Consider the following 144179-nt stretch of genomic DNA (forward strand, 5'->3'; position numbering starts at 1 on the left):
TAACAGGCTAGCTGGCAGAGTTGGGGGTAACTAGTTACTTTTGTAACTAAGTTACGTAACTGATTACTTTTAAAGTAACTAGTAATATAACTAGTTACTTGCTTTGTAACTAGTAACTTGTAAATAGGAGTAATTATCTGAAAAGTAACTAAGTTACAATAGTTACATTGTAGCTATAATTAATTATGCTTTAAAAGCAAGAGCACTTCAATTTTTGTGTCATATACGCTACAGACACATTAAGTAGACAGATTCTGTGTACTGTTCTCTATGATTCTGCTTGAGCACCAGATGTAGCAATATTTAGAATTGACCTGAAATAGCCACAGAATTATTATTTTAAGTGTACTTATGTAATGCATCCCTTAATGATGCATATCTGAGCAAAATTCATGTTACAAAAGCTAAAAACAAGTCATAATTTGTACTATGAAAGTAAGTAGTAACTAGAGTACTTAGTTACCTTTTGAAAAGTAACTGTAACTGTAACTAAGTTACATGGGATAACAGTAACGTGTAACTAGTAACTAGTTACTTTTCTGAAGTAACTACCCCAACTCTGCTAGCTGGTACCGATTAGTGACTTATATTATTACACATACATGTACAGTATTGTCATAATGTAATATTTTCACAATCAACTATATACCACCATAAATCAATCAATGTCAATAATTTTACAATTATGTGTAAACTGCTTAATATAATATTACAATAACCTTTGCAATTAGAAACCCACCTATCAATTTTCTGATATATTAGTTTGCAAAAAGATTACGACATTCTAATAGAACAGTCATTTGTTCTAATAGAGCAGTCAGTAAGTGATCTCAGAAGGAATCTGTAGGGGCATGCCTCCAGACCCCCTAGTAAGACCATGTGTGTATTTTGCACATGGTACTCAGCTTTACAACTACCTGGAACAGACCCCCTGCTACGGGCTTGATGTCTTCACTGTTCAATGTTGCTTGGTACCTTAATTTGGCATACTGCAGTACGTATAATGAGAACATCATGGACCTACTTGAGTCCTCCTTTATGTATCTTTGCTGACAGCGGAAGGTGTTGATTTGTGGTAGCTAGCACCATGTAATGGCTTCCCTCAAAAATTATTATAATTATGCACCTATTAATTGCTTCAGCAATCAGTTCGATATACATCATCACGTTGTGTCATTTGTACCATTAAGTAAACATGTACGTGTTTGTTCATGTTGTGGTAAAATGTATCTATATTAGCTTAAATAACCTTCTTGATGAATAGTTGGGTTTCTTTGTGAACCAGCAAATTTCTTTTCATCGTCTGTTGTATTATACCGATGAGTTATGATGTGTCACATGAATTATAATGTTTGTTTATTTAGAATCAATGGATGACTATTGTCAATCTTGTGGAATGATTAGTTTGGGTGATGATACAACTGACATGGTGAGGTCTAGTTATGTATACAAATTAATGTATGGATTCCATAGGTCAGGTGCAATAGTTGCTCATGGGGATACCATGAACGGTGTTTAGGAAGACATGTGGTTATAGCCAGGCAAGATGAAAATGGATACAACTTTTCTGGGTCTTGCATGCTGTTCATCAAATGGAGCTGTACCTTTGTAACTCATGTATTGGAGCATACTTAGCTATATGTGTAACACAGCATACCTGATTCCAAACACCATATGTTTGCACTAATAACTGTATCGCAGAGGTGACATTATGTCGGCTAACCACGTGTTGTGTTACATCTGGATGCATGGGATAATGTGAGAGTGAAACTAACTACGTGTACCATTTAAGGCTGGACATTAAAGATATGATGTTGGACTTGAGTTACAATGTACCAAACCTTATGTGCTGATATTCATTTCATTACTTGTGCAGTGCTTGCATGTGCTGGACAACTGCTATAGGAGAAGTAAACATGCAGGCTGGACTGTGCCCATCAATATCAGCTGATCAAAACGAATGGCTTAGCCTACTGTAGTATACGCAGCGCAACACTGAGAGAGAAAGACAGTGCACCTTATCCAGGCCAGCTGCAGAGTACGCAAAGGAACCTTGGAGGGAGAGATAGTCGGGTAGAATGCGTCTTCAGTTCAGTTTATGATGTCCCTTCAGCTAGTAAAAGGGGGTAAAATGAGAAGCCTGCATGTCATTCCTCCCTGTGATACGTACTTGAATCGGCCAAGAACGTAACGGCGGTACCCAGTTCATAAAATGCGCAGCTCTTACGGTAGTTCACAAACTGCGCAACAATTTATAAATTGTTGCGCATTTTATGAATTCACAAAATGCGCAGCGCAATTTATAAACTGCGCAAATTCACAGATTGCGCCTAACATCCGTATATCTACGTTCAAGAAGTTAAAGCGCCCTTTTGAGCCGGTTGGTGCCTCAGTGCCTGTCCTGCATCGATGAGAAGTGTGGAGGATCATCGGTTTACGAACCTCGTTACGAACACGGGGCAGAGTACAAACTTTGTGTTTGAGGCTCCTGCCAAAGATCCATGGAAGAATGCGACAATCATCTCGAAACTATTCTTAAGGTACAGCACGTACTGTTGTATTGTAGGCAAACATGTATCCTGGTATACAGCGGTTGATGCAGGGAATATATAATCTGTGACTTTTGTTAAACGAGTGTACAAGGTTGTACATTACAAGAATGTGCATAAGTGTACACCATAGACAACGGGGTGTCACTCAGGCTCTTGCTGTAGGTAGATCTGCGACCGCGGTCAAACTCTTAAGTCAACGGTCAAGGCCACTAAATAGCTCTTACAGTGGGTCAAGACGATACGGAAGGTTCGAAACCCACAATCGAAAACTATACGTAGCTATTATCAAGTTTACGGGATTATACGTACCTCACAAGAAGTAAGGATCTCCAAGAAGATGTTTTAAAGCTCCAACAGGCATTTCGCCATAATTATAATGATTTTTCTCTCCCAGCTGCTGGTAGCACGCACTAAGAAAATATTATACTAGGTTACAAGCGCAGGTGCATATAGGAAAATGGAGAAATAAGTGTAGGTCAAAAGTTCGACAAGAAATGCTCAAGTCACAGGTCAAAGACGATAAACGCTGCAAGTCAAGGGTCAAGGTGAAATTTTTTCCGGTCAAGACTTTGACCGTGGTCGCAGATCTACCTACAGCGTGAGCCGACATGATACCCCCTTGATAGATTAATAAACTCAAACCCTGGGGTTTATAAATCTATGTGTACATGGATGTACATCAGTGTTCTGGGGTCCAGTTTTATTTCTGGTAACCATAATTGATCCACCCAGATCAACTTTTAATCATCCAAAGCAATCCTAGCTAGCAGTACCATTTTTGACATGTCCTTTTTGGACACACGCACACATACACACACACACACACACACACACACACACACACACACACACACACACACACACACACACACACACACACACACACACACACACACAAAACAGTATGTCTGGCCAGACTTAAAATTGGTCCAACTACTTTTAGTCTTACCCTGTTGCATTCCCTTTTTACAGCTTCATTACACATGCCTTTCAATCAATATGTGTACAATATTTTAACCATAGAGTGAACACAAACAGTATCCAACCTTTACTGCTGTTCGTGTTAACTTCTGGGGGAATGGCAATTGTCAGTGAGTTTCATACAGTTCACCATTTGATTTCTAAACAGGAGTGCTATTTGTTGTACCACTACATGCATGCATGCCAATACAATGATCGAACTACTAGAATAGGGTTGATGTTGTTGTTCACAGTTTTCTTGCATGGAGATGCTGAAATTTTAGAGGATTTTCAACGTGCAATGTCCCACTTAAGTGTAGATCTTAGAGCCACAACCCACAGCAGTAGTGATTCACTGATTGTCCAATAGGCATGCATTTGGCCAAACCATGTTGATTTCAAATGGTTTTTAGATGATCCTGGTGGACAGTTACATTTTATATGGCTGAAAATGGTGAGAAAAACACTAAAACAAACTCATGCAATAATGAAAATTTGAGAATATTTGCAAATTCATGAGAGATCTGCAGTATTTCCCAGTGCAAAAACTTTTTTTTTTATTTGGTATATATTTAAAATAGTACCCCAATATTACTAAATATAGGCATTGCCCTTGAATGGATACTGTACAACAAATGTTAAATAGGAATGGTATTTAGTAAGTGGCAAGGCAAAAAAAAATTGCACTCAGCTACCCATTCTGTAAAGATGCAGATGCCACAACATATAATTCCTTGTGTTTTACTATTAGAAATGGGATTGGCTTTTTCATGCATATGGCTATAGCTGTGATGAAACGGACGGACAATTCAACTCTGGCCAGCCTACTGGTGATGTTCAGTAATAATTCTTTTACACACTATTAAGGTTACGGGATACCCATTGCAACCGGATATAATTAATTACGTGACTGAAATTTTTTCTTACGTAATTTTGTGCGTGTAGTGTGCCTCGTGGTCATTGTTATCTGAGAAGACAAAGATTGTTGTTACAACGAATGCTAATACTAGTGCTATGAAAAGTGTACAAATGATATGAAAAGTATACAAGTGATAGTGTTACGTTATTTAGTCTATCTTCAACGTGAAGTACCATGTGCAAAACAACGGCGGAAACAAGTTAATCCGTTTACAGAGGTTGAGTTGGAGAAGATGCGACTTCCACTCGCTGCATCCATGATGTTTCGTCAGCTATCCACTCCTTGGGTTCATGTATCAGCTGACGAGAGACAGTTCTGGCAGGATGGCACAAAAGTAGAAGCGCTTTAATTTGGGGATCAGTGACAAGCAAAACTCTTCATCGTACGTGATTCTTTCCCCGAAACTGTCTCTGGCAGAGATGAAGAAGGTTCGACCAGTACAAAGCATTGCAAACTGCACTTGATGGTAGTACTTTGTGGCTGTGTTTTAATGAAAAACTCCCATCAATGTTAGTCAAGCAACTGTATTTCTTGCTGTCATTTGCCTCTTGTAACAGGCTATCCCTGTAGCTGTATAGATTTTTAAATTCTACAAGGCCTTCTAGTGGTAGAAGTGAAGCACAAGGATCAATTACTAGACCATCAGGTGTTGCTGCGCACAGTTTCGACTTACTGTGGCTCCTACAGATCCACAGTGAGTTTGCAGCCATTCTAGGTACTAGCATTTTCTTGGGCTAAACCATACTCAGTTGCTGTGTTGCCTTTAAAGCTGCTGTACAACATGTGCTTTAGTAGGGGTGAGACTGTGTTGCACGTCGCTGACAAATGGCCTTTACATTAGTTGAGGTAATTCATAGCCTCCTCTCAGACTTCCAAATCACTGAAGCATGATGATCATTGCTGTGTTTGAAAGGAAGTAGCTCAATCTCCTTCATTCTGGTGGTACTGATAACAACATTTGTTCTGTGAAATGAAAGTACAAGGTCCTGGAGGTGGAGTGCTTGGGACATCATCTACGTCAATTCCACCATCATGTCTAAAAAGAACATTTTATAATTGTGTGTGTGTGTGTGTGTGTCTGTGTGTGAACATGCAATAAAATATCATCAGTTTTTGGAATTTAATTTGACCAGTAGGTAAGGATATTAGGCCTGCAACAGACACGTTTATTTATGGTGTATACTATGTGACATTATGCTTATATTTCACCATATGGTTTTCTCTTTACTAGTTGGCTAGACCCACTGATCTGGATAGGGTACAAAAGAGAGTTGAAACAAGATGATCTCTATGCTACTCCTAAAAGAACTAGATCACAAATTTTAGTGAAGAAATTCAACAAGTTAGTCATGTTGGTGAATTTTTTGTATTATCTGTATACACATTATGTATGTGTGTATACAGTAGTAATCTAACTAAGTAGTCACAAATCCTGGTACTAGACGCCACTGTGCTTAGCAGGCCTTAGGTTAGGGTTTGTTTCATTACCATCCTAGCCCTTTTATCTATATTTATATTGTTCCTTTTTGGCTTGCATGTGCTGGTAAGATGGAAATGATAGTGTGAATTTGGATTTTTTAAAAACAAAAAAACAAAAAAAAACAGGTCATTGGATAGTATCTGAGTGTGCTAATCCAGAAAGTGTGCTTGCTGGATTAGCACACCCAGTTTGAACTTTGGTTTTCCTTTTCTCTAAGTTTTTAGTCAGTGTCAATAGGGAGTAGTGGCCTCTTATACTGCTAGCGCTGGCCATTAGTTCATATGAATCATTACTGTATTCATGTACACATAATATAAATGATTCAAGTTACTTGTTCAAGTATTGAGTGTCCACTAAATATCTTTTGTTAGCAAGTACCGTATAGCTGGTTATTTTCAAACCAGAAATTTTCGTAGGAACAGTAAAATCTCAATTTCGAAGGTTTATTTTCGAAGAATGCCCATTTCAAAGTACAGGTGGATTTCAAGCAAATAGAAATTCGTGTCACAAATTACTAAATACGTGGAGTCTATGTGTGTTCGCCTTACTGATGGAATCGAGGATGGAATAATCTCCACTTTTGCACACTGGAAAGAAAACTGAGTTATAAGTGGAGTAGTTACAGTAGCCACTGGCAAGGCAATCGGCTCGATCAGCAGACAGCATGGATTCCATTCTGGATAGTTTACTGGCTGTTGTTGCAGTCAGAATGATAAGAATACACGAGTGAATATGCACTGTTCGATCACGTGAAAGCACATTATTTTTACTTGTGGGAATTTATTTTCGAAGAATGTCAGTACTTGGGAATTTATTTTCGAAGAGAAGGGCCTCTTTGAAACATCCGAAAATAGTAACCCTTTGAAAATAACCAGCTATACGGTAGTACGTTTCTTGCAACTTGGAAAACTATCCACAAAATTTTAGACTGTAGCGCTGTAATATATGGCTGCAGCTCATAGGTTTGATTGTAGTTTGGGCTAAGATTAATATGTCAGAATTGTAATACATGTTTTATGAGTACATATTTATGAATTCCAAGTTAACACTGACTGTGTGGTTTAATTCCAATAAAACATAGCCTCAGTTTTATTCAATCAGCTGTGCGTCATTTCAATTACAGATAAAAGAGGTATATCCCATTAATTTGTTTATGTTATAGTTGAACCCCACCACGAGTAGGATATCGTAGTTATCAACCCGAGGCCGAGGTGTTGATAGCTAGATATCCTACGAGTGCAAGTGGGGTAAGTGGCTTCCATCCCACACTATGAGGCAGTCAAGTTCACAAACAACGTGTCAATAAGGTTAGACAAGCATGTCAGTTATGTATGGCTTCAAGTTTTGCTGAACTTATAGTTTTACTCATCCCCAGCTGTCCACTCACTTGATCAAGCGACCTTTCCGTGATCGAGCACGTGGTGAACGGATGGGGATGATATAGTTTACAATGTTTATGGCTTCAAATTTTGCTGAGTTTGTAGTTTCAACTGAATTCATGTGTAAATATATGTTGTCTTCCATATGTGACCGGATCTGCAAGAATCCCATATGTTAGCACAAGCCCAATTTCACAGTAGAATGCAATAAATGCAATAGGTGAAATGTTCACGAAATCGAAAAAAAAAATTCTTTAAATTTTTTGAGCACTTCTTTCACGATGAAGGAAGGTGATAACAGCAAAACCTATGGTAGCATTGTGATCCCAAAGCAAGACGAGTTCGAAAATCTTTTTTTCGTGTCAGTACTACCTAAGGAGAGAGAAGATACGAGTGCTAAGTTTGCCTTACATTGGACGAGCGGTTCATCATTGGTTTTTTTTCTCATGTTTTTGCTTTTGCGCAGCTTGTAGGGAAGGCCCGGAAGACAAAACTTCCCCAGCAATGGATTCGGCTGTTAATGGAGAATCTGATGATGAAAGTTGCATCTTGGTAGCGGACTGCATTCAAAAGTTATGACCGTTTATTTAAGTGCCTTAAGCGCCTGTAGTTTATTTTCCATATCGTTACTTTACAAATCAATTTTTCTGCTGTTGCCACTTTGTAGCACTGTAACTTCGAAAATTCTTGGCTTCTAGAGCTGAAACTTTGATTGGCCATTCCTTTGGCTATCTAGAGTTCTTGCAGATCCGGTCACATATATGCACTGGGGTTTAACTACCATTCCCGGGGTTTAACTACCATATACTTTTATAATTGATGTAGGGCTTTAGTGGCAGGGATAGAAGTGCATATATTTATTCAATTACCCTAATAGAGTCTAATAGAAAGTACATAGAATTGAGCAGTCATTTACATTGTTCAGATAAGAGATATTTGAATTGTTCGAAGGTTCTACTATTTAGCGTACAGTCTATTATGTCCGGTATATGAGCTGAATCCTCAAAAACATTTAATTACTCATGGATGCAAATTACCCATGATCTTGAAATTTGGTTCATTTATAGCACTGCTTGACCCACTAAAAGACCCGCTTGTTTAATTGCCTGACACAACGTTCACGGTCAATCTAAATTTTCACCATTTCCCATTCATTCCCTATGGGAAAGCCATAAAGTGTAGTGTCTATTACTGAACTTGTAGTGGAGCCAAACCACATATGTCTGTTGTAGACATCTTTACTGTCGCCTTGTTGGCTGAGATATTAATTCCCTTGAAAAAAATGCACTTTTCATTTTAGCTGTTTTTCAGGATCCAGCTCAACTCGTACATACTATAGTTATCTATTTTCTTTGCAATCAGTTCCACTTAGCAATGATGTCATTGTAGATACTGGAATAATGAACTACAGCGTGCTAAGAGGGGACTAACACCTCGACTGTGGTTTGTAATATTGCAGTGTTTCAAATGGGATCTACTAATACATGGGTTCTTGTTCTTCATATTGGTGAGTGGTACTAAGGCATTAAAATATAAGTATATACTTCCATTACAGGCTACTCCTCAAATTGGCCAGTCCATACTTGTGGGCTATCTGTCTCAATATTTCTGTGAGAAGAATAGTCTGGAAGAGGAGCTGTCTTTACTGAGGGCTTCAAATAATTCTGAACTGGTTGATCAAAAAGAAGAAGATATACAAACAGTCACCAGAAACGCTTACCTCTATGCTGCAGGGATAACTGCATTGACATTCATCTCAGTTCTTTTGTTCACGTGGGCTTTTTACATTGGACAAGTAATTGGGATGATGTGTCGAATTGTATTGTCCATGGCTATTTACTCAAAGGTGTGTATACTGTGGATATACGTTCACATTTTTAAAATGCCGCCAAATAACAATGTATAGTTTCTACCAGAAATAGCAAATTCCTTAAAGTTAAAGAGGGGATGTCCCTTTCATATTTACAGCAGATAAGTTTGATATCAAAAACACTCACAGGTACAAAGTATCAGTATTCAAAATCTATTGGATATCTTAGTTAATACCATACCTGTTTCACTGCCCATACAAAAGTCCCAATATACCAGCAGTGAAATTAATCCCTGATTTCATTGCTATCAGTGAAAAATTGTAATTGCAATTTCGTGCTGTATGTGGTGCAGTTGCTTAGCAATGGTTGCTATGGCCCAAAATGCTCATTACCTTAGAAATGGTCGCCATGGTAATGGTTGCTAAAGGTTGCTGTGTTGGTGGTTGCTATGGGCTATTTTTGATTTGATTCTCCATTTGAGCCACAGCAACCAGACCCTAACAAATGTTGTTTGGCAATCAAAGTATGAATGTGGTATTAACATGGAATAGCATGGGTAGCAGTGAAATTTGGGATAAATACCACTCTTGTTGCAAATGGAAATTTCACTCATTTTCAATGCAACACTTGTGGTATTTTTCCCAAATTTCACTACTACCCATGCTATTACCAAGAGTATATAATGTGGGAGGGCTCCCACATTATATACTCTTGCTATTACTAGTACCAATTTCTTACATCATCAGTAGTGATCATGTTTTATATTGTAAATAATGTATATTGGTTATACTTTTGAACTATCATTTGTCTCTTTTCATTGTGTCAGAAAGAGACTCAGATATTGATATAGCCATAATATATGTGACTTGAAAAATGATCCAAATCGCACATTAAAAGTTTTGAGATAAATGGTTTTAAAGAATTCAAGTCAGCATAACTTGCCAAGGATAGCAAGCACTCATATGAAATTTACGCAAAAGATGTATCAATCTAATACCAAGAGTTCATAATATAAAAAGAGAGGAGAGTGTCCTACTGCAGTATAGCCTGTACAAACATGAATCTCAAAGTTATGATACAATACCTATAGTCACTTTCGTGTACTCAGCATTAAGTTTCAATGACTGTTGTAGTTATGGCTTCAATAAGCAGCCTACTGATGACATTGTCAACGCTCCTTAACACTTCATGTGTTGACATGATATCCTAAAGTAATCAAAGTTTTACTGTATTACTTTGAGATAGTTTATACTGAAGTAGGACACTCTACTCTCTATTTATATTATGAACTCTTGCTATTATTACGTTTCAGACCACTTCCAGTACTTGTAGTTGCTTGTAGAGTTTCCTGCTAAATAAGATAGAAAATCTGAGTAGTTGGATGAGCAAAGTAGTATCACGAGTGCTCACAAAGGGGTGGGGGGTGGCAGAGTGGGCAAGAGATAGACTTCAAAATGGAGGCAGACCGTGATTGGAGTCCAGACACAAGATTACAGGGCCACGCTGGCTCCTTAGGGGCTGATATGTAGCACAATCAACAGAAAAAACGTCTGGTCAACATTATCAGGCTGTCCACCAGTAAACCACTGATTCTTGCCAAACCAGGTCCTTCACAAGGCCGGAAACCACCATTCGAGCTCTCCACACCACTTAGAGAAAATGTCTGTTGAAACCAGCCTCAGGTAGTTTGAGTAGTACTGAGGGTCAAAACTACTAGTACGATAGTGTAGCTATCTACTGGAGGTGTTAGTTTGATTTTGCCTGATGTGCGATTTGGATTGGATTTGTAAAATCTGGTCACATATACTGTTATATATTCATATGTGGTGATTACAATGCTTCTAAACTATTAGTTGCTGCACTTACTGTACCCCTTGAGATGTGTAACATGTCACCTTTTTTATTGCACACAATATACGTAACTTGCAGGTTTTGAGGCTGTCACAGTCCACCATTAGTCAATTGTCAGTTGGACATGTTGTGAACCTTTGCTCCAATGATGTTCAGAAATTTGACATAGTATGTTACCATTAATACTGGGACGGATTTATTGCTGTTGTGCTTTACAGGGTTTTGACTTTATTCATGCATTGTGGATTGCTCCACTGTTAATTCCTATTACCATTTATTTACTGTGGAGAGAAGTTGGCCCAAGTTGTTTAACAGCTTTGGCAATCTTTATTATCCTGCCACTGATCCAGTACATGACTACTCGTCTCTACTCCAAATGGAGGTGAGCAGTTTGTATACCAGTTAAACATAAGACGAAATTGAGAGGCTTGAGGTCATACTTTATTGCTGTATTTTCCATGGTGTTCAAATTTGTACTTTGCTAGTGTGGAGATGCAATGATGAATGAAAAATCTCAGCAGCATTAGGGCTGAGTGATTGTGACATTTAACTACAGTAGACCCTCAGTTGTCTGACCCTCGTTTATCCGAAATTGGAAATGACTGTTATATTAGAGTATTTTGAGTACAAGTGTATGTTCTATTAGAGTATTTCAACCTGAGTTTTGTATATAAATGTACATAATATGGGCTTCAGTTATCCGAATAGTTCACTTGTCTGAGCACTTTTATCATTGCCTGAGACACATTGGGGTTCGGATAACTGAGGGTCCACTCTATGTTCACGATTGTAGGATGGAACATAACTATCACAATGTTATAACTTACATGCATCGATAGCATCATGTATGCACGACTTTGCATGAGCTTATTTATTTTAACAATGTACGTTGACATTGCATACAACTGTTCAATACAATTAGGGCCATAGGAAGTTAGAGTTAACACAAACAACATAATGAATACAGATATATTCTTAGAAATTCAACGGGTTCTAGCAGGTATGTTTTTAATTAAGTAATGTGGCTTGTTTTCCGGATCATGTTCTTCCACAACGGTATGTGCCGCCATTTTATATACATTTGTATGTGATGTCACACCATCATGATTATTTATTATACATATCAACATCACGACAACCACAATTAATCCCACAATCGATGTAATCTCCCAGCCCTTTATTCCAGCCTAGAAAGTCATACAGTGTTGATTTCAGTGGCAGCTTGGGGTAATGACTATTGAGTACTATGTTGTGGCATTTAATGGTAACAATTAGGGGGTGAGACAGTTCTTCAGTAGGAGCATAGTCAATTCAAGGAGGGAAAATGCTCCCATCTCCCCCTTAAAAACCCTGAGAACAAACTTTAAATCATAAGGTCTCGCACTCCTCTGCTAGTGAAGTTGGTTTCTAGACATCAAGATGCATATTATGTTTGTGGATCTGTACGTGATACACATAAAGACAACTGTACATTGCTTACACAGGTTAAAAGCAGCTAAAGTGACAGACAAGAGAGTGAGAGTGATGAATGAGATCATCAGTGGTATGAGACTGATCAAGATGTATGCCTGGGAGTGGGCGTTTCATGAACATGTGAAGAAGATCAGAAGGTTAGTGATGAGTTGTATGTTGTACTGTCTACTGACTTGTTGTGTTAGGAAGGAGAGCAGGATCATCACTCAAGCTAGTTTGATCTATGGCTGCAATTTAGCATTCTTTTACGTAACAATTGGCCTGTTGAGTTTTGTGGTCTTCTCAACTTATGCTGGATTGGAAAATACTCTGACTCCAAAGAAAGTGTTCACTAGTTTAATTCTTTTGAGCTTTGCAAGACGTTTCTTTGTGGTTTTTCTAGTCTACTGTTTATTAAGACTTACAGAGATGTCAGTCTCTCTTAAAAGGATAAAGGTACGTACATACATAACCAATTCCAATACATGGTATATCTCATGCTAAAAGATTTGCTACTGCTTGGGAAAACTACATTAATATCAATCAATCAATCTGAAATTCTTATTTAGCCAAAAACCAATATGGCTGTTCTATTAGAGTAGTTGAGTTTCTATTGACTCTTCTATAAAAGCACTTTAAGGTAGATAACGGGTGCTCTGGCTTCACTTATAACGTATGATTCCAGCTGTTGTGTAATAATAACCCACCAATATACAGATATGCGGGAGCTCGTTGTACTGGTGTAGTCACGATGGTGCTGATAGTCCTTGTTAAGACATTTAATGTGTAGAGAATACATTGTATCAATCCCTCAGTACAAGTTCTTGTAGGATAGGAACCCTTACAGAACGCTGTGTCAAACATGCCACTGTGAAACCCACATTGATTATGTAACTCATGCAGTCAAGCGCATGTTCCACCTCCACACCTGCTGAGCAGGTTGTTTCCACAACAGCCCATTGTAAAAATTTTGAAAGTTAGTCACAGAAGGTTAAGGAATGTAACCATTGCACAATGGTTAGGCATTTAAGCAGAAGAGCTGCTTTTTTCTGAGAGTTTTGTGCATTCTGTAGTGCCAATATTGACGTCAGTATGTAGGAATAGGAAATTGTTAAGACTAACTGGTTACCAAAAGAGGGGACGATTTTGTTTGTAATCTTGCTTCAAATAGTAATATAGCACCAAAGATGAATTAGTTTTCTTCACATAGTGAGAACATTGGTCCAAACCTCCTTGTAGTCTGTATAGAGAGGGAGATATAGCATTTCAAAAAACATAATTACAATGGTGGGCGACCACCCTACAGCCGCTTGACTGCCGCCTTAGCACAGATATTATTTCAGAGTAATGGAATCCCCAAATCCACATAGTAGTGGCTGGGAGAACATACATACATACGGTACTGCCCAAGCGTAATGTCGCACCCACTTGCACGCACGTTGCGCTTGGGCAGTACCGTACCAGTGATGCATGCAAATTAATTTTGAGTCAACATTAAAAAAAAACTGTAAAATGGCTACAATGTTAAAGGGTTTCCCCTTTTTTTCCAGGGATACACTGATCCCCTACATCAATGTATTCTTCTATATAGTGCTTCAGATGAGTGCTGTGTGTACAGGTGCTGTGTATTTAGCTTTTGACTTTTGAACCGTGTAATTTAATGAAGTTATACTCTATAACATATTACTCATTTGCAGAAACTACTCTTACTACCAGAACTGACTAGTGCAATAACCAATAAAGATTGTCAACCATCTACTACCCCATCTGATGAGCATGAAGGAACTGCCACTGAAATGGCTAGCAGGGAAATAACTACAGACAGTTGTTTGGTATCTCCTAGGATTATAGTCAGTAATCTCACTGTATCCTGGACACAAGTAAGGTGCAGTCTGTCATATTTACTACTATCAACTCTGCGTTATAGGAGAGAGAAAAGCTAGTATTGAACAATGTCAATTTCACTGTTGACAAGGTATAACAAGAAGACATAGTTTAATGTATGTAACCTGTTTGTCTAGTCAAACAGGTTGCTGGCAGTGGTTGGTCCAGTGGGAGTTGGAAAGGTGTGTAGTGTTAACTATTATGCTAATTAATGCTCTATATTTTCCACTGCTATAGTCATCAATACTTCAGTGTCTACTGAGAGAACTAGAATCATTGGATGGGTCAGTAGACATTGAGGGTAGTGTATCTTATGCAAGCCAGGAACCATGGATATTTTCTGGAACCATAAAAGAAAATATTTTATTTGGTGAAATTTATGATGAAGCTTGGTTTAACAGAGTTGTAGAGTGTTGTTCACTTGTCAAAGTAAGGAAGGAGATGAGATGTCTACAATGGTAGATGATGTTCTGTTAATAGGATATTGATGAGATGCCATTTAGTAAGGACACATTGATTGGAGAACGAGGAGTGAACCTTAGCGGTGGTCAGAAGGCTAGAGTGAACCTTGCCAGGTAGAGTACAGGTGTTTTACATGTCACATATAGTGATTGTAAATGTTGTATATAGGGCTGTGTATAGGGACAGTGACATCATGTTGTTGGATGATCCTCTGAGTGCAGTAGATGCTGCTGTCAGTAGGCATTTGTTTGATGAGTAAGCATGTAAAAAAATTAAGGTAGCAAATAACCATATAACAGGGTGATCATTCATTACCTTTAGAAGTTGTATGTTAATAGGCATTGGTGGAACATCAGGGAGACAGGTTCCATTATCTCTGCCAATGCCAATTCTAGTACGGGATTCTTACAGACACAGATGCGTGTAGCATGCGCATTATATGTATGCATGGCAGGAAACTCTAACTAATGATCTCAATATCATGCCATATGGTCCATCCCATCTTCTGATAGCCTGTCAACAAAGTACAGCGTCAACAAAGTACAGCGTAGTACAGAACATCCCAGTATCCTCACTAGTGCCCCATCAATTGACACGATGAATGAGTTGCAAGATACATAGCAAACTTCCACAGCAAGCCATACTTTTGTTATTGCGATGTTTTGTCAAATTGTATTGTGATGGTTAACTTCTATACTGTCGTGACGGATGTACATAATACCTATAAACTGTTACTAAACACTTCTATTCATGTACCTTCAACTTGCTTCTTTATAAGAAAGGAGCAATAAAGGGTTGTAAACAGTACACGCTACTCACTTTTCAATGTGGTATCATACAACTATCTGTCACAAAAAAAGTACTATCATGATACATATTGCTATCATGATATTTTCGTTACTATCAATTGTCTTGTGATAAACAGTGTCACGTAGTTAAATCATCAATTAAACCCGCATTGGAAACTCTTGTATTCTCGAAAATTTCAGTGTTTGTCACAGGCGGATACAGCAAAGTGAGGTGGTAACTAAACGACAAAGGATCACAAAACCCTTGTGGGTTTCGTTGAGTAAAAAGAACATACACACACTGCAGAAGTGGTGGTACCCTGATAGTATGTTGTTGACACCTTAGTTATCTTAACACTTTGCTAGAAATCGTGCATAAAATATTTAAACTTAGGATTGTATACTTATCCATTGTACAGGTGTATCTGTGGAGTATTATCTGACAAGTTGGTTGTGTTGGTAACTCATCAGTTACAATATGCTCAACATGCCAACTCCATCCTGGTACTAAAAGAGGTTTGTGTTAGTATTGTTCTATTAAACATTTTGTGACTGTTCTTTCTGTAGGGATGTGTTCAAGGATATGGTAGTTATGAGCAGTTAACCTCAAGTGGAATCGATCCAACCGAACTATTTGATGATATAGAGAATGGTAGTACTAAATCACCAAATGTTGTTGTAGATCAGTGTGAAGATTCAGTGGATCTAGAACAAGAATTCACCAAGGGTCAAGAAAGTGTTCATCTCTTACCAGTGGAAAAGGCCAGAAGACGTGTGAGATTAGGACACTCAGAAAGTGACAAGGTCAATGTTGATCTGAGCTTAGAAGAAGCATCTCTGTATACCACACCATCTTTATACTCTCTAATATCAGTCCATGATGATATTAACAGTGTCAGAGGAATTAGAACAGAAGTATGTATGTACCGATGTGTATATAGTACTAGTTTATGTATTATGTAGAATATCCGTAACACGGTGCCAGAGGAAGAGAGAGCACATGGAACAATTTCTAACAAGACTTACTTTACTTATCTTAGAGCTGGAGGAAACACATTGCTGGTGTTCATTCTTATAGCAGTGTATTTTGTATCCCAGGTATAAGCCACATAGTGTGTCTCTGTTTTTGAATACTCATGCACATGTGTAGGGTAGTATTGTTGCTACTAACTGGTGGCTGTCAAAATGGTAAGGAAACTATCGCCTTACTTTTATAGCATCTTATTTTGTTCTCAGGGCTAGTGAGAGTGGATCTTGTTCTCCGCAACTTGAGAATGTTACATATAACAATGCTAGAAACTTTGACTTGACTACTCACCAATGGATTGGAATATTTGGAGCTATTCTGGGAGGAGCGATATTCATTGCGTTGTTTAAATCAATATTTGCTTACGTCATTTGTCTCAATGCATCTCGTAACTTGCACAATAAGATGTTCAAATCAGTTCTACGAACAGCGATACTGTTCTTTGACACCAACCCAGTAGGTAAGTTGTTTTTAAACTGTTTTTTGTACCTTGTATGAGCAACTCATGTCATTCTGTATTAAAAGTTTTTGATATAGGGAAATGATAGACTTTCTACGTTTAAAACAAGTCTACCTGCAGTGCAAATTGATTTAAATCATTTATTTTTGACATGTAGGTCGTGTTTTAAACAGGTTCTCAGCTGACACAGGACTCATGGATAGTCTTCTACCAAACCTGTTTATTCACTTTTTTTCAGTTAGTCATGACAGCAGTTGTTGGTATTGGTATTGAATCTTTTCTATTGTACAGCTGTTCCTGGAGATTTCAGCTGGTGTTGTGGTTGCATGTGTTGCTAATTATTGGCTCATTATTCCTGCTACCATAATTATAATGCTACAACTGCTATTACGTCATTACTTCCTCCGAGCATCTAGAGATGTCCAAAGACTTGAGTCAATAGGTAATGGAGAACTATAGATATACAGTGAATTATTATTTCTCATAGGTCGTAGTCCACTCTATTCACACATCTCATCCACAATTCAAGGACTAACAAGTATTAGAGCTTACAAGGAACAGAACAGATTTGTTAACAAGTTGCATTTTTATCAGAATGAGCATAGCAAGGGATGGCATGTGAAGGTTGCTATATCTCGTTGGTTTGGACTAAGAGTTGACATCATTGGAGGAGTATTTGTTGCAGTTGTAATGTTTGGCTCCATACCACTTACAGATAGTGAGTATGATGTGTGTCCGTGTGCATGCGTACGTGCGTGTGTGTATGTATGTGTGTGTTTGTTTGTGTGTGAGACCTGGACAGTCCTCCTGTGGGTTACTAGCCCTGCCCCAGGAGGATTTGCCTGCACAAGGCTCAAGTGCCACAGGCGTCCCAGTGCTGGTTTACTGGGATGCAATAGCCATGTTTTGTACGGCTGCCGTAGGCTTTGTTCATAGGCTTGTGTGTGTCAGTGGTGCAGTGCAATCTAATACAAGGAAGTACAAGTAAGGCGTTAATGTAAAGACCATCCGCACAAAAAAACAAAAAAACAGCAAAGCTGTACAAATGGGTGTGGCCTCTAAGGGAAAAAAGCTGGGAATCAAATGTGAAATTTATTAACATCATGCATTACGGCCATTTCTTGGCCATCACCTTTGATTTTACAACTTTTTTCATCCAGCCTATCGAAGGCCGCACCCGGCTTTGTGGATTTCATATCTTTTTGTATTTTGTATTAGAGGTGTACTGATAATCAGATTACTTATCAGTTATTTCGGCCTTGTTTTTGCATATAGGTATCAGATCGGTAACATGTGTAAACAAGCAGCAGAAACATATACAGTAACAGGACACTTATACACAATTAATATCATAGCAATGCTTGTTTATGCTGTAATATCAACATGTCAATTGTTGATTAAAGTCCCACACTGTCACTTTAATTCATAGTTGAATTTACAGTGAAAATTCTAGGAGGAAAAGTCTATGCTACCATATTGGATTGGCTTTGTTTATCAGCTTGATAATGTTGGTTATCAGAATATCAGCTTAAAGTCATATCGCTGCACCTCTACTCTATTTGGCCCCAAAGTCATCCATAAGCTAGTTTTGGAGTTTGTTTTTGCTTCTTATATATATATATACAGATGCAAAGATGATTATTGAAGGCAGAAGTTGTAATTGTATTGTATGTATATGTTAAAGCATTCGCCTCGTGCTTTATTAGCATCTCGGCCACGCACCTCGTACTTTATTTTTCATATAGCACTCGCGGCTATGCTTTAAATGATTTATGAACTTTCTACTCGTGTAGCTTCACCATACACTAGAACTCGTAATTAACACGCATTGCACAAACTATTAGCAGCCTGGACACACACAAACCAGTTTAACAAAGTAACTCATGCGTAGTTCACCATAGTTTGGCATGGTAGACGTTCATCGCGTCTTTTGGCAGGTTTTGCTCGCAAACCACAATCAATTCTATTGTGAGTCACATGGTGAAGTATTTCCGTGATATCTCCAGGACTTGTCCATTTACATTAACAAACGTAACAGCAACATTACCTTCTCCCACTCATCATTGAAGCATTTAGGTATGTCTATAAAAGCAATCCAGTGGTAGATCTCGTATTGGCTGGGGTGATTGATCACTCCGCATGGCAAGGCTATCAGCCTTCACCGGCTTGGGTGATTAGTCGTACTGGCACAAGCCCCGTAGGCTATTAGCCTACACTAAGGTACATGGGCAACTGTGCTTTATTGCCCACAAAGAGTGCTTTACTGAACGAATAAAGCACTCTTTGTGGTCGATGAAACAGTTGGCCGGCTGAGAGTGTACTTTATGAAATTTAAGTATACTTTTTTCTTTGATCTCTCCCACTCAAAGTTCTATAATGTATTGTATTGCATGTTTTAATTGACTATTTGGTTCTAATACTCTGCCATTTTTATTTTTATTTTTGAGGAATTCTAATAGAATGCTCTAGAACAATCTAAAATTGTGTGTCCTACCCTACCTGGCAGACAACTATAATGTTAAAACGGTATGCTTTGTAAGAAACCATGGAGCTATGCAGGCGTGAAAACTGCATTTTCTTTCAAGACACGCCAGCTTTCTTGGCACACTACCATCTTAATAAATGGTACTAAAATTTAATAGGGATGCACCAATTGGGATTTCTATCGTTTTCTACCAGCAGAAAGTGGTGAACTTGGCTGCCACACTGGTATTATTTATTAGCCTAACACATGACGATAGTTAGGTATTTGATTGGAGGATATTGATTTTTCACATTGTGGACCCTAGCAAAGAAGGCATTATTTTGGCTCTGATAGACATGGCATTTATACTTGCTATGCAAGCTACGTATCAGTAGCAATATCAGTTATCGGAGAAGTTTGTGCCAAATGCCAATATGGTAAAAATTTCCATATTGGTGCCAAACCTTTTGCAAATCTGATTATCAGTACATCTCTAACAGTTTGCCAATTCAAATAGAAGTTAGCTACTTGTTTTGTAGTATATGTATGATCAAAGTGCCTATTTACCGTATCTCTATGATACTGTGTATCATTTAGGTGTTGATCCAGCACTGGTGGGCCTGTCAATGTTTTATGCAATTAATTTAGTTGGACTGCTTCAGTTTGTAATACGTACAAGTGCTGATGTGGAGAATCTGGTAAGAGAGATATCATGTGTGGTTTTGTGATCAGTGTTGGTAGATGGTACAAGCAAGAGTTAATAATTATATAACTGACCATCTGTTATGTCTTATTGCTAATAAACAACTCAAAATACTTTAGCTACTTTTGTACCCTCCCACTGTTATTAACTCTTGGTACAAGTATAAGGGAAAATTGTGTTTTTACTTTTCCTGTTAATTACAGAGTAAATTTTTTTGCATTTATATCAAAATGTATGTTCTGATATACAGCACAGACATCTAAAGATCATGTTTCATTATTTTAGCTGGTATCAGTTGAGAGAGTTATGGGCTATGGCAAACTAGAGGCCGAGGCAGAATTAGTAACTTTACCAAAAGACAAGGCACCTTCTGTGGAATGGCCCGAAAAGGGAATAGTTCAGCTTGACAATGTTAAATTCAAATATGCTCCACACTACCCCTACGTGTTGAAGTCTATATCACTTAAAATACAATCTGGTGAAAAGGTTAGAGTTATGGAATGATTTGTAAATAGATAACATGTAAATGCACCTGTAGGTTGGTGTTGTGGGCAGGACTGGAGCTGGCAAGTCTTCATTGCTATCAGCATTGTTTAGGTTAGCAGAACCAGAAGGAGTGTTTGAAATTGATGGAATACAAATAACTGAGATAGGATTACATGATCTTCGTAAGAAAATGTCAATTATTCCACAGGTAATGTGACAGTACAACAAGTCTGAGACTAACTGATAATTATTATACAGGACCCAGTATTGTTCAGTGGAAGTGTAAGGTATAACTTGGACCCATTTAAAGAGCATCAAGATGACCGACTATGGAATGCTTTAGAAGAGGTATGTGTATATCTGCTTTTGATGCAGTACGTAGTACCTGGTAGTGCTGGGACGAATATTCCTTCGAACGTTCGCTAATAAAATGTTTAAACATTTGAAGCTTTGGCGTTAGCTTTCAAGTTACATGTATTTATGCACATCCTTCTTAAGTTTTATCTTTCTAATGCTTATTTGGAAAGTACATAGCAGCAGTACTGAATGATGCAATCAATTGATTGCAAATGGGCGTGTCCATTATACTGCAATCATGCATAGGTAAACACCAACTAATGGCTAATAGGACATTTCCATGCATTATCTATCACTTTATAACATGTTTTTAAGGCTACAGCTACGGTACAGTTGCAAGTTTAACTGTGATGGTTTAAAGTGGGCATGGCACACAAAGATCGATCACGAAGAGACGAACATCAATTGTGCAAGAAGAATACTATGAGTGCATTACGAAGCTTTGAAGGATACTTTTATAGTTCGAAGTTTATTTAACCTTCGAACCCACGAAACATTCGAAGCTTCATCCTGGTTATTTTTTTAAACAAGTGATCAAGGCTAACATCTAGTGGTTAATATAGTATTTTACAACCATTGCCAACTAAATAATGTGGTTAAATTTACAATTGACTGTCATGTGTAACGACTAACCTGTCTTCATCTACACCACAGGTACAACTAAAGGATGTAGTGTCCAGTTTAGATGAAGGATTAGATGCTGAAGTATCTGAAGGTGGTTCTAACTTTAGTGTAGGCCAACGACAGTTGATATGTTTGGCAAGAGCATTATTAAGGAAGAATAAGATTCTTGTCATTGATGAAGCAACTGCTAATGTTGACCTAATGTAAGTGTAGTGACTCAACAACATAGAACATACCTTGAATAGTGATGGACATTAAGAAGTGAAATGAGACACAAATAGTTTGAAAAGTAGAGATAAGCTGTCCCATAATTACCAGCAATCATACCTCAGAAAGCCATACCAGACACAATTATATGTATCTCGTTACAGAACTGATGGTATTATTCAGGAGATGATACGTAGCAAGTTCAACCATTGTACTATCATAACTATTGCTCACCGACTAGAGACAATAATGGACTCTGACAAGATACTAGTAAGTGTGATAGTTTCCTAAATTCAACACAACCATGCATGCTAATAATATGTCATTTGTATCATTTGCAGGTGTTATCTTCTGGTAAAGTGATAGAGTTTGATACACCATTCAACCTAGTACAGTCTCCTCAGTCAGTATTCAGATCATTGGTGGACAAAACTGGTCCAATAGAATCAGTTAAGTTAAAGAAAATTGCAAAACAGAGAAGTTTAAATTTGGCAACATAGTGGATATGTAAATATTTTATTTATTTGAATTATTAATCATCACTATTAAAGGAAGAATATCTATCACTTTTGGAGGTAGATAGATAAAAAGACTGTGCATGGTGCTTGATTGGGAATCAGGTGGCTGGCAGTTCAAGAATAAAGTGTTAGCTGCAAAATTCGAGTGTTAATCGGATGGCTGCAGGTTCAGTCATAGATCTTTTCTCTCCTTTCTCTACCTTTTCAAACATACTTTCTGCAACAACTTTGAACAGGCTGTAGGACCTGGTGTCCTACAGACCTTCAGCACTTGTGCTGTAAAGCCTTAATAAATAAAAAAAGAAAACCATTGAACTGATTATTGGAGTGCAAAAGTAAAAGCAAGTCCTGATACAAGCCTTATTGGGGGGTGGCTATTGATAATGATATCCATACAAAAACAGTCAAACTGTGAAAAAGAATGTGGCCTTCAAAAGCCTTGGTGAAAAAGTTGTGAGATTAAAGTTGACGGGAAAAAATGGCTGCAATGATAATTATATTATTGTACACAGCCATCATTGCAGCTATTTCTTGGCTGTCACCTTTGATTTCACTTTGTTTACCCAGGCTTTTAAATGCTGCACCCTATTGCACAGCTTAAGTATTTTTGTATTATAGATTTCACTTCTTTTGTAAAGGCCCCAAAACCAGCCAGTTTTACAGTACAGCAGATTGGAGACTGAAAAGGTGAAAAGAAGTGAAGTACATACAGCCAACAGTATGAATAAGTTGAGAATCAGTCTGTGATAATTTTACATCACTTGTCATGGGCCGGGAGTAAGAAATCTCACAGTAAGAAACCATGGAGCTGTAATGCTAGAACTAAGTATGTGAAACAAGTGTATAATCGTACTCTAACAGAACAGTCATCCTGAATTTAAAGGCTATTCACAAGAATGTTGCCCTGAAATCAAATCAAGGCATCTACAAGTACCCTATGTCTTAACCACTGAGTCATAGCCACTGTACCTGCATGCAACTCACCTTGTAAACAGTTGATAATATTTAGTACTAGAACATTTATTGTGTATGGCATAAATGAACTGTTCAATTAAGTCTGTTACAATTAATTTTGACAAGACAATGCACTGTTACTAAAAGTTCTTTCTCGATAATCACCATTGTGCCAGCAGAGAAGAAAAATATAGGTATTTAAAGTTGTAAGTTTGTGGCATGCTTCAAACTTCACATTGCCCCACCCCTTTAGCCTGTTTCATTGCGCTTCATTGAACACACAAATATTACCTGTAGCAAATGGTAAAATAAATTTAAAGAAACAAAAAAACGGTATTGTAGTGATTGCTGAAGTTCTGATTTTTAAAGGTAAAGGTAAAGTTAACCAGCAAGCTTGAATAGCAGATGTTGTAAGGTATAATATACAAAATATATATTCTTAATGAAATTTTGTGATTTACTAGTACCGTAACAGTGTAGATTTGCATGATTGTTTCAAGTTAAAATTTGGGGTATAATTGGACTAGGAAAAGCATAAAACTCAGCATAATAGGAGGCTAATTTTTGTAAGTAACTCCAAAAAAGTGTAATGAAAGCATATAGACCCATACATTTCCCCTATATGTCAGCAGATGTATGTAATGTCTCCACAAATGGAGCTAAGCTGTTCACCTGTTGAGCCACCCATATTTACACTGAACACTATACCAACTCATGGATATTACCAAAAGTTCCTTCAATTACTATTTACAACTAAAACAACTCTATCAGAAATTATTTCTCCAGATACTATTAAACTATGCATAGAAGCATCTGCTGTTAATCTTTTTTATTTATTAAGACTTTACAGGTCTGTAGGACTCCTGGTCCTACAGCCTATTTAAAGTTGTTACAGAAAGTATAGTGCAGAAAAAATCCATGACTGGACCTGGGCAGCCTCGAACATGTAGCCATCCAATTAATGCTCGAACGCTTACAGGAGTCTGCCAGGTGGTCAGGATGTATTCTCTCGAGTATATGTATCCATAGGAACCTTAGAGAGTGACTTTATTATCTCAAAGTATCCCAAGTTGATATTATTTTATTTATTAAGACTTTACAGCACAAGTGCTGAATTGTAAGCTACAACTATCTCACTTTTAGGTGTTTATATATATCATACTTAATGGTTTTTGCACTGTAATCAGTAATAATATAATATTTTTTTAACAGTGATACAAAAAGCTTATAAAAATATATTATGTACAATACATAATTATTAGAATTCATTAGATTGTGGCACAAGCTCAGCTCCATCATCAGTGATAAAGAAATAAGATGACATTGTTGCAGTAGGTGCATTAGCATAGCTCCAACTGAAATCGTTGAATCTTGACCTAGAGTAAAAGGAACTGCACTTTTGGTAAAACTATAACCCACCATAACCCATAGCTCACCATAACCCATAGCTCACCATAACCCATAGCTCACCATAACCCGCCATAACCCATAGCTCACCATAACCCATTGGTAAAATAGGTGATGGCTCAAAACAGAATGGCATTAACAATAGCATACTTTTATGTACAGAGATTCACATCCAGCTCAACTTCTTGTAATTTGGGGTGTTATATATATATATATATATATGTATATCATACAGTATGGTAGTACTGTATATTAGGGATCATGGATATTTACACTTTCTCGCAAAAAAAAGTATTGACCAGAAACAAGCTAAGCCTTACACAAGTTCACTAGCAGGGGTGTAGCTAGAAATTTTAAATAGGGGAAGGGCAGACCTTTCAATGCCTATGAATGATGCATGCACTCTAGTGTGTAAGTACATTCCAGTTAGGGGATCTGGGGGGGCATGCCCCCCAGGAATTTTTGAAAATTAAGGGATGCAAAATTGAATCTGGAGGTAATTTTAGTACTATTGTGGTAATTGCAAAGAATGCAGATATAGCATTTTATGTATAGGTCAGACCTTGACTTGAGAAGTATAATTAAGGCACTGGTATAATAATAGTACATGCAAAACATGTCAATTCAGGGGGTCTGGGGTAAGCTCCCCTTGGAAAGTTCGAGATTGATTGTGAGAGCAATTTAAGTAGTTTATCAAAATAATCATTTTAAAAGTTTGTTTGACTAGAGTATATTGATCTTGCTTGACCAGTTTCTGAAAACCTCAGTAACCCCCTGCAGCTGGAGCTGCTCCTGGATGGACCCTAAATAAGTTGAACTAATCATACGTACTGTATAGTAGGGACCACAAAGGAGTAGGCGTGGCCCACAAAATAATATCACCTAAAAAACAGCTTCAATTTCCCCTGACGATGATGAGGCAGTATTGGTATCGGTTAGGCCACTCCTAGAAAATTCATTGTTTCTCATTTCCCGCCCACATGCAGATTCTCTTCCTACATGGTCATTCGTTATTGCTGTCAATATTCATTATATCCTGTGACTGCATAGGTAGCATAGTAGTAACCAGTTTAGCATTCAGAAAGCCCTTTTAGCTAGCTTTTCACTGTTAAGGTTCTTATATAGTTTAGCTAAATATTTCTACTGTATTCAGTGTTCTTACCTGCAAGTTAGTTATGAATTTCGAAAATTAGTGGAAATATCTATAATGAATAATGGATAATGAACCGTCCGCCCGCATGTATTTTTAAGGTCAATGAAATGGGAAACAAGGAAATTTGTTGGAGTGGCCTTAAGTAAAAGTAAGCCCAAACAAGCTTTCAGATTGACCCGAAACGCTTTCAATAAGGTGCTTTGGAATTTTAAATTTAACGGAATTTTCTACTGCATGACTGACTGAGTAAGTAAGTAACTGACTGAATGATGCCTTCAGACAAGCGTTACTCGATTTTTTCACTGTTCGATGTCGCTTCGGCCCGACAGGTGCCTTTTGGCATACTGCAGTACGTACAATGCATTCTTCATGATGTTACCAGTGTCCTTCTTTGTCTCCCATTCATCTTTGCTGACCGGCAGCGAAAAGTGTCGATTTGGCAATAGCACGTGATTGCTTCCCTTCGTAACGGAAACCGTCCGTATTTTTCATAGTGGCTATTTTGATAGCAGAGGTGCTTTTCAAACAGTTATTGATTCATACTGTGTTTAATGGGTTGAACATAGCTGACAACGAAGCGTAATGCTTTCAGACAATAATTAAGTTTGATAACTGAAATGATGGGAAACTTGGCCATTGACTAATTGTACAATGGATGATATAGACATAATTGTCCTTAGCCATTGTATCTCTTATTTAAATACTTAAATATTTCTTGATACTTTCAAATAAGTGATAAGGCATGTTTTTCCAGCAATGGTCATACTTACATTCATGTGGGCAATCTTGGACATACATGGCTTCAAAACAAAAATAAACAACTTACTGTTTAGGTGACATTGGAATGAACTTCGCATAATAATGCTTCAGCCTCATACAAGCACAAATGATTATTAGCAATAAGATGATTAAAACTGGGAGGTAGTTTAGCAGTATCATCAATGTGAATGCAAATTGTGGTATTTTAATGATATCTCCACAGCTACTCCTGTACTGTACTACATTCAGTATATCTGCGGCCTGTAATTTTACACAGCAACAATCTTAACTCTAAAAATTCTGATTGTTCCATAATTGTGTTTAACATTGTTACTAGGGCTGAGCAATAGTATCGATAGTGCGATATATCGCGATAGTAAATCACTATCGTTATCGCGATAGTAGGGATATCACTATCGTGATAGTTATGATAAGCTCAGATCTGCATTAAAATGGTATTAACAACCCTTCTATACTGTTTTACAGTTGGTATTACCAGCTTTCTTACAAAGGAGTGGCCTGTAAAAGCTTTACCAAAAGTCCGTATTCATTAGCCGCTCACGCAGATAATTAAATATAACAACTGTCCTGTGCATGCAAAATAACTTTCTATATGACTACAAATCTTAGCTATACAACTAAGACTTTGTTAAGAGCAAAGTGTTTCATAAACTATCAGGATAGTATTCACTATCGCGATATTTAATGAGTAACTATCGTGATAGTAAAATTTTTACTATCGCTCAGCACTAATTGTTACAACTTTATTTGATGTACATGTATTCAGGAGCATAGAAAAGGGGTTTCCAAATTAAGGTAATTTGTAGATTTTTAAGTTTCAGTAGGATCAGTAACAGTGCAATAATTGATAAAACCAAGAGTTCAATTATGTTATGAACTCTTGATAAAACCTACATTCCTTCCTTGTGGAAGAATGCATGAACAATTTTAGAAAAAAAATGTTCAAAAGATTTGAGTAATATTACCCCAATAGAACAATCAAGTGTACTCTAATAGAGCATTCATATGCATTAACAGAATTTCAAGATGTGGAGTGTTGAATTTCAGGTTTTCCACTTTCATTACAGGCCAGACATTATATAACATAAACCATGCAAAACTTGACGTGAGTTTACACTACAAGTTTTAGCTACAGGGGCTAGCTCCTTTTATATAGGTGTACAAAATGCAACCTAAATTGTAGTTAGAAAATCTGTTCATTTAAGCCAATTCATTTTAGTCAATGCACGTGTGTATTCATTTAGTGCATGCATGTATGTATGAGAACAACTGGCTATCACCCCTGATATATTGGCTTCATACATTACCAATAAGTCATATGACACCCCCAGTGCGAACACAACCCAGCATAAATACATACAGTATGGATAGGTAGCTACTAACATTGTAACTGCACAGCAATAAATAGCACAGAATGCGAAATAAATCCACAGAGATATATATACCTGTATGTCATCTGTTGATTTTATCATTTGTAGTAGTAAGAAGTCAACCAAAAACACAAATTCCAATATGTTCACAAGATTTCTCTTGAATGGTTGCATGTATCCAAACAACAAGACACAACACATCAACAGCAGTATTGTTGGGACCTGCAATAACACGTACATTCATAGTGTAAGAACCATGAAGTCACTAATAAAACAGCTTACAATAGCAAAGCCATGCATTTAATTAACTAAAGTGGAAATTTAAAATAAGTTATTGTATTGTGTGCATAGTATTATTAATATCAGTACAGTAGGACCTCAATTATCTGAATCTCTATTATCCAAACAGTATTAGTGACTGCTCTATTAGAATATTTCATTATTAGGTGAACATTCTATTAGAGTAGTTGAATGAGACTGTGCATATACGTAAGTGAATGGGCTTCATTTATTCAAACAAATTCAGTTATCTGAACACTTTTATGATTGTTGAACTGGCACACAGGTGTTTGGATAATGGAGGTCTCCTACTACCAAAATTCTCAGTCAATGTTTATGGCACAGACAAGTGAAGGGTTGGATAACTGAGGGACTATTGTACCACACTTACATGATTTCCAGGAACCGCAATAATAAAGAAGATGATTACATATCTTCTAGTTAACTCTACTGCAGTCCACCACCTGTATCCCTCCTTGAAAGGTGCAGTCAAAACTTCTGAGAAGTTGAATGCCCATCTCCTCTGGAAGTTAATACAAACAACCGTAAAAGTATTCAATACATATGTGCACATTTATTTATTTATTTATTTATTGGTTACTGATTACAGTTTTTGTAATTTATAGTTGTATAAAGCTGAAAAGCTGTCTGTCTGCATTCTTTCTTTGTTATGCTGGTAACTTGCAACCAAAACATGTATTGACACAGTACTTTAGTAAACTTAAGTTCTCATCACCAAGTTTGTTGTTGTAGATTGCTTCATTCTTTATGGAGCACTGAAGGGATTGGTATAGAGGGAAACTTGAGCTCAAAAACCACAGATAACCAGTCCCTAGCATTACTGCATAGAACTGTAGACCGAAAGGTCCAGGGTTCAATTTCACTTTTTTTTTTCTTTCTTAGTACCATTTTTTGTGACATACTATTTGTGTCAGATATTGATGACGCTTACTCCAACACAATTTATACATGAAGTGAAATGCTCATAATCTGGCTACCTCACAAAGTTTATTGCAAGCTTTTAATGCTGTTCTATAACATATTGAAGGCCAGAAAACTTCAGCTGCATTCCATTGCAAACCACGGGACAAACTGTTCGGCTAGTACAGCACCTCCCTAAAGTTGCTGCAGTTTGTGGGCTTGAATCCTGTCAGTGGTGTCATTTTTTATCACTTTATATATTATACTGTTTTGGTGTATACTTTATCTAACTTGAAAGTTCATAGCAACAGAGCATATGGAATGTTGGAACAGTATACAGAAGCATGTTTGATATAGGTACAGGATAGGTATGGGCTTGCAAGCCAATTGGATGCATGTTTGTTTGTCTGTGTGTTCCATTAAAGTAAGTGGCTTCTCTTTTGTACTTTAAATTCTTTTTTTTTTAATGTTAACTTCTCTTACTTTGAATTACAAGTGTGCATGTGTGTGTGTTGCTCAAACCTTTCGCTAGCAACATAGCTTATGTAAATAGTACTGCCTTAAATACCTTTTGTACAAATTAATTTATTTTTGTTGATCATGTTATATGTCCCTGCATGATAGGACAGGTACTACTAGCGTCACATAATTTTGCACATGTGTTGATAATTAATTTAGCTACATGAGGTTCTCTTGTTAAGATAACACACATGATCTCATCATTTTTGCTTGCATGATGGCATAAGGTTCATACACCACATATGCTACACTTTATGACATTATCTTTCATTTCCAATGTATTGAATTATGTTATTGTGGTCAATGTGGAAATAGTCCTGCACGTAGGGCAAGTATCAATGCTAGTTTATATATAAAGCTGAAAAGTAATCTGTCTGACTGTCTTTATTCCCAACAATTTTCTCACCAGTTGCTACACGTTTCAAAGCAGTATTTTTTTCGCCTCAAACAAAGCTCTCCCCATCTAAGAACAAAAGGAAGCTTCTAACAGCTGTCTTTTGATTTTTCATCGTCTACAGCACATTTAATATACAGGTGTAGAGCAAAATTGCTTGAATTCTCTATAAATTGCTTGAATTCTCTATGTAAACCACATGGAGAAACACTAATGCCATTAAGCGTTTGACTTATGCAGCCAGTTTTCAAAATGGAAAAGCATGCTATGCAAGCAAGCTGCCATGATGTACATTCATCGGTGATCACAGATGCACAAATTTGTTGCATCAATTTTTTTTGGCAAACTTACAGAAATATAAAATGCAATATCTCCAGCAGCAAGATTAGTAGTGATTGTATGAAGTTAAATTTTTGATGAGTTTGCTGCAGCCTCCAACCCTATCCACTTACCACCATTATACAGACAGTAAAAGACATCATTATGCTAGCAAGCAACCTCAGTTAGTGTTATGGTTGGGTTCTTCTTTACTGGTCCTTTTTTCTTTATATACCACTTTAGCGTGGGCGTTCAAAGGCACCGCTCGGTGTTTAATTTGCATATTGCCCGGGCAATATCATGGGAAAGCGGTTTGCCAATGACTTTGATACCCAGCCAGTTCAAAGAATCGATGCGCTTTGACTCGTTATATTGAGTGACATAGAGCTTTGTATTGTGGGACTCGGTTTTGTAGAGGTTGCTAAGCTAAGTACATAGGCTAAGATAGAGTAGTTGGTTGTTACTAAAGGATAATGAAGGTACAAAATAATTGTTTGGGCAATTGTGGATGCGTATTTCTACCCACCGCGTATCAGCCTTTGAACAGACCATGGAACAGCAAAGCTACTACTGATACATTGAAATAGGTTAGTAACTTACAGTTCTAAGTACTTAACTTAATATAATAACTTACTTACTGTCCCAATAGCGAAGTTAGTTGGCTTAACTTAGTACAAAAATGATAACAATATAAACTCCATCCCACAATCACAAGTTTTCTAACATTGCATGTTGAAGCATAGTAACGTATTAATGACGTTTTAACGTATGGACAACGTTTTGATGGCTATTAGCCCATGCTATTAAAACCACAATCGATCTTCAGATGCTACTGTATAAAACAAATGGGATGAGTTCTCGTTAGTTCTTTCACCTATTAGGTGAGTACGCCCCAAGTGATATATATCACTTGTACCATGGCTGCTTGGGATTTTGCTGACATATACACCCGCAGCCCTCGGGCCTGCGGCCCTCGGGCTTTGGGTGCATATATCAGCAAAATCCCTCGCAGCCATGGTATAACTATTACATATAGATTAGCTCTTGTTTGAGCTGGCAGCAGAAACACAGTGGGCAGTGTCCTATCCTCAATACTTGCAAGTACAGAGTTTAATCCCAAGATTGATTTTTGCAGGTGTTTTGTTTATTCAATATTTTTAAGTTACAGTAATGTAAGGACCTAAGGGAAAAAGAGAAGCATTTCCTCTTTCAATGGGACACTGCAAAGATCAAGTTACTCTAATAGAGCAGTCATATACTCTATACAACAGTCTGATTTTAGCTGAGAGATTTTAAATAATACTTGTCTTACGGATTGCTACTAAAGGGATAATTGCAACATAACATATAATATAGTAAACACACCTTAATTAGTCTCAATGACACAGCTACTATCAAGATAACTAGAAGTACGGCAAACACCAAGACTATTATTGCAACAGCTGCCAATCCAGCATGACTCCCAGTGAAGCATTCCACTGTACCATCAACAAACCAAACCTACCAGTAATAACATATTATTCACTGTGTTGTGTGTTAATTGTTCTTACTAATTTCTTATTCCCATCATCATCCTCCAGTGAGGGACAGTGTAAAATAGATATTGAGGTATACACCAAGTGACTGAATGTTAACATTACGAGAGTCCATACTCCATCCCAAGATGTTTTTCTCCATTTCCTATAGAACCTTATAACAATACATTAGGAAATAACTTGAAAGTATAAACCTGCTGGCATTAATACATACAAATTACATCATACATAATTTGGTAAATATGTGCACATTAGGGCCCAAACGAACTTGGATTGTCAGGGTTCGAACATTCATCAACTAAAGTTCACGAATCTTTCGAACTTTTAAATGGGCCTGGTTCCTCTTTACAAATTATAAATCACAGCATATTAAATGTTAAATGCATGTCTCAAAAGTTTGCAACACACACATACAGTTGTACTGACTCAACAGTTTTACTGAGAAAACTTGAAATTGAATACCACAAGTAAAAATGCTTGTGGTTACTAGGTTTTAAATACAGTTTACTACTGCAAAGCAGTTTTGCAGCAGTTAAGACAAGTGATTGGCACCACATAGAAACCTTAAAACCTCATAGAGGCATGGCGTGTGACCACCACTGCACCATCAACAAATAACTTAATTAAATGCCAAATACCATATGTCTAGCTTCCCCCACATCATTATGGAACGCAGCAAGATGGATAGCTTAACTGTATCACTATCTAATTAGTGGCTATAGTTCGAATTGTTCAACCCGCATTCGAATGTTCGTTCGTTCGAACGAACCCTCGAATTCACCCAAGCTCGCCTGGGCCCCAGTGCACATATCAAGACATGTGGTGGTGTGTCATGTGGCCAAGAAAGCCAGCACACCACACAGTGGGTGTATTGACAAGAAGAAAGAAACAGCATTTTCATGCATGCATAGCTCTATGGCCCCTTCCCAAAGCACACCATTTTTGCATTAAACCTGTCCACCAGGTAGGATAGACCATACAGAAAATTTGATTAAATTCACATCAAGATATATGGACACGTTCAAAATTTTTATCTTTTCCCTCATTTTCAGTAGGGGGTCTATTTGTATATGTAATAGGATGGATGGCTGTGGTATTCGGGATTAATAGTGCGAGCATTGTAAACAGGAAGGAGTAAAATAGTGCGAGGCAAAGCCGAGCACTATTTCCTTCCTGTTTACAATGCGAGAACTATTAATCCTGAATACCACAGCCATCCGTCCTATTGCAAATTAATCCGACAACCATAACAACTGTTACTAGGCAACAGAAATTCAAAAATAACCACTGCAAAAGACCAATCACACTTAGCAACCGTTGCCTGGCAACCGTTGCTATGGTCTCAAAATGACTTTTACCTTAGCAACGGTTACCTAGCAACCGTTGCTAAGCAACTGTATTGCATCATACCTTGGGGACATCTATCACTATGGTAACAATAGTTGTCAAATCGGACATTTACTTCTAATATAAACACACCACACTATTTTAGCCAATCAAATTAGTATTATAGATTTTTGTCATGGGACCTTGACAAACAAGTGTAATACTAATTCTATTGGCTAATCGCTTGACGTATTTCAATATAATACGTCAAGCTGCTATTGAGAGTATTATACAGTAACACATTCAGTTGTTGGATTAATTTATTTATTATTTACGTATTATTGCTTTACAACACCAGATACAAGATTACTGATTGTACAAAAATAGTGTGGTGGTGTTGAGGGTCAGATGGCAACATGTGCCAACTGCCCAAACTAATTACTTATAATACTAGTACTTAACTACAGTACATGTAGACAACATACAAAAACACAAACTTAGCTACATAAATGATTAAAATTTACAGGGCAGGGGAGTTTAGAGCACTTACAGCAGGGACACAAATAGTGGAGGGTACAATTGTTGTTTACATTAAAAATGATTTCAAAAATCGGTTTTTAATTGCCTTATGATTTGTTGGATAGGGAGAGAGGTATTAACCACTGCATGGGAGAGAATTCCATAATCTGGGTAACCTGTAAAAGTAGGAGTTATTGATTAAGTTGGTAGAAGAAAACTTGTGATGAAGTTTAGAGCTACATGATCAGATATGAAATTGAAGTATGTTAAAACTATTATTAGTGAACTTAAAAGATTTAATGAAAAACAAGATGTCGGCAAGTTCATATGTGGACCAGATTTTACAAAACCGATTCAAATTGCACATCAGGCAAAATCAAACTAACACCTTGTCATGATGTAATAATAGTTGTACACATGCTGTTGTAATTGTATGTGTTGAAATTGTATTGTTTTATGATTATGATGATAAGTGTGTGCTATTGAACTAAGTGTAGAGTCGTTCTATATAATCTAACGTTACTACATTTGGCAACGAGGATGGCTACTTCAGTTGGAAAGATAGACCCCTTCAACCCAACAAACGGTGAAGTGTGGACAGATTACGTCGAGCGTTTGGAATACTACTTCCTCGCCAATGGAATCACGGTGGCTGATAAGAAAAGAGCCGTACTGATCAGCATTATGGGGTCAGATGCTTACAGACTACTTCGAAGCCTCATATCCCCAAGCAAGCCATCCGAGAAATCATTTGCTCAGATCGTGGAAGTCTTAAAGGACCACTACAACCCACAGCCTTCAGAAATCATGCAGAGGTTTCATTTTCATTCAAGAGTGCGAAAGTCTGGTGAAAAAAGTGGCAACTTACTTAACGGAGCTACATGACATAGCATAACATTGCAATTTCGGTGCTTTGCTGGACGATATGCTTCGTGACAGGCTTGTGGTGGGAATTAATGATGCCGCACTGCAACGACGGCTATTATCTGAGCCACGGTTGAACCTTAAGAAAGCTACAGAGATTGCTCTAGCTCATGAGACGGCCATAAAGGACTCTAAGGCCATACAAGATGGTAACGGCACACCACAACCAGTTAATCCAATTTTCAACCCGCAGCGACCACAATCTTCTGGAACAATAGGCACCAGTAAACCTTGTTATCACTGTGGGAAATCCAATCACAAGGCTACTGTGGGAAATCCAATCACAAGGCTACTGTATGCTATTATAAAGAAGCTGTTTGTAATAACTGCAAGAAGAAAGGACACATAGTCGAAGCAAGCTACCAACGAAGTCAGCTCATACTTCAGGAAAGCAACTAGCTAAACCTACTCATTTTGTTGACCATGATTTAGATGAACAAGAGCAACCAAGTGAGTACAATCCAATGTTTACTGTTAATACCTGCAACAACACCAATGAATTAAATAATTTTTTCACTGTTACTATGACAATTAATGGTCACTCAGTTGGCATGCAGATTGACACTGGGGCAGCTGTTTCAGTTATGTCAGTGGTCACTTATGAACAGCTGTGGCCACAAGGAAACGGCCCTACCCTGAAACCTACCAATACTAAGCTTACCACTTACTCAGGGGATGTTTTGAAGACAGTTGGCACAATCACATGCAATATTGAATACCAAAACCAACAATGCCAGCTGCCATTGGTCATTGTTGATACACCAGGGCCTACCTTATTAGGGCAAAACTGGTTTTCACAAATTCAACTTGACTGACCAGCAATAAGCAAGCAAGTACTATTGCTACAGGACAAAACTCTCAGCCCTGTCTTGAATCAGTTCCAAGAAGTTTTTCACAATGAGCTAGGCACCTTTACAGGCCCCAAAGTCAAACTAGCTGTAGAGTACCACCCAAATTTTACAAAAGCCCGATCCTTGCCATATGCAATATGAGATAAAGTGGAACAGGAATTGAAAAGCTTACAAGCAGCAGGCATTATAGAACCAATCTTGTTTTCTGAATGGGCTGCACCTGTAGTACCAGTAATAAAACGTGACAAACAAAGCATCCACTTATGTGGCGACTACCGTTTAACTGTCAACCAAGCTGTACAGTTAGATCAGTTTCCCATTCCAAAAATTGAGGACCTCTTAGCTAAACTGCCTGGTGGAAAATATTTCAGTTCTCAAGATATGAGCCAAGCATATCAACAGTTGCCATTAGATGATGAATCTAAGAAGTTAGTGGTGATCAACACTCACAAAGGTCTGTTTGCTTACAATCGCTTGCCTTTGGGGTTTCTTTGGTCCCCGGCATTTTCCAGCGAACAATTGAGAACTTGCTTCAAGATATTCCTAATGTGTTGATCTACCTCGATGACATCTTGGTAGCAGGCAAAACTCCCGAAGAACATTGCCGTACCCTAGCTGAAGTTCTGCTTAAAGCTGGCTTAAGATTAAAGAAAGATAAATGTACTTTCATGACGACATCAGTGCAATATCTTGGTTATCAAATTGATGCTCATGGTATTCACCCAACAGAAGCTAAAGTTAGAGTCATTAAGGAAGCCCGTACACCAAAAAACGTGTCTGAATCGAAAGCTTACCTTGGCATCCTAACGTATTATGGTAAATTTTTACCTAACCTTTCAACATTACTGGTACCCCTTTATTCCCTGCTTCAAAAGAACAAAGCTTGGTCACGGACTAATGTACAAGAACAGGCATTTCAGCAATCAAAAAAGATATTAACCTCCTCATCTGTCTTAGTTCCTCTGGCATACGATGCATCCCAGTATGGATTAGGGGAAGTTTTGTCTCACCATTTTCCCAATGGTGAAGAGACGCCAATTGCATATGCTTCCTGCACGCTATCCAAACCAGAGCAGAATTACTCACAGATAGAGCAAGAAGGACTTTCTTTAGTGTTTGGTGTTAAAAAGTTCCATTCCTACTTATACGGTAGACGGTTTACCATGTATACAGATCACAAGCCCTTACAAACATTGTTTAATCCTAACAAGTCAATTTCAACTATGGTCTCACAACACATTCAAAGATGGGCATTGAAATTGTCTATGTACACGTATAGAGTCAAGCACCGTCCAGGTAAAGCTCACTGTAATGCTGATGCATTAAGCCGTTTACCTCTACCTGACTGTCCTGAGAGCACACCAGTTAGTTTTGATATTAGAAAAGATAGACTCTACACCAATTACAGTTTCCCAGATTCGTACTTGGACATGCAGAGACCCATTGTTGTCAAAGGTCTACCGCTATGTTCAGTTTGGTTGGCCAACAAGTGTTCCAGCTAAGCTACAACCTTGCTTTGTCAAAAGAGATGAATTATCCACGACTGATCAATGCTCGTTGTGGGGAAGCCGATTGGTTATTCCACCCCCAGGGAGGAAGCTACTACTGGAGGAACTACATGAAGCTCATCCAGGCACATCTCGAATGAAGAATAGAGCACGCACCCTGATGCGGTGGCCTCACATTGATAAGGACATTGAGCATAATATATAAAGTGAAATCTTGTGTGCCATGTCAAGTTAATAGGCCTGCTCCTCCTTCAGCTCCTCTACAACCATGGTCATGGCCGGATAAACCCTGGTCACGGTTGCATCTTGATTATGCAGGTCCTCTGGAAAATAAAATGTTTCTAGTTGTCATAGATGCACACTCCAAATGGCTAAATGTATTTCCAGTATCATCAGCAACCTCAGAGGTGACCATGGATAAGCTTTGAATTTTGTTTGCTACTCATGGTATTCCTACTTCTGTAGTTACAGACAATGCTTCCATTTTTGTTAGTGCTGAGATGAAGAAATTTTGGCAGAACAATGGTATCCGTCACATAACCTCATCACCATACCATCCAGCTACTAATGGTCTTGCTGAACATGCCATCCAGACTTTTAAAGCTGCATTTAAACGTATGGACTCCAGATCTATTCAAACCAGAATATCACGATTTCTATTTAATTACAGAATTATACCCCAAGGTACCACTGGAATTTCTCCAGCAGAATTATTGATAAAACGCAAGCTACATTCTCGTTTAGATCAGTTGATTCCTGATATTAGTGCCCAGGTGGCAAAAGCCCAAGAACAGCAGAAGACTTATCATGATAGTAAGGCTAGAGATCGACAATTTGCTTTGGACGATAGAGTGATGGTTCGCAACTATTCTCGGGGTGATCCTTGGGTACAGGCTCATGTTATTGAACAATCTTATCCAGTGTCTTACAAAGTATCAGTAGACTCTACTAATCAAATGTGGCGTAGACATCAAGACGACATTCGTCGATTTTCTCCTGAAACGGTTACAGACAATTTTGAAACAATGCCAAACAACTCAGACAGTGTTGCTACTCACAAAGATGACTCACCTCAGTTATCACCTGTTCTCTTTACTGATCCAGGTGAACCTTCCAGTGAGCTAGTTACAGGACGGCCCAGGAGAAATATCAAACCACCTGAACGACTGACATTTTAAGACTGATATTTAGTTATCATTTGTTATTGTAACCCTTTTAGTGATTGTATGTATAATTAGATTTTTTTTTGTAAGGAAGGAAGAGTGTCATGATGTAATAATGGTTGTATGCATGCGCTAATGTAATTGTATGCATTGAAATTGTATTGTTTTATGATATGATGATGAGTGTGTGCTATTGAACTAAGTGCAGAGTCATTCTATATAATCTAACGTTACTACACACCTCCAGTGGATAGCTACACTATCGTACTACTAGTTTTGACACTCAGTACTACTCAAACTACTCGAGGTTGGTCTCAACAGATGGCTTTTCTGGGTGGTGTGTAGAGCTCGAATGGTGGTTTTAGGCCTTGTGAAGGACCTGGTTTGTGCAAGAATCAGTGGTTTACTGGTAGACAGCCTGATAATGTTGGCTAGACATTTGTCTGTGGATTTTGCTACATATCAGCCACTAAGGAGCCAGCACAGCCCCGTAATCTTGTCTCTGGATTCCAATCATGGTCTGCCTCCATTTTGAGGTCTAATCCTTGCCCACCCCCCCAACCCCCACCCCTTTGTGAGCACTCGTGATACTACTTTGCTCATCCAACTGCTCAGATTTTCTATCTTATTTAGCAGGAAACTCTACAAGCAGCTACAAATACTGGAAGTGGTCTGAAAGGTAACAGATTGATGCATCATCTTTAGTGTAAATTTCATACGCGTGCTTGCTATCTTTGGAGAGTTATGCTGGCTTGAATTCTTTAAAACCGTTTATCTCGAAACTTCTAATGTGCGATTTGGATCGTTTTTCCAAAATCCAGTCACATATACATACATTAAAGGTAGCATTCCAAGCTTGATCAAACGAGATTTGTAGTCTGAAGTGTAGTCATTAAGAATATACTTAGTGGCTCTCCGCTGTACGTGCTCAAGTAAAATAATGTCTTTTATAAAGTGAAGCCTTCGAAGAGGTGAACAGTATAATAAGCAAGATCGCACTATGGATATAATTATATATATATAGTAGTTGTAACGCAGTTACTAGTACTTAACTGTCTGCGGAGTAGGCCAAGAGTTTTGAGGGCTTTGGCAATGATGTACTCATACTCACAATGACAACTCTATCTTTTCACACACTTTGCAAAAAATGCAAACATGTATTAACTTGATTACCACAAACTTTAGTGCAAACAAAGAGTGTGTATATAAAGGTGAAATAATATTCTATGAATCTAATAAATATCCACAGAGTTGTGAACGTTTATTCGCATAAAAATTGAACTTTTGTCTCAGCTACAGGGTGGGAATAACTTGAGAATCGGTGTGTACATAGGTTAAAAATCATAGGAGTTCCTTTATGGAATGGAGTTACAGCTACAGAGTTATAAAACAAAAATTAAACAAGTGTAAAATCACGAGATCGAGATACTCTAATAGAGCAGTCTCTGTGGGGTAAAAAGGTACAGTGGATCCTCAAACCTCAGTTATCTGAACACCTCGATTATCCAAACACCATAAGACTGACTGTTCAATTAGAGTATTTTTCATTAGTGTGTGTTCTATTAGAGTGATCGAACAGAGATCTGTATAATATAAATCAGTGGGCTTCATTTATCCGAACAAATTCACTTATCTGAACACTTTTGCATAACTCTAGGAACAAAGATGTTCAGACAACTGAGGATCCTCTGTAGACAAAAATTACCAGGTTTCGAACCAGGTACCCCCATACCTAACACCCACGTCCACCACTGTTATCTTGGCTGTTTACTTCATTAATTTATAATTTATAAAAAAAAATTAAATCTGCTTATTGGTTTATAAACGTTTATAATTTCATAGATCTACCAATGGAAATTCTAGAACATTGTGTGTTCTATTAGAAGTCTTCAAAAAATGTGTGCCCTATTAGAGTATTACAATAATACATGTGGTACAACAGTAATCACTATTGTGTCTATATAGATAAGAAGAAATGTGAGTAAAAACAAACCCCAAAGCTGGCCACAGGCTGGTTTTAGGGCTTTATAAGGTACAACTGGTAGATCTATGAAATTATGAACTTTCTACTATTGAGTAGATTTAAAAAGAATTTTCATTTAAAAGGTAGAAATTAAGTGAGCTGAGCAGCTGACAACAGCAGTTCAGCAGTGAAGGGGTACATTAACTCACCTCAATACATCTTTAATGTCACAACAATTAGTTGTGTTTTTGTGTAAAGTATGTGAAAAATTAGCCAACCCCCCCCCCACACACACACACACACACAGAAATTAGCCTAATTTTGAGGGGTTGTGATTCACAAACACAGAAGTTGATTTTGGTATGCAGGATGCTAAGAAGGTGGAGGGCAGCTACAATACAAAATCGTGTGCTTTCAAGAAGGGACTATGGATCTGCATGCATGAAAATGTTTTTTTTTTCTTTTCTGTCAATATATTCATGGTGTGGCAGTGTGCCAGTTTTTTTGGCTGCTCAATACACTACCATGTGCCGTGATATGTTTTGGAGATACATGCATGATAAAGTCACTGGTACATACTTAGTACATTTTCATACTGTATAGCAATAATTTGCTCACCGTTTAATTACAGACACAACCAGCAGGATAGATATTATGGTCAACAAAGGAATATATCTTAAGGCATAAGTCATTATAGCAGTCATTCCAGATGACAAACAGAAGTCGTAAGGAAAGTAAAGACTGAGTGCACTAGAAATATAGAGCTGTGGAAAACATGTGATATTATTACACTATTCTACGTATATGCATACATAATTATTACGTTTGTTTGTTGAATAAAACTGAACGAGGTCTGATAACTGTCAGTGACATATCCTGTTATCTGTAAGTGAAATAATAAGCATAATAATATACATATCATCATTCGCCCAATGGGGTGGTAGGGTGGACACTACCTATATCACTAGGATTTCAAAGGCTAGACGCAAAATTATAGACCTGCACTCTGAGTACCATTAAAAGTACTTAAACAGCTGTATGTACAAATCCACCCAGCCCAGTACCATTGTTTCCTGTCAACTTGCTAATACTAGATATCACCATTCAAGCTTGTCACACCATTCAGAAAAGACAACTCTCAATACTGTCTGTAGTTTGAGGAATTCTGGAGTTTAAATCAGTGGTCTGATAATATAGCTACACAAAGGATGGTCTCAGTCAGATTTACCTCATATGTATGATTTCACTTAGGTGTAAAATACTAACCTGGATGTAAAATAGAAATGGATACATCCAGGATGGTAATGATATCGAAAGTATCAGTAATAGAATTCCTACGATCACTCCAAATATCACTGCAATAAGAATGGTATTAACACACTATAGTATAAAGCAATTTCACATACCAACTGCTCCAATGAGAATACTATAGGTGCTGCTACACTGATCACACTTATCCAATAGTACAGTCATTCCAGTACCATTTGTACACTGACCACATAGAACACCTTTAGTGTATGAGATGTATAGCAGAAACTGTGACTCACAAAATTTATGCACACAACAAACAAGTGGCACCTGGGTAACAGTCATAAAGACAACTGCCATTGTACGTGTGATTGTTCAATTAGAATATTTATTAAATACAGTGGAATCTCATAGGGTTGGGAGGTATTTAGGTATTAGTAGTTAAAAAGGTATTTTTCAGATACCATTGTGGCTTTCTAAAAATACCGAATACCGAATTTATGTATTAATTAAATTTTTGGTGGTTTAGTGGTGGCTACACATGAAGTCAAGCCCCATACAACCATGTGTTTATGCTGTGGACACGACAAACACAATAATTTACCCTTTAAGATATTCAAACCTTACTTTGTGGTACATTTGTCATTTCATTTGTTCTTTTAAAAGGTAATTTTCACTACTAGCACAAGTATAAATCATAGCTTACCCAGGTTTTTAAAAAGTGTACAATATACATGGTATTTAGTGATACCGAGGTATTTTTCCTAATACCGTACAGTTCTTCAAAAAGCAATACCGCCCATCCCTAGAATCTCATGATATTTTGGGACCAGGTGATTTATTCATAGCATTTCACTGTTGTTTAAAGCATCAGAATGCATACATTATGACATCCACCAACACTATATATATACACACATACCCAAATACAAAAGACACACTATAGTCTTGCGTATGCATGCATGCATGCAACAGACTGTGTACACACACACACACAAACACACATGCACACACGCATGCACGCACGAACACACATATGCATGAATGTATGCATACACACACACACACACACACACACAAACATGCATACACAGTATATGTGCATGCACACACACACACACACACACACACATGTACACACACCTGCAACAGGCAGGCATGCATACATGCACACACGCACACACCTTTCCTGTTACAGTTACACTGACTATCTTGCTGCTCATAATAGTAAACACTACTACAGTGAGATCTTCCATTCTGCTCCAGTTCAATACATTGACAATATCCATGTGGACACTGGTAGTACTCTAGTCTGCCATCAACAGCATGAGCCCATAAACCAAGCTGTATGTGTGGAAATATACGTACATGTGCATTATAAACGATTATGTATCAGACAGCATTTTATTTTGTGGATATTTACCAGATTCAAGGTATTTAAATAAATTGCTAAAAATGGGGAAAGGCTCAGAGACCAGCTTAGCATCTGGACAGGCAAACAAAATAAAACAAAAACAGGCAATTTGTATATTAGACTTCTGATCACAAGGTTCTATATGCACTCAAAGGCTCTGTGTTGTGGCACTTGTCTAAACTACGTAGACCAAAGTGGTCTAAAGTCTAGCTTATTTAGATTTGTATCTTGGCAGAGAAAAAATATAGCAACAGTAGAAACAAATCCCTGTGACTGTTGTTGTAGGTTTAATTTAATCATCAAGTGGTGGCATGTTTCCAGTACTGCCATTGTTAGTGCAGTAAAATAAACATAGAAAGGGTCTAAGCAAGTGTACATAATATTTGCATATTATGTACTCTTGGTCTAAGTAATATAGACATCTCGAAAATCACCACAAAGGATCTAAACTTACACAACAAAATACTACAAAAGACAATGAACAACATTTGAAACTAAAGCCACTAGGCCAGTTTTAACAGTGTTGACCTACAGACTAAAGGGGCTCACAGTTCTACACAAACAAGCACAAGTATACATATCGTATTAAAATAAAATTACATGTGAAAAAAAACAACTATTTCTTATTTTTCAAACTTACACGAAGCACAATTGCAGTGAAGTTATCAAAGCAGTCAATTATAAACTCATCATTCTTGTTACACTCACACACATGATCATTTAGGACATACCCTGGTGGACAGGCTATCCCATTTATGGTGACATAATGCATGTCAGATTCAGCCTGTATAACAGTGACAAACAAAAGTGTTAGTGTACAGCAAAATATTTACTTATTGTAAGGATCATGTCAAGCTTACAGTCCAATCATATGTAGATACATATCATATAGTGCATATGTATAATTTACCCTCAGTCAAAGTCATTATTGAGGCCAGGATGTTTAAATTTATGATTACAAAGGAAACCACATTTCACACTGTTGTGTCACATTACACAATATCCACATCTAACAAACAGCACGAGTTAACATTAAAACTGGACATTCACCACATACTGAAGTCATTAATTTTATTATTTGTCGAACTGAAAAGTTGCTGCTGAAACTGTGGAACACTTGTGTTGATATTTCATAAATGAAATTATATGACTGGTCAATCGGCTTCACTATTATTGCAGATGGATTTAGTCCTAGAAACCTATCCTGAAAGTAGTACACATAACATTAACAATATGAACTTTATTGCACTAACTTGAGAGGAAAACTTTAATATTCCTGCTGCTGGGAGACCTGACAAGTCATGGGCTTTTACTCTGATGGAAACATTTCTACCTGGAAATGTCCTCACCTATTAAAGTTAAGGAAACACTCACGTACACCATTATCATGCACAACAACAATGACAAACACATTATACAACACAAACACTCACAGTTTTATCAATCACATCAAAGTTAACAAGTGGAGTCTGTACATTAAACTGTGGATCAGTTTTGTTGACATGTCCAGTATTAGTGTTATTGCTATACAAACATTAAATGTTACAAGCTTGCTTCAAACATATTTTTATTACAATATATATAAACGTACCTGTAATTTACAAAGGGCCAGTAGGATAACAGCTTATCTGCACTACTGAGTGAACTTGACAGACAGTGTTCTGGTCTGTTAATGTAAACAACAGATCCCACCATAGCTTTGTTTCCAGTAAAATTGATGCCAACCTGAAAAAAATGTTAGTAGAATATTGTGTAAGTGGACTCAATGTAAATAAGTATAGGAAAAAGTTACAAATTAGAGATCACAGAAAAAAGTAGTGAAACAAGAGAGGTTGCCTACACCTGAAGATACTGGTGAGCATTTAATCCCTAATTCAATTATGGGTATAGACTGAAGTAGGGATATCAAATGTCCACTAGTGTCTTCGAGTGTAGGCGTTGTCCATTGTTTCACTTGGGGGGTAGCCAGCGCCCACGCAAAAACCCTCCATGGTGTATGAGAGTCCCAATATTTACGTATTTCAAAAATGTTTCTGTATTTAAAATATATTTTCTAAATATAATGTAATTCTAATTTCGATTTTTATCATGATGTTTTTACCTCATACTTGTACAGGAACACCTGAGAGTAGCTGACAGGGAAGTGAGGAACTTCAGAAGAGACACAGGTATACTTTGCACTGTCAATTTGAACTGTTGTACAGAGCGGCGACTGTAATTGAACTCATGAATGGACAAAAATGAGAATAACCTATTTTGTACGTGATTCAGGATTTAGAATTTCTAAATATTTAATGGATTTCTAATTGGATTTCTCAGATAGTGTACGAGAGTCCCAAGACATTGGCTACCCCTCAGTTTCACTACTGTTTTTGCTATGATCCATAATCAAACTTAAAATTCATAATTTTTCTTTGCACTAGTCTGTTTGCTTTTTTGTAACATAATTATAACTGGTGAACATACGCATACTGCACCAAAAGAAAGAGTGGTGCCAGACTTGATGTTTTCATCTGAATGTGCCCCAACAATCAATTACTGAAAAGTGCCAAGTGGCCACTACGCTTCATTTTCAGCTATGTTCAGCCCATTACACAGCATTACAAAAGAAGAATAACATGAGTAGTGCCTCTGCAATCATTCCAGTCACTACAGGAAATACAGACAATTCCTGATACAAACATAGGGAAGCCATAATGCACTACCGCAAAATGACACCTTGAGCTGTCATCAAAGAGAAATTGGACACAAAGAGGACAATGGTAATTCCATGATGTGACAGATGCTGTGGTATGACAAAAGGCACCTGTTGATCTGAAGCGGAATCAAACAATGAAAAAATCAAACCCGCAACCCTATTATCAAGTTATGCTTGTTTGAAGGCATTAGCAAATAAGTAAGTTAGTAAGTCAGTCAGTCAGTTGGTCAGCAGTTGGGTAGTAGAAAATTCCTCTAATTAAAAATATTTTAAAATTTTATAGCAACCTATTGGTCTATCAAAGTGTTCCGGGTTGTACAAAGACATTTTTGGGCTTGATAATACCTCACCAGTACTGCCAAAGAGGTATTTTGAGGCTGGTTTCTTGCCAATTCATTTTCGTGTGTGTAAAAGTGCAAACCTCCACAATCCTTAATATACGACTACTACCGTACTGTAAGATTTACTGGTATTTGCTAATCACAATTTTGTGGCTTTGGATCGCACCAAATTTGCATATACTTACATTTGTCCAGGCTCTCGGAGGTACAAATTGTTTCTCATACTGCATAAAACACAAGTTAGTGGTCCTACCAATGGAGAGTGAGAATCTGTTAGGTGCTTCCACTACAATACCAGCTCCAAAACTAAAGAAAGAAAAGCAGAAAAACAAAGCAGACATATACGATTGTGTATACACCTCCAAAGAAAATACATACAGCATAATATGATATATCATGCCTACTATACAAACAGCAACAACCATGCATCTCATACTACACTAAATGATGTACACCATCACGTACATACCTTCCAGTATTATTAACAAAGTTCAAGAAGGCACCAGAATGTAACACCATTTGACTGAGTGAGTTTAAGTAGAGTGCACCACCATCATATTTCTCTACATTGTTACCATCAAATTCCACATGTCCATAAAATAATAGTGTAGACGACAATGCCTATCAGTATCATAATAATCAGTGTTGTAAAACTTGGAGGATATATTACTCACTCTAATGGCTGGACCACGATTCTTCGTCAACACATTTGTACCATGAAAGGCCACTGGAGAGTATGCTGAGAATACCGTACCACCATTAGCACCAAAATTTTCTGTGAATGTGCTAAAACCAAGAATGTTAGTTATGCGAATTCATCGTGTGTGTGTGTGTGTGTGTGTGTGTGTGTGTGTGTGTGTGTGTGTGTGTGTGTGTGTGTGTGTGTGTGTGTGTGTGTGTGTGTGTGTGTGTGTGTGTGTGTGTGTGTGTGTGTGTGTGTGTGTGTGTGTGTGTGTGTGTGTGTGTGGGGTTCAGTACTTTTTAGTACTACGTATGTCAACGCCTCCAAGCAGTGAACCCCGGGCAACAGTAGTATTGCATTATTGCTTACTGCTGGCTAAAGTTGACATAAGAAGTTTGTGGAGCTCAGGACGTCATCTGATGGTGCCACTCTATACATGTCAGGCTTCTTCCCCTGCTGAGGATTTGCACACCTCACAGGGTTCAAACGCTTGTGCACTAAGAGCAAAGAGATTATCAACTTGGCGAATTGGCACTTGGAACGTGCGTTCAATGTTAGACACTGAAGGATCAGTAGATGTGGCTAGTCAAACTGGGAGAGGAGGAGAAGTGTGTGTGTGTGTGTGTGTGTGTGTGCGTGTGTGTGTGTGTGTGTGTGCGTGCATGCATGCGCAAGTGTGTTTACATGTACAGTGTGCATGTGGTTCTATGTGTATAACGATTAGTCATACCAGTTCACAATGCTGATTGGAACACTTTGCTGATCAAAATTGAAAAATTGAGACTTTGATATACCAATAGCAGCACCACTCTCCTTTGCAGTATTCTTAACAAATGTACAGTTAGTATATGTTAGAAAATTTCCTCTGTTGCCTGTGGGTCTTTGAAAACGAACGGCACCAGCCAAAGGAGCACTATTTTCCTGATAATAATCATCTGTAACATTCACAAAAACAGTAGATCCCAAACGAACTGTCCCAACTAGTCCATATAGCATTCCTCCAGTAGTGGTCCCTGCCTGGTTTTTCAGGTAATAATTATTTTTAAACAGGTACGTTTGACTTTGGGTTGCATCGCGGATAAGAAAATACAGTCCACCAGAATAAACACTGCCCCAGTTACTCTCATAATAATTGTTTATCACTGTTGAATACACTGCAAGTCCAGTATTCAAAGTAATTGACATTCCACCTCCCCTGCCTGTGACAATGTTTGTTCTCAATAAATTTGTAGCCGTGTGTACATCACTGCCAAGTGCAGTACTATTGTTACTAATAAACCTACAGGAGTCTACTAGTATGGTGATGTTGTCTGTAGCTGGACTTTCTCTGCCATCATAGAATCCTATTGATAGACCACCAGAACTACCTTGGAATCTGTCTCGTGAAAACTGTCCAGTAGAATTGTTGTGTTCAAATGTACAATTGACAACGTTAACATTAGGACAGTTGTAGATATTGACTGCTCCTTCCACACTGTTGCTACATAATGTACATATGGATGGGTTTAATGAGAAGGTGTGGCACATTTTTAACACAATCCAGATTTGTGTAGGGCAAAAAGATCAGTAAAATCAATGTAGGCAAACACTTTTCAAAGTATTTTTGCTCACTGTATTACTGCATCAATTCATCACTACCCAAAATAGAAACCTTAATTGTGTTTAGTCATACTTTATCAACACTTGGGAATCGCTGAAGACTTTTCTGTACAGGTGATTTTATGAACGTGAAATTTAAATCACCTCCCAAAACTTATTTTTAACATCTTAAAAGTAACTGATTATTCCATGCTCAAGTTTATTAATGGTTTTAGTCCTCAAACTATACTATTTTATCGTTGTTTGATAGGTTAGTTACAGTTGGCATCGCATTTCTTTTGCCCTACAAAAATGGCTGGTAATTTGCACACACAGTACATTATGCCCACACATCTTCATTAAACATGTCTATACAAAGCATACAATTACTAATACTACTGAATACATAACAATTTGCAATTGTTTAACATGGTAAATTGGATGCATTTGGTGGATTACTATTAGTTTACATTAAGTGATTTTATACAGATTTCTGACCAGTAAAATCACAACCATCAAGCTTCTTATCAAACCAGGGGCGGATCTAAGATTTCTAACAGGGTGGTAGTAGGATTCAGATGCAGGGGTCCAGACACTGGCAAGGTTTTAATTTTATGATGCTTGAAATCTAATGGTTTAAAACTACTATACACATTAGTTTTGGTGTACTGATCCTCACTACTATCATCTCATGCCATCATGATCACTTTCTGAGGAACTTCTGCATGGCAGAAATACAATGGTGTCTTGACTATAGCTTATCAATTTTGCCAGAATCTTAGAAAGGGTACAATACTTACAGTACTTACACTCTATCTAGCGAAGTATGCAATCCATTAAACTATGTTCAGTTAAAAGACCAATGCCTTTCACGGATATTCTATGTAGCTAATCTTGTAGGAAACTTAAAAGTACTAGGTACAATGGGACTTAATTTAGTACTTAAAACTTCTTTTCATTTGAGTTAAAGCCTCCTTCCAATGAAATTACTGATGGAAGTCATTTGCTGCCCTTGTAGCTACTCACTGAACCTACAAAACAAATTGCAGCCAAGCTACTATAGCTATAGTGCTAGCTGACCAATAATTAATAGATTATGGATAGGTCAATCTATCTACTGGATTCTTACTATATGGATAGTTTATTTAGCTAGCTAGCTCACTAGGCTAGCTACAATTATCTTGAAACATTTTAGTCAATGAAAGCTCTATTAGAGTATTTCACTACAAAGTGACTGTTCTATTAGAGGGTATCGATCTAAGGAGCTAATCAACTCTTTGTTTCCTTCATTCTAGCATTTGTCCTTTGTTATCACTACTACCATCACCTCTTCTGTGTTCAAATTCTGCATATAGTCTTGGACGGTTTACTAATAATGCACAAAATAATTAGTTAAATTATGGGCATTAATTAGAAGTTTAAACTTGGGTGTGATCCTTTGCTGTAAGGAAGTGACAGTAACTATCAGTTAGCTGATGAATTAAGGAATAATCAGTATAATAGCTAGTTGCCTATATGGCTGGAGTCAACTCCCCCACACATGATCAGTTTTGTACCCTCTTAGATAATCACACCTGTACGTTATAATCACCTTGATTTTTGCACAGTACACCAAATAATAATAATAATAATAAACCCCCAAGGAGTTTCTGGAAACCCCAGAAACCCCCCTAAAACTGCCCCTGCAAACAGAGTGCATTTTAATTCATATGGTTCAAGGGAGAAAAATGATTGAACCTGAATAATGCATAATAAAACACAAAAATCTTTTTTTTTTGTAAATACAGTACACAAAAGTTCTTACCATCAAAAATAGCAGGTTTGAAACTTTAACATTTAGTCCCTTACTTAAATCATAGATATATATGTCACAATAGGAATTGAAAATGAAGTCACATTCCCAGTATACTACCTGTACAATTGATGTCACTGGTAAGATATTACGAGGGAAATTTGCTTACTACTGCTTTGAACAATAGACATTTCTTCTTATAGTAACCTATTTATTGTATACTACAAAAGTTCTGTAAGGTTGAGCAATGTCAACTGGTTTGGTGGAAGCCATTGCTGGCCTTTCCTGCAGGAGAAACTCATGTGTTTCAAATTTGCTTCTACAACAAGGTATGTATTCCTGTAGCCAGGAGCCTACGTATATACAAGCATTCTGGTATCAATGGAACACGGTTATTTAGAACCCTGCTGGTTATTAGAATTCACCAGAAGTGCTTATAAGTCACGCCCCACATTTAAACGCTACATATTTCCTTAGTTACTTGGTGTTACTATACAGTTATGCTTCTGTTCTTGTAACTAGGTACAGTAGTTGTCTACTGCTATATCAAGTACTAAAGTTAGTCCATTAATTTAATGCTCAAGTAGTTAAACAAGCTAGTAAGATGGTGGCACACTTTGCTCACAGGTTCTAATCCCTATGCAAACCTGTAAAACTCCATCAATGACCAAAAATCTTGTATAGAGGGTGATACAAATTATGGAAACTACATTGCCAATTGAAACACAGCTACTTCAATTAGTTGTATATCTGATTAAATAGTTCTGCAGTGGTATACACCTTGCATAGTGAAATTTCCATCAGGATGAGTTACAGATGTGCCAAATGAAGCATGCAGCTATATATACCCAGACAATATTCAAACAGTACAGTAGTATACTGTTTAGTAGAGTTCCCCTCTAATGTTCCCTCTAAAAACCACCTTAGAAATATCGTACGCAATGAAAATCACCTTTGTGGAATACTCTTAGTCCATGATCTAACATCAAGTACAGCATTAAAAGCAAGAAAACACTTACAGGTGACCAGATATTGAATTTTTAAGAAGTAACCAAAACAGTTTGCCTACCAGCCTGACCACAGTAACAAATTCACTGGTGGAATGTACCTTTTAATTGTCTGCCTTGTGTGCTTTGCCATTCCTTTTATCTTCAATTACATGGCTGTCTTCTTGATGCAACTAAGGCATTAATTTTTTCCATATCGACACTTTCCAGAGGAGCATAGTTAGATGCCACAAAACTACTGAAGCACTTAAGAGAGTAGATACAGTAGCTGCACTCATAAAACAAAATTGCATAGGACCACATGCACCCTTTCATGACCAGAACACACTGACGCCTGATTACAGCTGGGTGATCACCACCCTTATATCCTAGCTGCAATCGGTATAAAGCAAGACACGGCATTGAACCACGCTCCTGATTGTATATAGCAACAAGATACTCTAATAAAGTATATCATAGCTATGCCATAACAAAAAACGTTAAACCAATGCAATAAAACAGTAATTTAAAAATGAAGTAAGGTTCCAGTGATAAAAAGTAGCAAAATATAATGACTATATAGCTAATCTATGTGGGAAATCCCTACTTTGGCATTGAACAGATGGTGGTAACATGCTGATGCATATTTTTAATTACATTACAACAATGTTTGCCAACATTTGTAAGCAATTTTTTCCTGTGGTGCGCATCTAACCTGAATCTCACATCTTCCATAACAACACTGGTAACATTCTCAATCCACAATGGTATTTTACAGTTACGAAATGACAGTCGGTAAAATCCAACATAGTCCAGTCCAGATAGTGGTACTGGCATGTTACCCATATCCACACATTCAAACACAACATGTTGTAAGGCCGCACTCATGATCACAAAATTGACTTGCAAAGCTAACAACTGGGTAAGGTCGACTGTGTAGTGATCAGTAATACTAGACACAGAAAATATCACACAATTTAACTGACTGTACACTACACCAGCCGTCAAGCTGTCAATCAGTTCTTGTTGACTGTTAATCATCACTGTACTAGAGACTGTGTGCGATGAACATGACGGGGCAGTACTTGCTGACAAAGTTTCAATCGCCACCGTAGCAAGTAACAAAAAGCACAAACACTCCGGCAATAAGTAATCTAGATACCGCTTCATGTTGCACTCATGATCAGCCTAGAAATCTCCAAGAATAATGATATAATATTACCACGGAGGGTTTCCGCCTACTTTTACCGTAAAGCCTAACCATAGATAATATATCTATGGCCTAACTTATTTCGAGGGTGGAAATTTTCACTGATTTCGCGGTTTTGGAGGTAATCAGCGAAAATTTTAGCCTTGAAACAGGTAGACCTCCATATAGTCTAATACATTCTGGGAGTGTTTGCAAATCCCCTTATTTTAGCAACATTAAATAATTATTAAGGGACAGTGCCATATCACAATTGTTTTTCAATGCGCTTGTTTCTGGCCTAACTAATATAACGTCTTAATGATGTCAGCCAGACAATTTTATGTTTGCATATATAGCTGCAAGGCTACCTAAAAATTGAAGGCTACTTTGCAACTAACTAACTTAATTAGCTGTTGTCAGGTCACTACTGAAATTATAATTTTTATGGCCAGCTATATAAACATGATAGTAGGACTATAGTAGCTACATTTAGTGCATGAATATACCTGCAACTAGCTATATATAAAATATCTAGAGGTTGTGCAACTTGTGCATTTGATTAGTTGAGTCAAGGAGGATCCAAATTTTAAGAAAGGGGGAGGGGTGGTAGGCACCAGCCTATTATGCCGGCATAATTTTGAGTATAACAGGTGCCTGAAAGCATCAAGCATAATGCTAGCATAATAGGTAGAATAATTGTCATACTGTAAGCAAAAATGCATGCTACAGAATAAGGTTGACTTACTTATATGGCATTAAGTAGTTATCTGACACCACTGTTATTATAGTTTACAATGCAGCCAAATTCTTAATGCACAACAAGTACTTTTTACATTTAACCAGTTGTTCATAAGCCAAAGTTTATTACTATCCATAGAAAGTAACAAAACATTGGAACTGTGGCAATACTTTTGAGCATAATAGGCAAAAAATTTGAGCACTGCAGCATAGCATAATAGGCAAAATTAAAAGCATAATAGGCCGGTGCCTAAGGGGTGGGAGTGGTCAAATATGCCCAATTCTTTTTCATATTTGGAACTGGTTTACAATTTGTAATAATTATTTTGTGCAAATGATGTGCACTCTTAATCAAAAGTACAGTTAGCAGCAGAAGTAGTATAGGCAAACTCCGACAGCCTTAGAGAGCCTGAACCACTCACCATATAGATTGACAGACATAAAGGCCATGAAAAGATAATTATTTGTTTCTGGTTGCCTGCCTCATCATGCAGTGACATTCAAGTTTACAATTTTCAAACTGTTGAAAGGTTTTTTTGCGATTTGCAATATGTAAAGATGCAGATGTGCTTTATACACAGCTACAGTATCACTTGACAGCCAGTGGTGGGGGTGGTGGTAAGGGCATTCCATCTAGCCTGGGTATGATGTTATTAAATGTACTGCTATGTCAAATGTGGTGCACCACATAAATAAATAGACTGGTCCCTAGTCAAGTTGGTAGGACCAGAAAGATTAACTTTGTGTGGCCTAATCAGAACTACGTGAAATCATTCGTGCATGGTTTAGCATCTGCCTTGTATACAAGCTCTTCAAACCAGGGTGCTAATGTACCACTTAGCTTACATAGGCCTAATATTTTCTTTTCACGGATCATTAGTCACTAAACTTCTTCAGTCTCAAATTTTGGTGTACATAAACCATGTTTTAATTTATGAAATCCAATAGATACATCAGTATAATAAAACATAATATATGCATAAGTTAAATAGTATTAATACACTTCACAATCATGTTTCATCAGACTGTGGTAATAGCTGAATTCCATCATCAGTAGTAACAAGTAGATAGGATGACATTGTTGCAGATGGTACATTGGCATAACTCCAACCATCGCTATTAAATCTTGAACTAGGTATAAAGTGAAAAAAGATTACAGGTATGTACAGACAGACTTTTGCATGTTACTTTTTTCATGCACAAGCCAAATTAATGGGTGGCTTTTTGTTACTATACAAAGATAATAATTAGCTATAGCATGCAGACAAAGTTCAGTTTAGATGTACTAGCCATACGTAACCTTTCACACCTCAAATCGAAGGAGTTGCCAGGGCTACATTAGCAATGTAGCCCAGCAAAATCGATTGTGCATGGGATCAATTTATACTTATGTGATTGCTACACATGACTTGGATAACCAAAGCATTTTTGCTATCCTTGCTTTCCTACAAGTTGAAAAACGCTGGGCTGATGTGAGAACTAGTGCTATAGCAAGTGTTTCCACATGTTTTCAAATACAGACCACACCCACATTACACAGAATAACCACTCTACAAGCAAGCTTACCCATCTAGGCCTTTAGTAAACTCTGTAATTGCCCTCAGTTCTCGGGACTGTGGTCTTCAGGCTGTCAGGCATATAATATCAGGCAAAACCCTCATGCCCGTGTTACAACTATTACATGTAACTCATGATTAGTGAACTTGTGCATGACATCAAAGGAAAGAATGAATGGTGCCAAACATAAAAGAAAATTAATTAGGAATTCACAAACCATCAATTACTGCTAAACTATAAAGATGAGTTCATTTGCAAAGTCAGATAGTCTTAGTAAAAGGAATTGGCATTCACTTTGTTTTCAGCTATGTATGGTCTGCCTGTTGCACAACAAGACGTGTGTGACTGCAATCAATCCACTAACTTTAATGTATGAGAAGTGAAACAAAAATTCCAGAAAATTCCTGTAATAACCAGCACAAGATCTCTATTAATACTTAGCAGTATTAATAGAAGTGGGACACAATCGAGGACAAAGGTGAGCTCATTATGCATAAAAATGCATGTCCTGATTAAGTGTTGCTAAACAGAGAAGAAATCAGTGTTAACCATTAACAGACTATACTGCAGCAGATAGCTAATTATAGTCAGTCATCATATAAAAAGCATTGTTAGATTTTACAGAAAGTTAATGAAACTGTTTTAGTTTGTTTGGAAGGAATGCTTGGGGGAAAGGTGAGATCGGCGTTTGTTTGGTGGGAAATGCAAACCTTCACCATGCAGTACTACAAAACACTAGCTACTGCACTGTATGATGAAGATGCTATTCACAGTAGAACAATAAACTTTAAACTCATAATGGTTGCAACGACAAAAATTGTTTAATTTAAGGCACACAAAGAGCCTTTACAAACACTTATTTATACATTTCCATAGGGATAACACTAGTACTTCTAAGGTTGATGACTGTTTATAAACTCATAGAATTTTTGTTGATCCACATAAGTTGGTATTAAAATTCACAATTGGATCCCCATCATGCGGTTTCATGTTTTATGGCATGCATGCAGTTATTGTACAATGTGCAAATGCTAATTAAAATGCAACTTGGGTGGTATACATCTCAAAAACACCATGTAATGCCCACATGTATAATATGTGTATAGGAAAGTGTATCTTTCAGCTAACTCATTCACACACTGGCTATATACTGTGTATAAATCTCAAAATTCGCAACTTACGGTTCAGTTGATCTTGGAATGAATTTTGCACAGTATTTTTTCATTCTCATACCAGCACACACAATTAATAATAATAATAACGTAGCCACAATTGGCAGGTAGTTCAACAGTATCATCAGTGTGAATGCTAACTGTTGTGTTTTGATGTCATTTCCACAGTTACTTTCATATTGTATCACATTCAAAATATCAGCAGTCTGAAACAAAAGAATAACAATAGTAGGCTAAGCATACGTATATACAGTAAGTGGACTGAAGAAAAGGGTAACATTAGAAGTTGTTTACAGAAACTGAGTCATCAACATGTGTAGATGAAACCTTATAAAATGACCTAGAATCTGCAAAAGTGATGTCATATGACAGGTCAACAGATAGAATAAAAGGACCTTTTGAACTCTGTCTATAGCCAGTGAATAGAGATTAGAGAAGGATAGGACTCAGTACAGCCAGGCTGAAGATACAGCAGCTAGCAGAAGATTGGATTAAATTGACTATTTTTGTTACTTCTAAATTACTGATATCGCTGTCAATAAATATCAATATTCTTTATTCATTGAACAGGTCTTTAGAACATGGACCCTCAGGTATCTAACACCTTTGCTCACAAAAATATTGATAAGTGAATACAAGAGTTAATAATAGTGGAAGGTTATTATTAACTCTTGGTGAAAATATAAGCTACGCCCATTGAATATACATATACAGACCTCCTTCAATTACTCTAATAGACCATACATAACATGTAGAAGTGATGAAATACTATAATAGAATGGTACGTCAATTATACCAAAGTGTTCACATTAGTGACCATTAAATTAGATTATTTTATATATGGATAACTGAGGGTTCACTGTACATAAAGATCTCTTAGGGAGTTAGAAATGCATTTTGCTAGTAAACAGTATTCTGAACAAGAGATAACTGAGGATTCACTGTACATATACTGATAGGTTATTAGCACTTCAAAATAGCAACTACTGCTAGTAGGCACAATAACCAATTATAATCCTAAATAACAAGTATAAGAAAAATAGGAATTTTAAACTAGAGTAGGGACAATGTATAGTAGCACAATAAAAAGTACTGAAACAAGCTGGATTGGAGTAGTATGTAATGTCCAATTGCTGTAAAACAATAAGAAGCAAATATGCTGTTGAGATTGAAATACACAGTTGCTTCCTATTGTTTTACAGCTATTGGATATTACATACTACTCCAATCCAGCTTGTTTCAGTACTTTTTATCGTGGTACTACATTGTCCCCACTCTATAGTTTAAAATTCCTAATTTTTCTTATATTTATTTGTGAACTTTTTCTGCACGTTCATGACAGCGTTGAAACCGGGTCGGGTCATCCGGGTCACATTTTCTCCGGGTCATCCGGGTCTGACCCGGTTTACAATTTATCCGGGTCTGACCCGGATTGGATCACGTGAGAAACGAAATTGTTCGTTTGATGACGTGGAAACTTATAAATGCTATCGCGTAGCTCTTTCGTGAGCCACGCCCACTTATCGCATTACCAACATACGCTCAGCCATTTGTAGTAAGTGTAGTATGTAGCACGAAACTGAGGGTATCTATGGTGAGGGGTAGCTATTGTCAGTAGGTGAAGACGTTTTTTTTTTTTTTTTTTTTTTTTTTGGTCTTCAACCTACAGCTAGGCTGAAGTTGCAATATTTACTCAACACGAATGGAACGCTCAAAATGTAGACTCGTTCGCTCGCTCGAGACTAGCTGAAACACGTCTCGGCTTTAATTAATCCAGGTCACATCCGGGTCAATCCGGGTCACATCCGGGTCAGTGGGTCATCCGGGTCAGCAGTAGTGACCCGGTTTCAACGTTGGTTCATGACCACTAAACACACTTTACATTAATGCAAATTAATCTAACTGGATTTTTGAAAATAGGTCTTTAACACTCATCCGTATAGGAGCTGTATATATATAGCCCTGAAAATTTTCATCCACTTAGCAATGTTGGTCCTAACCATTGACCAGACTTGAAGTCATTAGTTTCCATCTGTCTGAAGCTATGAATCATTGAACTTGGCAAATTGGATGAGTGCATGGGAAGACCCCTTTTCACAAAACCGATAGTTAATGACAGCAATATAATTATAAGGGTATAAGCAAGTATTCAGCAAATCTTTGCCAATTGCATTTTATTAAAAATACAACACACAACATATTATTGCTAAACTTTATTCACTTCAAAGTTCATCAAGTTATCTAGCTTAGGTTTACTCACTAACTTTGTTTACATGGTATTATAGCTATATTATGTGATTTGCTTGACACATCATGTGAAGAAACACAAAGAAAGTCATGAAGGAAAGAAGCTACCAGTCCGAATAATGATGAAGCAAACAAGAGAAACAGCTAATGTGCAGGGGCGGATCCTAGGGGGCTCAAATGGAATCCCTTTTTTGACTGACAAGTTTTTCTTCAATTCGATAAAACTAAAATCAGTTTTATCACACTTATTACGAGATTTTATACTTTTAAAACCTTTTTTTGCAGCAATACTTCAAATATCACTTGAAACTACTATCTTTCTGCAATAGACGCCTCTAAAAATAATTATTGTCTTTATCTTCTAAAGCTATTACAGCAACTGTTAAATGCTTCAGTTGCATTTCTAAAGGAATAAATGGTAAGATTTAACAGTGAAACATTGCTGGGAAGTCTACCATAAAGAGTGGAATTTCCTCGTCTGGATCCGTGCCTGTAGTGACCAGTGTTGGCCACAGCAAACGTTCAGAAACACAAGTATTTAAGTTAATTTTGTTAAAAACAAACACTTGTCTCTGATGACATTGGATAGTCTCGTGCCCAGACTGCTTTTTTCTTTTTGTGTGGGGGCGGAGAAATAAAAAAGAATGCTACACAAAAAGAAAAAAAAAAGCATCTGGGCACGAGACTAGACATTGGAGAGCTCACTCAGCACTGCAACGTCTACAACACGTGTCCACGAGTGTGCAGGCATTACATAATACTATATTACATAATGTTATGTAACGTGTAGCTATGGAATCCCTACTATTGATGAAAAACCTTCACTGGAACAGAAGGATAAAAGGCAAGACAATAGTGCATGCATTGTATGTTTATCAATATACCAAAGATTTCTTCTTAAGTGAATTTGAAAATGTTTTTGTGGAAGATGTAGGACTGTAGTTGTACCCAGTTTTCTGCTATGCTTGACTGAACGCATCAAGCAGGCAGTAGAAAATTCCGCCAAAAAAATATTTTTAAACTTCTGTAGCAACTTGACAAAAACGTTTCAAGTCGATTTGAAGGCACTTTTGGGCTTGATTTTATATTATGTAGTTGCGAAGATAAATCAAGGCAGGTTTTTGGGTGATATTTTATCACTGGCCATGCCCACACTACAGCACTATTGTATTGTATAATATGACACTCCTTGAACTATATTTCATACCTGTATGTCATCTGTTGATTTTATTAATTGTAGTAAGAAGAAATCCACCAAATATATAATCTCCAAAGCATTCACAAGATTTCTTTTAAATGGTTGCATGTATCCAAACAAAAAGACAAAACAAATCAACAGTAGCATTGGTGGGGCCTGTAAAATACAGCACAGTACTAAAAACACCTGATAATCTGCAAACATGAAATGGGGATATTATAAAATGTGCTTACGTCCCAGTGAAGCCATACTTCAAAAAGATTTATTGGAATTGTATGGTAGTTATTGCCTAGCTGGGCAATGATACCACATTGTCCAATAAGGTGTTAAATGTAGTGTCAGTATAACGTGTTTATGCAAGCTGAATATGAAGCCACATACATCAAAATTTTACTTGGGTATAAGCATAGCAGTCACAGATATTATACAGTCGTCCTTGGCTGTATGTGAAGCTTGTGGTATACTTACATGATTTCCAGGTACAGCAATGATAAACAGAATGATAAAATATCTTCTAGCTAACTCTACTGCTGACCACCACCTATATTCCTGCTTGAATGGCATTGTCAAAACATTTGACAATTTAAATGCCCATCTCCTCTAAAAATGCACATTAAAAACATTCATAAGTGTTATAGCAAAATATTAACACATAATGCAATTGAACACACTTTTATTAGTCTCAATGACACAGCTGCTATCAAGATAACTAGTAGTACGGCAAACACCAAGACTATTATTGCAACAGCTGCCAATCCAGCATGACTCCCAGTGAAGCATTCCACTGTACCATCAACAAACCAAATCTACCAGTAATAACATATTATCCACTGTGTTGTGTTAACTGTTCTTACTAATTTCTTATTCCCATTATCGTCCTCCAGTGAGGGACAGTGTAAAATAGATACTGAGGTATATACCAAGTGACTGAATATTAACATCACAAGAGTCCATACTCCATCCCAAGATGTTCTCCATTTCCTATACATCTTCACCCTTACAAATGTATGCAGTGGTACAGTCAGGGTAGGGGTAGGGGCAGTGGAAAGTGTGTGTGTGTGTGGGGGGGACATTGATAATCACAATGGAGTTTGAACCATGCAACAGATATGGACACTATTCATGTGGGTCTAGGGGCTTTTCCCCAGGAAATTTTTGACATTAAAGAGAGCATTTTAGACAAATAATTTTCAAAAGAAATATAAAGTGACTGTTCTATGAGAGTGATTGACATTTCTACTAGAGTGGTTGACTGTAGTATTAGAGTATCTCGACTTTTTCTTACAAGCACTGCTCAATAAAAGTGTGTATACATGTGTGTGTGCATGTGTGTGGGGAGGGGGGTAGGGCCTCCTATTCCACTGCCCATGTATGGAGTCAATGAAATGACACAGAAACCACGTATGTATTTATATACAATGTGCCACAATAACATAATATCTATACATGAGTGTTGAACAGTAACAGCCAAAATGACAGATCACTTTGTAGTGTTAACATAAGTTTGGATTTTTGCTCACCGTTTTAATGTGGCCATCAACAGTAGGAGAAATATCACAACCAGCAAAGGAATATATCTTAAGGCATAAGTCATTACAGCAGTCATTCCAGATGACAAACAGAAGTCGTAAGGGAAGTAAAGACTGAGTACACTAGAAAGATAAAGCTAGAGAAATATACAATCTAATTTTTGTGGATTATAGTAATTCTACTTACGTTTGTCTGCTGAATATAACTAAATGAGGTCTGATAACTGTCAGTGACATATCCTGTTATCTAGTAAGTGAAATATAGTATACATTTCAGTATGCCAATTCTTAGGAGTCAAACAGGAAACATACTAACTTGAATATAAAATAAAAATGGGTACATCCATGCTGGCAAAGATATGGAGAGCAGCAGTATAACAGCTCCTATCATCACTCCAAATATAACTGGTGAACAGTGTTTGCAAAGTAGAGCACAACACAATGTTCTGCATACCAACTGCTCCAATGAGAATACTATTAGTGCTGCTACACTGATCACACCTGTCCAATAGTACAGTCATTCCAGTACCATTTGTACACTGACCACATAGAACACCTGAGATGCATAGTAGAAATTATGACTCACAAAGTTTATGCACACAACAAACAAGTGGCACCTAATAATGCCTTGAAGACAACTGCCACTGTAGGACTGTTCAAGTAGAACACTTTATTAGAATTATTTGTAAGGATGCAGAATGTATAAGTATGCACACTTTATTATGATTGAATGAAGTACATACATGTGTGCACCCATGTTACACATAATACACGCATACCCAAACCCTAAAACAAAAACACACTATTCTTTTGTACATGCACGCATGGTTGCATCAACAGATTGTACACACATACGCACACACACGCACGCACACACATGCACGCACACACACAACACACATACACACAACACACCTTTCCTGTTACAGTTACACTGATTGTCTTGTTGTTCATAATAGTAGACACTACTACAGTGACATCTTCCATTCTCCTCCAGTTCAATACATTGACAATACCCATGTGGACACTGGTAGTACTCTAGTCTGCCATCAACAGCATGAGCCCATAGACCAAGCTGTACGTATGTACAGTTATATTAAACATTAAATTATAAGACCATCCACATGTACAGGTTGTAGGAAACAGACACAAGATGTTTATATATGCTTTGCAATTTTCACTAACATGGCAGTCTGCTTAACCCTAATCTTCAGTATGAGATATCGCTTTGTTGAACGAAAATAAACTTTCTTGTACTCATCAAGCTGAAATATGCAACTTCTGCTTATAACAATGTTATGTCAGTGTAGACATGTTACCATAAATTTATGTTCAATATTTTATCTTGCCATGTGTTTGTCTTCGTCACATATTGTAAGGTTAGTTCCTTAGCTATAGATATGCAATCCACCATAGGATACATGGAGTGCAGGCCTGTAGAATTTGAAGCGAATTGCTGATGAAATGTGGGATAAAGTGTACAGTGTTCCCTCGATAATGTTATCCAAATACTTGGTTACCTGAACAGTAGAAATGACTGCTTTATTAGAGTATTTAGTATAAGATGTATGTTCTATTAGAGTATTTGAACAGGCTTTGTATATACATGAATGGGCTTTGAACTTTTTGATTATCTAAACATGTCTTGGTCTATAATTGAGGGAGCACTGTATGCAGAAAAATGTCAAAGAGCTGCACTCCGTAGTGGAATCCTGAAGAAGAAATTGCAAATGAATTCCTATCCCATGGGTGTGCCTTTTACCATCGATCGACAGTGTACAGCTGCATCGGCTGTCCCACCAAGTGCAAAGCAACTATGCTAAAAAAACCTGTTTACAAACTTGTGATAATGGTATCTTTCACTCTGTACAGCACTGAAAAGTTTTTAATATAAACTTGATAGTGCCAAGCCAACTCTACGGCAATTAAAGTGCAGCAAATCTGGGTGCTGAGTTTGCAGGATCATAGACAGACGGACAGATAGCTTTATGACATATAAGAAATTAAATCGATGAAATAATTAAAAGCCTTACAGCAAATTATATGTATACATAAAATTATTATCAACTGCCACATCATAGAAGCAATCACACAGATATATGAACACACTGATGCTACTTCCTATTGTTTTAGCTTTGGGAATACATGTACGCATATCACCTGGGAAATACATGGCTGCTAACTTGAAACTAATTCTCCTATATTTACAAGCCCCCACCTTTTCAATGGGATAAAAATTTTATGACAATAAAACACCTACAATTTCAAAACTCTGTACAGCAAATACATGCGTTCAAGGGATTTAATTGTGGTCACCTAACTTTACATATGTGTATGTAGCCATAATTTTAAGTAGAGGTTTTAATTGCTCATGTCTGCTGCAAGACTGCACCGACTATTTTAATGCATACGGACACATTTGTTACACTTACACGAAGCACAATTGCAGTGAAGTCATCAAAGCAGTCAATTATAAACTCATCATTCTTGTTACACTCACACACATCATTTAGGACATAACCCGGTAGACAGGCCATCCCATTTAATGTGACATTACGCATATCTAATTCTGCCTGTGAAGTGACAATAACACAAAAAGTTTGTAAAAGTAAACAGGATGTGTTTATATACATTGATCGTAACCTTCAATCCTTATCACGTATCACATACCGAAGATGTCAAAGTCATCAATGGTTGAACAGTGAGGTTGCTCCTGAAGCTGTGAATCACTTGTGTGGAGACTTTATAGGTAAAATTGTATAATCGGTCAACAGGCTTTACTATAACAGCAGATGGATCCAGACTGATAGAGTTATTCTGAAATTAGTATGTACTGAATTAACAGTATAGAGATCATTTCAGCTAACTTGAGAGGTGAGTGTCAATATTCCTGCTGCTGGTAGCCCTGATAAGTCACGAGCATTTACTCTGATAGAAAATTTTCTACCCGGAAATGTGCTTATCTGTTAATAGTGTAAAGTGAGAGAATTATATAATGTTTGACTGGATTTTAGAAAACCAATCCAAATTGCACATTAGAAGTTATGAGATAAACATTTTAAGTCATTTATAACTTGCCAAGGGAAGTAACCATGCATATAAAATTTACACAAGAGATGTATACCTTCAGACCACTTCCAGTGCTTGTAGCTGCTTGTAGAGTTTCCGGCCAAGTAAAATAGAAAATCTTAGCAGTTGGATGAGCAAAGTAATATCACGAGTGCTCACAAAGGGTGGGAGGTGGAGTGGCGAGAAAGTGGTTAAACTTCAAAATGGAGGTATACCACGATTGAAGCCCAGGCATGAGATTCAAGGGCTGTGCTAGTTCCTTAGTGGCTCATATTCAGCAAAAACCACACAGAAAATGTTTGTCCAACTACGTATATGAGTCCATCCACCTGTGCACCACTGATTCTCATGTAGACAGGTCCTTTACACGACCAGAAACCATGATTCAAGCTTGCCACACCACCCAGATAAGACGTCTGTTAAAACCAGCCTCAAGTAGTTTGAATAATGCTGAGGGTCAGAACCAATAGACTGGTAGTGTAGCTATCCACTGGTGGTGTTAGTTTAATTTTGCCTGATGTGTGATTTGGATTGGTTTTGTGAAACCCGGTCACACTATAATACAAGTATACGGAAAAATTACAAATTTTAGGGATCATAGGAAAAATAGGGAAGCAAGGGAGGTTCACCTGCAGATATACTAGTGAAAATTTAATCTCTAATTCAGTCATGAGTAGCCACACAGGTTGTAATTGTAAAACAGGACACATATGACATGAAACAAAACAGGTAAAAGGTGGCAAAGAAATTCTGTTTTCAAGCCTATATTTTATTATTTTGGTCCAAGTACTTCTAAATAAATATTTCAGAGCCCTAAATAATTATAATGGAGCATGGAGCTTTGTGTGCATGCAAAGGCTACCTTATACAACACACTACTATGTGTCTCTATTCATAACAAAACACAAACATCAAATACTCACAGTTGTATTAAACACATCAAAGTTAACAAGTGGAGTCTGTACATTGAACTGTGGATCAGTTTTGTTGACATGTCCAGTATTAGTGTTATTACTACATGTATAAAGCATTTGATTGTTAATAGACAGCATACATAATTTCTAATGATCTCATGTTGCACTGCAAAGCTTATCTGTATTTATTTGAATGTAAAGGAATTCATTTTGTATATTCGTATGCATGTAAGTAAGTACATAAGAAAATCTATTACTACAAATGTTTGTTTATAGAGAATCACTATCATTTTCATACCTGTACTTCACAAAAGGCCAATAAGATAAAAGTTTGTCTGCACTGTTTGAGAGGCAATGCTCTGGCTGGTTAATGTAAATGACTGATCCTACAATAGCTGTGTTTCCAGTGAGATTAATATCAACCTAGACAATCAAGATGTACGCAACACAAAGATCGAAGTATTGCCAGTAACTGGGTACCCATTAAGCATGTTTGCATTACTATGAGTTTGTGTAAATTGTGGATTTAATTTGTTGTACATGGTTGTGACTCAATACTTGTTTGTACTACACACGCAAACTTAAATCACGACTAATAGAGCTGTGTAAGCAGACATAGCTATTACACAAAATCTTGCATCTTGCAGTTTTAAAACAGTTTTGGTTTCACCACAGCATAGCTTTTTCATTGGGGGTGGTGCATGGTGGGCAATTTACAGCACATTTTAGAACTTTGCATGGGCGAGATCAAAGGAAAAGGAGTGCTTTAAATTTCACAAAGTACACTTTAGGGCAAACGGTACCTTTATTGTAGGATTAAAGCACTCTTTGCTGTGCAATAAATCACTCTTTGTGGGCAATAAAGCACAATTTCCCACGTGCTCTAGTGCAGGCTAATAGCCTGCGGCACTCACGCCAGTACGACTAATCACCCAAGCTGGTGCAGGCTGATAGCCCTTGCCGTGCTGTGTGATCAATTACCCCAGTCAATACGAGTTCTACCACTGGATTGCTTTTATAGAGTTATTTAAATAATATATAAAAATAAGGTAACGTTGCTGTTACGTTTGTTAATGTAAATTGACAAGTCCTGGAGATATCATGGAAGTATTTCACCATGTGTCACAATAGAATCGATTGTGGGCTGTGACCAAACCTGCCAAAATATGTGATGAACGTCTACCATACCAAACTATGGTGAACTACACATGAGTTACTTTGTTAAACTAGTTTGTGTGCATTCAGGCTGCTAATAATTTGTGCAACGTGTGTTGATTATGAGTCCTAGTGTATGGCTGCAAGCTACGACTAGAAAGTTCCATTGCCTTGCTCATGCTATATGAAAAATAAAGCATGAGGTGCATGGCCGAGATGCTAATAAAGCATGAAGTGAAGCACTCGCATCAATGCTTTTAACATATACATAAAATGATGTGGGGCAGGGATACTGGAGCAAGTCAAGGAGATAGGGCAACTTTGGCAATGAAAATTACGCAGGGAATTAAAGCGTACTGAGACATGGATGCCATTCCTGGGATCTGGAGGCATGCCCCGATACAGGAAAAATTTTCATATCTTAGAAGCTAGCTCAGAAGATAGCTAGTATAAACTGTATTCACTATGTTGCCACAGGTAAATTACATATCTACTTGCAGTCTTTAATAATCACAACAATTGTATTAGAGTGATTGACTGCTCCATGATAGGGTATCTTTTGTTAAATCCATTGATTAGTAAAGGTCTAGGCCTGCCATCCTGTTTCCCCTGCCTATGGTGGGGATGGGAGTTTGGTACCATTCCTCTCTCCACACTTTCAGATTATCCTTACAGATTATCAGAAGCTTGAGCCCAGGAATATAGCCAGAGAAGGATAGTAAATTAGTAAATAAAAGTGAATTTTAGAAATAAGTATTGTGTGCTGTCACTCCTACACGATCACCATTATACCTTGTTAACAATATTTGCAAAAACATACATACTTACATTTGTCCAATTTCTCGGTGGTACAAATGGCTCTTCATACTGCATGAAACATAAGTTTGTAGTTCTACCAATGGAGAGTGAGAATCTGTTGGGTGTTTCTGCTACAATACCAGCACCAAAACTAAATAAGCAAAAAACCAGTAATGGATAATAACGCTTCATTATTAGATACAGAAGCTATATAACTGGAGCTCTGGCAGTATTCAGTTCAACCACACGAAGAAAACAATGTGGGCTGCTTGTTGAAAGATTAAATGAATTGAGCTCTTTGGCAGATGACACATATCTGCATATATGTGTCAGATATGCATATGCATTGGAAGATTTGATGTATACATGTATAGTCAATACTTCAAAAGTGCAACCAATTTAAGTACTTTAATACCATTTTCGTTACCACAAAACAGCAAAATAAAATTTGGTGCAAAAAATCTTTAGTGACAATAAACCTCACCAATTTGTGATTTGAACCTATGCATGTACACCTACTAACCAAATAAGAAATTCAAGCTCACATGTTATCTTGATGCCTACCAACAAAGCCATCAAGTCACTTGAGGAAGCATGGAGTTTATTAGCATCAGTAATGGACTGTATGGTAAATGTACATATGTATGTACAGTATCTTATGTTGTGTAACTTGTGTTACGTGATTGTAAGTTTGTATGTGTGTTTCTTCTGCCAGGAAAGAGCGGCTGTGCTAACTGGCTTGAGTTTAAATTATTAATCAATCAATCAATCAATCACTCACTCAATCTGACCGATACCAATTCTTGATAACAACAAGTATAAGGAAAAATAAGTTCAATTAGGGATCATAGGAAAATAGTAGGAAATAAGGGAGGTCGCCTACACCTGCAGATATACTAGTTAGCATTTAATCCCTAATTCAGTCTATTCCCATGACTGAATTATGTTCACTAGTATATCTGCAGGTGCAGGCGACCTACCTTGTTTCCCTACCTTTTTTTCCTATGATCCCTAATCAAAGTTAAAATTCATAATTACACTTGTTTGTTTACTTTTTTGACTGGTGAACCCGCGTATACCGCATCAAAAGAAAGGATGGTGTCAGAGTTAATGTTTTGTCTGAACAAGTGCCCCAGCTATCAATCATTGACTCGAAAGTGAAATGGCCATTACACTTCACTTTCAGCTATGTTCAGCCCGTTACACAGCGCTACAAATGAAGAACAGCAGGAGAAGCGTCTCGGCAATCAATCCAGCCACCATGAAAAATACAGACACTATGTGCACCCCAACTATCAATTACTGACTCGAAAGTCAAGTGGCCATTATGGTTCGCTTTCACCTATTTTCAGCCAGTGTTACAAATGAAGGTGCCTCTGTAATCAATCCAGTCACCATGGAAAATACGGACGATTCCCATTTACAAATGGAAAGCCATCCATCGCACTACCACCAGTGTTACAAATGAAGACGCCTCTGTAATCAATCCAGTCACCATGGAAAATATGGACGATTCCCATTTACAAATGGGAAGCCATCCATCGCGCTACCACGAATTGACACTTTGGACTTTCAGCAAAAAGAACTGGGACATAAAGGAGGACAAACGTAAGTCCATGAAGCGTGCATTTAAATTAAACCTCCATGATCCCTAATATACAGTACTGTATGTACTAATAAGTATCAACACAGCCCTAAATATTACTTAATTTTGCAAAACATTTGACTGATTCATATAATCAACTCTAAAATATTCTCACAGATGCATGCATTTTATAACTATTATGCAGACATTCACACGCACCTTCCAGTGTTGTCAACAAAGTTCAAGAATGCACCAGAATGTAATACCATTTGACTGAGTGAAGTCAAGTAGAGTGCACCACCATCATAGTTCTCTACATTGTTACCACCCAATTCCACATGTCCATAAAATGACAGTGTAGACGACAATGCCTATCAGTATCATAATATAATCAGAGAGAAGACTCTCATTTATCCAAACCTCAATGGTCTCAGGCAATGATATAACTGTTCAAATAAGTGAATTGTTCAGTTGTACAGATTTTAGTTCAAATACTCTAATAGAACGTACAATTATTCACTACACTCAAAATATTCTAATTGAACAGTCATTTTAATTTGGGGTTAAAATGAGGGTACAAATAAATGAGAGTTGGATAACTGATGGTCTATTGTACTCACTCTAATGGTAGGACCTCGATTCTTCATCAACATATTTGTACCATGGAAGGCCACTGGGGAGTAAGCTGAGAATACTGTACCACCATTAACACCAAAGTTTCCAATAAACGTGCTATTGAAAAAGAATTATGCATGCATAATTGTACTAACATGTGTGTGTGTGTGTGTGTGTGTGTGTGTACATATGTGCTCGCATACACATTCATGTGTATGTGTACATGTTTACACATACTGGTGTGCAGATGGGAACGTGCATATTTGTGTAACTATGTGCATGATACTGCATATTTAGCATGCATATGAGAAAAGCCTAGAGAGGTGCATGTTCAAGGCAACATCAGCCACATGGGCGATGCATTAGCCTGAAGTACCAGATTTGATCCTCAGTTGCTGATTCTGTTTACTCATGTTGTTGAAAGGGGATTCTGGTGTTACGGGATCAGTATCACATAAAGGGTGCGGTCTACATGGGACTTCAGGTACCTAAACCATCAGTGGTGATGTATGATACAGCTACTTATGAGCTACTACATAGTTCTACACCTAAGGTGAATTTGCCTGCATTGACCTGCAGAACATGTTTAATGCACAAATGATTTCACTGGGTGGACATGACATTGCAACATTAGTAGCTCAAGGATTAGCCCTTGCATGCATGTGTGTGTGCATGCGTGTGTGTGTGCATGCGTGTGTGTGTGCTCGGTGCATGTTGGTTAGGGGGCAGCACAGCCAACTGGTTAGAGCACTGTCCTAAGGAACTTCGAGGTCTGCTATAGCCTCATGTGGGCTACTAGTCCCAACAGCACTGAACTAATAGAGTAGTGTACAGGTAGCCCAGTCAACTGGGTAGGCATACTAGGCATGACCACTAATACTACAGCCAAATATCATGTGTGTGCGTGCATGCATATGTGGTACATATGCATACGCGTGTGCACCGTGTGCATGTAAAAACATGATTCCTTACCAATTTAGTATGCTAATCGGAACACTTTGCTGATCAAACTCAAAATAGTTAACTTTTGATACACCAATGGCAGCACCACTTTCCCTCGCAGTATTACCAACAAATGTGCAGTTTTTATATGTTAGAAAATTCCTCAGATTATTTGTGGACCTTTGAAAGCGAACAGCACCAGTCAGTGGAGAACTATTCTCCAGAAAATAGCTATCTGAGATATTGACAGAGATAGCAGATCTTAATTGAACATTCCCAACCAATCCATACAACATGGCACCTGTAGTGGTCCCAGCCTGGTTTCTCAAGTAATGATTGCTTCTAAACACATGTGTCTGGTTTCGGGTTATATCTACGACAAGAAAATACAACCCACCAGCAAAAACATTTGCCCAGTTGTTTTCATAATAATTATTGGTCACAATTGAATAGACTGCAAGTTCAGTTTTTAAAGTGATTGACATTCCACCTCCCCTACCCATGACCAGGTTTGTACTTAATATATCGGTAGCTATGTGGACGTTACTGCCAAATGCAGTACTATTGTTACTAATAAACCTACAGGAGTCTACTAGTATGGTGATGTTGTCTGTAGCTGGACTTGCTCTGCCATCAAAGAATCCTATTGATAGACCACCAGAACTGCCTTGGAATCTGTCTCGTGAAAATCCTCCAGTGGAATTGTTGTGTTCAAATGTACAATTGACAACGTTAACATTAGGACAGTTGTAGATATTGACTGCTCCTTCCACACTGTTGCTATAAAATGTACATATAAAGTATAAAAATTGGCATGTGACCTTTATACTACAAAAAATAGAAATTTTACATTTGAGTATGAAAAAAAGCAATGAAACAAGGGAGGTTATCTACGTACACCTGCAGCTATACTAGCTGACATTTAATAGTATAGCTGCATGACCACAAAGGTAGCTAGGCATGTATTGTAGCTATTGTGGTTAGTAAAAAGGCATGTCTTGGGCCGAAGTGATGTCTAATCAAGCCCATAACCTTATCCATAGCCAAGTTATGCTAGGCTGGAAGCATCAGTCAGGCAGCCAATCAGTTAGCAGAAAGCTCAGTTAGAGAGTAGGAACCATAGCACATCAACAAAAAAGTACTGAAACAAGCTGGAGTAGTACGTGATATTAAAGCAATAAGAAGTGTTATGTCCCTACTGTGCATTCCTACAGTAGGAATATAACACTTCTTATTATTTTAATATCGTGCACTACTCCAGCTTGTTTCATACTTTTATCGATGCGCTATGGTTCCTACTCTAGTTGAAAATTCTAATTTTTTTGTGAACTTGTTTGGTTTACTAACATCTTTTGTACAATAACATAATTGTGACTGGTGAACCCACGCATACTGCATCAAAATGGTACCATGCGTCCCAGCTATTAATTATCGTCTGAAAAGTGAAGTATCCATTATGCTTCGTGTTCAACCCATTACACAACCGCATTACGAATCAAGGACTGTTCGAAAAGCACCTCTGCAATCAAAGTAGCTACTATGAAAAATACAGAAGATTTCTGTTATGAAGGGAAGCCATCATGCGCTACTACCAAATTGACACCTTTCGTTGCCAGCAAAGAAGAATGGGACACAAAGGAGGACACTGTTGCCAAATTGACACCTTTCACTGCCAGCAAAGATGAATGGGACACAAAGGAGGACACTGGTAAGTCCATGAAGAATGCATTGTATGTACTGCAGTATGCTAAAAGGCACGTGTCTGGCTGAAGTGACGTCAAACTGTGAAAAAATCAAGCCCGTAGCCTTAACCATTATCAAGTTATGCTTGTCTGAAGGCATCAGTCAGTCAGTCACTAGAAAATTCTGTTTTATAAACTTTAAAAAAAATTTCATAACTTGTTGAAAGCGTTTCAGGTTGATCTGAAGGCTTGTTTTACCTAACCAATACTGCTTCATCGTCGTCAGGTAAAAGTAAGGCTGGTTTTTGGGTGATGTTTTTTCATGCATGGAAACCTTTGTGGTCCCTACTATACAATAGTATCGTCAACAATACTGCCAAGATGTTATGATATCTTCATTATCGCATGTATTCCTGCATTCCAGCATGTACAACAGAATTTAGTTAGGGACACAATGAAAGCTATTAATCTACCATTAACCATTGATTTGTCAATTACATAATACACAATTCACAAACGGCACATTGATCTAACCTGAATCTCACATCTTCCATAACAACACGGGTAACATTCTCAATCCACAATGGTATTTTACAGTTACGAAATGACAGTCGGTAAAATCCAACATAGTCCAGTCCAGATAGTGGTACTGGCATGTTACCCATATCCACACATTCAAACACAACATGTTGTAAACCTGCACTCATGATCACAAAATTGACTTGCAAAGCTAACAACTGGGTAAGGTCGACTGTGTAGTGATCAGTAGTACTAGACACAGAAAATATCACACAATTTAACTGACTGTACACTACACCAGTCAAGCTGTCAATCAGTTCTTGTTGATTGCTAACCAATGCCGTGCCGGAGATTGTGTGTGGTGGACAGAAAGGGGTGGCACTTGATGAAGGAGCTTCGATCATCATCCAGGTCAGCAACGGAATGAGCCTTTGCAAGTTGACCATGCTTTAAGACAGCACAAATGATTGATGGAATTCAATAGATCTCCATTACCCTTGCCATTACCGTACGCAAGGAAATTTTGACGTCAAAAAAATTTGACGAACTGGTTTAATTCGTCAAATTTAAATTCGTCAAATGTTTATAAGCGCCCTTAAAAGTACAGTGCCTACAATTTCTTGATTTTCGTCAACATTTTATTCGTCAAATCTGCTGAAGTCTGAATTCGTCAAAGTTTTTTTGACGTCAAAATTTCCTTGCGTACGGTACTAGCTCGGTCCTGCGCGTATATTATCTATGGTCCAGACGAGGAAGCGTTTACTGAGAGGATGCGCCTAATTCTCAACAGCCTTTTAGTCACATGCTTAGTTACTCGCGTGATTTTTACCATTACGTAACCTACCCAAAGAGATGAAGGTCGGGGATAAAAGAACAATTGTCAACTAGTTCGGTTTACTCACACCTTATGACGACTACAGGTATTGTATACGGTGATCTATTTAGTTAAGACAAAATAATGGACCCGAACATGGCGAAGAGCCCCTTCTCACCTCTCGACCAGGGTAAGGAATAGCCTAGTCAGCATTTCGTCTTGTATCCATGTTAAAAAAAAAACTGTTGTTTTATTGTGTTTTAATATTGATGTGTTTGTGTACTAGGCCTCCCTATTACGACCGTTCAAAATGTTCAGAGTATTTTTGCGTACAATCCTGCGACAACTGAAGGGCCCACTGAAGGCATGACGGACTATCATCCTCAACACCGTCATCAACAACAACAGCAGTTCATTCCTCCCCAGAGGAGCCCTAGCAGTCTATACCATCCCTCTCATCCTTCCCACCTCTACAGCCCCCACCCTATTCAACAACAGCCTCCTTTTGTCAGGCACCCACCAAGTCACTTTGGCTACTCCAATGGTAGGCAGTACCCTCCTCCACCCTCAGTTCCCTCTCTACATACTCCATTGTCAACGTGGAGCAATCCACCACTAGGATCTGTAACTTCTTTGACCAGTCCAATGACTACACTTACAAGCCAGTTGGGTGATTTACAACTCCAGAGTCCCTCTGTTACGTTGAATAGTCCTCGAGCATTGGCAAGCCCTCTGGTTACAATGAGCAGTCCGCTGATCCAGAGCCCGTTAGAATTACATAGTTCACCATTGTCAATGACTTTTACACCGTCAATCGGTGAAGACACTGAATCAGTTTTTGCCATTCCTCAATCGCCCGCCAGCCAACCTAATCCTCCACTGAGTGGTGACTCTACTGTTGCTGCTAGAAGGTATGAACCACCGCTGAGACCCGACATTGGACACAGCGGCAGACCAATCAGTTTAAGAGCCAATCATTTTCAAGTCAAGATTCCATCTATTGAATTATTCCATTATGATGTTGCCATCATACCTGAGAAGTGTCCTCGGAGAGTCAATCGTGAAGTTGTAGAAGAAGTGGTGAAAAAGTATGGTCATTATTTTGGAGGACAAAAGCCTGTTTTTGATGGCAGAAAGAATCTGTATTCAAAGAGACCCTTGCCGATAGGCAGAGACAGAGTAAGTGTATTTACTAGTATAACACACAGAAAGTAATCACACACCCTATGAATGGTGGGATATTTTCACAAAGAGCATTTGCTATGCACAAATGTATGAATAGAAACTGATACTGAAATGTATCTAGGGACATGTTGTATTACAATCGTACAGTGTTACGCTATCATCTTGTGGTGCTGTGTTTCATTGTGGCTATTAGGTTGAGGTTGAAGTTTCCATCAATGGCGACAGCGCTGGTAAACAAGACAGACTATTCAAGGTTTGTTGTGTCCTTGTGTTTTGGTGTCTCCAACAACTGATAAGCAAAGAAGTTTGCTGTAGACCACACTGTTTTGTCTACCCAGGAATGCTGCTCTATCACTGTATTAGTAACAGTTGTACAAGTGTGGTATTGTACATCTGTGTGTATGCATGCGTGTGCAGTTGTAGGATCTGGTACTAGAGCTGTTATTATTAACGTGCGTCAATGATTGTCTTCAGTTTTTGTGTAGCAGCATTTTTGAGATGGCTGCAGGCTTCCCTTTTAAAAATCTTCTGTAACTAAGTTGCTATTGCTTGTGTAGTGTAGAATGAAGTTGTGTGTAACTCAGTATGTGTTTTTGTATGTGTCTTTTGTAGGCCTCAATCAAGCATGTAGCCAAAGTTAACTTGGGATATTTGGAACAAGCCCTTGATGGAAGGATTCAGGTGCCATTTGAAGCTATTCAAGCCCTTGATGTGATAATGAGACATCTGCCTTCTCAAAGGTATGCAAAATAGTACTGAATCCAGAACCCAGTAAATATACCTGCATTATAAATACTAGGGTTGTCCCTCTGAATTTCTAAACTAGTTGATAAAGTAACCTGACCTTTTTACCACAATATGCTTGTAGGATTTCATGTGGTTACTTGAGTTGTGCTTGACATTTCATGCCCACAGTGTTATCAAGTTCATAATAGTGGCACCACAATGTTATGAACTCCTGGTGATATGAATACATATTTGTTGATTGTAGGTATGCCCCTGTCGGGCGTTCATTCTTTGCTCCTCCGGATGGTCGGGATTCCCACCCCCTTGGTGGTGGCCGTGAGGTGTGGTTTGGGTTTCACCAGAGTATCAGACCATCACAGTGGAAAATGATGATGAATATTGATGGTGTGTGTGGTGTGGATGTGTATATACACCTGTATTTTAATTTGTATGTATTGAATGTATGTACGTGTGTAATATGTATGTACATTATGTATGTACGTATGTATGTATGTATGTATGTATGTATGTATGTATGTATGTATGTATGTATGTATGTATGTATGTATGTATGTATGTATGTATGTATGTATGTGGATGGATAGGTGGATGTATATGTTTTCTTGATGTAATTTGTAAACATGTGTGTATGTGCTTAATATACTGTTGATATTACCTAAGTGTCCTTATTAAGTGTGATTGTTAATATGTTTGATTTTTAAGTGTATAGGAAATGTATAAGAAGTTCAAAGTTCATTTAGCATCCACCTTACTTCCATATTACAGATGACAGTGTTATATCAATGAATCCATTATATTTTTATGTCTCATTATAAAACTTTATCCTGTGCTTTATAGAATAACACAAGTCTCAATATCAAAGTCACAGCTGTTGTTACAATGTGGTCTTGCTAATGAAGCAGTCTGTTAGTTGTGGTCTTTTAGAGCTTGGCTTTACTGTGTACAGTGCAAGTGGTCTGGTGCAGTACTGTGATGTTAAACGAAAAGAGCAGTATGTAACTGGATGGAGTAAATATCAAACAATTACAATGTACTGGTGGTCTTGTTGCTCTTATGGCATGCCTGCTTTGTCAAGCTTTGCCACAAATCGATGAAGCCAGACTTGGAATGTTTTTGAACAGTTCTACACACTCACAGTGGTACGGATTCTATGGAAGTGTTGAAGTTATTCGGTCATTTTTCAGTTCTTTTTACATCACAATAAATTACATTGCAGTTAACCATTAGTCAGCAGTATGGTTTTCCAGAGGTGGTGTGATGTATTAGAAATCTAGTGATCGCCATATGAAGCCTTCTTTACACCATATAAAATAGGGATTAAACAATAATGTTTCTTGATTGTTTTCTTTTACCCTGTTTGTTGATTTTTATTGTTGTAGACCCACTTGTGGTGTGAGTGAATTCCTTTCCTTATGATGTAGTGTCAGCGACGGCATTCTACAAGCATCAATCAGTTCTGGAGTTCCTGGCAGAAGTGCTCGACCTGCAATCCATTGATGATCAGACCCGGCCTCTCTCCGACTCGCAACGTGTGAAGTTTAGCAGAGAAATCAAAGGTAATTGAGTGTATGCATATCAGACATGCACACAAGCGCATGAACTCACACACGTGTATACACCAGCGTGCACACATACGCATGCATGCACAAATGCACAACACAACGATACACATACACAGCACACACATACACAACACAGAGTCATTGTGGCGTTCCATCTCTTAACATGTAACACTCTTAACACATCTATGGTTTACAATCATTTCACACTACATTGTAATGACATGCACTTACTAATGTGGTAACACGTTTGATGTTATTGTGCATCTGTTAGGCCTTAAAGTGGAGGTGACTCATACAGGTAGGATCAAGAGAAAATATAGGATCCAAGATGTCACCCGACGGCCTGCCTCTGCTCAAACGTATGTATAACACCATTTCTCTTTTGCCATGGAAATATAGTGTGGTCTCTTTAGGTTTCCTATGCAGATTAATCCTGAATCTTCCGAGACAGTTGACTGCAGTGTGGTGCAATATTTCAGAGAGAAGCACAAGATATCTCTGAAATTTCCTTATCTTCCATGTCTACAGGTTGGAAAACTGGAGAAACATACATACCTGCCACTGGAAGTAAGAATTTATGTGGCAACTCCCACGATTCTTGATTAATCATATGTTTCCAAAGGTTTGTGTGTTAGTGCCTGGCCAACGATGTACAAAGAAACTCTCCGACATTCAAACATCTCACATGATCCATGTATGTGTATTATACATATGGTGGTGTTGAGACGTATGTTATCACGGGATGTTGTGACAGGCTACTGCTCGAAATGCTCCTGACAGGGAATTTGAGATAAACAAAATTGTGAGTGGGAAAACTGTGCATTGTTACAATGTATTATTGTAGCAAAAGCCACTTCCTTTACAAAAAAATGGTAGAGGTTATTTCTTAGATTTCTTGTTTAATGAAATAAAGGAATGAGGGTTCTATGCATTACATGCAGCTGTAGTATTGGATAGGGAGCTATGGTTTACACTTTGTTGTCAGACATACTCATGCAGGCGTAAATAACATGTAATAAAGGTGATTGTTGAATTTATCTTTTGTGTTTCAGATTGAGAGAGCTAGTTTTAACGAAGATCCATTTGTGAGGGAGTTTGGCATTAGTGTAGACTCTAAGATGGTAATGATAACCGGTCGAGTTCTGCCTCCCCCTAAACTACAATATGGTGGACTAGTAAGTGTTACGTAATGTTCTATAATATGAACTTTTTGACATTTTGTAATATGAACTTGTAAAATCTGTAAATAGTGTTTTATATATAGAATTGTTCTTATATGGTATTGGTTGTTAGTTCTCACTACATCCTGTATTGGTTGCCACAAGTAAAACTGCTGTGTTAGCAAGTCTATAATAGGAATACAATGGCTACTCAATTAGCATTGTATTATGTACAGTCAATTATAGTTTCTCTTCTTTGTAGACAAGAGTGCAGGCTGAGCCCAGACAAGGTACAGTGTAACTAAGTTTTACTCTCTTGTTGGTGATTCGAATTATGTATCTTTTGCAGGCCAGTGGGACATGCGCAGCAAACACTTCTATCAGGGAATTGAGATTCACTCTTGGGCCATCTGTGTGTTCGCACAACAGCGTCAGTGTAAAGAAGATCAACTCAGGTAATAAAAATGTCTATATCATCTACAGAACAAGATACAGTATATCAAGTTTCCAACTAAAAGGTTTCGTGTACCATATGATTGTGTATTGTGTGTGTGGCTTTCTCTGTATTGAGTAGTTTAGCATTGACTCATGAGCAGCTGTACCCTTTTTAAATGAGACCATATTAATTTTTATAACATTCACTCAATCACCTGATTAGAATGTGGTCAGTGTATTCTGTGTAGTGAATGGTGGTGCAATTATACACCTGTTGAAAGTGTTTCTGTTCTATTAACAGGCAATTTATCTTCAATTTGAGGAAGATTAGCAGAGATGCAGGTGAGTATTATACTCTTAACTTGTTTAGGAGCTATAGACAGCATTAATATTCCAGGTATTGTCACAGAACAATACTTTTGTTGCCCCAACCTACACGAAACATTCCCAGATCAAAGCTATATAATATTGTAAACTTGGATGACCAACAGCCATGTTAGGAAAGCAGTCATTTTGACTATATAACTTGCTAGCTTTCTATGGTTTCGTAAACACCATGTAACTTTAAGCAGGCACAAAGTCTTTAGACCCAACAGTTTGGGTACCATGTGTCTTTTCTGTATTATATCCTTTTACAGTAGTTCTGCTGTAGAGTATAACCTAGTCTTGTGTGTAGTCCACGATATTTACCCTAGTGTATTATTCTTCTAGGAATGTCTATTAGAAATGATCCAATGTATTGTAGATATGCCTCCAATATAGAGCAGGTAATGGTCCTTGTGATGTCTATATCATGTATGGTCAGTGCATGTGTGTTACAGGTAGAACCATTGCTGAAACACATTAAGAATCACTTCCCATCCATCCAACTGATCATGGTAATTCTGCCAGGGAAGACCCCAATATATGGTATATCATGAAGTTTATTTTTATTGTGTTGGTTGGTTTATTTATTTCTGTTTTGTAGCGGAAGTCAAAAGAGTTGGAGATACTTTACTAGGGGTGGCTACCCAGTGTGTACAGACAAAGAACATTAACAAGATCTCAATTCAGACAATATCTAACTTGTGCCTTAAGATTAACGTGAAACTGGGTGGTATTAACAGTATCATTGTGCCAGAAATGAAGTGAGTTTTATTCTGATGATTACATTCAAGTGGTCACTTGTATGGTTTTGTTGCTACACTATCTGTATAGTCACATGATCCTTAATGTGTTAAGTATTGTTTGCAAAACAAGTCAGAAATATTAATCCGTAGTTTTGAGTGACAAGACACAATATATGTTCATCCAATCAGGTGTTCAGTATTGTATCGTTTCTAGGCCATCATTCTTGAGAACGGAGCCAGTGATATTCTTTGGTGCAGATGTGACTCATCCGGCAGCTGGTGATGATAAGAAGCCATCCATTGCTGCGGTGAGTGTCCAATAGACAACAAGCAATCGGCTTTATTTTGTGTGTGTGCATGCGCGCATGTGTCGGAGTGTTTGTTGTGTGCATATGGAACCGTGCATATTTTAGTAGTGTTTGGTATGTATGCACTATGCTAGAAGAAAAAGTTTTCCCATACACCTTACATGTATCCTTGTGTAGGTTGTTGGTAGCATAGATGGTCACCCTAGTAGATATTCAGCATCAGTAAGAATTCAGCAACATCGACAGGTAGCAGATTTTAATGTGTTCTTACATGTGTCATATTTTGTGATGCATTAATTAGGAAATAATCCAAGACTTAACCAGTATGGTGCGAGAATTGTTAATAGCCTTCTACAAGAACACTCGAGGGTTCAAGCCGACCAGAATAATCTTTTACAGAGATGGTGTCAGTGAAGGACAATTCCAAATGGTACACACTATAATAATAAATTCTAAGGTTGAGCATCTATCGATTGTTTTGCTAGGTCCTTCATAGTGAGCTCAGTAGCATAATGCAGGCCTGTATGGACCTAGAGCGAGACTACCAACCTGGGATCACCTTCATTGTTGTACAGAAACGTCATCATACTCGTCTGTTCTGTGCAGACCGTCGAGACCAGGTGAACTTATGACAAAAGTGTACTTCATTGTTTTATGCTCTGTGTGTGTGTATTACTTTTGTCCACAGGTTGGTCGTAGTGGCAACATTCCTGCAGGTACTACTGTGGATGTCGGTATAACCCATCCAAGTGAATTTGATTTTTACTTGTGTAGTCATGCTGGAATACAGGTATGTGTGTGTTAGCTGTCATCGCACGCATACACGTGCACACACACATTCTTACTGCTTATTGTTTAATTTATGTAAGGGTACAAGTCGTCCGTCGCACTACCATGTTCTCTGGGATGACAATAACTTCACAGCTGATGAATTGCAGTCTCTCACTTATCAACTATGTCACACTTACGTCCGCTGCACCAGATCTGTTTCGATCCCTGCTCCAGCATACTATGCCCACTTGGTGGCATTTAGGGCAAGGTACCACTTAATGGACAGAGAAGAGAGAAGGTAAATAACCAAGCCTCTTTTTGTGTGTGTCGTGTGTGTACATGTACATGTGTAAATGTGTATGTACATACATGCTTAGTGGTCTGTGTGCAGCTGTGCGTTAGTGTTTGATCTTCTTGTAGCACGGATGGATCTGGCACATCCGGTGGTGATGAAAATAAGTTGTCCTCTTCCCCACAGTCGATGGCTCAGGCCATTAAAGTACATGATGTCATCAGCAAAGTAATGTACTTTGCGTGAAAGAATTAGAATGTGTAGAAGTGTATTTTCACAACTATTTTGAACTTGAGGAGATTTTGTATTTTAGCTAGTCTATACATGATGTAGGTAGTAGTGTGTACGTACGGAGGTGCAATGATAATTTATTATTCTTTAATTGATTGATTTGATTGAAACTAGTAGCAGTAGTGGAGTAGATGTATAGATTAGTAAAGTCAGAGCTGAATTAGTCGTTAAAAGTTTTATAAATTCTTAACGTCTACTTCAGCTCTGACTTTACTAATGTATACACCTACTCCACTACTACTACTACCAGAGGCACCAGTTTAAATTAAGCAAAATTCAGATTATTATGCAGATCTAATTACTTCATGAATAGAGTGAATGATTGTAACAGTTTGCCTATAAATACCTTTGTTGTAGAAAGTACCAATTAATACTTTTAAATCGCTTTTAGATAATTATCTACTAGATTTCTGTATAATGTTAATGCATTGATGGGGTATACAGGCTTTGCCTTAAGGCACTAGCAGAAACAACGTCAGTGAGATTCTGCCGGGGAACCAGGGACCAATGTTAGCAGAACTGCAGAACGAGACGGGCATTCTGTAGTTTGTGTAAGTTGGCTAGGCTTGTAGTTTGTGAAAGTAATGGTACGTAGCTACTGTAGTGAGAAATTGCGTCAGCTGCGTGGTGGGCTGTGCCAGTCAGGCCAGGCAAACTTGATTAATTGTTTCTCATCCCTACCCGCATCTCTTGTTACCCCACCGCATCTAATTATAATTTTTTGATTGCTGTTATAAATCACGCACACACGTATTTGACGATCGTATTTTTGATGTTAAGAAGGTTGGCTATCATTCAATTTCACAGCACAGCTAATGTCACTTGCACCTCAGAAACCAGGGGGGGGGGGGGGGGGGGGGGGTTCAAGGGGTTCCATGGAACCCCCTTTTGAAAGAGCCTCATACTCTAATAGAGCAGTCAAGTAACTACTCTAATAGAGCAATCACAGCTATAGCTTAGTCATGACTTCCCCCACAACTAGTTTATTTATTTAAGCATTGGATTTACTGTGAACTAAAATCCAACCTCAGAGTCTCTACATTCTCAGGCCATGCATGCCCTTGGATGCCTTATTTTTAACAAGCTAGCTATACTATATCAATTTTCAGAAACCCCTGTTCAAAATCCTAGATCCACATCAGGTGAGCTCCAATAAGGATGGTGTACATATATTTATATTATAAATCTATGGAGAGGAGGGCAAAGGATTGCTTACAAAACAGGAGAAATGCACAAGGATGAAGTAAACTAAGTTATGGGCCATGTAGGGCTCAAAACTGGCTAAAATGAAACAAAAATTGCAGCACAGGTCTTTATCCCACACCACAAAGTTGTACAGCCACACATAGGTCATTAAGGTCCCAGACCACCGGGCTTGCCTGTTTGTTATGTAGCTTAGTGTAACTATGCATAGTGAGTGTTGTGTGTTATGTTCGATCTTTTTTCTTGTAACATGAATGAATTTGGCTCATCCAGTAGTGATGAAAATAATAATTATTTCCTCTTTCTCACAGTCAATCGGTGGCCTATATATCCAGAGAAGCCAAACTTAACTTAGCTACTAGTGCTTCTTCTGACCGACCCTCAACTTCATGAACTACATATAGGTGTATATTCACTTGCACCTAGGAATACATTTTACAAGTTCAAGACAACCGATCATTATTCTGTCAGTCCTGATAGCAACTAAGAAATAACTTTCCACATTACTATCTGCTCAATCATGAATCAGTATATTTTCAAGCACTTTCAGTGCAATCAAAATTTGAAGAATCTGCTAAGATGGTTTTAAAAGCCTCTTCCAATGCTCTTTAGACTGAGATTAATTATTTGTGTCGCTGGAATATTGATACAGATGTATTTTATGTGACTCTCCACTGCCCACATTCTGAGTGGCTGCCCAGTTGTTTTGTTACAATACAAATACAATTTTTGGCATGACTTGGTGCTACAAACGTTTATGCAAAGTTGCCAACTTGCATAACTTATAGGCCAGTGAATAAATAGTCAACAAAACTCAATTTGTTATGGTGACTACATATCAACCTGACACCATTATCCACAGCACTGCTGCCTCCACTGTTGCACTACTTGAGTTGACATTCCCTTTGGATTCTGCCAGTCATGCAAGCAGAGCAGAATACCAGCAACTGTTAGCAGGGCTTACTAATCTTTATGAGACACTAGGCTAGGCCATTATATCAGTGTTCAGTGTACTGAACCTGTTGCATTAGTTATCTTTCATGATTTACGAAGGCCTCTGTGCAACAAATACTGGACACTGTGCAAAAATGCATCTCACTTCTCATGTGCAGAAATGCAGTGATTGGACTGATTTCTCCAGACATAAACTGAACTAAACTGTAGTAGTTAGTTAGCACTATGATATACATTATGTTTTTTGAATTTCACTCCTTGCCATGCCCATATGGGTGTTTATTTATTAACACTGCTCTGTGATCGGCAAAGCAGTGCACTTTGATTGAGGGAGTTAGGATGTAGTTATTTTGTACAACTACTTTAACTACACAGGAAATATTGCAAAAATGTGACCAAAATTAGCTAATCAGCTTTGAGAAATCGCAGATCTAATCATTAATTAGTTCTTTTGTGACGTTTTGTAACCGCGTCATCAGTCATACGGTATAAATTGGGGCGGGCGCAGATGAGTTGTATGATGACGTAATGACAAAAAGAAGACATGGATTTTTGCGGTGATAGAAACTCAAGGAGCCAGGAGTGATGATCAACTGTACAGAGAAACGATGTTTCGGTTTTGTTATTGCTTTTTTCTGTGGTTTGTGTGAGTTACTATTCTAATTATGGTACGTAGCTAAACACTACTGGGTGGCCGTTTGTAAGGTGGTTTGACGAACTGCCGAATCACATAAGTGCTGTGACTCGAGCTAGCTACCGAGTATATAAAAGGTTTGAGCGCGACAAACAGCGTAAGTATAAGCAGCGTGTAAGGGATGTTGAAATAGGCTCTTTCACCCCTTTGATATTCCGCTCTACTTTTTGGGGAATGGGAAGTGCGGCCACTACTGTTCACAAGAGGTTGGCATCTCTGCTCGCTACTAAGAGAGACCAGAGTTGTAGTAGTGTAGTGTCTTAGATTAGATGCTCCACCAATTTTTCTTTACTGAGGTCAGCTGTAACCTGCTTGCATGGAGTCAGGTCTCATCGTGGCAGTCCAGTGACTATCGGAGCACTTGACCTTGCAATATCTGAGGGTCAGGTGCTTCCATCACTTGTACTTTGAATTGTTGTTTCTTGTTTTTTTCATTTACTTGTTAGGCCATACCTATTTGATCTTATGTTGCGTGGGCCCAACCGACTGCATTTATCTTCAAATGAAATAATTTTGAAAATCACGTGTGAGGATCACAATTAAAGACAACACATCATCAGCACCCTCGTGATATAGTCCAAAACGGACCATTGAAGATCATCCAATGTTCTAAAATTGTAGAATATGATGGGAAAGCTCTTTTGGAGATACCTGATGTTACTAGAAGAGTATGAAACCTAGATTTTAACTGTGTATGTACTATTATAGCTACGTTCATTATTTGCATTTTGTATGCTTGTGTTTAAAATTTTTATCATTTTCAAACCGACCTACCTATAATTTTGCCCGCGCAACATAAGTCAAATAGGTATGGCCTTATATTAAGGGGAAAAAAGCTAGCTATCGAGTACAGTATTAGACTATACATTTTCCCTGCCCCATGCATTCACAGCTTTTGAAGCCAGTCTGGCCTTAAACATTGCCATAATTATTTATGAAGTGTGCTATAGCTGTATTGTAAACATTATGTTCTATCATTGTATGTATAAAAAGAAAAAAAAAAAGAGAAAGGTAACTGTTGTCCCTGTGCTATTGATGATGAGGAATCATCCATATTAAAGGTAACAGGTTGACATCGTTAGCCTCCATTTATAAGGCAATTACCATAATAGTTATTTGTCTCATGTGTATAGGCTATTTCCATAGAGAGAGTATAGTATTTCCTTTCTAGGGTGTGCTTGTGTGTGTGTACAAATCCCTGGCTTGCGTCTATTGTATAAAATGTCTAGTACAGCTAATCAAACAGTAGCTACAGTAGTACCATTAAGTAGGGTAAAAAAAATCACCGAAACCTGATTTTGGTCTGCCTTCCAGCCTAACCAGTCACAAGACGGTTGTATACAATCACTGGATTGGACTGGTGGACTGGACTACTGGACTCAGTTTTCATTTTAGCACATATTTGGGCAATTGGTTGTAGCTATTGCTACATTGAATATAAAATATGCAAGTGAACCTGTCTACTTGGCACTGTCTGTTATCTTAGGATTGTGTGCAATTCTCTCTCTTGGCATAATCTCTATTGTACGACTACCATTGGTCTTATCATGAAGTACAACCCATACGGTACATGTGTATGTAGTGTTGTAGTGTTGTAGTAACCATGTATCCTAAAAGTTATGGTCATGGAGTCAGCTAAATTCAGTGGTGACAGTTAACTGTCTTGCTATTCCGTAGCTGGTACAAAGGTTCTATAGTTTTTGCATGACAGCAATAACAAGCGAAATCACGGGCACAAGATTTCAACCAATCAAATTGATGATTCATTTTGAACTTTAAACTATAATTACCGCTTGTGACTTCTGGTTGACGTGCAAGAACTATTAGAACCTCTATACGTAGCTGAAGCTGGGAAATGTTGACAAGTCTGGCATGATCACACCTTTCTTTTGTTTGTGTGTGGGGGAGTGGTCTAACTACATGAGACTAGCATAATTACAACCAGTTGCCCAAATATTTGGTTTAAAAAGGGAAAATACCTGAGTCCAGTCCACTAGTCCAGTCCAGTGATTGTATACAACTGTCACAAGACTGGAGGCCTGACAAAGCAGTGCATTGCTAATTTCAAGCCAGAATAACATAGTGCCTTTTGTGGTTTTGACATGTGTCTGCCTTCTGTGCTTTGCCTTTGTTTTTATCTTCAATTACATGAAGAAAACCATACCAAGACATTAATTTTCTATATCGAGGAACATGTTTGGATGCCACAAAACTATTTGAAGCACTTATGCTACTGTAAGAGGGAGTACAGGGTAAATACCTGCAGCTGTACTTATAAAACAGTCACATGACACCATGTCCTTAATTAATTAGAGCATGCTGCCATGCCCTTAAACAATAGAGAATGGTGACCATGAACCTTAACTAGTTGCAGTTTTTGCTATAGAAAACAAGAGATAAGCAAGGAAATCGAGATACTCTAATAAAGCAGTCGAAACCACACTATTATCATAGCTATGCTATAACTGTTAAGGCTTCGGGTACACATTAAGGATTTTGGTACTCGGATAGTAAAATTGGCGCTTAAGATGACATGACCCAGCTCACGTGATATATTTGTCATCATGAAATGACACCATGAAGGCTGTAGAGTTTGATTGGTGTAATTTAATGCATATATTGCTTGTCAGGAATACTAACATCAGTACTTTAATACAGTGTTTGTGTGTGTGTGTGTGTGTGTGTGTGTGTGTGCGTTGTGTGTGTGTGTGTGTGTGTGTGTGTGTGTGTGTGTGTGCGTGCGCGCGCGCGCGTGTGTGTGTGACACTACTGTTACTAGAAAAAGTTGTAAACAGCTAAAGGTTCAGTATTTATTTATATATAAAACATGTCATGTGAGTATGAATACAATTAGCTAGTATTTGTGAGAATATACTCAATCATTATCACTAGAGAGTAATATAATACTCATACTACAAAGTCTGACTTTGTAGTTGGCATGGTCAAAGTCTAGTTACTTCTGTTTAGTTTATCCAAGACTTCATAATATAAAAAGATTATGAACTCATGGTTTATCTGATGCATGTTCATTTTTGTAATCCAGTCTATAAAATTTTCCTCTTTCTGTGCACTTAAGTTCAAAAATTCAATAATTGCATAATCTGATGAACTTTAAATCGGCACATATAAAAGACAAAATACAACTGAAAATGTATACTTGTAGACATTCATAGCTAGCAACTCACAGACATGGCTGGGTTTGCAAGGTGCAAGAACAGTAAACTGCTTAGACAGCAGTAAATGCAGAGATAACAGTTGACCACTGAGGAGCGCAGGAAGATATGTAACTTATGGGTGTCCTACTACTAATAAGATCAACTTGTTTTTTATCTCAAAAGAATTCTAGTCACAGTAAATATGATACTGAAGGATGGAATATAGATATTAACTGATAAACTGTCTACTTATAGTAATGCTACTTTTGACTGACTGCTCTATTAGAGTGTCTTGTATTCTATTATTTTAATGCACTTGTACTACACCTTTGTTTAACCCTATGGACTATGGTTGAAGGCAGATGGAATCATTGACAAATTAGAAAAGCAAGTATGAGTGATTTTGATTCTAGCTAGAAATATGGTACCCATGTTTCCTATGCTCCTGCCACTGGCCATTTCCCAACCAATTTACACAAAATCTTTTTTTTGGACAAATCACTGTATGTTTTCAAATGAGTTTTTATTCCGCATGCTGAGTTAGCAAGTGATAGTAGCTATATCAAAACAAAGGAGTGTCAACTGGACTGTCAAAAGCTTCAAATCTATGGGAACGTGTCATGCAGCTACCTGGTAAATCGCAGCTTATATCTAAGTAGGTAGCACCAAGGTCATGTAAACTAACTATGACCACCGAATTGGTACCAAACATAACGTGCACTCTATTAGAGTATTGCAATAGCAAATAGTCATGCATACAATTATAACTTCTGTCTACAATAATCATCATTGTGTCTGTAGATATTAAGAAATGTGGGTAAAAACAATCTCCAAAGCCAGCCTGTAACTGACAGAGCTCCAGTACAAAAAAATTCAAAAAAACAAAAAAAAAAAAACAGCCATGCTGTAAAAAAAGGGTGTGGCCTTCGAAAGCCTTGGTTTAGAATGTTGTTGTGTTAGTGAATTAATGGCCGTACATTATTAACATAAACTAGCATTAACATCATTGCAGCCATTTCTTGGCCACAATCTTTTAAATGATTTCACAACTTTATTTTATTAACATGACATCATGCAGCCATTGTTTGGTTGCCACCTTTGAATAACTTTTTTCACCAAGCTTTTTGTGTAGATATAGCTAGCTACATGAGCCATGGAAAATAGAAAGAGTCCTTAGAGTTCCTTTAAAAATTCCAATTATTTAGTAAGTAAATACTAAGATGGGCGTTCTGTAGTTTTGATATTAAAATTTTATGTGTGTGTTTCAGGGCAATGAAAAACTGATGCTATTCATGTTAAATATAAAAATAAAACAGTGTACATTAATTAGAATAGCATAATTATTTTATGCTTTAGTAACATGTCACAATTTTTTTGAATACCATGGATAGAACATGAGTAATGACATTTGTCAAAGCAATGAAAATTTTACATTTGTTAAAATTTATAATTGTGCCACAAACCACATGTTGGCTGCGCTTTTGTTCATTCTCTACAGCACATTGGAGGCACTGGTGCAGGAAAAATCTTGAGTTGCATTCTTGTCAAAAACCATACACAACGGCTCTGGCATTAAGGCATTCTATGGTAAACCTTAAGGCCAAGGGTTCAATTCCTCTTTGTTACTCTTTTTTTTCTCTTTTGTAATAACCTTTTTGCAAGTGAAGTGTTCATGATGATTATACTACACAGCATTTTCACATATTGGCATAGTTCTTGCTTGAAATGAAGCACTCATCATCTGATTACCTTTATGTACTTCCACTCACCTGTTACAGCCATATGCATGGTGTACAAGTAACATTTCATTGCATAACACAGGACAAGTAGTTCTGCAGCTAGAGTGCCTGCCTTATATGTACACAGTTGTTGTGTTTAAGCCATAGAATCGATCTTTTTGGTATACTTAATCTTTTCCACTCATAGTAATAATACCCTGCTAATGCTTTAAGGCATATGGAACTCTTGGAAAAGTATTTTGCACATTTGACACTATTTGGATGTGCGTTTGTCCCATGTGTTCTATTAGTTCACTTGCATAATTTTTTTAATGTTAACACTTGCCTACATTATAAAAACAAAACCTGGATCCCACCTGTGGGTTAAGTTAATTGGTTGATTGTGTTTAAACCTTAATTTGCTTGCTAAATTACAGCTATTTCAAACCCTACATGCTCCCATCATTTTACTATATACTTGAAGGATGCTTTAGGTTAATAGTGACATTACCATGCATACTACATCTAGATCTCTATAGGATGTATAGTATATTGTATTGGTTTAAAGTAAACTAATAATAATATATATCCCTATAGCAATACTACCAGGAACCAAGCAGCAGTGTGGAGGGATATGTGGTGGTTCGATTGAGGTTAATGTCACTGAACTAGGATGGGTTGTCATCCCATGTGGTAATGTGGTACCATCAAATAACACAAGAGTGAATTATTGTAATGAAACTTCCAATTCTCCACTGGCAATAAGTACAGATGTACCATATAATTTGACTGAAGCTCAGATTCATCAGAATGGGAACACACTCTATTGTGCCATTGATACACAGAGTATAATATACTGTTACAGACTTAATGTCTTCTGTAAGTTAACATTGAAGATGTATATGCCACCTAATTTTTACAACCAGCCAGCCTACTACGTTAAATATTCTCTAATAAAATACAAACCAATAGTTAACTGACTGCTATATTAGAGTTATTGACTGTTCCATTATGGTGTGTCGATATTTTTCTGTGAAATGCATTTTCACAGGTAAGAATTTATGGTGTGGCATATATAATCTTCCCATATTATGTTAGCATTATGTGTAATGCTTCAAGCATCGTAATTATGCCAACCAATTGGCGGGTGCCTACTTAAAGCAATATGCTTAACACATTTTGCAAATAATACAAATTATATACTTGTGTTATTGTTTCGACCTTCTGTTAGCCATGTTGTTCTGTAGTTAAAGGTGCAATGAACGTAGTGAATGTCCATTCTTGGTAGCAGCTAAGATCATTAGAAATCATTTGAAATAGCTACTACTACAGATTACCAATACTGATAATTGGTACTTGTGTTGGTACAACCATGGTGTATGCTATTGACACTTAATTGAAGTGAATTACGTAGGTACAGTGTATGTACATTGAGAATAAGGTGGACAGGCTAGAGTGATTCTGTTTGTAAAGGAGTATTTGGAATATCAAAGCATTAGCTAATTGTGTACATACTGAACAACTTCTGTCAAACATTCACTTTGCTGTGTGTTTAGTTGTAAGGATACACAGCACCTGTATTTTAGTACTGGTAGCAGAAATATGCTATTGTAATTCCTTGTATACCAGCATAATGAACACCAGCCTACAAGTAAGCACCCTGACTATATCAATCACTGAAAACAAAGTTGCCACTCCACTTCAATATCAGCTATATATGTTTTGCCCATTACACAATGCTACAGATGAAGGACAGTACAAGAAGCATCTCTGCAATAAATCCATGGCCAGTCACTACAGAAATTATTGACAATTTCCATTGTAAATGTGATAGGCACCACAAGGAAGCCATCACACAAATCAACACCTTCACGGCAGGAATGAGACACAAAGAGGAAAAAGGCAAGTCCATGATGCATCCATTGTAGCTGCTGCAGTAGGTGATAAGGCACTTCTCTGACATAAGCAACACTGAACAGTGAAGGGAGTCAAGCCTATAGCATTTATCATAGTCAAGTTATGCTTGCATGACTGAAAACATCAGTTAGTTAGATGATTAGTTAGTCAGTAGAGAATTTGGTTAAATATTCATAAAAACTTGTTGAAAGCACGTAGGTCAAGTTGAGCTTGATCATGCCTAACCAACTAATAATGTAAAGAAAAGTGAGGCTGGTTTTGGGATGATCTTTTGCAGAAAAGTGGTGATGACCCCTACCATACAATACTGCATGGTAACTGAATGTTTTGTGTTAAGTATTTTATTCTGCACAGATGCTCCATACGTGCCAAGTGATTATAGGCCACCAACAATTGGATCAGAAAATATTAATAGACATATATCATTGGAATGTCCTCTTTTGTCCAACCCACCACCATTGTGTAATTGGAGCAAGTATGATGATAATAATACAAGGCAGGACTTCATGCCTGGGATAGAAATTGCTTTTGATACAAGCAACAACTGTTCTATTGCTTTCTTTCCCTTAAGAGAGGAACACAATGGATTATATGAATGTACAGCATCAAATGCAGTTGGCTCTACCACTTATACATTCCCAGAGAGAATTGATGTAGAAAGTAAGGATATAGATGAGTTATGTGGTATATTATTATTATTATTTTAGTTGTCTATGTTTAGTCAATACTCACAATTAGTGTGTAGCAAATCAATTGCATTAATACCACAAAATATTTTCACTAGTGCAAATTTTGCCTTAGAAGAAGTTATACGTTCATGAGTAAATTACACAGTTTGTAAACTCATATGAGTGGAGGACATTTTAGGCAATAGGCTGCATTAGAGGTGAGTCCCTAATACTAATCTCTGCATGGCAAGCAAAGTATGTAGCTATTTTGCTTAGCATTCATATGGAGAACAGTGTACACAAACCAATCACAATAGTGTGGTGAGGAAATTAAATGTGGGTTCCAATTTCCATGTACATAAATGCATCAAAGCCATTGATGTGCTACAACAAACAAGTGTGATACCATCAAGACACACGGTAGTGTGTCGTGCAGCCAAGAAAGCTGGCGACCACACTGTGAATATATTGATAGGAAGAAACAGCTTTTCATGTGTGCATAGCTCCATGGCTCCTTCTCCAAAGCACACCATTTTTGCATTATAGCTGTCCCCCAGGTAGGGTATGCCACACAGCAAATTTGATTAAATTCGCAACAGCCATTTGCGAGATATGGGCGTTCAAAATTTCATTTTAATTTCTTCTTATGCTGTATGGGGGGGGGGGGGCTTTGATTTCTTTTCGCATGCTTTGCAAAAATTACTATAAAATGCAATTGTATAACTCCTGTCACGGCTACAGGGTAAACTGAGTATAGAAATAACTTGAAAATTGGTGTGTAGATAGGCTGATCATCGTAGCAGTGCCTTTTGATAGTTTGAAAAACAATAGAGTTACAGCGACAAAGTTATAAGACAAAAACCAAGCAAGTGTAAAATCGTGGGATTGAGATACTCGAATAGAGCAGTCACTGCGGGGTAAAAAAGGTGTGCAAAAAATGTCGGAAAAAAACTTACCAGAGTTCGAACCAGGGACCTCCATACCTAACACCTGCATCCTTAACCACTGGACCACTGCTACCTTGGCTGATCACATCACTTAATTTCTGCTTTATAAAAGAAATTTCTAGTTGAAATCTGCTTATAATCAAACATTTGTAATTTCATAGATCTACCAATAGAAGTACTAGATTGTTCTAGAACATTCTATGTATGTTATATTAGAAGTCCTCAAAAAATGTGCACTGTATTAGAGTATTATAATAATATTATCAAATATTGAGTTAAATCATAAGTCTGTCTTCAATAATCATCATTGTATCTACATAGAAAAGAAGAAATGTGAGTAAAAACAAACTTCAAAGTCAGCCATAGGTCGGTTTTGGGGCCTTATAAAGCACAAAAAGAAGTGAAATCCACACAAAAACAGCCATTGTTAAAATTTATTAGCATTAACATTATTGCAGCCATTTCTTGGCCGCCACCTTTGATTTCACAACTTTTTTCACCCAGGCTTTTTAAGGCCACACCATTTTTTCACAGCTTGGCTGTTTTTGTGTGGATTGTACTATACAAACATAAATAAGACAAATAAGGAAAACCATACTGTGTACAATTTATCGCTCACAGTACTCCAAGACGCATGCTGGGCTGCAATTGGTTGCAGTTGCTGTAGAAAACAAGACATAGTAATCACACCTCTTATCTATTGTGTAGCTCAAGCAGTGGGATAGAGATACTCTAATAAAGCAGTCATAGCCACATGTGTAACAAAAAGTTAACAAACTAGTGCTATTAAAATTTTTAATCGAAAAACAAAGTAGGGTTGCAGCTATAAAAGTAGTGAAACAATGATGTTAGCTATCATACAGCTATATTTGGGAATCCCTACTTTGGCATTGAACAGATGTCAATTTCACACATAGCTGTGTTGTGATAGCTACCATCATTTTACATATCTTGTCTTGTACATGCTTATGTTGGCTTCCTCTTTGTATAATATCACTCTCTTTTAACATTGTTTTGTGATTATTACATTACTGGAGGTGTTCCTCTCAACCCTGATTTCCAATGTGGTCATACACATCTTTATGAAACTGGATGTCCTACCCATCATATTACTACTTTTCGTCCATAAAGAACATTCAGTCAGAAGCACTACTAACATTGGCAACATCTTCATGATGGAATTCTCTTCCTGCAAACTTGTTTCTGAAACCTCTTCTCTTACTCTATTTCAAGAGACTTGATTTAATTTCATTTGTGTTTTGTTTTATGTTGTTGGGGTAAATTTCTTTTGTAAGGTTTGGTGCTACTGCTTGTATTGTGTGTGTGTGTTGTATAGCTATGGTTTTCTTTTGTGTACTCTCCAGTATGGAGGAGCAACCATTGGGAGTCTAAACAAATCAATCAATCAATCAGTCAAGCACTACTTTTATCACTGGAACCCTACTTCATTTTTAAACCAGTGATTTTTAGTTCATCATGGACTTACTGCCATTGTCCTCTCTTTGTGTCCTATTTCTTTTCCCTTGCAGCACAAGGGAATGGCTTCACAGCTCCCCGGAATGGCTTCATGTGTAACAAGAGTAAAACAGCATTTTTTATACCATGTCTCCAATGGTCGATATAAGGAGATAATATTAATTCTAGGCTAGCTCCACGCCTCATTCTCCAGGCTGGTTAAGTGGTTTGTCCTCATACTCCATCCTTTTGATTCAGTGTTGCAACAGATGAATGATGTCACAAAAGGTTAGCAAACAATAAATTTTACAAGTTTCTTAGTACTCCATAAACAAAGGGAATTGTACAAGTTTAATCCCTGCTATTGCCATCCTGTTTATTGTATGGGCTAAAGTTAATTACACTTCAGGTGATGATCCCCCTTGTTTAAGGACCTTTTGTTTTAATAGTTCCTAATTTTTAATTGAATTAGATGCTTTTCTCTTTAGATTGTTCTGTGCTTGCTTTGGTTTCATCAAAACTTGTGATAAATCATCCTTCATCAAATATAAGTACTGGTGACAATACTACATTGACCTGTAAGGTATCATCAGTAACTAGGTATACAACACTCATGTGGACTGTGGATAATGTAATATACAACACTAGTGGTACTTTCAACACTAGTAGGGGTCAAATTGTGTTGTCATATTCTGCATTTGATTCTGCCATTACATGTTCTACGTCATCTAATTTGACAATACTCAATGTGAGTATGGACAGTGAGGGTATCTACCAATGTACTGTAATTGACAATAATTCAACAACCACAAGTAATGTGTCATTAAACTTGTCAACAATGTCTAGCATCATCCGAAGCTCATCAAGCAATAGTGAGTTTAAATTCATTTAAAATTTATACTCTTTGTTTGACATATTCTTATGTTTTAGGATCAGCAGCTGTGATAGGGGGAGCAATAACAGGGACCACAGGCTTTCTGTTTATTTTGACTGTATTATTAGTGATTGCATATCTCTCTTATCAACATTTCAAAAGGGTCCAACTCAGAAATCAACTACATGAACCAGAATGTAAGTTGAAATAACTATATAAACATAATACTTCTATATCTGTAACTAGAAATAAAGACTCGTGACAGTAATTATATGGCTGACATAAGTCTACACTAAAACCAAATGTTAGATCCTTACGATTTAACGCTTCTGTAGTAAAGAAAACTGTCCCTCAAATAAATTATTTCAATCAAAATTACTAGAAATATGCTACCCTTTGTGACACTTTGGTAAACCTGTGTGAGCAGATAACAACAAAGTCCATCTTTGCAGATGTATAGCAGCAAGTGTTGGAATACCTTTCTTACTGTTAAAAATAGTCGTGAGAGGCTGATGATCAGTGACAAGTGTAAATTTTCTCCAATGCACTTGCCCCCCAAAAATCAAGGATAATGCCTCTTTTTCCAATTGAGAATAGTTATTTTCACTAGATGACAGTGTTCATGAAGCAAATACAATCGGTCGCTCCTCTCCACTAGGAAAGACATGGGAGATAACAGCCCCAACTCCATAAGCAGATGCATCTCCTGCAAGACGTACAGGTAGGTCGGGATTGTAATGTGCTAGGACTGTAGCAGACATCAGTTGCTCTTTAGCTTTCACAGATGCTTCATCACATTCTGCTGACCATTCCCATTGATGACCTGTCTGCAACGAAGTATTTAAGGGGTGTAACAAAGTAGCAAGATTTGGGATAAATTTGCCATAATAGTGTAACAATCCCAGAAATGATCATAACTCCCGGACATTCTTTGGCTTTAGTGCCAACTGAACAGCTTCAACTTTCTTACTGCTTGTCTGGAGTCCAGTACTTGTAATACGATGGCCCAGGTACTCAACAGAGTTCTTGAAAAGGAACACTTTCTGCTCTTCACCCAGATTCCATGTTGTCTTTATCAGTTAAGAACTTCCTCCAGTCTGTGAAGGTGTTCCTCATCATCAGCACCTGTAACAAGAATATCATCAATACATTGTACATGACTCAACCCTTGTAAAATAGTGTCCATTGTATGTTGAAAAATTGCTGGTGCTGAGGCAACTCCAAGTGGTAGACAAGTATATCTGTAAAGACCCATATGTGTATTAATTGTAACAAATTCTCTGGATTCCTTGTCAAGGACCATTCGTTGGTAAACCCGAGTGAGATCAATCTTTGAGAACTTTTGTCCTCCGGCCAATGGAGCAAATAAGTCATCAGGCTTTGGAAGGGGGTATTGGTCAATGTTCAGATGTGGATTGACAGTCACTTTATAGTCCCCAAAAATTCGGAGGCTGCCATTTCCCTTAGGAACTGTTACAATGGGAGCTGCCCAATCACTGTGCAACATTTTCTTGATTATGCCAGCTGACTCTAGACGTTTGAGTTCATCTTCAAGTGCTCCCTTAATAGCAAATGGTACTGGTCTTGGTCTGTGAAATACTGGGCATGTGTTGTCTTTCACATGTAATTTGGCCTGGAAATGTTGTATTGAGCTTAATCCATCAGCAAAAACATCTGCGTAACACTCTAGAAGCATCTTAAGAGTAGTAGTTTTCCAATCTAAATGGAAGTGTGCTATGCTAACTAAAACCTTTGCCTTTCACCACCATTAAGGAAAGTTGCTTTGTCTGGTTGCCATAACAAATGTTAACTGAAATATGAAATTGACTCCCCTGTGTAGGTGCAAAGAACAACAGGTGCTTGATTTAGTGATACATGTGAAAACAGAGTGTCATAAGTCTCTTCAGATATGATGGAAACAGCTGCACCTGTATCAACTTCCATTACAGGTGGCTTTCCCTGTACCTCAAGCTGAACTGTAATAGAGTGGGAGGATCTACCATCAATCTTGTCAATAGCCAGAGCTGGTTCAGAATCACCATCAGACTCACTTTGAGTAGTTTGGTTAGTATTTACTCATTTGGCTGATTTGGTCTTATGTAATTGTCTTGATTTCTCAACTGACTGGGTGGGGTTCTTGGAGCTTGCTGAACAGCATATTTTGGAAATATGTCCTTTCTTACCACAGTGGTGATAAGTGGCATCTTTGAAATAACAGCTGGAAGCCTTATGATTTTGTTTACCACAAATGAAGCAGGGCTGTGTATGGGGGTTACCAGTGAGTCTATTCACGGTGCCATCTGTTGCACCTTTGAACTGGCGAGACTTATTGTCTGCTGCTTCCATTCCCTTTACTATTTCTAATGCGCGAGTGAAGTTTAGCTCAAGAGCTGCTTCTGGGTGGCCTCACTTTGTAAACCACATACAAAACGATCCCTCAACGCTTCATCCAAATGATCTTTAAAATTGCAATTGAGTGTCAATTTATGCAGTTTAGCAACATACTCAGCTATAGATAAAAGTATCCCTGCAAACTATAGACCAATATCTTTAACATCAGTGTGTTATAAAACCATGGAACACATTATTTGCCATCACATCTTAGATCATCTGAGCACATATAATATCATTAACCCAATAGGGCCAATACAGCATGGGTTCAGGTCTGGTCTTTCCTGCCAGACACAGTTGATACCCCTTGTAGATGAAATGCTTAGGGAAATGGACCAACACTATCAAGTTGAATTAATAATGTTAGACTTCTCCAAAGCTTTTGATACTGTAGCTCACAAAAAAATATTATTAAAGTTAGAACATTATGGTGTACAGTCAAATACTCATTTATGGATGCAAACATGACTTACTGATTTAACCCAGAAGGTTGTCATGGAAGGAGAGAAATCTATGAATTTGTCTGGAGTTCCACAAGGAATGCTTTTAGGTCCACTTATGTTTTTATTGTATATTAGTGATATAAGTACCGGAATTACTTCATCTATCCGTTTATTTGCTGATGATTGTGTTCTATACAGAGTTATAAAAATACCTGAAGATCATGATCATTAACAGCAAGACTTGAACACTTTAGTAGAATGGACTAAACAGTGGCAAATGATATTGAACCCTGCCAAATGTGTTACTCTAAACTGTACTCGATCATAATCACCATCCTTGGCTCCCTATTCTATCATTAATACACTTTTACAGTCAGTGGAACAACATAAATACCTAGCTGTGCTGTTACTTAACTCCATGTCCTAGTCTAAACACATTCAAGAAGTAATGAATAAGGCAAGCAAAATATTATATTTTGTGAAACAAACATTATATTAGTTTGAACCATCTGGTAAAGTTGCTGCATACACCACATTAGTGAGACCAATACTGGAATATGCGAATGTCGTATGGGATCCACACCAACTATACCTAATTGATAGCATTGAAATGGTACAACGGCAAGCAGCTAGGTTAGTCAAGCAAGATTACAGTCTAACAAGTAGTGTATCTGAAATGATAAATAATCTCCAGTGGTCTACCCTACATGAATGCAGAAAGTTTAGCAGATTAATTATTTTTTATAAATTTTTTCATCAAGACCCACCTGACATAAGTATCCCACTCACATCACTCCTTGTTTCACTGTACACGTATATCACATCATCAACGATTGATACCACCTTTAACGTCATCCAACTATTATCAGAAAAGCTTCTTCCCTCACACAATTATTGACTGGAATAATTTACCAAATGAAATAATTGAATGCTCTACCCTAGATGAATTTTCGTATCACCTAAGTTTTTATGATCATGTAAGCGGCCGGACTGAACATTTAGACAATCATATAACTTTAAATTACAATGTATTGTGTTTATTATTTGGGGTGTGCAGTTGCACCCCCTGTGTTGTATCAGCCATACGGCTGTCTTACACAGTAATCAAATCCAAATAGAATTGTTCACTTCTTGGTTGCGTCAATGAAAACTAAATCGCTCAGCAATGACTACTCTCTTCAGTTCATATTGCTTCCTCAATGAGGTTTAGCCGGTGCCAGTAGGTTCCTTAGCAAGGTGTACAATTTTCCGCCGATAACACTGAGAAACACAGCAATCTGTTTCTTTTTATCGATGTCATTTGCTAGAAAATAAACTTCAATCCTTTCAAGGTAACTGGTAATAGTCTCTTTATGAGGGTTAAACTCCTCAGGATTGCCAAACGTTGCCATTGTAAGTAGTGGTGCAACAATGTATCGATATATTGCAATATTTTCTATCACAATACAATACAATATGTGTGATGAAACATATCGATATATTGCGTATTGCAAATATTGCTGTGTTACAGTATATTGTGTAATATTGCAGGGTTGTAATGGGCTGTGGCTTGTGGATAATTGGCCTATTCAGCTGCCACCCTCCTGGAGGGCAGGAATCAAAGCCACCAGAATGTAATTGTTGATGTTTTAGAAGCCACATATCGTAGTACTGCCTACTTGTACTGTTATACCTATTTAATAACTGTTGGCCATTATAAGTAGCTTTTGACTGGTAGGTGTACACCACATGACACTAATGCTATCTGCTGTATCTTACCGTGTTTTTCAGGTTTCTGGCGAAAATCAAAGCATTAACGTGATCAAACACGTGATCTGTGCTTCGAACTAGCAAGGCTTACAGCAAGGATAGTTATAAAAACCGGAATCGAAATGGGAAACGAAACGAAACGAAATCAGCCTACAGCAAGGCTTACATAACTTGCAACATACTAGCAATACTTGAACGTGTACAATGATTGGCAAAAGGTGCGAATATTCGCTTTAAATTGCAAGGTATTTAAAGCGAATATTCGCACCTTTTGCCGATCATTGTACACGTTCAAGTATTGCTAGTATGTTGCAAGTTATGTAAGCCTTGCTGTAGGCTGATTTCGTTTCGTTTCGTTTCCCATTTCGATTCCGGTTTTTATAACTATCCTTGCTGTAAGCCTTGCTAGTTCGAAGCACAGATCACGTGTTTGATCACGTTAATGCTTTGATTTTCGCCAGAAACCTGAAAAACACGGTAAGATACAGCAGATAGCATTAGTGTCATGTGGTGTACACCAGGTGCGAATATTCGCTTTAAATGCCTTGCAAGTTCGAGATGTTTGAATTACAGATCACATGTTTGATCACGTTTATGCTTTGATTTTCGCAAGAAACCTGAAAAACACGGTATGAAGCTTAAATCCATGAGTTATTGCTCAAGTATAGTACTTCAACATCACCAAAGGCCCTAATCCAAATATTGCAATACAGCAATATATTGCAATATTTTTTAAGGCAATACACAATAAGGTATTTACCCGTATTGTTGCATCCCTAAATTTGTAAGTCAATACCTCGTTGCCAGTTGTAATGATTGTGACCAAGGAGAGGAATTCGAAGGATTCACGTTAGTACACTGTTAACTCTATAATAAGTGATTTGAGGGATTCACTTATTATCAAGACTATCACGCATGCACATTACAACACCGTAAAACTACACTCACATTATAAGTACATGTACAGTATATAAAATTCTAACAGTACAAACACTACACTTTCTTTTATAACATTGGATGTGTTGCATATAGTGTTTCTTTCATCTTTGCCAAGGTCTTTTGCATTTTTTAAGTGGCTCAAAGAATAAAAAAAATGTCCAGCCTGCACCTAAACTTCAAGGCCGGTCACGTGTGGGTTTACTACTGCTGACCCAGATGACCCACTGACCCAGATAGTAATGTGGGTAGGACCCAGATAAATTAAAGTAGAGTATAAATAGATATAATGTTGGCAGTAGATAGCTCTACATTACGGGAAAGATTATCTGCAAGATCAAGTTAATATATAGCTATATGTATTAGTTAATAGGGTTCTGTGATACAGTGCATTTTGTGTATCACATAATTATCACCATCAATAAACTGTTTGATACAATACTGTATCATGATATTATAATGAGCCACGATACTATAATGAAGTGGTCATGACTACATTGACTAGCTATATTATATGACTGGTACTAGTTAGCGTAACCAACCATTTCAGCTAACCACTATGGTGAATTCACTTAATGTTCTGTGAGTTAAGTAATATCCTCTTTGAGGGTTAAATTTCAAAGGCAAGGGTAGTAGAAAGAGGTCACTGTATTACAATTGTAGTATTTATGCTCTAATATGCTCTATTCTATCCCACTGAAGCCATACATCAAAGTAAGAAACTGGGAGTATATTACTATAACATAAAGCACTCAGTGACTGTTCTATTAGAGTATTTAGATAAATGAATATTTTCAAGGTGCAGTATAGTATCATGATACTGATTTACTGTATTGGTATATTGCCATATACAATTACACATAATCGTGCTTGATTATGATTTGAGTCTGGATCAGACCTGGACATTCTACAAAGTAGATGAGACACACTTGACCTGGGCAAAATGTTATCAAACCCGGCTTCAACCCTTTGGCACAATTTTGATGTTCACATGTGTGAATTTAAAAAAAATCAAGCAAAGAACTATCATTGCTTTTTTATTATCTAATGTATGTTATTGGACTTGTTTTCCTGTTGTATAGATGATTATGAATTTGATGTTTTTATGTCATTTGCCAAGACGGAAACTGAACAAGTAGAAATTATTTTTAAAACGTTGGAAAATTCACACTACAACTACCGAGTCGTTTGGCATCATCGAGACTTTAACATTGGGGTACCTTCTGAACAGAACATGGAAGATTATATAATGAAGAGCAGAAAAGTGATCTTAGCTTTGTCACCAGGGTTCTTACTAAGTGACCACTGTAAGAATGAGTTTGCTCTCTCGTATGGACGACTGGAGGACAGGGAGGAAAACTGTATAATTCCAATTGTGATTTCACCATGTACAATTCCCAAAGAAATTCAATTTCTAAGAATACTCAGATATGATGGCAATAATTTTGGAAATTTTATGAATCGTTTGACTGAACACTTAGGTCAGTAGTCATACGTGTGTGTGTTTGTCCCATTCCCCAGACACTAATATATAGTACGTAATATCTAGAGGGATATTAATTCCAATAGAATTTTTGGCTAGCAAGAAGTGAATGTATATATTTCAGAATGCAGAGAAAGTTTCAGACCCCATATCCCATGCAGCCATTTTGGTACCTTTGTTGCATCCCCTACATATATATAGACTGAGGATCCAGTCACCACTATGTGCCCATGGAATTTATTCTGCATTCAGTAGATAAAATTCTCTGTCTCCTAGTGAGATAACAATTTGATCATATCTGTTGTTGGGTGAGATGCATGCACGTCAATGTGATTTCAATTTTGTTATACACACATGTAACTACATAACATTATTTGAATGCTCCATTTAATTTTGTAGGAACTCCAATCAGTGAAGTGGAGATGCACATCTACTGCAATAATAGTTTGCAACAACTGAGAATAAACTAGATCATCCTTATGGACCTTGATCATGTACACATTTATTCCTATTATTTTTATACTACGCTGATACATACATAATTATAAGCACTACATTTGTGTTTAAACAATGTGGTATCATATCTTGTGGTGAATGTCATATTCAGGCATGTATTGACATATGCTTTCTTGGTCTACACCATAATTATTATAAGTATTGGAAAGAAAAGAGCCACAGAATTAAACTGGTGTTTATTAATTACTCAAGACAGCAAGTGCACGTAGGTAGGATTTTATGGTAGGAGTGGTACTGCAATTCTTATGCATAAGACGTACTTAATCACATGCACCAGGTTAGAATGTATGTACTTGTAGAACAGTATAGACATCTTTTGACTGACTTATTTACAGACAATGTGTCTTTACTTTGAGGAAGATTAGTAGAGATACATTGCAAATATATAGAACTTTCCAGTTTCTTAGATATGTAGTTTTGATCAGACACTAAAATAGTTGTCTACCTTTTAAAGCATTTTTGTAAGTCATTTAAAAATTGTAATTTAGTTCCGTATATGATATGTAAGCAATTAAGTGACTTTGTTCTTTTAGGCCATTACTCTTTCTCAAATTTCTTAAGGTTGTTTATGTTAAAAGGAAATATTTAATCAGGTGGTTGACTTGACCTGAACTTTGACCTTAACTAGTTAGGTTCTAGAACGCAATAGGAACACCTTGTATGTAGCTATGTAGTTAAGTTCTAAAACACACTAGGGACATACTGTATGTAGGAAATATAGAATATTCTAGAATTGTAAGCTATAGAGTATAAGTAGTGTAGTTCTTGTAGCTCTAGTTGTTATTTGTTGCTGCCTTGTACTTTGTGATTTGTCAAGTGATTTATTAAAGACTTTAATCAACTACCCTGTGAAACCATGCAAGCTCTGCAAACAGTTTGTTCTTGTTCTGAAGCATAGGTATACGCTATATTTAATGAGAATTTGGTAGACTAAATCATTTGTTGTCGCTGTAGTATATATCTAATCCAAAACAGCCAACTGCTGTAAAAAAGCGTGCGGCCCTCAAAAAGGCTATGGTGAAAAAAGATGTGAAATCCAAGGTGGCGGCCAAGAAATGGCTGTGATGGTAGGTTAATGGTAAAAATTTTAATAACGACAATTCAGGAGAATTTTTGTGCTGCTTTTTTTTTACAGCAGTTGGCTGTTTTGGATTAGATTTCATTTCTTTTTGTATTTGTATACCCTGCCTATGGCCGGCTTTGGGACTTTTTTAACCTATCTTTTTTTCTTTTCCACAGGAAGAAGAAAAGATGAAGTGGATGTACTTTAAATGTTTTATCAGTAAATGTACAAATTATATATATATATATATATATATATATATATATATAATACATATATTAATTACAGAAATCTCCATGCATGGTGGTTTCTTTTTAACTGAATACTCTACAAAGTGACTTCTTCTAGATGCTCTCTCTACAGGGTGATTTGTTCGTAGCTGAATTCTATACAGGTGATTTGTTTGCAGCTGAGCTCTTTACAAAATGGTTTCTTTGTAGCTGAATTCTCTACAAGGTAACTTCTTCTAACTGATCTTTCTACAGGGTGATTTGTTTGTAGCTGAACTATCTACAAGATAATTTCGTCTAGCTGATCTCTCTACAGGGCAATTTGTTTGTAGCTGAATTCTGTACAGGCGATTTGTTTACAGCTAAGCTCTTTACAGAATGGTTTCTTTGTAGCTGAACTCTCTACAAGGTAACTTTTCTAGCTAATGTCTCTACAAGGTCACTAGTTTGTAGCTGAACTCTCTACATGGTGGTTTCTTTGTAACTGAACTTTCTACAAGGTGACTTCTTCTAGCTGATCTTTCTACAGGGTGATTTGTTTGTAGCTGAACTCTCTACAAGGTAACTTTTTCTAGCTGATCTCTCTACAGGGAGATTTGTTTGTAGCTGAACTCTGTACAGGTGATTTGTTTGAAGCTGAACTCTCTAAATGATGGTTTCTTTGTAGTTGAACTCTCTACAAGGTAACTTCTTCTAACTGATGTCTCTACAGGGTCACTAGTTTTTAGCTGAATTCTCTACATGGTGGTTTCTTTGTAACTGAACTCTTTACAAGGTAACTGCTTCTAGCTGATCTTTCTGCAGGGTGATTTGTTTGTAGCTGAATTCTTTACAGGTGATTTGTTTGCAGCTGAGCTCTTTACAGAATGGTTTCTTTGTAGCTGAACTCTCTACAAGGTAACTTCTTCTAGCCGATGTCTCTACAAGGTCACTAGTTTGTAGCTGAGCTCTCTACATGGCGGTTTCTTTGTAACTGAACTCTCTATACAAGGTGACTTCTTCTAGCTGATCTTTCTACAGGGTGATTTGTTTGAAGCTGAACTCTCTACAAGGAACTTCTTCTAGCTGATCTCTCTACAGGGAGATTTGTTTGTAGCTGAATTCTCTAAAGGTGATTTGTTTGCAGCTGAACTCTCTACATGATGGTTTCTTTGTAGCTGAACTCTCTACAAGGTAACTTCTTCTAGCTGATCTCTCTACAGGGAAATTTGTTTGTAGCTGAACTCTCTACATGGTTTTTTGTAGCTGAACTCTCTGCAAGGTAACTTCTTCTATTGATCTCTCTACAGGGCAATTTGTTTGTAGCTGAACTCTCTACATGGCAGTTTCTTTGTAGCTGAACTCTACAAGGTGATTTCTTCTAGCTGAACTATCTCTTTCCATATGAACTCCCTACAAGGTAACTTCTTCTAGCTGATCTCCCTACAGGGTGAATTGTTTGTAGCTGATTTCTCTACAAGGTGACTTGTTTGTAGCTAATCTCTATACAGGTTACTTGTTTCTAGCTGATCTCTTGAATTCTCTTCAGGGTGACTGCTCTATTAGGTTGACTGCTCTATTAGAGTATCTCAATCTCGCACTTGCTGCACCAAGTTGGATTTCGTGTTTTAACTCCGTGGCTTTAAGTCTAATTCTTCTACACCATTGAAGAACCTTTCTAAGATGATTACTCCATCTGTACAGTGATTTTCAAAGCATTACCCCACGCGGTTTATCTGGTAGGCGTGGCAAGCAGTCGTTTTTTAATAGATAATCTCGATTGCATAATTGTTACACACTGTTGGTTTTTTTGCTGTATCTTCCTGGTTTTTGGCTCGATTTCTTTCAAACCACAAAAGGTTTTAGGTTCAATAGTTAACCTATTCACCCACCGATTTTCAGCTTCTTCCCGTATGCGATTTACGCTGTAGGCATGACAACATATTGGTGTTATTTTTCGTGAATAATCGCTCATAACTCTTTGCCTGTTTATTGTATTCCAGCCAAAGTTGGCACCGAGATGCGCCTTTATACCCCCCTTCTGTGTGCCAAATTCCAAGGCAATCGGATATGGCACTCGCGTTTTATAGCAGTTTTGTAAGTGTGCGAAAAGAGGAAGAAAAATAAGAAAAAAAAACGAAGAAACTAAGCCAATATTTGAAGTCGCATATCTCGGGAACGCGTGAAGCGATTGAGCTCAAATTTGGAATGTGGAGTGCTGAAGTTGGAGGAAGTGTCCACAGCAAAAATCGTCTTGTTTCATCTAGGCAGCACAGAGCTACGGAGGTGCGAAAATTGCGTTTTCTTTCTTCCTGTCAATATACTTACGGGTGTTGCGCGCCGGCTTCTTGGGCCGCACGACACACTACCGTGTGTCTTGATATGATCACTGATCAGCAAGACTCAAAATGGTTTGTAACCTAGCTCACAGTACAATTGCAGGAACTATATTTACAGTGCAGAGTGGAGATATTTAGAATGATCTTTACCATTTGCTACACATGTGTTTGATTGTGAAGTGTATATAAGAAGGTCCCCAAAAGACATTATTAAACTAATATCTTTGTTTTTAGTACAATATAGAACTAAACACATTAATAAAGCAATATTAACAGTTGTACATGTCTTTCCAGGTAATCTAGAATGTAGTAAATTAAAACTATAATTGGCCATTTTGTTACTTGTATAGTTAGGATCAACAGGCTACAGCAATTGTGGACTCCTGGAATAAATAAGATCAATATGCAGACTGTGAATTCATTTTTAAAGCTATGAATTCATATGCTTTGTGTATAAAAGTGGCTATAACATTGTAGCACTACTGCACACAACTTGTATTCAAGATTTAGCAAGAGCCCACTTAGTGAACTGACTATCTGGCCCATTAAAAGTCTTACTTTGAAGTACATATATAGTAGTATTTTACGCCTATCAAAACCCATGGTAGCAAGTCACGAGGCCAAGATACCAGAAAGTGTATATGCTGTATGCTGTGAACTATTTACATGTAGCAACAGTTAATCTTCATTGTTTTTAACACCTCAGCTCACTGAAAAGATATCGTGTACTGTGGTTAATATAAATACACCAAGTTAGCAACTGCAATCAATTTCAGCATTAAGTGTGTAAAAACAATGAATAGTTACAACAAAGTTTATTGCTCACATCTATGGTAACCAAGTCATAGTGCAGTGGTATTCCATCCTGTTAAGTCTTGGACATGAAGGCCTCTGATGTGTGTTAATTGACATTGTGAGCAATATATATAGCTATATCATCTGGAAGTGAATCATAGAAATGCATAACTATATATTTCTTTAGTAAGGAAACATATAGCTATGTTCTATGATTCACTCCCAGATGATGTGACACGCACAGATATATGCATTAAAGTACGTACATATAGGTTAAAGAGTGTTATTGCCATGGTACAATCCTGTAGTAAGCCATTTCTATATATATAACCTTAAGCCTACCAGTAATGGTATTTCCCACCCTGCAGGGGCTGCATGGTCCAGAGGGAGGGAATTGATGGAGTGGCTAGCCATGCACCCACTATGCATGGCCTTGCAGTCACTCAGACACACAATGTTTTTACTGCAATGATTTTATAATACTAATCACAAAAAGCACTCCTTTTAAGTTATAGTCACAAATTATTTGCTATATTTTATCAACATGAACTAACTCCTGCATTGCATTGCCAATCAGATTTCAACACTACCCAGTCTATAACCTTATAGCAGCAATGCTGAATTTATCTAACTAAAGATATTGGGCAGTATTAGCTACCACTATGCAGAGGAAAAATAAGGGGTCTCCTTTAGGGCTGAGTCAATTTTATTTTAATATACCATTATTCTTTTCTGCTATATAAACAATCAAAACACTCTAATAGAGCAGTCACAGCCTTTTAATTGACATATAGCTGGGTATGTAGAGTAGCTAAGTCATCAACATTGAAAGTTAACTACTCCCTTGAAACCATAAATATTTTAACCATTAAACATGAACAAGTTTACAAAGTATTCTATTAACTGACAATGGCTGTGATGTGGGAAGTTGTACCTGCAACCTTAGGGTAAAAGTCACATGACAGAGTATGTGGCAATGCAACTGGAGTATCAGTACGTGTATAGCTCAAATGAAGGACAACATGATCAGTCATGGGGACTCCTCTTGGAGACACTTCAGCTTGATGAACATACCCCCATCATAATTATGATCTGGAAGTAGCAGGTACAGTTTCCCAAACCTGTAATAGGTACCATCAGTTAACTAGAATACATTGTGAATCTCTTCATACATATTTTTACCTTTTAAAAATGTTTATGGTTTCAAAGGCTTTCAGTGTTGATGACTTTAAGCTTGTGTACAAATTTCATATCCTCACAGGTGTAGTGGTTAAAAGGGCTTATCAAGTTTTGGACCTTATTTGCACGTTGTTTTAAGTGTAAATGTTCTGATGTCATGGTAAAGTTGTACACAGCCATTGTCTATCTAGTTAGCTAGCTCTGGTTCTAGTTGAAACTTAAAAATGGTATACAATTAATAGTGTAGTTATAGTTTTTAAATAACTCTACATGTGTATATTTATAATGCACAAAAGGCATACCATGTGCATGTACATCAAAGTAATGTTCTTCTAAACGGTTCTCTAAGAGCTATACTAAAACTAGAATTAAGGGTAGCTATAGGTTTCTTCTTATTTTAGTTAGAAACTAGAGAATTCCACTACAGTTCAACTGTAGTGGAATTCCAAAGCTACCTTTAATTCTAGTTCTAGTGTAGCTCTTAGAGAACCTTTTAGATGAACAGTAATTTGATATGCATGTGCATGGTATACCTCATGTGTCTATAAATATACACAATTTGATTGTTTTGAAAATAATGTAGATTGCATGCACGTATTGGGGTGGTGGAATGGGATGATCATGATGTGTGGGCAGCTTTAAAGATCATTGAATTCGAACTGCTGGCTTGTGTCAGTCAGAACTGACCCATGGCACCAACTAGGGCCTTGTAAATGTTAGATTTAATATAAGACCACTTCAACTAAATCTTATGTTTCTCTGGCCAAACTAAGTCAAGTACAAGGTTGGTAGCTAAACTATACATTATGATTGCTGTGGCACTCGCAATATTTGGTGTTCCTCACTTTGTGATGGGCTTACAAGGTACAACCTTTGTGGCGTTACTAACTGTATACAAGGTGATCATGTAATTAACATAAATAATTCGGTACAGAAAAATAATGGATCAGTTGGGCCCAAAAAAGAGTAAAGTGGCCAATACTCACATCTTCGCACAAATTACTGCATGCAAAACCACAACATACAAATATATGTTCACATTGTTGTATATGCACACTTTACACTCAGCCTGATCAGGTAGTTTGATCTGTACCTAAACACATTAAACCATCACTTTTTGCAATATATTTCTAAATGATTCATAGTCTTCTATAATCAGGGCTTGGAGATGATCTTCTTCTGCTTGTAGCTTTAGCTTAGATATTCTGCTTTAGGAGGAACATTTATAACAAACAAAATGAAATAATGGTGTTCATGTTTTATATTGGTACATAAAACTGACACAACAATGGCTTCCAGACTATCATGTTTATCTATCATTTTAGAGGTATTATCTTCTACTGCAAGCACAACCCCTAGCTCCTCCTTAGGAGTGATGATCATTTCTAAAAATAATGTAACCTTTGGATAAAATTTCATTGTCTAAAATGTATTACTTTAACCAAGTCTCAGTAATAGCTGCAATCTGGAAAACAAAACAATAGCTATATATAGCTCTGAAAATGGTTTAGTTTGCTTACTAGACTATGTGCATTCAAAAATTAGATGAACTGCAACACTGGTAACTGACCCTGGGCTAGTCGGTTGTTGTCAGCACTTTTGAAGTACTTTGATCACTGCTGGCTGGGTGAGTGCCAGACTATTGTACACATGTACATGGTATTCATTACATCGATTCATCACTGATAACATAGTATACCAGCCAGAAGGATACTATTACCTTTTATTCTATGTCTTGGCCACTTTATATGAGTTTACATTGTTCTTTTAAGAATAATTTTAATTTTTTGGCCTGCAAAAGGTACGTAGATCAGGTTTCACAGTGATGCCCTTTGGACATTACTTTTTTGGCATTGTGAAAACATAATAATTTATATGGGAAGCAGAAGTAAACTCTGACCTATAGGTTGTGTAGAATTGCTAGAGTATTTCCCAGATGCACAGTGTCATGGATGACATTGCTTGGATTGTTAAAAAGGAACAATAGCAGAGAAGACTTTATGTGTTTAAATCTTGTGGTGCCTGTATTCGATGGTATGTGACAATAAAGAGTAGAGTTTGTGGTTTGAAAGCATTGCCAGCTTTTCTTCTATGGCTGAGAATCTAGCAGCTACATACCTGATGGTTCTCAGAATCAAAATTCTGTCTGTAATAATCCAGAGCATCATTTACTCTTGGGTAACAAGAAAAAGCTGAACATCTGAACGAAACGAAAAAGCTGAACGAACGAAAAAGCTGAACATAACGAATGATGAACATCTCACATTTAATGATCATGTTAAAATTGTTACAAAGCAAACAAAGTGATAGGTTTTCTCCAGCATAATCTTAAGCCCTATTCAACTATTATTAAAGCAAGTTGATGTTATAACAGTATTATTATAGAATATTCCTCTGCCATCTGGTCTCCATATACTCAAAGGATCAGTGTTGACTTAGTAGTAGCTGTCCAAAGATGATCAGTGAAGTTTATCTTTAATAATTACTCACCTTTTGCTAGTCATGCAGCTAGTGTTACAGAAATGTTATTTTAAACAAACTTGATTTAAGACTTTAGCAGGGAGAAGAAATGAATCAAATTTGATATTTTTGTACAAGATTGTTAATAAATCAACATGTACAGATGACATTCTCTTCCCTCGAACACCTTTTCATAACACAAGATGAGATTTTTACCAGAATCAACTGCTACCACTACTCCTTTATCCAATGCAACAATCTTCCAGAATCCTTAATTAATGCATCAAGTAATCTTTACTATAGCTATATAGTAGAGTGGCATAGTGTGAAAGTTGTGTCGTTTGTGAGAAAAGCGTGAAACTTTCCATATCAATTGTAGCTACTCCTAACGACTAGTACTACTAATGACATTCATATTTTGATATAGTGCCAATGTAGATTTGGCCTATGATGACCTTTGCAGCCATTTTTGTCACTGTAAATTTGACATTTTGTTTTTATCTCCCTGAAGCATTATTTTACATGTTAAAACATGGTTCCAGATTTAAGATGTCAACTTAAGAAACAACTTCATTTTATTTAAAGTCAATAGCTCATTCCACTCCATAGTTATGGTCATTTTTATTAGTCATAAATTCTTACATTTATCTGCCCTTGGGCGATGGGATCTTGAGGTAACTTTATAAAATTTTACAACTAATACAAATGACCATATCTGGGCTTTGGAATGAAATTACTGATTGACTTCAAATAAAAACCAAGTTGCTCCTTTCAACAAGATCCGGCTTTAATTTGAAACCATGTTTTAGTGGTGTAAAACAATGCCTGAGGAAGATTAAGATGAATTTTCAATGTTAAAATTGCCATAAAGGTGACCAAAGGTCAAATATGCAATGGCACTGCACTGGAAGCACAAACTAGCTACGTGCTAAGTTTGATGCTTTTCTCACAAAGTGCACAAAATCATCATATTTATATTTACATGTTATGTATGCCGCTCTACTAATATGTAATTTATAACTATAGTGTGCTTTTTATACTCAATTTTGAGGTCTTTCACAGTAAAATATAACAATAATATAATTAAAGCAATATGATGTTTTCCAGATATTATTTTATTATTAATACTTTACAGTGACCAGCACTGAAGGTCTGACAGCAACTTGTACTGCAGCCTTTGGATTACCTAACCTAATTACAAGGGCTTAGACTTAAATGACTTATAGTAATGACTTATAGCAAATAAGGTGTAACAGAAAAGGGGCCAAAGTCAATGGCGGATCCAGGATGGGGCATTTGGGGCAAATTCCCCCCCCCCCCTTCAAGAAATTGCATGCAACTAAGATCGAGATACTCTAATAGAGCAGTCAATTACTCTAATAAAGCAGTCACAACGTTCATGAGGCAGTGCAGCTTACTTATGAAGCTATAAATAGGACTTTATTTTACATAATATACGTGATATAATATATTTGGTAAAGGATAAATTATTGTTGTGACCTTTTTTTTTTTTTTTTGCTCTTCAACTTTTTTCAGCAAGGTGCCCCCCCCTCTTTCCAGACTCTGGATCCGCCTCTGAAAGTAAGGAAAAAAATCCCTCCAATCCCAGGATTCAGTCACCCAATGTCTAGTTGGGGCCACACTCAGTCTTCCTCCATGCAGTAGGGATGGATTTTCTTCCTTAAACCTAAAGTAGTTATTATTAATGCTTTAGACAGCAAAATGTATTCATTTTGAGAAAGGCCTGCAGGTTTATGATGCTCCCAATTGGCACTCAACACCTCACCATTCACAATTTCAGTTATTACATTTTGTTCTGCGAATGCTATCCCACTAGGGACCTGTGAGATGTAAAGCCTGTGAATACATGCATGTGACACATTCTTCACTAAAGCATTCACTTCTTGTACGTTCCAGCCTAGTGGATTATAAACAGCAAGATTATAAACAGCAAGATTATAAACAACATCTTGCTGTTTAACTTTCTAGTTACATACTGGGTTATGTAACTAGAAAGTTAAACAGCAAGATTAGCTATAGGATAGCTAGTACTTGCCATTCAGCAAACACTAAGGCCATATAAACTATTAGTTTCTCATCCTCATTTACTCATAATAGCAGTGCGGGAGGGCGGATTTTTATCTTATTTTTTACTAACTGGATAGCTGAATTAGCTAGCTAAAATGACTCAAACTGCAGACTGCTCTAGCAAGGTATATACCAACTATAAAAGGTGCTAATTGGCCTCCCTTAGCCACCAGTGGTACAAAAAATCCTTGATGAGGTAAGAAAAACGGCGATGCGGGCGGGGATGAAAACTAATAATTAAGTTAATGTGGCCTAAGTGTGTAGATATTCTTGCGTTATGGTTACCGGCACGTGCATGAAGCATGAGGCGGGCGCTAATCAGTACAGTAGCAAGTCGCCGACAAATGTTAACACTGAACGAGAGATGTTCAGAGGATGTTTCAGATTTATTGTTATTGTCTGTGGTTAGTGTGAGTTATATCTATAGTAAATATAGTTGAGGAAGCTCATGGAGGTAGCTATATAAGTTGGTTTTATGGCTTACAAATATTTGAAACGGCATACCGTAACAATGAGTGAGTCATCATTGATGTATTTTGATATAGTATAAGCGTAACTGTTAGCTAGCTACAGCTATCGGTAGCTAGCTACGGCCACTACCTGGTAGCGGGCTACCGCGCGGTAGCTATAGCTATATATACATGAGATATAGCTACATTTCCCGGCCGGCCTTAGATTTCCCCCATTCGATCAGTCAGTGTAGTTTCATGTGGCCACTGGCCCAGACTGTTTTCTCTCTTTCTCCTTATAAGGCCATCATTATTATATTCCTTGTTTCAGGTCACCGCCCGCATCAATTTTAGGCAGCCGCACCACATTTTAAATATTTGATTATAGATCACGTGAATGCACTATTTTATGTTGGAGGGAGGCACAGAATGACTGAGTGTTAAGGTATTTGCTGTGTGTATATAAGCATAGCAGAAGGGTTGGTGTCCTTCCACTCTTGTTCAACAGGAAGAATGGGGGCACAGTCTTTGCACTTTTCAAGATCGAGATACTCTATAACTGTATAATTAATAATCATTAATCACCTCCCGCCCGCATCAGTTTTTGCTCTACTAGGTAACTAGGTGACGGGTAATAAGCAATATAATAATGGTGGCCTAAGAAAAGGAAAGCGGCTTGGCTACGCGAAACAAAGAGCAAATGAGGGCGCGCCGAAAATAATTGAGCCGGCTTGTAGCTCGCACGCCGGTATCAGCGAAAAGGTACATCATACAGAAAAGGGCAGGAACAATGTGTTGTGTTTGTCTGTTTTGTGTGTTGTTGTATTGGTTATATTTATTTTATTAATAGTATTACTGGGCAGGCAGTGTTTACTGATTATGCCCATGCTGGGAGAAGAAAATTACAAAGGGGGAATGGAACATAGTGTATACAATTAGCTATTTACAAATGATTAGTTAGCTACAAATGTTGACTAGAAATAATTTCTTATCAATTAATGAGGTTGATAATTGCTGGCAGCTGAGTTCCAATCAATGATATTATAGTTCTTGGGAAGCAAGAACTATAGCTCAGTATGGATTCGGGTTTTGAAATGCCCAAAATAATGAATGAATAATGAAATGCCCACCTGCAGGTTAAATTTCTGATTTGAAACAGAAAATTAACAATACGTAGCCTTAAGGGAGAATGGCAAGGACGCTTTATGTGTTAAATAGACTCGGCAGTCAAATCTATACTCTATAATAGCACACATGATCACAGAGATCCATAAAATTAATGTGCATAAAGAGAAACATTATTAAATAATTATATATATATTGTAATTTTATTTATTTATTTAATTAATTTATTTATTGCTTTACAGTGCTGGTGTACCAGCCTGATGGCCCTGTATCAGTGGCCAGAAGTTACATTGTACAATTAATGAGTAAATACAGTTAAGACCACTTATTGTATTTCAGATCAGAAAGTTAGCCTAAACTATTGCGGGCAGGCAGTTCATTATTCATTGCAATCTTAGACTGTTTCATTAGAGTTAGTTGAGTGCTCTATTAGAGTATCTCAATTATTGAGAAGTGAAAGGGTTAAGTCCCTTCTCCTGACATTGAGATCAGTCTTCAGCCCATCTAGCCTTCCATGCCATAAGCGAGCTTGTTTATAACTTCCATACAATCATTGAATATTGAGATGATGAAAACTCATCAATATGACCAAAATTTAAGTTAGGTGGTGAGACATAGCAATATGGGTGAGGGATGTTAAACATAAAATAACAATAAGTCAGTGTAGGGCTAAGAGTTTGATGCCACAGTGAACTTGTAGATAAACTTTGAGCTTTTTATTAAAGAAATTATAGGTAGTATATAGCTACACATTCATTTGGATAGGTTATATAGTACTAATATTCCTATATACCTTAGATGCCAGTGATTTTACATCATTTCAATGAAAATCTGGGTGGCTGTGAGGCTGTACTTCAGCTGTGATCTGGAAATGCATACATTATTTTAGCATGAAGTGATGGGAGTATAGTTTTTTGTTTGCTCAAGGAAGCAACATGCATGCATGAGAAGCCTTCACCACTGGGAATTACCAGGCAAATGCTCTATTTACCACTGGCCAACTATACTGCCACTAAAGAGCATGATAATTGGATACAAGCTAGCACTTTTGACTGTCTTGTATATTCTGTTTGGTTTTCCGTGTATACAATGGCTCTCCCTAGCCTAACTATATTCTTTGGTATATTGCATGTTGTAATACACGAATGGACTTCCAACATTAAATATATTTCTTTACAAAGGAATACTACCAGAAACCAAGCAGCAGTGCCATGGAGGGATATGTAACATAATTGAGGTTAATGTCACTGAACTAGGATGGGTTGTCATCCCATGTGGTAATGTGGTACCATCAAATAACACAAGAGTGAACTATTGTAATGAAACTTCCAATTCTCCACTGGCAATAAGTACAGATGTACCATACAATTTGACTGAAGCTCAGATTCATCAGAATGGGAACAAACTCTATTGTGCCATTGATACACAGAGTATAATATACTGTTACAGGCTTAATGTCTTCTGTAAGTTGATGTTAATTGTATATATGGATTAGCACTGCTAAGAAAGGGTTGTAAATTTTGTATGCATGGATGCTTATAATAATAATAAAACTTTCAAGATAATCATATCTCAGCCTATAATCGTGATAGGTATATGATTACAATTAAGGCAATGCAATAAAACAAGTACATACATGCAACCATTTTCTAAGCAAGCTATTGATTTTTATGAATTTGTGACCCCTGAATTAAAATTTTCTTTCTGTACAGTCAACCATAAAAAGTTAACTATATGAGGTTCCTATATAGCCATATATTTTATTGTTATGGTTGTGATGTCATTATATATATATAGCCATTCATAAACGTGACCAGATTTGTAAAAAGAGGTCTTCCACACATGTCCAACTTACCAACTTTGACTATTCATAACTACAGATTGAAGAAACTGCCATTGCTTTAAAGTAATGAGCACCTGCAACATATGTAGCTGAATGAATAGAGGAAATTTCCTGTCTTGAAAATAAAATTATCAGTGGTATTTCAAGTTCATAGAACAGTGATTAGATGTGTGTGAAAGACCCTTGCATAAATCCATTCAAAAATGTTGTGCTAGGTACTGTAGCAAATAGTAATACTGAGTAACTGTGGTTAGCATAATTATACTGTATAGCCTAAATAGTTCAAGGGGGAAATTTTTGCTGATTTTGCAGTTTTTTGGGGTTACAGCGAATTATTTATCCTTGAAATATTTAGACCTCCATATATAGTTTGATACATTTTGGGAATATTTGCAAATCCGCAAAAAAAAGGAAAGTTTTTTAGCAACATTGCTCAAGCTCAAAAAATTTGCCCCTCAAAATATTTAGGTTATACGGTAAACTACATAAATAGTGCAAACTAATTCCTTTAGTGATGAAGTTGCAGCAATGCAGTTTGTATTTTGAAACTGTGGATTTTAGTAAACTTTGTAATCCTTAATTCTGTTCTCGAACAGCAAGTCAGCACTGGTAGAACCATCTATAAGCAATTCAATAAAGACTTAAATAAACTCTGGGTCTTACATGCTGTATGAAATACCTAAAGGATTGTGTGTGTATATACTGTGTATATCATTGACATATGTATTCATACCTATTTGCCCTGCACAGATGCTCCTTATGTACCAAGTGATTTTACACCTATAACTATTGGTCCAGAAAATTTTGATAGACAAATAATGGTGAAGTGTCCTCTTATTTCCAACCCACCACCAGTGTGTAATTGGAGCAAGTATGATGATAACAATGCAAGACAGGAGGTGATGCTGGAAAAGGATGTTGGTTTTGGTGATCAAAGCAACAACTGTTCAATTATTTTCTTTCGTCTAAGAGAGCCACAAAGTGGATTATATGAATGTTCAGCTTCAAATACTATTGGCTCTACCACTTATACATTTCCAGAAAGATATGGCTTTGAAAGTAAGATGTTTTACTGAATTATGTGTGTAGCTAATATGATAAGCTACATATAGGTATTTTGTTTATCATATAACAATCTCCATGTATGTTGCTATTAATTTATATATAGAATTCTGAACCAATTGCATGAAATGAAAAGTTTTGCTAGTATGGATTTCATGGGTACTTACATACAATACATTCATGAGTAGATTACTTCACATGCTTGGGCAACGTGTGCATGTTGAACTGTATTATACAGGTACACTAGAAATGGATACACTCTCAAATTTATTGCGACATTAACATCATCATTCTTGGCCATCACTTTTGATATAACATCTTTTCACACCAACAAAGTCCATGCACACCTTTTTCACAGCTTCTAGATATCTTTAAATGTTTAGGTATCACGATCAATTTTGTGACGGAAACTTTTAAAGAGAAGTGGTAATCCCAGGGTAATCATTATGTCTATGATGATAATTCAGCACTGAAGCAAATTACATAACTCAAACATGTGACAATTAAGTCAGAACTTGCACGACCAAGGAGAATTTAAGACCACACTAATTTATCATTTCACAGTCCGTGCTGTGCAGATAGCGTATATGACAACTATTAACTATAGATCTAGATCTAATAAAGTTGCATTTTAGCTAAAGACAAACTTTATGTAATTGTCAATGCAACATATGCTAATGTAATTAAATAGTTGCCACAATAGTTATTTGGTGACAAAAAAAATTGAATCAAACAAGTATCGTATCATGGAGAAAGGACAGAAGTTGAAGTATTGGCATAGATCCATGCATACCTGGGTGCTGCACATGATTGCATTTTGCATGCACGTATATGTATAGTACCCTGAGCTGTCAAATGGACATTTTATAATAAATATTATGATATACTTTTCTCTCTTTCAGATTGCTCTCTACATGATATGGTCTCACCAAAGCTTGGTTTAAGTCAACGTCCATCAAATATAAGTACTGGTGACAATACTACATTGACCTGTAGGATATCATCAGTAACTAGGCATACAACACTCATGTGGACTGTGGATAATGTAACATACAACACTAGTGGTACTTTCAACACTAGTAGGGGTCAAATTGTGTTGTCATATTCTGCATTTGATTCTGTTGATTCGTGTTCTAAATCATCCAACTTGACAATACTCAATGTTAGTATGGACAGTGAGGGTATCTACCAATGTACTGCAATGAACAGTAATTCGGCATCCACAAGTAATGTGTCAATAACATTGCCAGCAATGTCTAGCATCATCCGAAACTCATCAAACAGTGGTGAGTTAAAAAAAGTTTTATTTATTGTTAAATATATTTCATGCTTTAGGATCAGCAGCTGTGATAGGGGGAGCAATAACAGGGACTGCAAGCTTTCTGTTTATTTTGACTGTATTATTAGTGATTGCATATCTCTCTTATCAACATTTTAAAAGGGTCCAACTCAGAAATCAGCTGCATGAACCAGAATGTAAGTGAAATTCACTAAACATTATACTAGCTTTTTATTTAACAGTAAAAGGGCTCATGCCCACAGCCATGTGCCTAACATGAATATTAATTCACTTGTTCTCCTGTTGTATAGATGATTATGAATTTGATGTTTTTATGTCATTTGCTAAGACAGAAACTGAACAAGCAGAAATTCTTTTTAAAATTTTGGAAAATCCTAACTACAACTATCAAGTTGTTTGGCATCATCGAGACTTTACCATTGGGGTACCTTCTGAACAGAACATGGAAGATTATATAATGAAGAGCAGAAAAGTGATCTTAGCTTTGTCACCGGGGTTCTTACTAAGTGATCACTGTAAGAATGAGTTTGCTCTCTCTTATGGACGACTGGAGGACAGGGAGGAAAATTGTATTATTCCAGTTGTAATGTCACCATGTGCAATTCCAAAAGAAATTCAATTTCTGAGAAGCCTCAGATATGACAGCAATAATCTTGGCAATTTTGTGAATCGGTTGACCGAATATTTAGGTCAGTATAGTTACAGACACGTCTACATACATGCACATTTCTAATGGGTTTCTTATGAGCTTCACATTCTGACAGCTTTTCCTAACTGTATATATATATTATATATATATGCTACAAACAACAGTGTTCCTGTGTGGTAATGCTTACATGCTTGCTATGTGACACAATAAACTGCAATAGAACCTTTCTTAATGGACGTAAGGTTAAACATTGCAGTCGTAAGTGTTGTACCAGTGTCAAGTATTAAAATAATAGAATAACATAATTATCACTTGTTGTTGGACAGTGAAATACCTTAATGTATATGGTTACATAACATTTTTATATCAATGCACACGTGTAACAACATATCTACATCATTTGACTTCTGCATTTAATTTTGTAGGAACTCCAATCAGTGAAATGGAAAGGCATGTCTACTCTAATGAGGATACACAATAAATTAGATAATCTTGTGGAGTTTAATGAAACTGCTTGTTTCAGTATAGCTATACTATACATTACATGTTTAATGCTATATGCTTTAGTAACTATGTAGCTATATACATGGTTGCATTAATGTTGTGTTAAATTGACGATTATACATATAGCTATATCTTTAGGAAAATATGTCACTCACACTGCAAGTGGCAATTGCAAGTACTGACAGATTTAATACTAATCTTGTATGGTGAAACAATCTGTGGACGTGTATGCTATATAAGCCTATCTGTGAAAGAGTGAAGGGACCATCCACCTTTGAAAATCATGCATGCATGGCATGGATTAATTTAACAAAACTGCAATTGTGTAAGCACGTGCAGAGGATGTACAGTAGTATGATCGACTATACTCCTTACAGTGGTAACTTTATAGCTATTTTTATCTATTGCTATACTCTCAGTAAGGATTACAGTATAGTCACAGCCTGTAATTGTTTTACTTCATTTTCTACGTAGCTATACATATGGTGTAGCTACAGTCAGGACACTCAGACTGACAGACCAACAACTAATGCTGCCAGGGGAACAAGTGTGAGTCGGAGAGATCGACTTTGCAATAAGAAATGAAATCAGATGCTCACATAGCTTTTCAGACACTTCAAATAAACTTCACAGATGAACAATCAGAAGTATACTGGATGCGTATTCTTTACACTGTACATCAAATCGTAGGAGTTAGGGACCGCTATGCTTTTAGTTTTAACTATTATGTTGTACACTGCATGTAGCTAGTGTACAAAAATTCAATATTCTCATGTGAAATGCATCAGCTCACTGTAAAAATCAGTAGCTAGCTTACACAGCCAGCATTTGACATAACTTGTTTCATTAGAGTATATTACACAAAGCAGCCAAATAGTCATTTGCAACAATATTTTTTTACTGTTAATATAAACAACTAAAACAAGCCAAAAGTAGCTATCACTGTTCATTCAGAAAGGGGAAATAAGGCACAGTGAGCAAGGTTTTGTAGCCTATTATGCTAGCACTTTACTTGATGCTTCAAAGCATAGATTATCGAGTATGTTCAAAGGGTGGGGTCTATTCTACGGAACGGAACGGAATGATGGACTAAACCGCGGAAAGGAACGCTTTCTCAAATTGAAGCTTGCAACTTACCATTGCTGAAACTGCCCTTAAAAGTTATCAGTGGCACCTCCAGTGGGTGATTAAGCATAAGATAAAAAGAATTAAAGGATCGATTGTGGGTTCTTGTTGGTTGTCATTAGTAACGAAGTATTAATTGTGGGATGAGCTGTATCAGTGATGTTCATCCATGGTTCATCTACGGATATATCAAGAAGGGCACTTTATGTGAGCTGTTTTGCTTATTTTGACTTTAGAAAACAGTCTGGGCCGGCTTTTCAAGTCATAAATTAGTGTACAAAGCAAACAGGAAGACACTGGTAACAGGAAAGAGCCAGCTGAATTAAAACTTGAAGAATTTTGTGCAGTGTGTGAGGAACAAATATTTTGGCAGATTGCAAGGAGGCTATATTCTGCAAACAAACATCACTGAAGTGTATACATGGAATTATTAACAGCTGGTGCAGTGGACTAATGCCGTGTTCAATAGTGAGCTGATTTTTTCTGTTGCACAAATTCAAGGATGTGTGTGACTGCTAGCCTTGAATCAGGCTAAATGTCAAAACTCCAAGATCAATCAAATCTAGCCTTCTGTGCATGTGAAACCATGCCCATAGCCACCAGGCAAATGTGATTTGGAGCAAGATGTGTGTAATTTTAATGTATCTAGTCAGACCTGAAATGGAACACTCACATGATTACATACCATCTAAGAATCCTAGAATTTCTTAAGTGTAACATTTCACATGCTTCACTTCAAACAAAACATTAAATTTGTTCATCTATTTTCAAGTGATTCCCAGTCCAGCTGGTCCATGAAATTACAGTGGGATCACATGTATTTGTTACAGTGCGGGCTGCTCTGTGTTGGATCTACTCTAGAGTTGAGATTTCAAGGTAGACTGCCAATGTACTGACACTGTTGTAGCATATTTAAGTGGAGAACAAATGAATACAGTAATGCTAGATTATTTGTGTACAAATTTTTCATAATGAAATTGATATCCCATTTTGATTTGTACCTCCACTTTGCAACATATTCAAGAACAAGAAATTACCACCCTTTTAATCTCCATCCACTGTCATTAATTAACTAAGATCTCACCAGTCTTTGTTTTTTCCATCTACAATTTTGCTTTGGAACAAAAATTATCTAAAGGCTCTAAGTATTTAAATTTGTAATTCACCTTATTGTAGTTGTACTAATTTTATTGACTTGTCTGCATGTTTTCTTCATTTTCCTTTGAAGTTGTACAGTATAGGTAAACAAAGATAAATGTTCTCTCCTATCTTATTCTAGGATTTCTATTGACTAAGAAAAATTTAATTATTTGTATACAGGCTCAAAACTGAGAAAATATAAAGAAAGTGAATTAATATTATACAGTCAGTTTGCTTTTGGATATTTAATGTCTCCACCACAACAAAAATTCCATGAATCCATGCATCTCATCACTGCATGGTCGCCTGAACATTCTGAAAGCGATACCTCACTCAATCAACCATATATTCTGTTCATTAGACTGAATAAAGCCATGATCACCTAGCCTTTTCCTGTCACCAGTAACTTTCTAGTTAATTTCTCTGTGGATATTATGTTCTGAAACTGAAATTGAGTGGTCTTTTAAACTATATCAGCAGAAACAACTGACATCTAATCAGCTACTGTATTGTAGTAACAAAACTTACCTTGGTCATGCAATAAATGAATTGAAGAGACCTGCTTGATATATCAGGTAGTAGAACAATCACTGCATGGGACAGCTATTGTCATGGACTGACTGTATAGTTACAGCTAACAGTAATGCATAGTAGTAATATAAGTAACTTAGGCACTATTTAGAATGTGTGATGTAATTGTTGTCACGTGCGTACAATACAATAAGATGGAGTCGTAGCGTGTTCCTCGCGGTCTGGGCTGTATCCGACTGTATCGGCAGAAGACGAAGTAATCCTTCCTAGAAGCACTCCCGAACCTTCCCTACTATCACTCCGCCCCCTACATTGCTGGTGCTGTGACAGTGCTTCATTGCTGAGACGATCCTCCATTGCTGGTGCTACGACGATTCGCTACTTAGTCCAGAGACTGTCCGCCTCAACGACACTTCCAAGTTGTAACCCCATACGCAAACGCTGTTGTGCCGTGGCATTGGATGTTCTACTAACGGCACCCAGAGAGGCAAGCATCCGCGTAGCTAAGACAATTGTTTGCTGTTTGTGTTTTTTAGCGGACTGAATACTACGATGGAAGAACCTGCCCGTCTACGAACCTCGCGGAAAGCATACCGCGCGCACGTCACCAGAATCCTGAACAAAGTGGATGACACACTGGCCAATGACCTCGACGAACTAGCTCTGACTTATTTGAGAACTGCCATCACTCAGCTAGAGAAAAAGAAAGAGCAAATCACTGCCCTTGATCAACGAATCATTGACCTTATACAGAACCCAGATGAACTGGAAATAGCCATCTTAGATGCAGAGGAACTACAAGATCTGATTATGGAGAAAATCAATGAACTGAATCAACGGGTGGAGATGCAATCAAGACCGACTCACGTTGTCCCTGCAGTGTCATCAAGCGGCAAAGTAACCCAAGAAGCCATCCATGAGAATGTGAGTAACACAAATAACACACCTCAGTCAATTAACACCATTATCAATGACACACCTGCAGTTAGTGCAGCTAGTGATACCGTTGCAACCACATCATTAACACTTGAGTCAACCATTTCTAGTACACCACCCGTGGTTACATCACTTGAATCAATCCCACATCCAATTTCAGTGACATCAGTTTCCCACCCACTTGTGAGCCATGTACATAATGCAGGACCGCCTCTACTGATACCAGCAAACATGACTCAACATGAACCATTGTCAACCTCTGCTTATAGCTCACTACCGTTACCACCCTTGTCAACCCTTAACTTTGGGAGCAGTACCTCATCCACCGCTGCAACAGTACCGGTAGTAACATCTAGAGTAAATCCAGATTTGATGGGTGTCAGGACCACAATCACTGCAGTAGATCACCGTGACCACTCTCAACAATTTGCTGCAAGTAGGCTACCCAAGTTGACCTTACCGACATTCTCTGGAAACCCCCTAGCCTGGCTTACTTTCTGGGATTCATTTCAGGCTGCCATTCACTTGAACCCCAATCTCAGTGGGGTCCAGAAGTTTAATTATCTGAAGGCTCAACTTCAAGGAGATGCAGCACGAACGATTGACGGAATACCTCTCTGTGATCAGAACTATCTTCACGCAGTCACCCTACTTCAAAACCGTTTTGGGCAAACTCACAAGTTGGTTTCTGCTCACATGCAAGCCTTGCTACAGGTGCCAAACCCAACGAACACGTTAAGTAGTTTGCGCACATTTCATGACACAATTGAGAGCCACTCCCGTGGCCTATCGTCCCTTGGGAAATCTGAACAAAGCTATGGTGACTTGTTGGTGCCAATTATTCTGGGCAAACTACCCAAGGATATCAAGCAGAACTTGGCAAGAAACTCCACAAGTACAGAGTGGAAATTTTCTCAACTCATGTTAGCCATTCTCAGGGAGATAGAAATCTTAGAAACTGGTAACGCCAACCCTCACAGTTCCCCATTTACAGCTGCGTTTATGGTGAATTCCAAGCCACCTCGAAGCACCAAACCTCAGGACAAGGGACCACCAGCTTGTGTGTTCTGCAAGGGACCTCATACAGCCAACCAGTGTACTACAACTGATCATCATAGAAGACTAGACATTGTCAAGCAGAATAACCTATGCTTTAACTGTTTAGGGAAACACAAGGTCAGCACTTGCTCATCAAAACATCGCTGCCGCAAGTGCCATCGTAAGCACCACACCAGTCTTTGCACTGAAGTGATCACTGCCAAGAAAGAGGAAAACACTGAGACAACTCCAGTTGCCAAGACAACCTCAGTCACCAAGGAAGGGTCCTTTAGTACAGTGGTCTCTCAACCAGTAACAACTTCACTTCACCTGGCTAGTAACCAGACCTGTTTACTGAAGACTGCAGTAGCCACTATTTCAACTGGAGGTGTTTGTGTGGAATCCAACATTCTCTTTGATGAGGGATCGCAACGCTCCTTCCTAGCCAAAGGACTGGCAGACTGCTTACAAGTGCAGCCACATGACACAGTGGAACTATCTCTCTCTACCTTTGGCACTGGTACCAGTCGCACGGGCAAGTTTGATGTCGCCACAATCAATCTGCATAGTATCTCCGGACATTTGATACCATTAACTGTCTTGATTGTGCCAACCATTGCAGCACCGATACACACAGTGAATCAGAAGTCAATTGCTAACCTTCCTTATCTCAATGGATTACGTCTGGCACATCCAATTTCTTCAGGGGAACAATTCTACATTACCCTGTTAATTGGAGCAGATCAGTACTGGAAGATAGTAGAGGATCATGTGATCAGAGGCAATGGTCCAACAGCTGTAGGATCCAAACTTGGTTACCTACTTTCAGGTCCACTAGACACAGCCGCTTCAGGACAGTTAGTCACCAATGCATTCCATGTGGCAACTCAACCCACTGCAACCCCTGATTTAGAACAGTTCTGGAATGTGGAGTCAGTAGGAATTTCACCCAAGGATGAGTCACCAAACAATTTTCTGGACTCTTATATCACCAATAGTGTCGAACGCTTGAATGATGGTTCTTACTGCGCCCGTTTTCCGTGGAAGGACAGTCATCCTCCCTTACCCACGAATTTCTCAACTTCTGCTCACCGCACTAGATCACTGGCTCGCAAACTGGCACTGAACCCTTCATTGTTGACCAAGTACAGTGACATCTTAACAGATCAGGAACGCCGTGGTTTCATTGAGAGAATGACAGATCCAACCAGTACCACAAGATGCCATTACATACCACACCATGCTGTACGCAAGGACTCATCCACTACTCCAGTACGTATAGTGTATGACTGCAGTTGTCACCAAACAAGGAACCAACCTAGTCTTAATGATTGTTTACTTACCGGCCAACCCAAGCTTAATGATCTCTGCTGTATCATTTTAAGATTCAGACTCCACCCTGTAGGAATTTGCACAGATATTGAGAAAGCTTTTCTACACATACAACTTCACAAAGATGATAGGGACTGGACTAGATTCCTTTGGCTAAGTGATCCACAAGATCCAGACAGTGAGTTTGTTACATATAGATTTAGAGTTGTCTTGTTTGGTGCAGTGTGTTCACCGTTCATGTTAAACGCTGTCCTACATTGTCATTTAACTCAGTACAAATCACCAACTGCAGAGAACATGCTTGATGACTTGTATGTAGACAATATTGTATCTGGATGCCCAACAGAATCAGAAGCTATCAGTTTTTACAACAAAGCTCGATCCATAATGAATGATGCTCACCTCAACCTTAGAAGTTGGGCCTCTAACAGCTCCCGACTTATGGACCAAGCAAATAGAGACAAGGTTGCGGACACCAACAATCCAGTCAATGTTTTAGGACTACAGTGGAACACCCAGACAGATACATTAGCACTCACATCCAAGTGTTCCATCCCCAGTATCAACTCACTTATCACCAAGAGAGATGTCTTGAAGGAATCATCCAAGGTGTTCGACCCCCTGGGTCTACTATCCCCAGTAACTGTTAGAGCAAAGATCTTCATGCAGTCATTATGGCAGAGAAACATAGACTGGGACGAACCACTATCTGATGAGGACCAGCAAAAATGGCTTACAATTGCAGGGAATATCCAGGAGGCTAGAAGTTTACAGATTCCAAGACGATACTTCCCAACAGTTAGGGTTTCAGAACAACCTGACAGGCTACACGTCTTTGCTGATGCCAGTCTCACTGCTTATGGAGCTGTAGCCTTCCTTTGCAGTGGCAACAGCACATCATTCGTTATGGCAAAGTCCAGAGTCGCACCCCTCAAACCACTGACCTTACCTAAACTGGAACTGATGGGTGCACTGACAGCAGCAAGGCTATGTGACTTCATTGTTCAAGCTCTACACCCTCTCAGTCTGTCTACTCACCTTTGGTCAGACAGCCAGATCACTCTTCATTGGATCAAAGGAGAGAAACATGTCAATACATTTGTCACTCATCGTGTTGTCGAAATCCTCAACCACTCAAAACCAGATCAATGGCGATACTGTCCAACACAGGACAACCCAGCGGACTTGCTCACTAGGGGCATCACTTCATCTCAACTGAAGTTGTCAACGTTGTGGAAGCATGGACCTCAATGGCTCCCATCCGAGAACAGTTGGCCCACTTGGAGCTTCTCACCGACTATCGAATTGCAGGCACTGGCTGTTACCGCAACCAGTTTTAGTCCTTCAACTACTCCACAGTATGCAGGTACTTTACATATTAACTGTATTATTGACATCTCCAATTATAGCACACTGTCCAGACTTCTGGCAGTTACTGCATACGTGTATAGATTCATCTCCAATTGTAAGAAGCCACAGCAGGAACGAGAAACTGGATCATTGACACCATCTGAGCAACACCACGCTTCAATAATTTGGGTGAAGCAGTGCCAAGAAGAGGTTTACTCCAGAGAACTCGTGAACCTTACCACCAATCCCGCCAAGAGACTACCACTTGTTCGCCAATTACGTTTATTTGTTGACAAAGACCACCTGCTCCGCTGTGGTGGAAGAATCCACAACGCCCCCCTAAGCGAGACAGCAAAGTTTCCGCTTCTGCTACCACCCAAACATTGGCTAACATCTCTGATCATCCATAGTATACATGTACAGTTATTTCATGCTGGAACCAATGCTACCCTAACAGCCATAAGACAGAAATTTTGGATACCAACTGCCAGACAACGTATAAAGTCACAACTACGCCGATGTGTTATTTGCCGTAAACATAGCGGAAAGCCATACCAGATACCTGACCCTCCACCACTGCCACAGATTCGCACTTGTGCTTCAGTTCCCTTCACCATCACAGGCATCGACTTTACTGGGGCACTCTATGTACGCAGTAATCACACTGAGGAGAAAGTCTACATCTGTTTGTTCACATGTGCCACGAGTCGTGCCATTCACCTAGAGATTGTTACAGATTTAACAGTGGAGACTTTCCTTCTAGCATTCAGGAGATTTGCCAGCCGCAGGTCACTCCCACAAATTCTCGTGTCAGATAATGCTTCTACCTATCTGGCAGCTGCAGATGAACTGCAACAGCTTCTACAATCAGAACGTCTCACAGAAACACTTGGGAGGAAAGGTGTACAGTGGAAGTTCATCCCAAAACGTGCCCCCTGGTATGGTGGGTGGTGGGAGCGCCTTATCGGCTTAACAAAGATGTGCTTGAAGAAGGTACTGGGGAGATCAAAGATCAGCTTAGTTGTGTTGCAGACACTAATAGTAGAAGTAGAGGCCACACTCAATGACAGACCTCTGACACACGTATCCTCAGACCTCAGTGATGCCGAGCCACTCACACCATCCCATCTTTTACATGGTCATCGCATAACACCACTTCCTCATGAAGTAGTGGAAGGGCAGGACTTGACTGATCCCACATATGGTAGTATAACTGATGTTTCCCAGAGAGCAAAACTGCAAGCCTTTCTCTTCAACCAGTTTCAGTCACGCTGGAAATTTGAATACTTGACCTCCCTCAGAGAGTATCATAGAACCACAGGAAGCAACAATCAGCAGATTAAGCAGGGAGATGTTGTCCTGATGTGGGATGAAGCTCCACGGAGCACTTGGAGATTGGCGATTGTTGAAAAACTGATGATTGGGAAAGACGGACTGGTGCGTGCTGCCTACATCAAGACATCACAAGGAAGAACAAACCGCCCCATTGCCAAGTTGATACCGTTGGAAGTCTCATCTCCAACAGTTACTGAAACTGAAGGATCTACCAATGGTTGCCAGAAGGATACAATCAACAAGCCCACAGTGAAGAACACAGCTGATAAACGACCGAGAAGGGCAGCCGCTCACAGGGGCAGAGAGAGAGTTGCGAATTGGGTGAAACAGCTTGGTGCCCCCCCGGAAGATGTCATGGACTGACTGTATAGTTACAGCTAACAGTAATGCATAGTAGTAATATAAGTAACTTAGGCACTATTTAGAATGTGTGATGTAATTGTTGTCACGTGCGTACAATACAATAAGATGGAGTCGTAGCGTGTTCCTCGCGGTCTGGGCTGTATCCGACTGTATCGGCAGAAGACGAAGTAATCCTTCCTAGAAGCACTCCCGAACCTTCCCTACTATCACTCCGCCCCCTACAGCTATTAATATCCTATTCTATTTCCTGGAGGCTCCACTGATAAAATGCGATTTCAGCAATGATAGCGGCTAGCCAAGCTGCAAGTTTTGATTCAGAATACATTCCATTCTGTAAAATAGACCCCATCCTGTATTCAGTCAACTCACTGAGATATCTGACATTAGTCTACTACTCTGTTGATGAATCATTGATATTCACACAATACAGCCTCCTCGAGGTGTCTGATTGTTTGCTCCTCACACACTGCAAAAAATTCCTAATAGATTCTGCTTAGACAGAGTTGATTCAGCTTGTCACCATACTTTTTTCCTTTGCAGTGTAGCTACATACTGATTTATGCCGATTAGAAAGGCTGGGCCCCAGATTATACGTTCTAAAGTAAAAACAACTCACATACTAGTAAAAACAAGTCATGCATTAAGTTCCCTACTTGATACATCCGAAGATGAACACATTAAGTCAACTATTCCCACAATTAGTACTTCGTTACTAATGACAACCAACAAGAACCCACAATCGATCCTTAAATTCGTTTTATCTTTACGTTTGATCATAGATACTAGACTTATAATATCTATGGTTTGATTACCTGCTGGAAGTGCCACCGATAACTTGTACAGCAATGGTAAGCTGCAAGCTTCAATATGAGAAAGCATTCCGTTCCGTAGTTTAGTCCATCATTCCGTTCCGTTCCCCCACCTGTTCAAAGCACCCACTAGCTCAAAGCGGGCGCTAATTAATTACCCTGATGTAATGTCGAAGGAACGAGGAAATTGGGTGATGGCGGGGATGAATCAGAGAGCAATGTTTAGTCGGAGAACTACATATTTCAGTTTTGCTATTACCTTGTTATGTGAGTCAGTATCTAATAGCATGTACATAGACTGCTGTATGAGTGATAAACGTCTTATTGATTATTAAGACAATAGCTATATAGCTAGCTATATAGTATACAAACAGGAGCCTAGACTCAGGGTTACCGTACACTGATAGCCAGAGTGATCAGTGCAGGAGCCCTGGCTAGACTTAACTTACAGTACAAAATTATAACTACAAAGTTCAGGTCAAGAGATCCAATAGATCCCACTCCGGGGAAGCTCTAAATGGGATACCGCGGTGTCGGGGCCTATAGCTAGAGACTGACCGCGTCACTGCGTAATCTAGAGATCGAGCGTGACTGAGTTAGTTAATGCTTCATCAATTAAGGTGGCGCTGAAGTAATCAAATGAAGCCTTACAAGGCCAATGGGACATCACGTTTGTGGTCATGCACGAAAAAACACGGAAAACTAATAGAACAAAGCGAAGCGCTTCGAAATATTGAAAGAACCAGCTCTATCAGACTGTCAGGCTACTATTGCTGATACAAGTAACGATATTCACGTACTGACTTCATCACCTTGTCAAAACTCTGGTAACTTCACAACGAACAACACCAGCTGTCATCGCGTGATTACTGCTTTACGGAGCGCGCCCTGGCCAGTTACACTGTCTCACAATTCGTGAAATAACTCCATATTTACTTACCATAGACTCTCAAAATTTGGGAGAGGCACTGGTGAAGCGTTTCTTTACAGGGCTATGGAAAGATTTTTCGTGATTCGCTGTTGACGGGCGTGATATCACTTGTTGAAAAATGCAGGTTTGCATTTTAACCAGTTTCCACGTTGTTATCGTTAAAAAGGATTCCATAGAGTTGTTCTACAAGGTGAGAAACCATAAGAGCCAAGGCGGCTTAGCGCTAGGTTGTTTCTGGGGTGAGTTATTTTTAAAATCGGCTCATAAGTTCAGGGTTTAATAGCCACGAAATTAAAGCGGGTGATTTCACGGAACTTGGCATGCTAAGCTACAACATTAAAGACTATCATAAGAACTCTTTAAATGTAGACTACATGGTTCACAAGCAGAGTTCTCCACCACCCTAAAATAGCTAATTAAGCACGTGGGCTAATTTTAATAGTGACAAATGGGCATTGTACGGCTTCACATAATTACTTCAGCGCCACCTTAAACAGTTGACGTTCGTTTGTGATAAACAAATGATTTATGTGTTATGCACTTGTCAATTTCATGCCCCACCCCCGGGCGTCCCCACACCCCAGGTGGGGATTTGACATTACTTCTTGTCCCCACCCCTGGGGCAATTGACGGTTGTCCAATTCACTGACCGATTTTCGGTAGTTGCATTTCTAAACAATAAAATCACACTTGCTATAATTCTACTAGCTACAGGGCAGGTTTATTACTAGCTGCATGCATGAAATATGTGCTTAGTCATCCTTGAGGTGTTGTCAAATCCCCTACAATGGAGGTGGGGACATAGTGGGGATTTTACAGCCGATTTCGCCCCAGTAGTGGGGTATTTGACACCACGATTTGTCAAATTCCCTGTATTTGTCAAATTCCCTGTATTCCCCCACCCCCCGGGGGTGGGGAATGAAATTGACAAGTGCATTACAGTAGCCGCTTAAGTCAGTTCAGCTTCTGAAAAAAATTTAAAAACATTAAGTAAAATTAAATACATAAATGAATTATTGCGTCTGATGAATAATTATTGCACTTAGACAGACTGGCTACTTGATGTTCAGGTAGCCAAACTCACAAATAATGGTTCATATATAATAGAGCCAGCTGTGATACTTTACCAACACCATTGGAATCTGGCTTGCTGGAATATATAATCGTTATAGTCCAATGTAACTACCCTTTGTCACAGCCCACAACCAACCATGTTTTAACTGGTTGTTCTGCCATTGCACTTGATCAAGGGAGATACACTTGGCATCATGACTCCATTTTGCAGGGTTTTGTTCAGAACTTTACCACCTTGTTATAAGCTTTATGCCGATCTTCCTTAGTCCCCCATGTACTATTCCACCTCATATCATATCTACTCTAAGCAGACCTGATCTCATGTTAGTTTTCACAGATTCCATCATGCTATTAGAACTTACTAATACTGAACATCACCTTGGAGCCGTAAAGAAGATTGCAGTGGTTCATTACTGCTAGACCTTCAACATGCTGGATTTTCGGCTGATCTTGTGACAATTGAAGTTGACTGCCTAGGCCATTTCATGCCAGTGACCATTACAAAACATAGCAATGTATGCCATCTACTGAAAAGTACAATACATTTCCTACAGGATATTTAAATCTTGGGCTTGGATGTAGTCAATCTGTTGATATAATTATTTAGTTTTATAAGTAGCTATAATTTAATTTTTCTTCTTGTCTTGTCAGGGCTCAATGGCGGATCCAGGATGGGGCATTTGCCTTCCCCCCCCCCCCCCCTCACCTTGTGGAGTAGCCTGGCATAACTAGCTAGCTACTTCTTTTGATTAAAATACCAAACTTGTATAACTCATGAAAGTATATATACACATTTCACTAGCATTTATTATTACAAATTCACCTAAAGTAAAAGCAATTAGTTAAACTAACTATAAAATTGTCAACCAGCAACCTTCGTGGGCTAAGCGCCTCTAAAAATAATTATAGTATCGCTGACATCAATAGCCTATTTATGACTTTACAACCATCTGCAAAGGCCAAAATGGCAAAATCAGCAGTGAGACACTACTAAGAGGTGATTATTTGCTGCTTCAAAAATGCAGCAACTAACAAGGGAATCTGGCTCTCCCCAACTACTTGCAACTTAGCCTATTTGTGCCCCTCCCCTTGCCAGCTCCTGGATCCGCCCCTGGGGCTCAAGTTATTATTACTTTATTAGTAACTTGGTAACCCTGAGACTAGTCTCCTAACCCCTTGTAATTATATTGTACATGTAATTGTCAAGTTATAAACAGAGTCCATCCATGAACTCAGTGAAGGGAAATCCTACTCCAAACATATTTTTCAGCATGCTTAATATTCCAGCAGTGAGAAGGTTTCAACATGTAGCATTAGCTATGATTAAAATAATTATTTTTTAAACAAGTGAGCTACTGTGTACTAAGATGTCAGTAACTGTCATGATAGTTTGTACTCCACGTTGGTCAGTAGCTCAGTATTTCAAGTAAAGAATGTGTGATCTATAATATATTGTCAATGTATTGTTTTCAGAGTGTGGCATTAGCTAATGATGTTATGCATACCAAAATCTGAATAGCCACAGTGTGACAACCACACTGCATTCCAACCATCCTAGTGTGGTGTCATACTGAAAGGTATCAGTTTATAGTTTACATGCTTATGTACCTATCAATAATACCCCCTTCCCAGGGAGAATTAAGGTAGTTATAGGGATCAAAAGTCAAATTGCTCACCTGTGGGGACACAACAAGTAATTGAATCCCAGAAACAGGTTATTCTTGCAGGAGGTGCATAACTTGTACAAGCACTTAATTTTTAATGGCCAAATTTTCCACTGGTGTGATCATATCCCCCAGTATGTCCAGGGGGATGGGGGGGGGGGGAGGGGAAAAGTGTGAAGTGTCCCATTTTTGGCCATTGATGGTCATGCATGCATATACGTGAATATCATTAATTTGAGGTTTAAGCATTTAAGCATTGTTTACTGATACAAAAGTTGAAAGGGTGTGCCTATGCCTGGACCAGTAGTGAGAGTAGTTAATAATTACAATGATTGTGCTGACCCTTGTAGGTATGACTATTTTTTTTTAAATTTAAACATTGTGTGAGACACTGTGATGGGGGAAAAAGTGGACTATTGGCCATGCAAGACTACTTGCAAACTTGTGCAGAGGTACCTAGTACAAGTATAGAATATTGTGAAGTGTATAGACCTTTTTCACGTAACACGGAAATATAACGTAATTATACGTGCATACTTCCAGTGGTAGGTTGTGCGTAACCGCAATATAACTAATTATAATAATTAATGGTCACTAGTTAATTGTCACGAATAAGTGGAGAATGCCAACTAGCTGTGTTGTAGTTGATTGCTACAACCATCACCAAACGGGAGGTGGAATAAGTTTCTATCGTTTTCCGGCAGAAGATTTAGAGGGGCGACGAAAGTGGATTAGCTTTGTATCACGAAAGAATGAAGATGGATCGCCCTGGGAGCCAGCGGATGGTGATAGAGCATGTTCTGCCGAGGTGTGTTCTGCCCATTTTATCTCTGGAAAGAAGTCTGATGATGCTGGTGATCCCGATTTTGTTCCATCCATCTATCCCAAGACAGCTTCTAAAAAGCTATGTTCTACTCACACAACGGCGAACGTGGAGAGCATAGCTCGTTTCAAGCGTGCAAAACAAAGATCTTTGGCTAAAGAAAGATCTTTGGCTAAAGAGATAGTAGAAGTGGAAGAGAGAGGAAAGGAAGTAACAAAGAGAAAGGAAGAAGAAAGACGTGCTATCGTCAACCAACATGTTCGAAAGGCATTCCAGCACAACCACAGGAGTTACTATAGCAGAAGTAAGCATCCACCAGCTAGAGATGAATCGATAGCATCCTCGTGTAGCCTGTACGTGCAGTCAAGTCGGAGTGGTGATAAGAGATCCATTTGTGCTGAAGTAGGTAAGTCATGTGGAATCATGAATATACCTACTGTAGGTGTTAACTATCATCATAACATTTTCAGAATGCCAGACGGATGAAGATGGAAATGTAGTTGCAAGACTGCAGGCAGAGAATAGAATGTTAAGATCTATGCTGTTGGAGAGACCTGAATTAGATATGCGATTGCTGGAGAACAATGATAGACTGACAAGGTTTTATACAGGAATGCCAACATTTGATTCCTTTCTAGCCCTAGTGGAGTACTTAACACCTAGGGCTAAGGAGCTCAGGGCATGGAAAGGTAGCAGTACATCATTAGAGGAGAAGCAGCAACATGGTTCACAGTGTTTTGGTGGCTTATCAATTGCCAACCAGTTGTTTGCCATTCTAATACGATTAAGACTCGTTCTACCATTGACTGATGTATGCACTTGTTTTAGAATGGTAGAGGGAACATACAGTCGAATGTTTACTACATGGATTTGCTTTTTATCTAAAGAGCTTTTATTGATTTTTCCCTTCCCTTCATGTGACCAGGTTACACAATGGATGCCAAGACGGTTCAAGAAGCATTTCCCTAACACCAGAATTATCATAGATTGCTATGAAATAGAATGCCAGCGACCCTCAGGGCTAATGAATGCCTCAGTCACATACTCGCAGTACAAAAGCAGAAATACTTGGAAAGTTCTGGTAGGCTGTACTCCTTCTGGGTTGGTAAGCTTTGTGTCAGATGCTTGGGGTGGACGAATTTCTGATCGCAAATTAACAGAGAAGTCCGGACTTTTAGACTTGCTTGAACCGGGGGATATGACAGAGGCTTTGACATACAGGAAGCAGTAGCCCCTAAAAGAATTTCAGTCAATGTGCCTCCTCATTTGGAATCTAGACAGAAGCAGATGGCAGCACATGAAGTAGAGAGGACAAGGAGAATTGCTGAATTAAGAATACATGTGGAGCGTGTTATTGGAAGAGGTCAACGTTTTGATATTCTTAATCAAAAAATTCCCAACACTATGCATGATTTAGTTAGCAATGTTAACCTTGTTTGTATGCATCTTACTAATTTTGATGTACCACTTGTTTCATATTAAATATTAAAACCATTTATAGAAATAGAATTAGCAATTGTGTATACAATAGCTGATTACTATTTAAGTACGTACATGTTGTAATTACATCATAACAAGCATACATTGTTGTTAACAAGTACAGGACAAGATAACTAGTACATTACACATGCATAGCTTGTTGACCACAAACCAAATCATTGAACTAACACTTAGCACTGGTATTCCTCTAGAAAGATCCTTCCAGACAAGATCTCAGGAGCCATATAACGGACATAGAACTCCTCCAGCTTTTCTTCTAGTGTACCCCAGTACTCCAGGTCTGCCAATATACGGTCAACAACCACTTCTCCATTGCTATACACAACAAAGTCACACCATTCTCTGTTCATTACAGCCAGCTCTCCCTGCACTTGTGCAAAATAATGATGCTGCCGAGAAAGGTGCAACTCTCCATCTTCTCCTCTATTCAGAAAAAAACTTCTCTCCAAATTTGTCAGCAATTTCACCTGGTGTCATCTCCACAGTGATGCATTTGTCAATGCTGTATGGACACTTGATTTCCAAACAACCACTACAGCATGTGTCCACACTTGTGCAAGTAACTTTGCCATCAGATGATGCACCAAGATAAGCTTTTTCTGGCATAAGATGTAACCTACTGTCCTCTACTATCATTGTCTCACCAGCATGATGTCAATTATCTATGTAGCATTTCCGTGTCTTGTCTTCATTCTCCTTCCCCCATCTAATCTGTGGTGGTAGTATAGTCATTGGCCCACCATATCCCATAAAATCTCGAACTAGCCTTCTTGGATTGGTAGACTCTCTTCGATGGAGTATCTCTCCAAATCTTGAACTAGTTATCCTGCCATTCCTCAGTACTATCCAAAGGTCATTCTCTCCTTGCCCTCTTGTTGCTTCTTCAGTCTTTGCAGCTTCATCACTTGATATGGTCTTATCACGAAGGTAGTCGTAACACTGTGCAATCTCTGGGACAAAATATTTTTCTTACACTACTGTAGATGCATGCTGATGTGAAAAAATAACATGCTGCCACAAAGTTTCTACATGGACCTGGCTTCCTGAGTGACCAGGCTGCCAAAATTGCATCAGTCCAGTGTTTGGTACAGTTTTCTCCAGGCAGACCATGAGCTGTTGCAGTCTTTCTTTGTGTAATACACAATCTTCAGTGCGACGTGGATCAAATGCACTGCGACCTGTAGACTTGCTCACTTCTGGGACATCACCATGACTTGGTTTAACAAAAGTCATATCACTTGCACAAGCTGGATTCACTGCTTTCTTGGGGGGTTGGTTCCATTTCATAGGGACAGAAGTTTTAGAAAGCTCCACTGGTAATTCAACATCTTTAGCATGGTAGTCAATGAAAAACAATAGTGCTGCAATATGGTTACAAGCTTGTCCCAGTCTGTATAATAAAATATAATATAGCTAATTAATATTGATAATTTTAACAATCATAATGAATATAGATAATTAATACTGATTGATAATTTTAACAAATCACATAATGGAATCAATTATGTTGATACAATTAGTGATTGTTGTTATCTCACAATGTTAGCTAATGACTTACCCAGAAACACAAGCACATTGTCCAGCGTAAACATCTCCATTATCTCCATTGAGTGACACACAAATACTTCATAAGGTGTATTAGTGGTGAAAGAGTGATAAACAAAGGCACGGAAATACAACACTCTCAAGTTTAACTGGTGTTCACTTGAGCACTGGTACACCCAGACGTTCTTGACATAGCCATCAAAGAAGTACTTGTATGCTTTCAGAGACTTGTGGGCTGTCAATGCTTGCATGTCAAAAGTTTTATCCCATCCATACACGAGATAAATTACTATATTGATCAATGTGAACTCAGCAAGGACACCACTCAACTTCTTGCTCCACTGCGTAACGTTTGAAAACAACGGCAAACTCTTGAGAAAAGACTTTACTTCTTCGGTCAAATATGAAATAGCTATCACATCTTCACCATTCTCTTCGCCAGATGAATCACGAACCGCCCCTATCTGTGCCATTCCAACTATCCTGTCTACGATGTCCTTCTTATGGGTGGAGCCAGTAAGGTGAACGGACAAGCTACTCGCAATCTTCCGCAGCTCATCGATCTTATTCACAACCAAATCGTCCCCTAGTACAGCTATATCCATGTCTGACAGTTCATTTCCTTTCAGTAAACGAGAGTGAATAGATTGATCCAGTTGATCTGCCATGCATCAGTTAGTTTACTTCAAATTGTCATTAAAGTAACATACAGCTACAGCTTTTTTACAATGGAAGTTATCTATTACTTACCACGAAACAGAAAATTGCACTTGAACGGCTTCTCCGTGTTACGTGAAAATTGTCTATAAAATTCCAAGAAGAGTGGGACACCTGTGGGTCCTCTGGTCCTCGGGTCCACTGTTTTTACCCGGTAATTGCTATTCCCCCTGAACATTTGTTTGCATAATGCTTCTAACGAGTCAAAATAATAGGTTAGTATGCTCATTATGCAGCAGCATAGATAGTAGAGGCGCGACTATCTATGGCAGCAGGCAAGTGGCCTACAGCTTCAGAGAGAGAACCATCAATGATGATGAAAATAATGCAAGGGGGTGGCACACAGGAACTCACTGTAGGTAGATTTGCGACCAGGATCAAAGTCTAAGTCAAAGGTCAGGGCCACCAAATCCATGCCAAGTCAATGGTCAAGGGTAAAAATTTGTAAAGGGTAAAAATTTACTATTGTATGTATATCTTTATATAGCGATATTACCAGGAACCAGGCAGCAGTGTGGAGGGATATGTGGTGGTTCGATTGAGGTTAATGTCACTGAATTTGGATCAGTTGTCATCCCATGTGGTAATGTGGTGCCATCAAATAACACAAGAGTGAACTATTGTAATGAAACTTCCAATTCTCCACTGGCAATAAGTACAGATGTACCATACAATTTGACTGAAGCTCAGATTCATCAGAATGGGAACACACTCTATTGTGCCATTGATACAAAGAGTATAATATACTGTTACAAGCTTAATGTCTTCTGTAAGTTGCATCCCTTAATCATATGATTTAGCATTGCAGAAAAGTAGTGTATGTATAGGTATAAAAAGATAAACACAACATTAATGATGATTTTCCAAACTATGTGCACAAAATCCAAACAATTTAATTCATTTAGGTAACTCACCAGTTTGTATATATAGAGTTTCTTAGCTTCAATTGTGGTTTTATCTTCATAATCATCCTTATTAACTCACCACATTGTAGAATCAGCTATTTTTCTAATATTTGTGATGCCTGCCTGCCTGCCTGCCTGCCTGCCTGCCTGCCTGCCTGCCTGCCTGCCTGCCTGCCTGCCTGCCTGCCTGCCTGCCTGCCTGCCTGCCTGCCTGCCTGCCTGCCTGCCTGCCTGCCTGCCTGCCTGCCTGCCTGCCTGCCTGCCTGCCTGCCTGCCTGCCTGCCTGCCTGCCTGCCTGCCTGCCTGCCTGCCTGCCTGCCTGCCTGTCTGACTTTCCAGCCAAACATAACTGGATTTTGGATAAGGCTATAGACTTGATTTCTTCACTGTTTGGTGTTGCTTTACTCCCAAGATGTGCCTTTTCACCAACCACAGCAGCTACAATATATATATATTATATATATTATATATATATATATACATCATTATTTTGTGTCTCATTTCTTTCTCCACTACTGCGTATATAGCTAGGTGGTAACTTGCAGCATGGCTTCAGTGTTTTATTTTCTGTAGTGTGACTGGATGATTCCAGAGGCACTTCTTGTACTGTTCTTAGCTTGTAATGCTGTGTAATGGGTGGAACAAAGCTGAAACTGAAGTGAAATGGCCACTGTGCAATTTATAGTTGGGGCACGTGTTTATTGACAACTGTGATTTTCATAGTGATTGGATTGATAGCAGAGGCGCTTCTTTTACTGTTCTTCATTCATAAAACAGGTGGAAAATAGTTGAAAAAGAAGTAGAATAGAGACTTTGCATTTCAGCCATTGACAATTGGAGCACACGTTCAGTTGCACAATCTACTACAAAGAAAATAAAAACTGCAAGAATGAATTAGAAATTTAGACTTGTGTAAGAATCACAGATAAAAAAGTAATGAAACAAGGGAGGGCCATCTACACCTGCAGCTATACTAGTTGACATTGGATCCCTACTTCAGTCACAGATATACTTGACAGGCTGAAGTAGGAATTGAAAAGTATAACTGCAGGGTGTAGATGACCTCACTTGTTTCATTGCTTTTTTTATCTGTGATCCCCTACTCAAATGTAAAACTTTTAATTTTTCCTTACACTTATGCAATTTAAATTCATTGAAATTTCATGAGTAAATTGTCCAGTAGCGTACTGTGTGTCTTGATTTCTAATATAACTTGTGGTAAGAACAGAAACCGCAGCAAGGGCATACTGTACATGTAATGTCTGTACTGTCTACCTTCATAAGTATTTATTCTGTACAGATGCTCCATATGTGCCAAGTGATTATAGACCTATTGCAGTTGGTCCAGAAAACATTTTTAGACATGTATATGTGAGGTGTCCTCTTATTTCCAACCCACCACCGGTGTGTAATTGGAGCAAGTATGATGATAATAATACAAGACAGGAGGTGCTGATAGGGAATAGTAGTTCTTTTAGTGATGGAGCAAGCCATTGTTCTATTGTTTTCTTTCCTATACTGGAGATACACAGTGGATTATATGAATGTACAGCATTAAATGGAATTGGTACCACCACCTATGAATTTCCAGAAAGATTTAATCTAGAAAGTAAGAGGAGATAAATATATCAATATAATATATGACAATTGGATTGATAGAATGTGAGTAAAACTGCTTTATTATATCTTAAGAGTATTGGGTTATTTCCTGTTCAAGAGGAGTACTATTGAGATATTTGTAAAGTACGTGACTTTAATTAGTTACATGATGTTTGATGAAACAATCCAACTACTGCAGATGAGCTTACCATTTAATCCTCTATTTTACTTCATTCATGTTCATGCTGTGCAGTCACTCATCTACCTATACTGTATGTATGTGGTGTAAATGTACTGGGGGTAAATTTATGGTGGGGGGTAGGCCCCCCCGGTGCTAACTAGGAATGCTAAGAATTTCTATAGTCAGTGAGATATTGTCTAAGTTATATTTTAAGGAACAAGGCTTTTAAGTTCAAGTAGGGATCATAGAAATAAAAAAGTACTGAAACAAGGGAGGTTGATCGCCTACATCTGCAGTGGACATTAAATCCCTACTTCAGTCTTAGTCCAGTCATTTCATGGTTTGACCTTAAACTAATTGCAACACACAGGGGTGTAGCTAGCTGGAAGGTGGTGGTGGTGGGGGGGGGGGGGGGGGGGGGGGGACGCCCCCATGAAACACTCAAAATCTTTCATGATTTTGCAAAAGGCTAATGACCCAATGATGGGCTAGCCAACATATGGTGTTTTATTACTACAGCTTACATAACTAGCTACGTGACTACATTACTATCAGTTGCCACTTATCAATGGAGGTATTTTCGTCGAGCATCGTCGCACGTGCCATAAATGTACTCCTACAAATTCGTCCACAATCCATTGGAACTATATTGCGATTATTTTATTACAAATACAATGTATCACAATTACTTACAGTAGCCACAACCTGTACCAGTCCTATCAAGCACACTGATCGCATAATATGACGAGTCAGTTCACTCACTTCAGCTGGCAACGTGTCATCTTACATGAAATCTCAGCTCTATACCTCTATTCTCTTGCTAGTAGAACTTGTAAGGTTATAACTGATCCCCCTGACTGATCGACAGAGTAAAAATAGCATGCCATTCACAGCTACGAAAATTCAGTATGATCAAATAGAGAAAATGAGTAACTCTTTATCACTTTGTAGGCAATAGGGTTTGTAGCATCATCGCATATCACTGAATACTGGATGCGGGTCTCTTTTGTCACTTCTGAGTGGTCACTACTATTACTTGAGTAGCCTATGCTAAATATAGAAGTGCGTGTCTAATATTTTCATTCAGTGTCTGCTAGCTTGGCCTGACGATTCTTCTACTTCTTCCTGCTGCATTGGCTACATGTTGAAAGCCTAGTGAGTGGCTAGCCAATGTTACTGAATACTACATCGAATTGTTTGACAATTTTATCAATTTAACATTTTTATTATCAAATCTCTTTTGAAATTCAATCTAGCATTGGAAAGTACAAAGAAACCCTGTATTCATCTGAACCTGTATAGGATAGTCCTATTTCCAGTTGTTTCCATGACAATACCATCATCTAATTGCCTTGGTACTCACCATTGGCGTTGTGATCTCAGTGGTGTAACAATGATGTTGTTCAAGGCAGCCACTTCATGGATATATTTATACACCTTATCCCACTCTTCGTCAGATCTAAACTGCTGAAGCGTATTTAAGGTAGCAGTTACCAAATCTGCTGCTTTACCCATATCTATGCATGCATTTTGCAGGTGGTCAGATAGCTGTTTTGTGTAGGATAAGACTCTCCAAACAATGATAAGTGTTGTGAGAAATTTAAATGAGTTGATCTGTAAATAAATTACTGAAGCCTCAACTGCCTTATGTCTATCATCACCATCTATTATAGATTGCAGTGTTGCCAGTATTGAATCTAATGTACTGCACATAGCATCAACAGCAGCATACCTGCAAGCCCAACGTGTGTCTGAAAGGTGCTGCAGTTGACGTACTGGTTTGTGAGGGTGCAAAGAGGTTTGCTGCTGTATATACAATATGTGCACCTTACTGGATGACGTGAAGACATACAAAATTTCTAGTAATGCAAAAAATTCTGCTGCCTCAGGTACGGATTCTGTGCTGTCTACTAGAACAAGGTTGAGGCAGTGAGCATAACAGTGTATGTACACAGCCATGGGTGCAACTGCTCTAATTCTTTGTTGCACACCTGAACAGCATCCACTCATGACAGAAGCACCATCATACCCCTGTGAAACAATACCACTGGGGTCTAACTCATTATCATCTAAGACTTTGAGGATAATGCTTCAGCATCAAGGGACTCAGCCTTAACATAATTATGTCAAGAAATTTTCATGTATTTAGCTGTGTTCATGTCTACGTACCTTACAACAATAGACAACTGTTCTACTTTAGAACAGTCTTTAGTTTCATCTGCTAATACTGAATATATGCCAGCTCTTTTAACACTTGTACAAATTTTTTAGGTTACATTGCTTGCCATTAATCCTAGCAATGTGTTCTGCATGTCAGGGGATGTATATTTAGCATTCCTAGGGCCACATTCTAACTGCTGATGAACTATTGGACAATCAGGTTCAGTAGCTCTAAAAAGTTGCCTCTGTTGAGGGAATCACAGCCCTCCCTATGACCACAAAGTGCTATTTCTTGTTGGGCACAATACAATAATGCTTCCATGATTGGTGTAAGGTAGTGTCGATTTTGGTTGACCTATTTGAATTAGACCATTGTGGAATACTTGTTCCTTGCTGCAAGTTCAGTTTATATTGTTGCCATGCTACTTCTGAACTTTTGTGAGAAATGCTATTGACATGCCGGCTAAGTACACCATTCTTACCAGTAGCCTTCTTCCAGTTTCTGAACCCAGTAACAGTAAAACTAGTTTCTGGCCTACGTAGATACACCAAAACTGGTAAATATGTGGCATGGATAACAAAAACATGCATCACGTTCTATGAAATACTCTAGCCACTTAAATTTATCATACCAAGATGCATTAAAGCTTCTATCACTACTACTATCAAACTTTGTTTGTGGAAATATTGCATTCTTTGGTTGTGCTGGAGGAAAAGCAGCTGTCACTAGGCATTGTAGGCAATGTAGGAATGGAACTGGTGGTAAGTTCAGTGGTATTGGTCACTGAGATAGTTGCAATGTTCGATGGTCCCGGGAGATCAGAAGTGTCTGTGCAGGGAGGAGTATAGCTGTAAGTATAGCACCAGCAGTAGTGCTGGTGGGTAGGGTAACACCATTGTCATGTAAATAGCTCTCAGTCTCATGCATGCAGACTCACCACTGAATGTACCAGGATCTTCATCTGAGCTGCTGTTAATTAAAATAGAGGAATGGCAAATGTACGGAAGGGATGGTGGTACTGACACCCATTCTGCAATATAATTTGTTACATGCACAGATTGCTGATCATTAGCAGACACAGTATTGTCTATTATATTGCATACCTCTAACTCTGACACCTGAGGTCTTGGGACCTGATTATGAAAACCAGACTTCAGCGATGAAACAGAACATCCAGAGGTACACGACACACCTGTAATAACAGGGTCTGCATCTGCTCGAGGTTGTTTTAAAGGTGGTGCACCAAACAACGTTACTTGGCGGAGTCTCGACATATTTGTTACACGTGGCTAGGACTGTACGTGGCGAATCATGGCAATTACTGTAAAATGTGCATACGGGGGAACCCCTAGGGATTCAGACATTCCATATTTTTAGCGCATCATTTCATTCATTGCTTGTAACACGCAAGAAATCATTATCACGATTCATGAAAGAGCTAAATGTTACATGTATGTGTAGTAGTAACCCTTAGTGATACCACGTAAAGTAGAGCACATTGAGATAATTTGGGATGCGTGTAAGCTTGTGACAAAAGTTTACAAAAAAAAACAAAAAAAAAACAGGTGAAGGGGGGGTGGGGGGCAAATTCCCCCCTTAGCTACGCCTCTGCTCTTGTGTATATAAATGGTAAGTTTCACTTTCATTCAGTGTTAGTAGCCTGTTCCCTTGCAGTTGCCACAAACAGAAGAGCATATCACATTGTATTTCTTGCAAGTGCATCTCATGCTGCTGCAGTCAGTGTGGCAGTTACATCTAATCATTTTTAACAGCTCATCTGGAGCAGGTGATAAATCAGTTAGCACAGGCATCAGTTTTCCATCATAGTCTTTCCACGCCCATGCAGTTGGCTGCATTTCACTGGCATCACCTTTCCACTCTTGTATTTGGAAAAGTGCACGGAAACTGTGATATTTAGCAGCAGCTGAAGTAGATGGCAAAGTTGTGGAAGAACAACTGTAGTACTTTTAGCTACCTTTTCACAAAAATGCTTGTAGCAGAGAGAGTTTAATCCTTCCTTTGGATTTCCACTGTATAAATCCAATAGTGCTTGCTCTCCTGCAGCCATGATGTCATTTGGTGTAGATGTTGCTGCACTGAACACTTTGACCTGCATTTGAAAGTGTTTACTGGGCACAGACACAGACATTAAGCCATATTGAAGAATTAAAACCAAACTATCAGGTTCTTGGTTTCTTAATAATGCACCACCATGGCAATATTCTTGCAAACTATATAAATTAGTGCATTGTATATACTACTATACCAATAAAAAGAGTAGCTACAAAGTTTATGTGATTCATACCTGTGTTCTATAACAATGATACTTGTTCTCAACATCAACCAAAATAGTACAAAAGAT

The 144179-nt window shown here is 38.0% G+C and overlaps 8 protein-coding genes across 13 annotated transcripts in view; 6 read left to right on the forward strand and 2 right to left on the reverse strand.

Moving 5' to 3' along the window:
* Nucleotides 1–2318: 2318 nt before the first annotated feature.
* Nucleotides 2319–22416, forward strand: LOC136249482 (ATP-binding cassette sub-family C member 4-like). Its single transcript, XM_066041499.1, has 29 exons — nt 2319–2540; nt 5663–5773; nt 8680–8797; nt 8846–9136; nt 11031–11120; nt 11171–11334; nt 12437–12562; nt 12611–12860; nt 14102–14284; nt 14332–14379; nt 14426–14470; nt 14526–14717; nt 14769–14863; nt 14919–15005; nt 15958–16054; nt 16106–16453; nt 16502–16636; nt 16689–16726; nt 16775–17025; nt 17183–17262; nt 17317–17467; nt 17513–17743; nt 20087–20187; nt 20478–20678; nt 20731–20886; nt 20937–21026; nt 21690–21862; nt 22031–22136; nt 22208–22416. Exons 1-29 carry the CDS (start codon nt 2410–2412, stop codon nt 22364–22366), a joined length of 4248 nt encoding a protein of 1415 aa, XP_065897571.1. The 5' UTR covers nt 2319–2409; the 3' UTR covers nt 22367–22416.
* A 2099-nt stretch (nt 22417–24515) lies between these two features.
* LOC136249485 (uncharacterized) lies at nt 24516–52279 on the reverse strand. Of its 4 annotated transcripts, none has more exons than XM_066041507.1 (21): nt 51723–52275; nt 47382–48131; nt 46644–46755; nt 46439–46590; nt 46155–46275; nt 44522–44655; nt 44364–44454; nt 44184–44279; nt 43988–44134; nt 43571–43714; nt 42701–42860; nt 41675–41776; nt 41535–41623; nt 41092–41151; nt 40887–41032; nt 32030–32168; nt 31845–31979; nt 28719–28850; nt 28124–28270; nt 26725–26918; nt 24516–24708 (listed from the first exon to the last, which is right to left on the reverse strand). In XM_066041507.1, exons 1-21 carry the CDS (start codon nt 52175–52177, stop codon nt 24597–24599), a joined length of 3618 nt encoding a protein of 1205 aa, XP_065897579.1. In that variant the 5' UTR covers nt 52178–52275; the 3' UTR covers nt 24516–24596. The 4 variants fall into 4 exon arrangements, with proteins under 4 accessions (XP_065897579.1, XP_065897578.1, XP_065897577.1 ...); XM_066041506.1 differs by having other exon boundaries at nt 24516–24714; XM_066041505.1 differs by having other exon boundaries at nt 24516–24729.
* A 1539-nt stretch (nt 52280–53818) lies between these two features.
* On the reverse strand, nt 53819–72676 carry LOC136249486 (uncharacterized). Of its 2 annotated transcripts, XM_066041510.1 has the most exons (22): nt 72252–72374; nt 71932–72168; nt 69746–70495; nt 68779–68890; nt 68378–68529; nt 66604–66724; nt 64919–65043; nt 64630–64720; nt 63505–63600; nt 63308–63454; nt 63070–63210; nt 61553–61712; nt 61092–61193; nt 60954–61042; nt 60825–60884; nt 60629–60774; nt 59963–60104; nt 59780–59914; nt 59577–59708; nt 59118–59264; nt 55673–55869; nt 53819–54065 (listed from the first exon to the last, which is right to left on the reverse strand). In XM_066041510.1, exons 2-22 carry the CDS (start codon nt 72102–72104, stop codon nt 53945–53947), a joined length of 3339 nt encoding a protein of 1112 aa, XP_065897582.1. In that variant the 5' UTR covers nt 72105–72168; nt 72252–72374; the 3' UTR covers nt 53819–53944. The 2 variants fall into 2 exon arrangements, with proteins under 2 accessions (XP_065897582.1, XP_065897581.1); XM_066041509.1 differs by having other exon boundaries at nt 71932–72676.
* Nucleotides 72677–72732: 56 nt separating this feature from the next.
* LOC136249488 (protein argonaute-2-like) lies at nt 72733–80681 on the forward strand. Its single transcript, XM_066041511.1, has 24 exons — nt 72733–72920; nt 73017–73909; nt 74109–74168; nt 74528–74655; nt 74907–75046; nt 76084–76218; nt 76496–76583; nt 76638–76791; nt 76847–76918; nt 76979–77026; nt 77277–77399; nt 77647–77674; nt 77734–77839; nt 78121–78161; nt 78531–78586; nt 78641–78728; nt 78787–78946; nt 79143–79236; nt 79414–79482; nt 79538–79666; nt 79722–79856; nt 79925–80026; nt 80106–80305; nt 80428–80681. Exons 1-24 carry the CDS (start codon nt 72875–72877, stop codon nt 80543–80545), a joined length of 3213 nt encoding a protein of 1070 aa, XP_065897583.1. The 5' UTR covers nt 72733–72874; the 3' UTR covers nt 80546–80681.
* Nucleotides 80682–83254: 2573 nt separating this feature from the next.
* Nucleotides 83255–101777, forward strand: LOC136249489 (uncharacterized). Of its 2 annotated transcripts, none has more exons than XM_066041513.1 (7): nt 83255–83393; nt 88912–89193; nt 90586–90891; nt 93790–94173; nt 94232–94372; nt 100777–101228; nt 101577–101777. In XM_066041513.1, exons 1-6 carry the CDS (start codon nt 83333–83335, stop codon nt 101181–101183), a joined length of 1581 nt encoding a protein of 526 aa, XP_065897585.1. In that variant the 5' UTR covers nt 83255–83332; the 3' UTR covers nt 101184–101228; nt 101577–101777. The 2 variants fall into 2 exon arrangements, with proteins under 2 accessions (XP_065897585.1, XP_065897584.1); XM_066041512.1 differs by having other exon boundaries at nt 100777–101175.
* A 10355-nt stretch (nt 101778–112132) lies between these two features.
* On the forward strand, nt 112133–118885 carry LOC136251768 (uncharacterized). The gene is made up of 7 exons (XM_066044180.1): nt 112133–112230; nt 114582–114863; nt 115994–116302; nt 117208–117591; nt 117641–117781; nt 117896–118294; nt 118680–118885. Exons 1-7 carry the CDS (start codon nt 112191–112193, stop codon nt 118733–118735), a joined length of 1611 nt encoding a protein of 536 aa, XP_065900252.1. The 5' UTR covers nt 112133–112190; the 3' UTR covers nt 118736–118885.
* A 3221-nt stretch (nt 118886–122106) lies between these two features.
* Nucleotides 122107–127908, forward strand: LOC136248343 (uncharacterized). The gene has a single exon (XM_066040132.1). The coding sequence runs from the start codon at nt 122107–122109 to the stop codon at nt 127906–127908; it is 5802 nt and encodes a 1933-aa protein (XP_065896204.1).
* Nucleotides 127909–128689: 781 nt separating this feature from the next.
* Nucleotides 128690–144179, forward strand: part of LOC136249490 (myoblast growth factor receptor egl-15-like) — a 22097-nt gene continuing 6607 nt past the window's right edge. The window contains exons 1-3 of the mRNA XM_066041515.1: nt 128690–128984; nt 137459–137740; nt 139177–139485. Coding sequence (XP_065897587.1) covers nt 128885–128984; nt 137459–137740; nt 139177–139485 — 691 coding nt within the window. The 5' untranslated portion in view covers nt 128690–128884. The remainder of the gene's footprint in view (nt 128985–137458; nt 137741–139176; nt 139486–144179) is intronic.

The sequence above is a fragment of the Dysidea avara genome, chromosome 3, assembly GCF_963678975.1.
Source record: "Dysidea avara chromosome 3, odDysAvar1.4, whole genome shotgun sequence".
Classification (NCBI taxonomy): domain Eukaryota; kingdom Metazoa; phylum Porifera; class Demospongiae; order Dictyoceratida; family Dysideidae; genus Dysidea; species Dysidea avara.

Bases quoted from the DNA above. Each gene is read 5' to 3' on its own strand.
- LOC136249482 (XM_066041499.1), top strand. From the start codon at position 2,410: ATGAGAAGTGTGGAGGATCATCGGTTTACGAACCTCGTTACGAACACG. The intron at 20,188-20,477 runs GTAAGAGAGATA...TCATTATTTTAG, and splicing joins GTGCTGATGTGGAGAATCTG to CTGGTATCAGTTGAGAGAGT. The intron at 21,863-22,030 runs GTAAGTGTAGTG...ATCTCGTTACAG, and splicing joins ACTGCTAATGTTGACCTAAT to AACTGATGGTATTATTCAGG.
- LOC136248343 (XM_066040132.1), top strand. From the start codon at position 122,107: ATGGAAGAACCTGCCCGTCTACGAACCTCGCGGAAAGCATACCGCGCG.
- LOC136249489 (XM_066041512.1), top strand. From the start codon at position 83,333: ATGATCAACTGTACAGAGAAACGATGTTTCGGTTTTGTTATTGCTTTT. The intron at 94,373-100,776 runs GTAAGTTGAAAT...CCTGTTGTATAG, and splicing joins TCAACTACATGAACCAGAAT to ATGATTATGAATTTGATGTT. The intron at 101,176-101,576 runs GTCAGTAGTCAT...TTAATTTTGTAG, and splicing joins TCGTTTGACTGAACACTTAG to GAACTCCAATCAGTGAAGTG.
- LOC136249486 (XM_066041509.1), bottom strand. From the start codon at position 72,362: ATGGTCAACTTGCAAAGGCTCATTCCGTTGCTGACCTGGATGATGATC. The intron at 68,891-69,745 runs GTAAGGAATCAT...CTTTTTCAATAG, and splicing joins CCGATTAGCATACTAAATTG to CACGTTTATTGGAAACTTTG. The intron at 59,709-59,779 runs GTGTGTTCAATT...GTGCATTTTTAG, and splicing joins TGTCATTGAGACTAATAAAA to AGGAGATGGGCATTTAAATT.
- LOC136249488 (XM_066041511.1), top strand. From the start codon at position 72,875: ATGGACCCGAACATGGCGAAGAGCCCCTTCTCACCTCTCGACCAGG. The intron at 77,400-77,646 runs GTAAGTGTTACG...TCTTCTTTGTAG, and splicing joins AACTACAATATGGTGGACTA to ACAAGAGTGCAGGCTGAGCC. The intron at 77,840-78,120 runs GTAATAAAAATG...TTCTATTAACAG, and splicing joins TGTAAAGAAGATCAACTCAG to GCAATTTATCTTCAATTTGA.
- LOC136249485 (XM_066041505.1), bottom strand. From the start codon at position 52,177: ATGAAGCGGTATCTAGATTACTTATTGCCGGAGTGTTTGTGCTTTTTG. The intron at 44,135-44,183 runs GTTAGTGCAATA...TACTACTTTCAG, and splicing joins TATTAAAGTTTTCCTCTCAA to GATAGGTTTCTAGGACTAAA. The intron at 28,851-31,844 runs GTGTGTTTACTA...ATTAACTTCCAG, and splicing joins TGTCATTGAGACTAATTAAG to AGGAGATGGGCATTCAACTT.
- LOC136251768 (XM_066044180.1), top strand. From the start codon at position 112,191: ATGTTCAGAGGATGTTTCAGATTTATTGTTATTGTCTGTG. The intron at 114,864-115,993 runs GTAAGTTGATGT...TGCCCTGCACAG, and splicing joins TTACAGGCTTAATGTCTTCT to ATGCTCCTTATGTACCAAGT. The intron at 118,295-118,679 runs GTCAGTATAGTT...TTAATTTTGTAG, and splicing joins TCGGTTGACCGAATATTTAG to GAACTCCAATCAGTGAAATG.